Source organism: Macaca mulatta, chromosome 11, assembly GCF_049350105.2.
Source record: "Macaca mulatta isolate MMU2019108-1 chromosome 11, T2T-MMU8v2.0, whole genome shotgun sequence".
NCBI classification, from domain to species: domain Eukaryota; kingdom Metazoa; phylum Chordata; class Mammalia; order Primates; family Cercopithecidae; genus Macaca; species Macaca mulatta.
In genome coordinates this window covers 25,493,809-25,637,987 of record NC_133416.1, presented here as the reverse complement: position 1 = coordinate 25,637,987, position 144,179 = coordinate 25,493,809, and positions in this window count along the sequence as shown.

The following is a 144,179-nucleotide window of genomic DNA, read 5'->3' as shown; positions in this document are numbered from 1 at the left end:
CTGATTTCATTCATGAAGGCTTCACCATTATGACCTAATCACTCCCCAAAGGTCCCTCCTTCTAATACCGTCACCTTGGAGGTTACAATGTCAACATATGTATTTTGAGAAGATCCACACATTCAGACCATAGTATAATCATAATTCAATAATTATAAGACACTTTCACCTCTGATCAAGGTGAAGTGACAGGAATTTACCCTTCTGCTGAAGCAACTTTTTAAAAAATGGTCAATATATATAAAAGACATTTCTTAAAAAGACATTTAACATCAGGCAACAAAGATCTCTGAGACAGGAGATGATTTCTGAGATGTAAGGAATACATAAGATCAGCCATATGTGATAGCCCCAACTTACTGCCTGGAGGAAGTTTCCAAGCCATGGTGCAGGGAGGAAGAATCCAGTCAGAGCCCAGTGGATCCCTTGAGTTTAGGTTGGTGCTGAGAGTTCAGGGAGAACAAGCAGCTAGAGTTCTCATGGTAGACTATAGGAAAGAAAATTACTGCACAGAGAAAGGGCCCTGGAGATTTAAGAGAGTTCTCTTCCAGTCTTCAACCCAGTACTGATTAGCACATGTATCTGAGGGAACCATTCAAGGTCAAGAAAAGAACCACTTGAAAGTATTAGAAGAAATAATACTTGGAGTTCACATAGAATTGAGAATGATTTTTTTTTTTCCACCAACCAGAGTGAAGAACTTCATCATTCACAGAGCATTAGGTAGACTGCTCAGTAGTGGCTCAAAGTTAGCCCAAAAGGCTGCTCTGGTCCAAGTTAACAAAACTTAAAACCAAGACCCAAATAGATCAAACTCTAAGTAACTTACAGGTGCCTCAGAACAAAGTTCAAACTATTTATAATAATATGGAAATACCCATACCCAACAGGATTAAATTCACAATGTCTAGCATCCAGTCAGGTATCATCAGGCATACAAAAAAGCTGGAAAGTAGGACTCATAGTGAGAAAAATCATATAATATGAATTACTATAATGTTAGATACTGCTATGATCTGAATGTGTGTGTCCCTGCACCCCCACCCACATGTTGAAACCTAACCCCCAAAGTGATGGTATTAGGTACTGGTGCCTTTGGGAATTGATTAGATCATGAGGGTGGGGCCCTCATGAATTGGATTAGTGACCTTATAAAAGAGGCTCAAGGAAGCCTGTTTGCTCCTTCTGGCATGTGAGGACACAACTAGAAGTTGCCATCTATGGGAATCAGGCCCTCACTAGACATCAAATCTCCTAGCACCTTGATCTTGGACTTCCTAGCCTCCAGAACTGTGAGCAATAAATTTCTGTTGTGTATATACTACCCAGTCAATGGTACATTTGTTATAGCAGCCTAAAGGGACTAAAATAGGAACATTCATAAGAAATTATGGGAATGCAGCAGAAAAGACAATTAACTCTGCTTGGTAAGTATAGGTGAGGCAGATACTCAAAGGCTTCCTGGAGGAGATGAGAGCTAATGTAAAAATTGAAGAATGAGTAGGTGTTAGTCAGGTGAAGGTAAGAGAAAAGGCATTTGTGACAGAAACCACAGACTTTACTATGGTGTAGAAGCATGGAATTGTAGATTCTATTTGACTAAACACCATATCAGTGGTTCAATCTGGCTGAAAGTAAGGAAGAGAATGAGAAAGATTAGGAGAGCTGTGTGGGCATCAAGACTTAAACTGTGCCATGTTGGCAGATTTTTTTTTTTTTCTGTAAAGGTCCAGATAGTAAATATTTTAGCCTTTATGAACCACATGTAATCTTGTTGGACACTCTTTTCTGTGGCCTTTGGGCTGTAGATTGCAGGTTCTTTTTACAAGTGATGGGGTATGACTGAATTATTTTTAAAGGAGCAGAACATTTCGATTTGCATTTTAGATAGATCACTTTGCCTAATGTGTGGAGGATGCATTTGAGGCGATATGGCAGGGAGACTGTTTAGGGAACTGTTGTGTTAGCCTAGTTGAGAGATAAAAGGGTGCCTGGCTGTGTGAGTCTGAAACTCTGGAGAGAAGGCAAGGTTGGAATTAGAGATTTGGGAGTTATCGTTACATATTTTAGTTTAAATCTCAAGCTTGGATAAAATCATGCAAGGATGGTATGCTGAGAGAGAATACCCTCCTTGCATGATTTTATTCTCTTCAATAAGAGAATTCCTATTGAAAGAATAACATGTGCTTGATACATTCACTGGTTAGCTCATTTATCCTTAATATAACTCTGTATAGATTGATTTGATGATTAGTCCCATTTTACAGATGAGGAAACTAAAGGTCTGAGAAGTTAAGCAGCTTACCCAGAACTACCAAAGAGAAAGTCTGAATTGGAACAGAAAGCCAGTTCATGTGGTTATAAGGGTCCTTCTCTACTGTTCATCGCATACTGCTCCTCAGCTGTGGTTAAGACATAGAGTAGGTGGTCTTCAGCTACCCCTGTGGTGTGCTCTTCTCTTCCCTGCATGGGTCTCACAGCACTTTGCCTTCACCCCTTTTCTGCGGCTCCAGGGAATTGTTCCAGTTGCTCACAAAAAAAGAGAGGCAGTGTGTTGCTGCAGAATGCCTATTATGTTGCCATTTCCGAAGAATACACCTTGCTTCTTTGCAACCAATTTTGCCTCCAAGTCCTTGCGTTTAAACCAACACAACTGCCCTGCCACAAATCCTTCCAAACTTAAAATTTCGTATAGTTCATACACACAGAATTCAAATGATCCTTGAGACACTATCCTGTAGTGAGGAATTTCTAAAAGTCAGTCCTAGCACTGCAACTGTTCGCAAAGAGAAACTGGCCAATATTCATAATTCTTCAAACATATGGTAAGGCAGAGCATATTTTAAATATCAAGAACATTTACTTGAGACCTTCCCACATGGTTTCAAAATTTTATTTGGGGTTTGGACACGCATCAAAACATGTATTTACCTGACAGATCGTGGCCTGCCTAAGCCTTTGTGATGCATACGTTTTTCGTGCCATGATATTGAATATACGTATTAATTAAATTTTGCATCTATTTCTGCACCAAAACTGAGAATGGCTTTGATAGTTATGCAGTACTTCACTAAAGTAACTCTAGCGTACTTCTCTTAACACAAGTTTCCCCTTTTTATTTGTTTAGTATAAAAAACAAACACTGAGCATATGGAAGGAAAACAGGGACTGCTGAAAACTGAAAAATATTTTGTGTAGGTTTCATTTTGGTTACACAGGACTTAATGTTTTGAAGGATTTAGTGCAAATTTTTCTCCATTCCTAGGAAATTTGCTGATATGAGAAAAGGAGGATTGTGTGAGTCCTTGAACAAACAAAGCTTTGAGGAGAAAGGCACATTGTGGACGAGAGCTCCATTTGACTCATAGGCTGCCGGGGACAGAGAGGAGGGCACATTTCACAGAATTTGACCAGTCTTCTAGAAAAGCTTGGAAAGACCTTAAATCTTTTGTTTTCCCAATATTTTACCCTGATTCCAGCAGATCTGATCTTCTAAAATTAGGAAGTTGAATAAAAATACTTAAGAGAAATGTTTTTTGAGTTGATTAGGATTAAATCTGTATACCGGAAATCTTTAGTAACATGAACCATGCAAAGGTAGAATGATACAAATATGATAGGAACATGATATCAGTTTAAAAACAAAAGTTTTGTAATGCCACAGATTGCTTTAGAAGGATGTAGCTCCAATTTTCTGAATTTCTGGTTTTTCCTCATCCCTGTTTCTTCCACGTCTCGTGTGATTTCTTTCATATTGTCCCTTTGTTTCCACAAAGCCATCTTTCTCTGTTCAAAGTAGCTAAAATTCCACTTTTCACACACACACACACAAAAATCTACTTGGATTACAGGGAAGGAGGGAGTATACAGAGATGGGAAAATGAAAATATTCTCTTTTACTAGAAAACTCACAAACATCTGACCATTCTGTGGCTTTAATTTCATATAAAATGAAATGTAAGGCATCCCCAGACAAACATCTTATTATACCTGGCTACACCCTCTTCAGACTTCTCTAGGAATATGGCTTTTTGATAAATATTCCTGTAATATTAAATCCATAAACAACTGTATTCCTTTTCATTAATGTATCTAAAAGAAAATGATCTTTTCTTTTATGTAAAATTAAATATATTTGTTACATGTGGAGACATATACACACTCACATACACACACATATTATTTTGCTATTTTTAAATGTTGAATTAAAAAATTCCTTTTTCAACGGCAAACATAATAACATATTTTGTCTTTAGAACTGTGTTGTTTCTGTGAAACATGAGATCTCTTGAGGATTTATAAGCTTTGAGAAATATGAATATAATAAGAGGCCAGTGTCCCTGACATCTCATGAACACCCACCGCTTGTTTTTAAAATAGTAAATGCAAAAACAGATTCTAATTAATAGCTATAATCCTCTTACTTGAAAGATTTATCACGTTGACTCTGTTGCAAGTGTACCACCTTATAGATCAGAAATTTCGAGTGAAGTAAAGATTTGCTCTACAAATAAAAGAAGATATGGCTGCATATAAATCTGGGTGTGTGCATAATTGAAAGAGCTATAGAACCGAAAATGGGGAGGGAACAAACGATTCCGGGAATTGATGCCCATTGAATCTCTGCCCATTTCTAAAAAAGAACCTTGAAAAAAACATATCCTGGCAAAATATTGGTTTCCATTACTTTTCATTTTCTCTTGCCAGGATCAGAACCAGATGTTCTGTAATATAGCAAAGTCTGTTCTATTGGCATTTTTGGTTGTATTAACTTCAGGAACTACTGGAAATTTTATGTGAGAAGATTCACAGGTGATTATCATCCAAATTTTCTGAGACTTCAGGGGTTTCGATGGGGTTGGAGAAGAGATGGCATGCAGCATAAGTGTCCAAATATCTTGTGTTCTCTTCTTGATATGCTCATATTCATAATGAAACACATATGCTCATATAACTTATCTTACAACATATGGTACAATATAATTGAAGAAAGTCTATGCAATTATTTCACCCCTCCTAAAAAAGAAAACAGTTCTGCATTATTAATAAAAACGAGTCGGGACTTAGGGTGTTGTGCTAGTGATACAGATTTTAAATATAGCCTACCAAAATATCCCCCAAGTTTAAGTGGAAATAAGAATGAAACATTGTCCAACTAGATTGCAGTTTGAGTAACTGTCCTTTCCTCTTTATCCCCCCTTACCTGTAACCTGACCACAAAGTAAGCAATTTCAAAACTGGCAACTAAAGCATGTAGAACTTAAACTTATGTGGGCAACCATACTTAAAATTAGATCCATGACTTTCACCCTTTACAAATTTTGTTGTGTCAATTAATGCTGGGAATGTTCCTTCAAATGCAATATTGTATTAAAACATCTTTCCCCCTCCCTTCACGCTACATTTGATGAGCTGATCAAAATACTTGCATTTAATACCATGTGTAGGATTGTATTCTGGCAATAACTACCAGAATCTGGCTATGGAAAGAGGCTTACTACCCACCCATGAGGCTCTTGTCACGATGGTCTAGCTATTGACATGGTGTTGACTGTGTGAGTGGGTTGCAATTAAATATGCTTATATTTTTAATTTTAGAATGGCTAGTAGGCAAAGCAGCAAAAGGTAAGTACATTGATAAAGAAAAACAGGAAAATGTAGATAATAATATTTTGCTTTATAGTGACATAACCTTTCTGAAGAGGCTTCCAATTCTTCATTTTATTCACTACCTCAATGACACAGTAGAAATACACAGAGCAAGTCTCTCAATAAAGGTAGGACGTGAGGGCGGCTACTAGAGTGTCAAACTTCCCATACACATACACACACACACACACACACACACACACACACACACACACACACCCCCTTATGGGTGGGTTTTCAGCATAACGTTTCATATACTGTAGGAAGAATGAGGATCAGAAAAGGTTTTCAATGAAGCCAAACAGGCTATGACCAGATGTTCAGAGAGTCCCTAGCCACAAGGCTGGGAGACTGAGCTGGAGTCCTGACATTTTTCAAAAGCCTTTTCAGTAGAAGTGCACCCAGGTCAACTTGAAATATTAGGCCAATGTTCCCCTCAAACATATTAAACCTGTCAGCTATCAAAAGACTCAGCAATGCAAATTCTGTTTATACTATCTTTTTCCTTAATATCTAACAGTGAACAATACCATAGTTACTACCTCAAGTCTCAGCAGGAATTAGTTGGGAACATACTGACAGAAAGAGAGAAACATACATGTGTGAAGTCCTGAGTGCCTGAGCGTTGGAATTTTAGGGAACAGAATAATAGAATAGAAAAGGGAGATGCTGAGCTAGGGCAAAGTGTTTAGAGTAGGGATATATCTGTTTCATAATTTTCCCTGAAATTGGCTTTGACAATGAGACTCCAAATTAAATTTAGACATGTTACAGCTTGCCAATTCCATGGACAATGTTTTGTTTTTCTTTATTTTCATTGCCCAGAGATGAATAACAATTGTGTGTTATTGTTCTAATTTCTACAATGGGAAATCATCTTTGGAAAGAGGCTGCCTTCCTTCCAAAAGGTGGGTTTTGGAATCTCTGGAAGCACCTAGAGATATTTTTCTTAGAAGGCTGGCAAAGTGTCCCACTGCCAGAGGAAAGGGTTTGCTATCATATCTGCCAGAGTATAAAATACAATTACCCCCTCTGTACCAATATGCTTCAAGCTGCTCCCAGACAGCTGGTCAGAGTTGATTTCAGTTACTATTCCGCCCCTCTCCTTCTCAGATAAAAGAGACTATCAAGCCTTGATGAAGCCACAGGGCTTTTAGGTAGGGGCTTCTTGGCTTTCTGACATTCCCCTGGGGTGGTGAAAGAGTGTGTAAAAAGAGCCAGCCTGGATGACAGCAGGAGGGCAGTCCTTAAATGTATTAAAATTTAAATTGAAATATGTGAAATCAGGTGTGTCTTATATTAAACAGATATGATGACCAGACAACCTATGCTCTGTGGGTTTAAAGAAAATCAACCCACTCTCTGTAGGTATGAACACTGCAAAGGGAAGAGGGTGATAATTCTGCTTCAGAAAGATGTCAAATATTGGAACAAATCATGTCCTGATGCTAGCTCTGCACTCCGGGAGCCAGTTTGGTTTAGGATTCAAAGAGTTGAACACTACTTGTTGCAGCCTAAGAGCTACCCAAGCTGACTCAGATAATTACAATTATTCTCCCTCCCTTAGAGCCATGGCAGGAGGGCCAGATATGTGGACCAAAGGAGCATCATCGCTGGATGGCCTGGTGCCATCTGTCAAATGTGACAGATACCATGTGGCAGCGCAAAGCAATAGCAGGAGCAGACAGGTGAGACTCTATGTTCTCTCTCTCTCTTTGTATTGCATAAGCTCTAAGGTCAACAGAAGACTCAGGGGAAGAGAGAAACGGATATTCTGGCTAACATGATACATGTGATATTAGAGCAATTTACTGGGGAAAAAAACCATACCTATGGCTATGGCTATATTTGCTTACTTGGGTTTGTGGAGAAGTTTATACTAATTATATTCATTAAACACTCTCTCAGAACTTATATTACAGAAAGGAAACCTTAGGCTGGGAGAAACTCAGTAGTTTGGGATAAAGTTGTTGATCAACTGTTACACAGCCGTTTAGCCCCGTGGCCCCATGCCACAAATAAGAATCCAGTTCTGATGTCTCTTCCGGTGCTCTATTCATTACAAAAGACGTTTCCTAACATTTGACAATCTTGATACTTCCCTTTGATGATTCCTGACTTCCTTCATCTCTTACCTATCCACTTATCCAATCAACAAATATTTGCTGAGGAACTATTATGTTTCAAACACTCCCCAGGAATACAGAAGGGAAAAATAAAAATTCCCTGTCCCTGTGGAGCTTGGTTTTTAATGAGCTTTTTTTTTTTAACAAAAAAAAAATGTTTTTCACATGCAGATTCAGGTTAAGAGAAATTTTAAAATGAGTTCAGAAGGTTTAAGCCATGTTAAAAGCTGTGGCAAGTAGAACATCTCAAAACCTCAACAATTTGGGCATGGCCAATGAAGTCTACCTCCTGAATATTGTTTGATCAAGTACTGCACCCCCACACAGGACATTATCTATGGAAACACATTCTGATTTGTTGTGGATAAGAAATTATTTGTAGACTAACATGGAGTCAGGTTAGTGTTAGCTCGAAGCAAAACTGTAATGTGGGCAAAGACTGCTTTTCATATTTATCCTTTGTCTTCTGTGTTCTCTGATTTTTTCCCCAAATAGTGGAAGCATCTCTTCACCCTGGGGATGCGGCTTCGCTCCTCAATCTTCCCCTCTCTTCTATGTCTCAAGCCTACATCCTCTTCAGAGGGAGATATAAATATATGATGAGAGTTTTAAGTGCTCTAACCCAAGTGATTTACCAGAAACCAGAGCATTAAGATGAATAAATCCCTAGCAGAATTTAAACCTGACTACTTCTAAATTTGGAATGTCAGGCATGGTTTGGCAGGAGGTAGAGCATAGGGAAGCATTGGAATGGTATTTGATCTTTCTAGGCATCTCTGAGTGCTTAAGTTTGGGAGAGAATCATTGATGCCATTTTGGATATTATTATAGAGCTTCTGATGCCATTGATACTAAGTTATGAAATATAAATTTTGATTAATAAATTGAAAATATTTTAAGGTATAAATTATTATCATTTTGGCTATTGCCTATTACCAAACTATTAGTTGATACTTGTAAATAGATTTAGAAATTATCAACAATACAGTCATGTAATTTTTTTATTAGTCATGTAATTTTACATAGCTTAAGTGCATAATTCATAAGCACTACGTTTTTCTAAAAACCTGAACATGGACATATAAAAATTGACCTCAGCCCTAGATCTAAATGCAGATCCTCACAAATTCCAATTTAAGAAAACCTACAGAGACAGTTAGAGAAAAAAAAACTCACAAATCAACACTGATATAGAAGAAAGACAATATACGCCAGAATCCCACCAGTGGAAGGCAGATGAGTTTGATTTGGGAAAACATCTTACCCAAGCATTGCTTTTCAATGCATCTTGCCTACAAAAAAATTAAGTAAATATGCTATATTTCATATTATCTCAGAAAGAGACCTGCAGCCTATGCCATATCAATTCTCACAAGGCGCTACTTTTGAGAGAAGCCTGAAGACTGTTCCTGTCCCTACTATTCAAGCCTAGCTATTCACATTCATGCGGGTTTAGTAAATTACAAAAGCCAAAAAGGCAGTAAGTTGCAAATAAGCTTGCTTTGCAGCTTAAGAGGTGTATGGTTCCTACAAGTAAAGTGCATTAGGTCAAACAGAGATAAAATGGAGCCTGGAGCACTGCCAGCTTAGTAGTGTAGCATTTTATATGCTCCACTGGTTATTAAACAGTATGTTCATGCCTACCAAAAGTAGAGAATTATATAGGTTCTGTGCAAGTCAACTTGAATCTGGCTAAGAAAAATCACAGGAGAAAATTGATCATCTCCCAACTTCAAGTAGTCCAGACTCATATTCATGAGTGAATATTAAGTCTGAAGATATCTCACCTAATTTGAATAAGATCACAGTAAAAATAAAATAGCTTTAGAAAATGGTGTTTATAAACAATGGAGTAAGAAAACCTAAAAAGAAATCTCTAAAAATAGATCTACTTTGGAAACCGAAAAAATTTTTCAGGAAACAAATTGGAACATTCAATAAAATTTAAAGATAAGGTCATTATAATGCTTTTAAACCATTAAGAGAAAAAAATCTAAAATAAGAAGTCAATAGAATAGACTATAAACAGATATAAATAAGAAATACCTCTAAGAAACAAATATGCAAGTACTCGAGGTAATAAAATACAAAACTGACAAAGCAGAAAATTTAATTAGTCATTCAGTGTGCAGACTTGCAAATTACCCTACAGCTTAGGAGCTTCAAATGCATCATTTTTACTTATGGCTTTATTTTTATATTTATTATCTTTTATACTTATGTTTTTATTTTATTTATGGGTTAATTTTAATTTAATTTAATTTTATTATTACATATAATAAAATCCAAGAGAGATTTGGACAACAGATAATAAAATAAAAATGTAAGTTTAAGAGAAGCATTTAAAGAAGGAGTAAAAAGTGTTGGTCAAAATCAATAACATAACTTGAGAAAATATTCTGGACTAAAAAATACTCATGTTAGCAAATGTGTAGGTTTCCCCATTTTCTATGCTAGATAACTAAAAGAGGAAGAAATATTTGAAATATGAAGATTATGAAAATCTCCTCGAGCCCTGTGAATATATCACAATGGCATGTGACTTTCCCTTCACAGTACTCATCAAGGGTAATGAAGACATCTGAGTAGATACTTTTGTGGTATAAGAGGACAGAAAGTTTCTCTTTCACATATGAAGAAAATATATTCTTAGATATGTAACAACATTGAAAATATACTGCCTTTCATATACTTGAAATTGAAGACCTAAAAATCCAGAAATAAGGTTAAACTTAAAAATTGAAGGACATGCAATAAGTAAAGAAACACATTAAACATAGACTCATTTTAAATGATTATTTCACATACAGCTTTAAAATTAAATGTTACAATGTCAAAATCATTCTGAAAGCAATGAGTGTAATATGTACATTTTAATACATGATAATCTTATTCTAATATTGTGTACATGAACAAAGATAAGTGCATGACTCTAAGCTTAGATGAAAGCACAATTATGTTTGATTATGTATTTTAAATGAAGAGAAATAAAAAGTTATGAATTCAGTTTATGTTCAACTGAATGGAGAATTCTAGTTAATGCTTTTTTGAGAAACAAGATAACCTGCAAGTGACATAAAATTTATAACTCTTAGACTAACAGATTTTTTAAAAGATACAGAGAAAATAATGCATTTAATGACTGTAGAAGTAGCAAACAAAAATAAAAATATATAAGATGACAAAGCAAAATAAATATGTCAATAATAATAAACACATATAAACCATATTTCTTTATGAAGGTAAAATAGATTCTTAAATTCATTGACTAAGATGACATTGCATTGTGTTTATAAGAGGTTCACCAATATCTAGTGAAATAACAAAGATTAAAAGTGAAAAGATTGAAAGACTTATACAAATATAAAGTAAAAGGAGGTCATAAAGAATAATTTTTAAAATGTATTGAATCAAAGATTATTTCATATTGATTAAACTTCACAGTGAAGACAAAACTGTGACATATATTACTAAACTGAGCAAGAAATTTTTAGTTATATGAAGATAATATAAAATTATTAAAGGTCATGAAACAAGATTTTATTAGACAGTTCTACCACATTCCCGATAAAAAAAGACTCACTAAAGTATAAAATACAAAATCTCTCAAAATAACTTTATGTATTTTATAAAAATAACTTAAATTCTTAATATTTATGTATTTATTTATGAGACAATGTCTTACTCTGTCACCCACGCTGGAGTGCAGTGGCACAATCACAGCTCAATCAGTCTCAACCTCCCATGCCCAAGTGATCCTCCCACCTCAGCCTCCTGAGTAGTTGGGACCACAGGCATGCACCACCACACCTGGCTAATTATTTTCTATTTTTTGTAGAGACGGAGTCTCCCTATGTTGTCCAAACTTGTCTTGAACTCCTGGGCTCAAGAAATTATCCCATCTCGGTCTCCCAAAGTGCTGGCATGAGCCACCATGCCTGGCCAAATCCTTAATTTTCAAAACTTAAAATACTCCATCATTCCTCAATAAGCAGATGAATATAAAAACATTTTTCAGAAAAGATGACTAATAGAACAAGATTTACTCTACCAAATACTAAAATATACGATATACTACAAGCAATTACAATGAAAATAGAATGAAGATAAAACACCTGAATGTTAGACTATCTTTTTCCTAATTCTGTGAAGAATGGCATTGGTAGCTTGATAGGAATAGTGTCAAATCTGTAAATTACTTTGGACAATATGGTTATTTTAACAATATTGATTCTTCCTGTCCATGAGCATGGAATGTTTTCCCATTTATTTGACTCATCTCCGGTTTATTTCAGGAGTGTTTTGTAGTTGTCCTTGTAGAGACCTTCCATCTATTTGGTTAGCTATATTCCTAGGCATTTCATTTTGTTTGTGGCTCTTGTAAATGGGATTGTGTTCTTGATTTGACTCTCCACCTGGATGTTATTGGTGTATAGAAATGCTACTCATTTTTGCACACAGATTTTGTATTCTGAAACCCTGCTAAAATTGTTTGTCAGCTCTAGTAGCCTTTTGGTGGAATCTTTAGGGTTTCCTAAGTATAGAATAATCGTCAGTAAAGAGAGATAGTTTGACTTCTTCTTTTCCTATTTCAATGCCTATTATTTGATTGCTCTGGCTAGGATGTCTCATACTATGTTGAATAGGGGTGGTAAGAGTGAGCATCCTTGCCTTGTTCCAGTTCTCAAAGGGAATGCTTTTGGCCTTTGCCTGTTTAATGTGATGTTGGTTACGAGGTTGTCATAGATGGCTCTTATTGTTTTGAGGTATGTTCCTTTGATTCCTACTCTGTTGAGAATTTGTATCATGAAGGGATGTTGGAATTTATCAAAAGCTGTTTCTGCATCTATTGAGGGGATCACATGATTTTTGCTTTTATTTCTGTTTTTGTGGTGAATTACACTTATTAATTTGCACATGTTGAACCAAACTTGCATCCCAGGAATAAAATCTACTTGATTGTGGGGTGAATTAAGTTTTTGATGGGCTACTGGATTTGGTTTGCTAGTATTTTGTTGAGAATTTTTGCCTCTATGTTCATCATGGAAGTTGACCTGAAGGTTTCTTACTTGTCATGTCTCCACCAGATTTTGGTGTAAAACTGATGCTGGTTTTATAGGAGAAGAAGTAGCTCTTCTTCGATTTTTTGGAATACCTTCAGTAGGACTGATACCAACTCTTCTTTGTATGTCTGATAGAATTTGGCTGTGAATCAATCTGATCTGGCCTACATAGCCGAAGCAATCCTAAGCAAAATGAACAAAGCTAGAGGCATCATATTACCTGGCTTCAAACTATATTATAAGGCAAAAGCAATCAAAACAGCATGGTACTGATACAAATACAGACACATAGACCAATGGACCAGAATAGAAAGCTCAGAAGTAAAGTCTCACATCTACAACCATCTGATCTTTGAGAAGGCCAACAGAAACAAACAATGGCAAAAGGACTCTCTATTCAATAAATAGCGCTGGGATAACGCACTAGCCATATGCAGAATGAAGCACGACCCTTACCTTCCATGATATACAAAAATTAACTCAAGATGGATTGAAAATTTAAACATAAGACCTCAAACTATAAAAATACTAGAAGAAAACCAAGAAAACCACTCCTTGACATTGGCCTTGGCAAAGGATTTTGACTAAGCCTGTAATAACAACTGCAACAAAAACAGAAATAGACAAATAGGACCTACTTTAGTTTAAATTAAAGAGCTTGTGCACATCAAAAGAAACCATCAACAGAGTAAACAGATAAGATATAGAATGGGAGAAAATATTCACAACCTATTCATCCAACAAAAAAAGTCTAATAACAACAATCTATAAAGAACTTAAACCAATCAACACGCAAAAACAAGTAACCCCATTAAAACTTGGGCAAAGAACATAAAGAAAAAAAGAAGACATAAAAGTGGCCAGTAAACATACAAAAAATGCTTGTCACTAATCATCAGAGAAATGTAAACCAAAACCATAATAAGATAACATCTCATACCAGTCAAATGACTATTACTAAAAAGTCAAACAAAACAAAACAAAACAAAACAAAAAAAACATAAGCTGGCAAGACTACAGAGAAAAGGGAACACTTATGTACTGTTGGTGGGGATGTACATTAGTTCAGCCACTGTGGAAAGCAGTTGGGGATTTCTCACAGAGCTTAAAACAGAGCTACCATTCAACCCAGCAATTGCAGTACTGTGTATATACCCAGAGGAAAATTGGTCTTTATACTGAAAAGACACTTGCAGTTGTGCGTTCGTTGCCATGCTATTCACAATAGCAAAGACATGGACTCAATCTAGGTGCTTAACAAGGGTGGATTGGATGAAGAAAATGTGGTACATATACTGCATGGAACACTATGCAGCCATAAAAAAGAATGAAATCATGTCATTTGCAGGAGAAACATGGATGGAGCTGGAGGCCATTATCCTAAGTGAATTAACATAGGAACAGAAAACCAATATCACATGTTCTCACTTATAAGTGAGAGTTAAACTTTGTGCACACATGGACAAAAACATGAGAAAAATAGGCACTGCAAACTACTAAAGTGGGGAGGAAGGGTGCCATGGGTTGAAAAACTACCCGTTGGGTACTATTCTCACTACCTGGGTACAATATTCCTATGTAACTATCCTGTATGTGTACCCTTGTATCTATAATAAAAGTTGAAAAAGGTAATAAAACAGAATATGCAGATCAGTGGAAATGAATCGAAATCCCATCAAAAATTCCATAGATATATATGTCATCATATATATGAAATAAAGTAACATTTTAAGTCAGCAGATAATAAATGAGTTATTTGACAAATTTCTCTAAAATAATTAGTTAGACGTTTGGAAAAACAAACATATTTGGATTCATAACTTACCACAAACAAAAATAAATCCCAGATTACTTGTTGGTAAATAATAAAGTCAAAAAACATATTAGAATAAAATGGATCTAATTATAGCAAAAGAAATATCTTATGAAGCATAAGAGCAAGGAAATAAACAGAATCAAAGGAAACATTGCTAGGGAATGAAACTATTGTATATATTGTTATATCAAATATAAATATATGTTTATTTTAAAATCATAAATTTTAAAAGTCAAATTGAAAAATGGAACACAATGTCTATCATGTATGACAACCAAGAGTGAATACTGGTAATATTGAAAAAGTTCTCAAAATTAATATAAAAAGGGAAAACAACTGCCCATAAATGAGTAACGAATATGAAGAAATTACTCATAAGCAGCTAACACAAATAATAAAAATGTTCAAATTCACCAGCAAGGTGAATAAATGTTATAAGACAAACACTTATTTTGTCTGTTCAATTAATAATTTTTTTAAATTAAAAGCCCTCAGGATTAGAGAGTATAAATTATATTAAACTACTGATATAAATTGACATAACCATTTGTAGGACTGCTATAAAATATATATCAAGATATATAAAACTATTCATACCCACTGACTAACATTCCACTTCTAAGGATATATCCCAATTAAACAATGAGGAATTTTCCTAAAATATGTATACAAGGAAGTTAGACTAGGAGTAATGTATTGATTAAATAAATCATCATATACTCATGAATTTAATGCAGCCATTAAAAATATTTATTAGTAGATGATGGACTATTATACAAAAAATAATAATATAGGTCATCCTTATGTAATGTTAAATTACATGTATCATAGATGCTTTATTTTTATTATGTAGTTATGTTAATATTAGCTGATTCAGCAAATATTTATTGAGCACCTACAATGAAGTAGACAGTAGATTTAGGCACTGAAGATATAACAATAAGCAAAACTCAACAAGACAAACATTCCTGGCCTCATGGAGGAATTTTATGTTCAATTTGATACAATGCCTAATACTAGAAGGGAATATAGGCAAATATTAAGTCATTTCTGGATGGTGAGATTATGGATAGTTTTCAAACATATTTTTACATTTTAGTTCTCTCTCATAACCATATATTACTTTCATACTAAAAAAAATAAAAATTATTTCTAATCAGATTTCTTATTAAAGATATATTTCAATAGAGTTTTTAATGTTAATATACTATTAAATTGTTTTTACGATGTTGAAAATGTACCTTGTGTTCATAATATGAAATTAAAATCAGAAGCATCATTTTAATTGTGGTTATCTAATTACGATTCTACAAAGGGGCATTTCTGTAGTACATTATTATACTAGAAATATCTTCCTTATGTGTGCCAGTGAAATTTACCAGCATGCCAGGTATTTTGGAGGCACTTCTGATACCCTAATTCCAATTATCTATTTAAAATAATATTATTTTGTTTGTAATGCATCTCTTTCCTCTTGCATTGAGGTTCTGTCTGACACTAGCAGAAACAAATTGCAAAACAACACAACAAAGGTTTTCCTCACAGCTGCTTCAACCAGATGGTAGATTTGAGCTTCTGGAAACATATTAGAAAAGCCTATTCCCATTTAAAATCTATCTCAAGTTTAGACATCTCTAAGTCCCTTGCAAGACATAGAAGACTAAAGTACTTTTCCATACAGTGATTTCCATCTCCTTACTATCAACTGTTCTGACCTCATAGATTGTCTCTGGCTCCCTTATCATCATATATATATTATATAACACCATAACAAACTAGAGATTTACTAGGTAATTCTGTTTTTACTTTTTGGTCTCCTTATATTTTATGATGCCTTTTCAGATAATCATTATAATTTATGATAACTCTTTCCTCAATGAGACTAGCTTTTCAAAGAAGGTATGAAGACTGTTGAAAGCAGCCGCTGCAAACAGTCCTAGCAACAACCATAAAGGAATGAGAAACAAGTGTCCTCTCTTCTGGATACTAATCTCTAGATTTTCGTCCATATGGACAACCAGAAAATGGAATAATAAAATCACTTGCTTATAAGATGATATTTATTACCACAATGTAGCAGTGGCTATTACAAGCTTTTTAAATTTTTTAAATGTAAAATACATATGATTTGTGTCCCTGAGTTGGCAATTTACTATACCTAAACCGTGAGCTGAAGCATTGCCGTCTCTGTGTTGGACATCTAGATAGCAAACCCAGAACCTGATTTCCTCCCAATTAGGGAAGAATTTGAGTTAGGTTACTGCCTAAATCATCACCCTAAAGACCAGCTCCAATCATGTAATTTTATTCCACAAAAATTTTAATGGCTCTCTACTGTCTACAGAATGAGGCACAAACTCTTTGGTCCAGCATTTAAGAAGCTACACAATATGGTCAAGCCGTTTTCTAGTTTTACATTCTTTTGGCTCATATACCCCAGGGTTTCATAAAATATTCATGGTTCACATTTTGAGAATCACTCTGTCAAAATAAAACTTAGTAGACAACTTGATTATCATTTAAATTCTCTGTTTCACCTCCAAACTTTGCTTAGTTCACATTATTCTATTTTCTTTCCTCAATACTCAGCCTTAATTCTGATTATTTATTGAAGTCTTTTCTTGCCAAAGCTGAGAAGGATTATTTTTAACCTTTGATTCCACATGGATAATACACTGGGAAGGTAACTGGATTTGGAAACTGGAAACTATTGGCATAATTTGGGCAAGCCTCCTAACTTTCCAGAAACTTCCATTTTCTCATCTGTAAAATGGGCCATCTATTCATTCAGCAAGGTTTTATTGACTATTTCTATATATTAAGCACTTTTTAAAGAACCAAAGTTCCATAAATGACTTTTTTCAACCTCCACCATACTATGTGATGTCAGGGAGCACCAGAGAGTCTGAAGCTCCCTGGCTTTGAACAATTGAAGCAGCATTTCTCAAAGTGTGGAACTGGGAACAGCAGTAGTAACAACACCTGGGAATTTGTCAGAAATGAAAAGTCTCAGACCTCACACCAGACTGACTGATTCAGACATTCTGGAGGTGAGAACTAGCAATCTAGGTATTAACAAACATTCTAGGTGATTCTGATGCAGGAAAAATTTGAGAAATACTATATTAGAGAAAAGCTAGAATGAAGTCTCACTCACTTAAAACACTATCAGGAGTTATTCCTCTAATTTACCTGTCTCTGTCTTCTCTAGTGGCCCAAATGTATTAATTATCATAACCCTGGAACTCTCAGTCCTGTGCGGTTCTCTCCATCTCATCTGAGCCTTAGCTTTATCCTGCCCTTTAAGTATTTTCAATGTACCCTAATTCACTGAGCTCACTGCTTTTTGTCTGGGTGTCAGCTGCTTCCTGTGTTATACTTTATACAGAACTAGGGTATTAAATTAATCATATTAATTTTTGGTTTATTATCATCATTGTTCTGCAAAAGTTTCTTCTTTTGCTTCATTTAATTTCATTTATGTTAGTTCCACTTCCATTTTCTCCTCTCCTCCTAGGCAATTTCTGTAATGAATTTCCTGTTTATCTTTGACTCTATAGACAATCACATGTTGTGTAACAACTGGAATGCATCCTAAGAAATGTGTCATTAGGTGATTTTCTCATTGTGTGAATATCATAGCTTGTACTTACACAAACCAAGAAAGTACAGCTTACCACACACCTAGGCTAAATGGTACAGCCTATTGCTTCTAGGCTATACACCTGTACAGCATATTACTGTACTGAATACTATAAACAATTGTTAACTATTTGTATATCTAAACACATCTAAACATAGAAAAGGTACAGCAAAAATGCGCTATAAAACAGCGGTCCACAACCCCTGGACCATGGACCAGTACCAGTCTGTGACTTGTTAGGAGGGACCTGGCCACACAGCAGGAGGTGAGTGGCAGGCAAGGAGGGAAGCTGAGCTCTGCCACCTGTCACGTTAGCAGTGACATTAAATTTTTCATGGGAGCAGGAACTCTATTGTGAACTGCGCATGCAAGGGATATAGGTTGCATGCTCCTTATGAGAATCTAAGGACTGATGATCTATCACTGTCTCCCATAATCCCCAGATGGGACAGCCTAGTTGCAGGAAAATAAGCTCAAGGGTCCCACTGATTCTACCTTATGGTGAGTATGTAATAATAATGGAAATAAAGCATACAAAAAATGTAATGAGCTTGAATCATTCTGAAGCCATGCTCCCCATGGGCCCCCCACCCAATCCGTGGAAAAATGGTTGTATTCATCTGTTTTCACGCTGCTGAGAAAGACATACCTAAGACTGGGTAATTTATTAAAAAAAAAAAAAAGGTTTAATGGACTCAATGTTAGTTCCATGTGACTGGAAGACCTCACAATCATGACAGAAGGGGAAAGGCATGTCTTACAAGGCATGTCTGATTCTCAAGTGAGAATGAAAACCAAGCAAAAGGGGAAACTTCTTTTAAAACCATCAGCTCTCATGAGACTTATTCACTACTGTGAGAACAGTATGGGGGAAACCATTCCCATGATTCAATTATCTCCCACTGGATCCCTCCTACAACACATGGAAATTATGGAGGCTACAATTCAAGATGATATTTGGGTGGGGATGCAGCCAAACCATATCAATGGTCTTCCACAAATGGTTCCCTGGGGCCAAAAAGATATAAAAGATAAATAATGGTACACCTTTATAGGGCACTTGCCATGAATGGAGCTTGCAGGACTGGAAGCTGCTCTGGGTGAGTCAGTGAGTGAGTGGTGAGTGAATATGAAGGCCTAGGACACACCTACTGTAGACTTTATAAACACTGTACACTTAGGCTAAATTTATAAAATATATTTATAAAATATTTTTTATTTTCTTAATAATAAAACTTCACTTACTGTAACTTTTTTACTTTATAACCTTTTTAGTTTTTTTAAACTTTTTGATTCTTTTGTAGGAACACTTAGTTTAAAACAAACACATGGTACAACCATACATAGTTTCTTTATATTCATATTCTATAAGCTTTCTTCTAATTTTAATTTTTGTTTTTACTTTTTACACTTTTTCGTTAAAAACAAAGACACAATCACACGCATTAGCCTAAGAGGCCTACACGGGGTCAGGATCATCAACATCACCGTCTTCCACCTCCACATCTGGTCTCACTGGATGACCTCCAGGAGCAATAACACGCATGGAGCTGTCATCTCCTGTGATAACAATGTCTGCTTCTGGAACCCACTGCCTGAAGAACCTGCTTGAGGCTGTTTTACAGTTAACTTTTTCTTTGTAAGTAGAAGGAGTACACTCCAAAACAGTGATCAAAAGTATAGTATAGTAAATATACAAACTAGTAATGAAGCATTTTATTACCAAGTATTATGTACTATACAAAATTATATGTGCTATTTTATATGACTGGTACCACAAACATGTGAGTAATGTGTGGTGCTACAATGTTATGATGGCTATGACATCACTAGGCAATAGGATTTTTTCAATTCCACTATAATCTCAAGGGACCACTATGATATATGTGGTCCATAGTTGACTGAGAAGTTGTTATGTGGTGCATCACTGTATTTTAGTTTATATGCCTAGAATCGTATTTTATACAGTGTTCCATTTATTATTGTTCTCACTCAGCTTATGTGTATGTGTTTGTCTATGTTGGTCTGTTCTTGTTAATTGCTTCTAACTTATTGATGACATTTGATTGTGTGCATCCACTCCATTTTAGCTGTATCTTCTACCAATGGTGAACTACTAAGGTGCCTCCAATTCTCTGCTAATGAAAACAAATCTTTGGTGAATAGATTTGTACAAGTCTTTATATAGACCTAGAGGGAGGATTGCTAGGTCAGGAGTTTACCCATTCTTAGTTTGACTAAGGACTGCTAGATTGCCCTCTGTGATGACTGCACCATCTACATTCTTCCTAAGAAATTATGAGTGTTGCTGTTTTCCCACATCTTCGCCAAAATGTGGAATTATGAAACTTATTAGGCTTGGAATTAATGATGGTTGGTGGTTGTAAATTGCTACTTTGATTTTCTTTACCTTTCTCTGATTACTAATGGTATTTAATAGCTCATGTGTGTTAGCTATTTATCTTTTCATAAATCAACTGTTCATCAACTTGTCAATTTTGACATTAGATTTTCTTTTTTCCTATTGAATTTTAAGAGTTCCTTATATATCCTAGATACCACTAACTTTTCCATTTTATAAACTAAAAATATCTCTCCTAATATTTGACTTGCCTGTAAGATTTGTCTATACTGCTTTTCAATACATAAAAGATTTTAATCATAGTATAAGAAACTCTCAATTTCTAAACTTTTTTCCTTTTATGTTTCTCATTTACTTTTAATTTTATCTGGAATTCATTATTTTTAAATGTGGTATGGGATAGGGATGTGTATGTCGTGAGCTTGTTTCTCAACATCACCTGCTAACCATTCTTTCTTTACTGATTTTTGGTGCCAATTGTATGTGCCTCTCATTATAGCATACTCTATACATAGCTCTATATAGCCTATAGCATACTCTAACATCTGCAGAGACAGGTATCCCCTCTTTGATCCCACTGCTAACATTTGAAATGGTTAGGATATTTGTCCCTGCCCAAATCTCATGTTGAATTGTAATCCCCAATGCTGGAGGCGGGGCCTGGTGGGAGGTGTCTGGGTCATGGGGGTGGATCCCTCATGGCTTGAGTGCTATCTTCACCATAGTAAGTTCTTGTGAGATCTGGTTGCTTAAAAATATGTGGTACCTCCTCCCCACCCCACTCTCTCCTGCTCCTGCTTTCACCATGTGCTGTATCTATCTCCCCTTTGCCTTCTACCATGATTGGAAGCTTCCTGAGGCCTCCCCAGAAGGAGATGCCACTATGCTTCCAGAACAACCTGTAGAACCATGAGCCAATTAAACTTTTCTTATAAATTGCCCAGCCTCAGGTATTTCTTTATAGCAATGCAAGAATGGCATAATACAATTTTGATAAGCTTATGTGGTCCTTAATATTTCTGTATGAGTGAAAAACACATTGATCACATTCCTATAAAATACCAGCTGGGCTTTTGATTGGCATTATATTCAGTTTATTAATCAATTTGTAGAAAATTGAGGTTTTCATAATATTAAAGCTTTCCATACAAAAGAATAGAATATCTTATTTTGTTCAGTCTTCCTTAATAGAGTTTTAAATCCCAAACGTAGAGATCTAATTTATTCTTTCTGAAGTTAAATTCCTAAGATTGTACTTTTTTGCTATTTTGAATATTATTTTCAGTTTATCCCAAATTTGGATGATCCTTGCTGGTGAAGAAATATATTTATATAATAATAGTTGGTCTCCAAATTTTCTTTTTCTTATGTAGATAATCACATAATAAAAATGGAATGTTTAACCTCTTCTTTTCAAATTCTTATATTTCTTACTACATTTTTATATCTTATACTATTGGCCACCCCTCTTGGATATTAAATACTAGGGGTAATGCTAGCATCCTATCTATTTCCTGTCCTAAAGGAAATATACTTAAAATTTTCCATTAACATTATTCACTCAAGGTTTTTGTTCATGAACTTTATCAAGGTAAAGATGCTATTTTCTATCCTTAGTTTGATATTTTCAAATCACAAATAGGTAATGTAACTTATCCAATGTCTTTTTAATAATTATTGAAATAAACATGTGGAGGTTGTGCGGTATTATGTTGATACATTATGTGATATTGAAGCATCCTCATGCACTTGGGATAACCAAGAAATATATAAAGGCAACTTAGTAATGTGTTTCTTTTATAGTTGGTGTATTTTAAAAATTAAATTTCATAATTCTCTGCCAAATTCAAGTTTGCTGAGATATTCTCCTAGGTTTTCTTCCAGGATTTATATAGTCTTAGCACTTATAATTAGATTTAATGTATTTTAAAATTGATTTATAATTCACATACCACAAGATCTACCCTTTTAAAGTGTACAATTCCATGGATTTTAGTATATTCACAATGTTGTGCACAATTGTCAATATGTCATTCCATCACATTTTTATCACCCCAAAAAGAAACCCAGCACCAATTAGCATTCACGCTCATTCTTATCTCCCCTAAGCCTCTGGCAGCCTCTAATCTACTTTCTGTCTACGGATTTCCCAATTCTGGACATTTAATATAAATGAATCACTAATTATTTGGCATTTTGTGGTTGGCTTCTTTGGTTTAGCATAATGTTTTCAAGTTTCATCAATGTTGTAGGGTGTATCTATATCATTCCTTTGTATGGCTAAATAATATTCTACCGTGTGGATATATCACGTTATGGATTTATCCATTCATCAACTGATGAACCCTTGGTTTGTTTCCACTTTTTGGCTGTGGTGAATGATGTTGCTATGAACATTTATGTATAAGTTTTGCGTGAATATATGTTTTCAATTTTCTTGGGCATATACCTAGGAGTAGAATTGCTGTATCACAATTACCTCTGTGTTTAGTTTTTCTGAAGAACTGCCAAATTGTTTTACAAAGAATTTGCACCACTTTACACTACTATCAGTAATGTATGAGGCTCACAAATTTTGCCTTTAACACTCATTATCTGTTTTCATTATAGCCATTAGGTAAGTATGAAGTGATATCTTTCTGTGGTTTCAATTTGTATTTTTCTAAAGACTAATGATATTGAGTATCTTGTCATGTTCTTGTTGGCCATTTATATTTCTTCTTTGGAGAAATATTATTCAAGGTCTAAAATCAAGGAATAGTCTTCCAATTTTGTTATTCTTTTCAAAATTGTTTTGGCCATTCCAGGTACTTTTTATTTCCATATACATTTTAGAAACAGTTTATCAGTTCCTACAAATAAAATACCTCCTGGGATTTTGTTTGATATTATGCAGAATTATTAATCAATTTTGTAAGATTTGACATTTTAACAATCTTGAGTGTTCCATTTCATGAACATGGTATATCTCTGATTTATTTAGATATTATTTAATTTATCTTAGTAACATTTTGTAGTTTTTAACACACAGATCAGGTACATTTTTGCCAAACTTACCTCTCAGTATTTCAGATGTTTTATGCTATTGTAAATGGTATTTTTTATTTCAATTTATGCTTACTTGAATTTAGAGCTACAATCGACTTTAATATATTAATATTTTACTCTGCAACTATGCTAAATTCACTTGTTAGTTTTAGTAGCTTTTCTGTAGATTTTGTACAACCTTTTTTTTGGTAAAAAGTTTGTTCTTCTCTATGTAATACACCTTTTTCCTCCCATCTCTGGCTGCTTACAAATATCTTTTTATTATGTTTTTAAGCAATTTGATTAAAATATGATGTGTGTGTGCATGTGTGCATGCCGAGTTTGTGTATTTTAATGTTTATTTTATTTATGTCTCATTGAACTTCTTGGATCTGTTATTTATAACTGTCAGATTTAGAATTTTTAGTGTTATGTTTCAATTGTTTTTTTCTCTTTTCTTCTGAATCATTTCTTTCTGGGATCTCAATTGCAAGTGTATTAATTTTCTTGTGTTTGTTTGATTTTGTCCTGAAAGTCACTGGTTATATTTTTAGCCTCCTTTTCACTGCATGCTTTATTTTGGATAGTTTCTATTGCTACATCTTCAAGTTCACTGACATCTTTTTCTGCTTTCTCTGCTCTGCTGTCAATCTCATTCTATTATACAGTTTTTAAATTACAGATCTTTCATCTTTATCCTTACATATTTATGCTTTCTTAAGCATATGGAACATACTAATGATAGTTGTCTCAGACACTTTATATACTACTCCATTATCAGGGTCGGTTTCTATTCGTGGATATTTTTTCCCCTGCCTGTCGATCATATATTTCTGCTTCTTTGCCTAACTAACAATTTTTATTGTAAAATTTACATTTGTAGGTACTATACATAGTTATTATTTTAAAGAGTGGTGGACAATATTCTGGCACATGAGTTATATATACATTGCGTGGCAGGAGCATCAATTATTCCAACCGTATCCCACCCTAGGTGTTATTTTGTCTACTGACTTACAATAGTTCATTCTTGAGTTTTGTGAAGTTCCTCCCCCTATACACTCAGGTCATTAAGCACAAACATAAAAGAGACATCTATCTGGATCTCCAGAGCTCTGTATTTGTACAGCTTTCTTTTCTCTGATGTTTCACTCATTCAAACCACATCAACTTCCCTGAACTTTGATCTCTGTCTTTCTAATTGACAGAGACTACAAAACTCTTGATTGGGTTTTCTCCCTCCTCTGCAGCCTGGAAACTACCTTCAGGAAGTGAGTTGAAACAATTGTTCACCTCATTTATTTCCTTTTTCCTCAGTAATCATAGTCTCTGACTGCTCTTCAATGTTTGCAAAGAATTGAATCAGATATTCTTCTGTTTCCTAATTTTTATGGGAGGGATGTTAAATCCCATACACTTTATACCATGTAGCTAGAAGTAGAAATCTCTTCTCTCTGTGTTTACGTTCCTTCCTATTCAACTCAGACTTCATGGACCATGGTACATCATTATAGGAACTTCTTGTAAAATCTCTCTTTATCTCCTATAATCATCTAGTACAGCCCCAGCTTCTGTCTCAGCTCTACCTACTCACCATATTTTTTATGTCTTCACCTAATTAGATGAATGTTTCTGAAGAATATTATACAACTTGGTAAACTAATATTAAATTTATAATTACAAATCTTAAGTGGCCATCTAACTCCACCCAGAAATTTTACTGCTGTCCTCAATTTTGTCCTCCTTATTCAATCAGATGACCATTTCATATATTCTCCTCTATCTTTAAAAACTCCTATGCCCACCAATATCCCTTCCAAATCAATTTTAGTTGATCTCCTTACCTTATAGTTTTCCTACACATTAATAAATTAGAAACAATCTGACAGACACCCCCTTAGTTTTTCATCACCAAATCTAAAATTCAAATCTACATTCTTCCTCATTTTTCACCCCTGTAACAAGTGATGATAGGTTCCTTACTTTTAAAAGGCTGGCCTTTTCAGAAAATCTCATCCCTTCTCACCTTTACAAAAACTTTGACTATGTTTTCACTCTTTCCAATATTATTAGTGTCTCCATCTTATTGGTTCATACATGTAAAAAGAAGACAAAGCTACCTCTACTTCCCATCTTTTAAAAATTTCCCTTGACCCCACAAATCTCCCTGCAGCTATTTCTCCATTTTTGTCTACTCTTCTGTACAGTAGAATGTCTTCAAAGTCTGCTCTATACAAGTTGGTTACACTTTATCCCTGTGATTTCCACTTTACCTTATTCAAGTCAGGCTCCCATCTCCACAATTCCACCAACTGTATTTTTCAAGTCATTATCTACTTCTTTACTCAAACTCAAATCCAGAGTTTTCCTTAATTTCTTCCTTTTTTAAAATTCTTCATATCCAGTTTTTCAGAAAGTGTTGTTGATTTTACATATGAAAACCACCTCAAATCCATACAATTTCAATCTGTCATCAGTACTGCCATCCCAGGCCCCAGAATTATTGCATGCCTTTCTTGCTGCGACAGATAAGCTCTGAACTGATGTCATTTCTTCTATCACTGTTTCCCCAAATCCATTCTTAACGTAGTACTCATGGTGGTTTATACAACACAAAATTCTACAAGTGTATCATGCAGTTTCCTTAGATCGACCCTCTTAACATGGCTTGTAGAGTCCTATATAAGCTGACCTAATGTCTTCTTTCTACTCCATCTTCTACCATGGTCTTCCGCAGTCACTATTCTTTAGATACTGGACTTTCTTCACTTGGAAGATCTCTTTTCTGCCTTAGCAACTGTATACAATTAATGATCCCTCTGCACATTTTCCTCTTCCCTAGAACTTCACATAGCTGCCTCCTTGCCAGGACTCTAATCTGTAGTTCCTCAGGATGGTCTCCCATCCATCATCCATCTATGTGAATCTCCACCTCCATCGTTATTTTCTATCACAGTTGTCCATCTATTTCCTTCACAGAACCTATTTCTAGATGTACCTTCATTTTCATTTCCTGCTCCTTATCTCCTGCTCCCACTTGGTTGTATTTTCCTTGAGAGCAGGGACATTGTTTTAGCAGTGTCTAGCATACAACATGTACTCAGGAAATATTAGTTGAATACTGAATTGCAGACCTTGCTGCATAATGATGCCAGCTACAAGTATTTGACAAGATTGTTGTGAAAAAGCTTTGTAAGATCTAAAGAGGAGATCAGAGTTATTGAGCATTTACTCTGTATTTAGAAAAATACTAAACAACTGTCCATAGGTTATTATTTTTTATCCTTATAGCTATTTTTATGTATGACTATCCCATTTATATTATATATTATTGCCCCATTTTCAGATGAAAACAAGGCTCAGATGAGTTCACTGCCTTCTCTGCTTTCAGATAGTAAGTAGCCAGGCTTGGATTTGACTCCAAAGTCTGCTCTTTTTTATCTATGTTAGTCATCAGAAACATTTTACAAATTAGTTATTATTTCCTCTGTGTTCTTATTGCATTTATATTTTTAATGTTCTAAATACTTGAGCAAATTATCCTGCCCCAAAATTATAAACTTTATTTAGTAGTGGCTTACACTTTCTTATCTTTTAATTCTGCAGTCCTATCACATTGTCTGGCACACAGAAAAAACTCCATAACATTCTGTGATCTTAAGTGAATTGTAGGCTGTTAACCTTTTGGATAAAGTGCTTACCCTATTTTTTAGTCTGATGTTTGCCTGAGGGTAATGTTCTTGTTAAAAAACTGACCAAGTTCAAAGGATTGATGTATTTTACTGTTGTATTTATTATATTTCTCAGTCCTGGAGATTATCTAAGTGAAGTCACTTGAAAAATCCACTTCAAAGATAACTCCACACTTGAATATGCGTCACAGAAGACAAAGTAAAATGAGAATTTGGTCTCTCAGGGAATGAAGAAAGTCAAGAAGTTATTGGCCTTATGGTTGGCAGTTCCTAGTTAAAAAAAAATGCATTATCTATTCCCAGATTTTTGAAAAGGAATAAATGGATTTTTTTCAGCCTTAAAGATTTGCTGCTGCTATGTCCAATGTAGAAGAGAATGAGAATGTCTCCTAATACTAAAACATCCCAGTTTAAATTGTGACCTGTGATTTAGAAACAGTTTCTAAATCCATAGTTTAACCCAACAATATTCTTGCGAGATATAGCTATATTTCATTAGAAAGACTAAAATCTGAAAAAGTTGATTTCCCTAAATCTACCTCTACCATACTAGATTTTAATTTTAAAATTTTGCAAAAAATATTTTTAATAACTTCAAACTATCAACAATTATTAAGAAGTATTGAAAGTGGACTCCTAGTTTCTAAACTCTTTCTTGTTCATACATTATACATTCTTTCTTTGTGTTTATCTCACTATATGATTTTGTCATCCGTTTCATACTTTATGTTGTATTACATCATTGCATAGAAGTATCAAGAACATTAAATGCATAAAAACATGAGAAAATTAGGTGAGTCAAACTGAACAATTTAAACCTTTAAAGCCTGAGGCAAAATAAATTTATCTTACAGAAATATTAGCAATTAATTCCACAATTCAAGTGTTTTTCATAGATATTTTCTCCCGAATGAATCTTACCTCAATATACATAACAATTACTTATGATCAACTTCAATATTATTGAAAAGGAAATAATATCAAATATAAACACACTAGTTTTTATGTAATTTACAATTTTTACTGTCCCACTAAGCAAAGTGTTTAGTTAAACTTTTGTTTTATTTTGCTTTTTGGTACCAAGACTTTCTCGATGAAGGAAGCAATGTGTCAATTCACTTTGTGATACAAGCTCTTAATCTGATTGATAACTCCAGAATGTTTTCCTGCTATTACAACTGTGCCACTAGACATAATTCTACACAAAAGTCAAACTCCAAACTTCTTTTGTTGATAATGCAATCCTTCCTAGTATTAGACAATTCAAATGTTGTTGTTTATCCACAATAACGGTGAACAAAATTCATCCTTCATATTATCATCATGTTCAGACTACACATATACTAAAAGAATTGCCATGTTAGAAATACATACGTATTCATCAAGTTGCAAGAAAAAAAATACTTGGCTAGCTTATGTGTTCTACGAGTTGGTTTTCCACTTCGTTAGCTAATTCCTGTATGTGCTGAGACTACATCATGGGAGAGTGATATTTGAGCTACCTCATATGCTACAGATCTGCCCAACGATTCTAAGTAAATGCATTTAATGCAGACTTTCATTAATGTCTTGGCATTTATCTGTGATTTTTTTTTGGTTAATTTTAGTTACCTAAAGTCTTCCATTACAAGAAACTCAATATATTCTATGGAATAGTGACATCTGATTCTTCTGGCTTTTGAAATCAATAATCTTTCCTTTGAAGAATTCTTTTGGTTTTGGACTTATCTTTTTATGTCTTCTTAAAACGTAAATACTGCTTATATGATAATGGTTCCATTGTTTCAATAGCCAGTGTACCTTCGCAGTAGGTTTTAGCACTTCAGCGTCAATTATGGTAACAAAATTGAACTCAACATATGATTTGTACTTCCAAATGAAATAAATATGAACTCTTTGGGTCTTTATTTAAAATCATGTTCATAATTATGTGATTTATCACTAGTACTACAACTTTCAAAAATATGTCTTTATTTTTTTTACAAGGAATTTCCAAGCCTGGCCAACACAGGGAGACCATATCTCTACAAAAAGATGAAAAAAAATTTTTAAAATTAGCCAGGCATGGTGGTGCACACCTGTAGTCCCAGCTACTTGGGAGGCTGAGGCAGGAGGATCACTCGAGCCCAGAAGGTTGAACTATGATGGTGCCACTGCACTCCAGCCTAGGCAACAGAGTGAGACCATATCTCCAAAAAAAAAAAAAAAAAAAAAAAAAAGGAAATTTCCAGTGAAGCTTGTTTTGCCATCTGCAAATTAAAAATAAATAATATAAAATTATACTTTATTACTTTTGCAAATAACACTAGACTATAAATTGAAAAGCAATTTTCGCTAAAAATTTTTAAATGAATGCTAACTTTTAAAGACTTTTACACTTAATAGTTAATTGTAAAGCTGATCTTAATGTATTAATGTTTTAGTGTGGTACTGCTGTGCATGACTAACACACATCTTGTTCCCCATGTGGCTTATCACATGAGTTCAACAAGATACAACATGGTTTATTTCCTGTACAATGAAACAAGCCTACTAATCAGGTGCTTTAATGTCAGGACAACGTCACATTTCTATAAAAGTTTCTGAGCATTAGAATTTCTGTACTTTTCGGCCGGGCGCGGTGGCTCACGCCTGTAATCCCAGCACTTTGGGAGGCCGAGGCGGGCGGATCACAAGGTCAGGAGATCGAGACCACGGTGAAACCCCGTCTCTACTAAAAATACAAAAAAAAATTAGCCGGGCGCGGTGGCGGGCGCCTGTAGTCCCAGCTACTCAGGAGGCTGAGGCAGGAGAATGGCGTAAACCCGGGAGGCGGAGCTTGCAGTGAGCTGAGATCGCGCCACTGCACTCCAGCCTGGGCGACAGAGCGAGACTCCGTCTCAAAAAAAAAAAAAAAAAGAATTTCTGTACTTTTCACAGACTGGTAATGAATAGTTCCCAAATCAGTGCTGGGGAAGCTGGTTTAGTTCCCGTCTTTGGGCTGTGAGTTTGGGTACAATTGTATAGCATTTGGCGGTACTGTCTAGTATTGCTTCCTCATGCACACAGTATCATTAGCTTCAGACATGCCAAAATTGTTGTAGTCTCTAATATTTTTATATATGTTTTGCATCCTTGCATTTACATTTGCTGCTTTCTCCCCAGGAAGCATCTTCTATCCCAGTCGCCTACCTACCACCTGTTTCTCCTTCAGTCCTCGCTTCTAACATCATCTTATCCAAAATCACATCCATTAATCTGAATTATTTATCCCTCCTCTATGGTCTATAATGCGTCATAATCTTTACAGTGTAGTTTAAGCAAGGACTCACTTGTTGCGCTCAGTCATGGCCTCAGGTGATTTTCTGAATGCTAAATGTGATCGATTGCTATGGCACAAGATCAATGTGATAAGCTAGAAAATGAAAAAGATAGGATGATGGTATGCAAAGGAAGAGAGGAGAATAGAAAAGCAAATATGCAAGTGCCTCACATATAGTTAGGGGAAGTATGGTTTTTTTGAAACTTCTGTTTGGGTTAAACACAAATATTTGTTTGCTGCATAAGATGTACTTCTTTCTGGGAGTTATTGTCAAAAAAGCTTGAAAGCCACAGCACCACATTGTCTATCTTGTCTTCTCAGTCTCCAGCAACACTGCTAGCATGTTGTAAACAAAGAGATGCTTGTTGAATGACTAAGTGTAAAACCTTCCAAGTTAATTAAGTTACAAAAGGTTTCTTTCATTTACTAAATTCTAGTAGTTTAAAAAGGAGTTATTATTAAATTATAAGTACAATGTAGTGTTTTTGAAATCATTATAGTGCTTAAGATTAATGCTTGCAAGCTAATCTCTTGAAACTTTAAATTTTCTCTAACATATCTTTCCTATATTTAGGAAAGAGATGCCTTAGTTATCAATTTTTGGTTCAAACATCATGGAAATTGATAACTCAGAAAGATTAATATATTTTTTCCACTCAAAGGCTCTTGTCTAAAAATTAGCACAAGTCTTTTATTAAGAGTTATGCTTAGCATCAGTGATTTTGCACCTCCCTTCCCCGTTACACATACACAAAGTACAGTTCAGTGCTGTTCTTGCTAATATTTAATTGCTATTTCAATGTAATTATCATAACCCTGTTAACTCCAGGCCTAGGTGGAAAGTTAATTTCAACACACTCTGAATTTCATCCTTAGACCTTTCTGTGGCATGTGGATGCTTCTGGATTCCTATGCTTATGGAACAGTGAAATGTGAGGGAAAGAGCCCACTATCATATGTGGAGCATGCGGGTCTCTAGGCTCTGCTCTTAATCTAACTGGCTTATTAACCTGATTATATGTGGTTAATCTCCTAGCATATTAATTTCTTCAAATGAAAGGTGCTCCCCAGTTCCAACTCAAGCTCTGATGTTGTGGGAATCAGGCAAGAAAATTTCTGAGGTGCCTTCTATCTTGCATTTAAAAATCCTGCTTTTGTTTTAATCTCTAGTGGAAAACATCTTTCTCTAATTGGAATTTCCAGTAAGACATTGTTTGTTTCTTTGTTTGTTTTCCTAATGTATTTTTAAATTTTCTTTTTCCTACTCATGTGCAAAAATATAGTGATTGCTAGCATTGAATATCTTCATATTTCTTCCTCAATAATGTGTTTTTCTTTACCTGATAACCTTTCCATCTTTTTTTTAAAATAAAATTCTCTTCCAGTATTCGTTGTTCTATTAAGTATTTGGTTTATACCACTGGCTACCAGTGTGACCAAATCTTAGAAATTTTTCTGACTGAGGAATTTTCTAAAATATTGGTGGCTAACCCCATTTAAAGCCAATTATTTGAGACTAGAGGTCAGACTTGGGCATGAGTACAAATTCCACAGATGATTCTAATTTTGCTTGAGGTTGAAAACTCGCTAATATACATTGGTCTCCTTAGAAACTCACAGGATTTCTTATCAACCTTTCTAAATATGTATTGTTTTTCTAACAACTTTAGCTAAAAGTACACAGTGTGAACTATAGGTTAAGAAAATGTTTAATGGGAAAACAGATTTAGAGTATCTCAGCCATAGTGTATTTTTATGAAAAGTACCCATGATAATATGTGAATATGAGAGAAAAAGGTTATCCCAATTTTTCCTGGGATAAACAGAAGTAAAATATTTCATGGGTATTGGGTAAAATGACTAAAGGATTATGTGGAACCAATCAAAGGTAAAAATAAGTTGCCAAGCACCTCCCTGCAGATAATAATCTTCTTCATTTCAGTGCACCATCCTCTTTTCAATTTGCTAGCTGGTTGTCCCTAGAAATTTTCAAACAGCTTTTGACAGTGGCGATTGTTAGCATTCCATCTCCTTTTCTGCGCTATCTCAATGTAAGCATGTGCCATATTGTTTAAGTGAAAAACAGGACCTTCTTTGGTGGCATTTAGAGAAGAAAAAATGCATTAATCTTGATCATAATCTATATCCAGGTGACACATTCAAGCAAACATGGAGAGCATGACTTCCCATGAAAGCATTAATGGCTGAGAACCTAGTGAGTAGGACCTGAGAGACACCCACATCCTAAATTAGCATTATTTCTTTAGGAATAGATTAGTCAAACTGTTTCTTTCTTTTAATTAACCAGTAAAGGAACTTAAATATATACATTTTCAATGCTTTTACATGTTGTGAATGGCCTTTAGAATAAGAATGCCTGTTTTTGCTTTTTTAAATGACTTCCAAAACCTAATCTACATGTAAATTTGTCTTTCAGCTGAAGATCTTAAAGACCACTATTTAGCCAAAATGGCATTTTCATATGGGAAAATCTTGACATTCTTTCAGAAAGTTTGGTTTGGGTGTGATTAGTACTCTCAGAGAACACTACTGTGGAAATTACAGCAGTGCTAAGTGAGCGTGACTATACATTCAGATCAATATGTGACGGTGATAGAAAATGCAGAGCATACCTAATCCAGCTAACTATGCCCCTGACAAATGCAGTGTGAGCACTGTGTCATTGGTGCCTTTCCTTTCTTTATTTGCATTATCCATCAGGACAGCCCATGAGGGAATGCCTAGAAACTGTGGAGCTCTCCGTAATAAGCCACAACACTAATGAGGCATAACAAATTTAGCAAGTATCATGTATAATCTTGATCTCTCATTGACACTATTACCCATATAGATTACACATTGCCATTTGTTACCTGCTTAATGCAGATGAAACGAGAGGGTGTAGCTGAGTTACTCCTTTCAGAGTTAAACATTTTAAAATAAATTGACATCCTCCGAGACAAAAACTCAGTAATTCTGCCCTCTGTTTTTGCTGCTGTAGCCTATCAGCAGGGTTGCCCGGCTGTTTTTACAGAAGGTCAGCCAGATTTTGTCTTTCTCACAGTTTCAGTTTCCTCCAGGGACTGGGGGTCTAATATATTTCTGTAACACACCAACTGAACCCAAGATAAACAAGTGCCCAGAGAAACATGGTCCTAGTATATGCTTCTCTGCAGTTCAAAAATTTAGAAACCAGATGTCTGCAGGGATCCTTGTCTGTAGGAATTACTGAGCCTCAGCTGAGAGGAGATTTTGGTGAGGCCCTGTGTCAATGATGAGATGTCTGATATAAACTAATAATAATTTGTAAACAATCTATGCATAATACTATTTCATAGAAGTTTTTTAAAATGTAAATTCATTACTTTTCAGATGACCCCTTTTCAGATGACCCCCTTTTCAGAAAGAGCAAAAGGTTAGTTCCATTTTACAGATAAATGCATTTTCTAGACAGAAAAGTCATTACAGGAAAAGAAGGGAAGTATGTTTATTCCGATTTAGCTTTGAGATTTCCTGCAAGTGGGGAGACAATCATGAATATGCATACATACAAAATACATACAGAAAAGTCAAGAGATAAGAAAGATGTACAAGGTCTCTTGTTTCTCTTATTCTAAGAAAATTTTTGGAATGATTTTTATGTTTATTTCTGCTAAGTTTTTCTCCACCAAGAATTCTGCGCTGGCTATAGTGTTTCATGTAAATTCAGACTCAGGAATGACAAAATTGTAACTCGTATTTTCATTCCCTCCAAATCCTAAATTTTTAAAATAAAAAAGTAAATATTTTAGTTAATTTCAAGTTAAGTCTACTTGATCATATTAAATTAAACAAACTGAAAGGAGTTAGGCTAGGACAAGGTACCAAAAAAAATAGTATTCACATAAGTTATAATTAAACATGTATGGAGTTTCCCATAATGGGCAGTGGCCATACACCCAGAAAAAAGAAATGCCTATGACTCAGAACTTTTGCTACATTTTCACCTACCAAATAGTGATGTGCTCCAGTGAAAATTCTCATTTAGGAGTTCTCGGTGTTTGGGGTGGAGTGGAGGAAGGGATGACAGGGCAGAGATTTACAAACATAATGTTGCCCACATCCCAGTTTTACTTGGTACTAGTCCCAATTTCATAGGTTAAAATTTTCGTCTTCATTATGCTGCTGGGCCTGTACTTTCTATATATTTTTCCTTCTTTTCTCTATTGCTTCTTTCTGTGTTTGCTTATTTCTCGTTAATACTGACGGATGTTGTTTGCAGCGGTATTTGGGATTACAAGTCTTGTATCCTCCCAGCTTAATGGTGTAATGGAGAAAAGCAAGTCTGTAGAAAACTAGCATTCATAAATTTTCCTTAGCCTATATTCAAGATTGTTAATAAATTAGTAGTATTGATCATTTTCTTGTGATTCTGTAAATTATTAAAGATTGAAACAGATAAGTTGTTTTGTCAAGTACTGCATTATGTAATATCTAAAATCAACTAACTGGAGAGTGACACGGAGGGCTGCCCTCAGGTTTCAGGGTGGAGTGGTTAGAATGGTTTGATTTTAAAGTCAAAATTGTTCTTGAATGATATCAATTCTAATTTAATTGCAAAAGCATGAAGAAAGAATGAAAACAAAAATTTTCTTTAGCGTTTTGAAGTACATTGGTTGATAAAGTTACCTTTGTAGAAATGAAGATTCAATGGTGTGTAACTGCAGCTGCCTTTCAAGGAGCAGTATCACAGGTGCAAGACTTATTTTCCAGTCAATAAGATGGCAGATAATTGTTGGGGGCCTACTATGTGCAAGGATCTGGAATAATTACTCTAATTAATTCAGACAGTAAGATGAATTGCATGAGCATCTAGTGACAGAGGCTGTCGTAGACAGTGACAGAGGCTGTAGGTAGAGATCTTAATAAGTTTGAAAAACAGATGTGAGTCTTAGCTAAAAACACAACTCATAGTCTGTTTTTCTTTTTCTCAGATTATAGCATTTTGTAATTATGGTGGTTTGTTAAGCACTTGAGTGCTTGTTATGTGTGTGTTCCTAGGAAGAAAGCAGACTCAATTAATAGAGTAAACAAACATAAGTGGAAATTTGGAAAGCCTCAAACATTTAAATTAAGTCAAGCCTGACCTTTATTTAAGGCTTATCATCTACTTCCTAGTTGTTTTTATATGTCTATTAAGCAATGTTTCATTGAATATCTTATCACTTAGACATGTCGGATAGAATAATTTGCCTGCTAGCTATGAACGGACAAACCTGCAGATCTAATTGTTTGCTGTGGTATTAACAAAACATTACTGCATTCTGACTGAGAAATCTGCTTACTCCATCAATTTGACTGTGAAGTAAGCATTCACTCTCAGGACTTTAGATTTAACTTGGGTTTTTAAAAACTGAGCCAACAGAAATTCAGCTAAAGTTGTTTCGATAAACATGTTATTTAAAAATTTTATATTCCGAATGTTTATCAGAACCTTATTAAGTCTTCATTAGAATCAGTAACCTCCTGTTTTTTAAATGGATAAATGTTACTTTTAATGAAACAAATGGGCATATGATTTAAAATGCAGCAGCCTACTATAACTGAACATATTAATTTTTTTGAAATAAAAGCACTATTTTAAAAAAGAAACTACACTGCTCTTTGGAAAAAAATGTCTTAACAATATATAGCTAATGTAGTCTTTGAATTAGACATTAACAGAAGTAATAATAAAAATGTTATTTAAAACAGGCAATTCTCAGGTTTCAGATTGAGTTCAATTGAAACCAATTTCACTTTAACTTTTTTGTGAACTATATAAGTAGAATATTCTGAAGAATTATCTGAAAAACTACTAGAGAATTTACTTAAAAATAGATTTGAATTAGGCTGAAATCCAGAATTAAAACACACACACACAAACAGTTTGAACACATTGAAACCAGTTTCAGTTTACATTCTAAAAATGCATCATGATTTATTTCAGCTCAATTCCACAGGCAACCATTGAGTGCATACTACTGTATAGTAGTTTATAAATGGTTCATTTTAGAACTTTTAAAAATATTTTGCATTCCTTTGTCTTAATTAGGGAAAAGGCTGTATATTCACATCTGGGAATCCAAGAACAACACTGCTATTGTTATAAGTAATAGTTCAATATATTTAATGGATTTATAATTCCCAATTTACTTATTTTAAATAGGACTTGGTGCAACAAAATTCTAGTACACTTATAAAATGATGTCACTCTTTTGTGCTTTAGTGGAGAAAGCATTTGACTTGGCATCAGAAATGCTGGAATCTTGACTAGATTCTATAATTAATTCTGTGACTGCAGGATGCGCCCTATAGCTGGTAAAGAGCTTGTTAGGCCCTGTGGGGCTGGGAGAGCAGGGTACAAACCAGGGCTGTGTTCATGCGCGAGTGCTCTATACCGTGCTGTTCTCCACTGGCTTCTTGTATGCTGGACGATTCAAAGGTAATGAGGTATACCTGGCTAGGATTAGGGGTCTCTAGCACATTTTCAGATGACTCTAAGTACAGGAGTACTAGAGTCCTACGAATACAAAGCTGGGCTTGGAGGGTAAATTTCAGGTTCCAGAGGTCTGATGCGATTTCCACGCTGGCTGACCTATCCTCCTCAATGTGGCCTACTGCTGAGGATTGTCCGGAAGGAACCCAAATGTTATACCTTCCCCAGTCATTGGATGCTATTGCTGATCTCTCTGTGTATCAAAACTGTGCTGACTTCTTTTTATATTCATTAAAGAGGGGAATCTTTTTGGATTCACCTCATTGTTTGTGTGTCTGTACCTAATTTCTTCATCAGTCTGAAGTTTTTGTTATTGATGTTTGCCAAGACAGTAGTTCTACAATGACCCTTGAATATGTCTTTTACTTTCATAGTCCATACATTTGGCCTCTTCCCCTTTATAAATATAATTGGAACTTATGGTCTCTAGGTTGCCTTTCAACTCTAATATTCTATTGCCTTTCAACTCTAATATTCTATTGCCTTTCAACTCTAATATTCTATCCATATTTGTAGAGAAATAAGTTGTATTCTCTATATCCTAACCCAGAGTTCATGCTATCTTTCTCGTGATGGAAAGTCCTAGGCTGCCATTGATTTCTAGAAATGTGTGGGTGTTTTATATTGTCCCTAAGTATCATGCTAAGATCTGGGAGCATGTTGGCCAGATAACAGACTCTAATATCTGGGCTGAACCTATGGGTTGACCTTTGCTTTCTCTCCCAGTTTATGTTACTAGATTCATATTCATTCTGGAAGGATTGACATCAGCCTCTAGATGCCCTTTCAAACTACGAATGCCAATATTATAAAGTAGCAAATATGTGCATATTTAGCATAATAGGGTTTTGTGATCTGGTACACAGAAGACCCTTTTTGCTTTATTTCCCCTCTGTGTTTTTTCTCTAATCATGGAGAAAGAAAGTGTTCTGAGGAAGAGCAAGAACTGTGTCAGCAGGGATAAAGTTGAATCAGGAGGACACACAGAATCAGCCTCGGCCTTGGAGAAAAAAAAAATAGAAAATTGCTAGTATTTTAAATGAAGAAATTTAGTACATGATCTTGGTTATGTAGATTTTGTAACATTTGAGGAACAAAATATGGAAGATGAAGTAATCTAGAAATTAGTAACCACTTTTAGATAGGGAAACACAAAGGATGATGTGAGGTTACCAAAACCTGGGAGTGTGGAAAAGGGGCCCATGCTTCTGGCACGGGGACCCTGATGAGGGGCTACTGTGACAGGGCTGGGGAAATGGGAGAGAAGCATCAGGAACTGGAATGGTGGAAAAGACCAGGGATATAGCCACTTCCAGGGATCACCAGAAGAAAGAAAAACAAGAGAGGTAAAAAATAAGAACAATCGCTCCTCTTTTCACAACTGCTGATTTTCCACGAGTGGCTTCTATTAGGAGACAGTGCACTGGCAAAGGAACCTGGAAATGCAGTTTTTGCATTTTCAGCTCCAGCATTACGAAGTTGTGAAAATTAAATGAGTGTATGCATGTAGAACGCCTATCACAAAAGACCCAGTCCACAGATCGGAGGCATCTCTGATGCAGGAATCAGTATGATGAAAGATGTATTTTCAATCAATTTCAGCTTCTTGTCCCTGGTCGGATTTGTAGAGTTGCTTAAGGATGACCTAGCAGAGCAAGGTCAGATTTCAGACAGTATCTTTGGGACTATCAGATATGCACCATATTGGTCCTCTCCACCTCCCTTACCTGCAGGCTTCAGGGCCTCAAAACTCTGTTTCTCATCTAAGAGGAGCGATGACTTCCGATTGATCTGTTCCTTGTCAGAGTCATGTGTGAGATGGGAAACATCACATTAATGAATTTGCTCATTAGAACAATCCCTCCACCTTTCATATTTCTTCCCTTTCCTAACCTAAATCTTTGTGTACCTGCACATGTATGTGAGTTCCTTCATTTCCAGCCACTACAGGACTCCTGAATGTCTCCACATGACATTTAGAATGTCTTTGTCCTCATCCCACATACATTCACTAGGCACAAGAGATTTCAAGGCATAATTATGCAATGGTTTCTTAATATTACATGAAGTCTATCCAGTACATGTGTATATTTAAGCAACTTAAAATTAACACCAACCATTAATACAGAGCAAATAAATACAAGCAGTCAAGCACATCTGGAGGATGAGTGTTCCCTTGCATCATTTCATTCCTTTTCAGGGACAAGTTCAATGTAGTTATAAATTCCCTCAGAAAACTGAATCCCTTTATTATATTTTAACCAGTGGCAAAGATCAGAATTCCTAATAGAGAGAAAGAAGTTAAAGTAAACAAAACTAGTTCTAGAAAATATTGTGGCCAACATGATGAAACCCCGTCTCTACTCATAATACAAAAATTAGCCGGGCGTGGTGGTGCGCATCTGTAATCCCAGCTACTCTGGAGGCTAAGGGAGGAAAATCGCTTGAACCCAGGAGGCAGAGGTTGCAGTGAGCCAAGATTGCGCCACTGCACTCCAGCCTGGTTAACAGAGTGAGACTGTCTCAAAAAAAAAAAAAAAAAAAAAAAGGAAAGAAAGAAAAGAAAATATTGTGGCCACATCTAAGTTGTTATTACATATTTTTCTAATGGTTGTTGAAGGAACTCATGTTGGCTGTGCTTAGTTTCTCCATTTTATAAAGTCACCATTGTAATAGATTTTGAATGGAAAGGTGTAACCACTTAGTCTAAATAAAATGATCAGATCATTACTAATTTATTCGTGAAAATATATTCACGGAAAGGAAATAGCTGTGTATCCTTGGTGTGAGAACCTCTCTGAACTCTCATTTGTTTCACCTGCTCCATCTGGAATCTGGCATTGCTGGCCAGTTCCTCACTGTCTCCCTGGATGCAGCTGCCAGTAGACAAACACTTCCTGCACAGCCATTAGACACACTTTGGTGTTCTTGCTCCATGGTGAGTCTGACTCAGCCTGACCTTGTAGATTGCTGGCCCCTTGACCTCAAGAACCTCCTTGCTCACTCCTGCCTTGCATGACTCCTTGGCTTCTAGATTCTCCACTTCCCGTGACTCACTTCTAGCTGCAAAATCCTTAGTGCCCAGCCAGGTTTCCAGGCACTGACCTCTGGCAGATCTGGGATGTTTAACCAGCAGCCTGTCTGGCTCTGCCTTAAACTTCTACCTGACTCCAACAGATTTCTTCAAAAACATTTTAAATTAGTATTCAAGTCCAAAAAAATGGGGCAAACATATTGACGCAAGTGACCAGTGTCAATGGCTGGCTAGTTGACTGGGGACAAAAGAACTCTCAGGATAGCTTTGCCTGGTAACTTCACTGAGGTCCCTGGACAACCAATGAAACATATCACTTATCATGAGAAGTCACACTTATATTCTCATTTAAATCTGTAGCTCCATCCCACATCTCTAGTTGTATTTTTCTCTGTATTTTCCTTATTTAGGTTAACTACTTGTTTATATCTTTTCTTGGTCTTTTAAACAACTTGTTGTAGTATTTACTTATCTGTTTTTACTTATGTATACTTATCTGTATATTGGTATATACTTATCTGTTATAATAAATTAATTTCATTAATTTTGTTATTGATTAATTTTATCTTCCTTTTTCTCTCAGTTATTTAGTAACTTCCTATTTCTCTTAGTTATTTATAACATAGACTTTGTAACCAGACTGACTGCCCAGGCTATAAACTTGGCTCCACTGATTACTAGGCATGTAATCTTGGATGAGTTGTTTAATCCCTCATAACTCAGTTTCCTCACCTATGAAACAGGAACAATGATAAACTTACCTCATCAAGCTGATGTTTACACTCATGGCCACTTTGAAATTATAAGAATTATTAGAACCCACCACCAGAAATTGTTATTTAATGTCATCATTATAAAGCATGTATATTATGTTATCACAAATTTATTTTATACATATGTTGATAATCATAATTCAATTTTTTTGTAATTCTTTGTAATTTATTTTATGTATCTATATTTATTTTGAGATGAGCTTCATAGGATTCACCAGTCTGCCAGAAGTTTCCATGGCACAAACAAAGGTAACGTTTCCCTGCCTTACAGAATGGCAGAGAAGCAGGTTGCGAGGAACCTATATTCTGGGATTATTCCTTAGAACGCCCTTCATCATCTTCTCTCTTCTGGAGTATTACAAGAGAGAAATAAATTTCTCTCTTTGTGACTATTATATTTTGAGGTATAGCATCAAAACACATACACTAACACCCTAAGCCTAAAACGTTCCATGCATGCAGATATCTTATTGCACTTTGAAAGTGAAAGCTGTTGGGTCTGTGTTTGATATTCTTGGGCTGCATTCCTCCCTGACCTCTCCACCCCCAACCAGTAGACCTTATTCTACCACCTTCTAACATTCAGTGTTTCCGATGAGAAGTACAATGCCAGTGCAATGTTTCTTTCCTTTGTAAGTACTTTATTTTTTTCCGGAAGCTCGTAACAACTTTCTCTTAGTGTTCAGACTCTAAGACTTTTGTAGTTGAAGGTATTTTATTATCTACTCTTCCTGGAATATAAAGAGCCTTGTCTGCAAACATGCTTTCATGTCCTTTAGATAATTTTCTTTTATATTTTTATTAACTATTGATATGGTTTGGCTCTGTGTACCCATCCAAATCTCATCTTGTAGCTCCCATAATGCCCACGTGCTGTGGGAGGGCCCCAGTGAGACAGGATTGAAATATGAGGGCGGAGCTTTCCCGTACTGTTCTCGGGGTTGTAAATGGGTCTCATGAGATCCAATGCTTTTAAAAATGGGAATTTTCCTGCACAAGCTCTCTCTCTCTTGCCTGCTGCCATGTGAGACAGGCCTTTCACCTCCCACCATGATTGCGAGGCCTCCCCAGTGATGTGGAACTGTAAGTCCAATAAACCTCTTCCTTTTGTAAACTGCCCTGTCTCAGGTACGTCTTTATCAGCAGCATGAAAACGGACTAATACAACCATTGTCCTATTTTTTTCTTTTAAGGATTTCAGTCATTTTCATGTTAAGTTTCCTGAATGTATCTTGTATTTACCTTAGTTTTTTTCTCAAATGGCTTTTAACTCTATTTTTGCTTGTATTTGAGATATTTCTTATACTTATTTGAGTCTCAAAACTGACCATCAACTATTTCAGTTTATCTATAGACCATTTTTAGCTACAACATCATTTTTCTTTTCCCTCTGGGAACTCTTCTTGTTTTGTTTTGCCTGTACTTGACATCTTAATGCATATAGTTGAAAGAGATGGAAAGCCTGCATGACAGAGGAATGATTTTGGCAGGAAGGAATTGTAAAAAAGGAAACAAATGAAAATGCTAGGAATAAGAACAATATAAGAGGGAAAAATACCTTCTATGGGTGGGTCAGCAGACTGGACACAGCAGAAAAAAGAATTAGTGGACTGGAAGTTAGGCGAATAGAAATTATCTAAACTGAAATACAAGGAAGCAAAAGAGTGAAGGAAAAAACAGCCCATAGCATTCAAAGCCTGTGGAAAAAAATCAAATAGTTTAACTTGCATCGAATTGGAAAGCCAGATATAGAAGAGAGGAAATGGGGCAGCAAAAATATGTGAAGAGATAATGACAAAAATTTTCCAAAATTAACGAAAGACAATAAGTCATAGATCTAAGAATCTCAGATAACCCAAAGCAGGAAAAATACCAAGGAACACACATGCACATACTCTTCCCAGTTAAATGGCTAAGATTTGAAGATTAAAACAAAAACAAAAACAAAAACTTGAAGGCAACAAAAAAAGAAATGTCACTTTTATGAATCAATCATAAAATTACAACGGAATTGTCTTCAAAATGCAACAAAAGCCAGAAGACAATATGAACAGTGTGTTAAATGGCTGGAATACACACACACACACACACACAAACACACACATCACCCCCACCACCACCACCACCAACAGCAAATAACATGTCATCTAGAATTTTATTCTTTTCTTTTTTTGAGGTGGAGTTTTGCTCTTGTTTCCCAGGCTGAAGTGCAATGGTGTGATCTTGACTCACCGCAACCTCCGCCTCCCCAGTTCCAGTGATCCTCCTGTCTCAGCCTTCCAAGTAGCTGGGATTACAGGCATGCACCACCACGACTGGATAACTTTGTATTTTTAGTAGAAACGGGGTTTCTCCATGTTGGTCAGGCTGGTCTTGAACCCCTGACCTTAGGTGATCCGCCCGACTCAGCCTCCCAAAGTGCTGAGATTACAGGGGTGAGCCCATGCCCGGCCACTAGAATTCTATTCTTTAAAGTACGCTTTAATATTAAAAAAACAAATAAATATATTTCAGGCAGATGAAAACTGACAGCAAACCTACACTATAATAAATTTATAAAGGAGTTTTATATTCAGAAAGGACATACTATCAGATAAAAACTTGATTCTAAAGAAAGGAATGGAGAAACTCAAACAAAAGTGATAGGCCAGTAAACATAAAATATATTTTTTTCTTTTCTCTTTTTTTTTTTTTTTTTTTTTTTGAGATGAAGTCCCACTCTGTCACCCAGGCTGGAGTACAATGGTATGATCTAGGCTCAATGCAACCTCTGCCTCCCAGGTTCAAGTGATTCTCCTGCCTCAGCCTCCTGAGTGGCTGGGATCACAGGCACCCACCACCATGCCCAGCTAATTTTTGTATTTTTAGGAGAGATAGGGTTTCACCAGATTGGCCAAGCTGGTCTCAATCTCCTGACCTCAGGTGATCCATCCACCTTGGCCTCCCAAAGTGCTGGGATTACAGGCATGAGCCACCGTGCCTGTAATTTAAAAGATATTTCAAAATATCCTTTAAAAAGTTACCCTTTCTTTTATACATAAACATAATTAAATCTCCTTTAAAATCTATTGGTTATTTAAAGTAAAAATAATAAAATGTGAGCATGAGTTTTGTGGTAAACATAGAACTAAAATAAATGACAAGGACAAAAAATGGGAGTACAGTAATATACATATGTGTATATTGTTATCAAGTTCTCACTTTTTATGACACAAAATATTTTTTGAGTATAGAATGTGGTAAGTTGAAGATGCATATTGTAATAAGCTGACAGCTAAAAAATTAGCACAAAGAGACATAAATAAAAATCTACTGGAAGAGGTTACATGAATAATGAAACATGTTTAATTCACCCCTAGCAAAAAAAAAAAAAAAAAAAAAAAAAAAAAAGACAGAGGCAGATAAAAAGAGAAGAAGAGAGAGCAGAGTGGACAAAGAAAAATCAAACATAAATATGATAAACTTGAAAAATGATATATTAATTGCAGCAAATGTAAATGGACTAAACATTTAAAAGAAAAACATGGTCTGAATAAGAAAGTAAGATTTGCCTATGTGCTACTTATGAGAAATTCATTAAAAACAGAAACAGGTTGAAAACAGAATGATTGAAATAGTCAGCATGCAAATACTAACCATACAAATATTAGGCAAACTAAACTATAAGATAAAGAGTAAAACCAAAAATAAAAAGAATTTCATAATGATAAAAATATCAATCAAGAAGGCATAATATTATGAAATGCATCTGCATCCAAAGACAAGGATCCTACATATATAAGGGAAATATTTTTAGAGAATTTATATGAATCTTCAACAGTAATTGGAAACTTTAGCTAGCTCTCCCTGTTATAAAACAAGTAAATAGACAAGATTTATAAAGATACAAAAGATTTAAACTACACTCTCGCCCAAGTTGACCTGATGGATATTTATGGAACCATACACCCAACACAAGCAGAATACATATTTTTCTAAAGTGCAGATGAAATATTGGCTCAGATAGACTACATGCTGTGTCATAAAACAAGTCTTAATATATTTCAAAGGACTAAAATTATACAGAATATGCTTGTGAACCACATTATGCTAAAGAAGAAACCAGTAGTTATAAGATTAGTAATACTTTTTTGGTATTTAAGAAATGGGGATCTTGCTCTGTTGTCCAGGCTGGAGGGCAGTGGCATGATAATGGCTCACTGCAGCCTTGAATTCCTGGATGTGAGTAGTTCTCCAACTTTAGCCTCTAGAGTAGCTAGGATTACAAATGTGCACCACTGAGCCCAGATATATATATTTTTTCCCTGTAGAGACAGGGACGTAGCTTTGTTACCCAGGCTAGTCTTGAACTCCTGGCCTCAAGTGATCCTCCTGCTTTAGCCTCCCAAAGCACTGAGATTATAGGCATGGACCACTGGGCCAAGTAATACTTTTAATTAACCTATGAATCAAAGAAAAAATCTTAATAGAAATTGGAAAAAATTATAAACTCTAAAATACTGAAAACAAAAATATGAATATACGAGGCATGCAGAAGCAGCAATCACTAGAAGAAAATCTACATTAAAATTATATATTTTATTTAAATATTATTTATAAATAAATGTCATAGATATATATTAGAAATTTGTGTTAGAAAAGAGGAAAAAGGTAAAACTAATGACCATACTTTCACCTGAATAATTTAGAAAGCAAAGAAACAAATTAAAGATAAGGTAAATATAAGAAAGAAAATAATAAAAATAAGAGTGGAATTCAATGAAGTCGAAGAGAAAAAAACAATAGAGAATATTAACAAGGCAAGAATGTGATTCTTTGACAAAGTTAATCAAAATAATAAACCCTAGCAAGACTGATCAAGAAAACCAAGAAAATATCAGAAATAAAATATGGAATATTAGCACAGATCCTGAAGATGTTGAAAGGATAATGATGAGACACTGTGAACAACTGAATGCCAAGAAGTGTTATTGTTTAGGAAAAATAGACAAATTCCTTGCAAGATATAAGTTACCAAAACTGACTAAGATAAAACAGAAAATCTAAATAGCATGTTATTACTTTAAAGAAATGAAATTTGTAATTAAATAATTTTCCACATATAAAATTTCAGGTCCATCTGGTTTCCTTAGTTATTTTTATCAATGAAGAAGAAATTTTAGCAAATGAATCCAATCAAAATATACAAAGATATCATATTATGATCAATTTGAGTTTTCCTTAGGAATCCAGGATTAATTCAACATCTGACAAACAGTACATTTAACCATGTTAGCAAATTAAAAAAGAAAAAAATGATTATCCTAATAGAGACAGAAGCTAACATTTAACAATTTACTATATGCATAAAATTATCAGCAAATTGAGAATCGAAGAGAAACTTTATTGTATTCAGAATATTAAGAATACTCAATTAAATAACAAAAAAGGCAAACAAACCCAATACAACTTGGTAAAAGACTCAAAAAGATACCTGGTAAAAGAATATATGCAAATTGCTAATAAGTATATGAAAAGGTGCTGAATATATTTACTCATTAAGACAATGCAAATTAAATTAACGTACCATGAGATACCTACCCACGCATCTACCAGAATGGCAAGTTATTGAATCACAGAGTGAAAACACCAAATTTTGCAGAGGATATAAAACAGCTGAAAACTCTGATAAATTGGTTGTGGAAATGTAAAGTAATACCACCATTCAGAAAATTCAGTTTCTAAAAAAGTTAAATACACATCTACCCTATGGTTCAGCAATTTTACTCCTATGTACAGATTCAAGGGAAATGAAAACATTTGTCTACCATAATCTTCATACAAAAAAAGTTCACATCAGTTTTATTTATCATAAACCCAAAACTAGAAACAATTTTGATTTCCATCAACAGGATAATGGATAAATTATTTTATGTATACAGTAAGATACCCAGTAATAAAAAGAAATAATCTACTAATACATGCAACAACATGAGTAAAACAAAAATACTATGCTCAGTGATAGAAATCAAACACAAAATAGGCATCCTGTATTACTGCACTTATATGAAATTCTGGAATAGATAAAACTAACCTATAGTGATACAAATCACAATAATAGTTGCTTTGTCATAGGGAATTGATGCACAGGAGCACAAGAGAACTTTCTGGGGTTATAAAAATGTTTTCATATTGATATATGTCATGTCTTTGTCCGTTTTTTCTGCTGTAACAGAATACCTAAGACTGGGTGATCTATAATAAACAGAAATCTACTGGCTCATGTTTCTGGAAGCTGGGAAGTCCAAGATCAAGGGGCTGGAGTCTGATGAGTGTCTTCTTGCTATATTATCTTGTCGTGAATGGGCAAAGAGACAGGAAGGGAAGGAGAGAGAAAGGGAAAGAGAGAGAGGGAGATGAGGGCCTGAACTTGGCTTTTTATAATGAAATCACTCCCTCAATAACAGCCTTAATCCATTTATGAGGGTGGAGCCCTCATGGCTAATCACCTCTTGAAGCTTCCACCTCTTAGCATTGTTGAATTGGGGATTAAGTTTTCAACCCATCCTTTCTGGGTAGCACATTCAAACCACAACATTCCACCCTGACCCCCCAAATTCATGTCCTTTTCACGTTCAAAATACATTTATTCCATCCCAATAGCCCAATTAACTTATTTTATCAGCAACTCAAAAGTCCAAAGTCCAGAGTATCATCTAAATCAGATATGGGTAAGACTCAAGGCACAATTCACTCTGAAGCAAATTCCCTTCCTTTGTGAGCCTGTGAAATCAAAATGAGTTATCTACTTCCAAAATACAATAATAGGACAAGTGTCAGATAAATATTGCCATTCCAAAGTGAGAAATAGGAGGGAGAAAGGAGTAGCAGGCCCCAAGTAAGTCCGTAACCAGCAGTGCAGACAAAATTAAATTTTAAGACTTCAAAATAATATTTCACTCCATTACTGCCTCCTGGACACACTGAGAGGGCAGTTTGGCCCCTATGTCCCCAGATAGCCTCTCCCTTATGGTGTTGCTGGGCTTAGCCCACGCAGCAGCTCTCATGGGTTGGAATCTCAGGCCTGCAACTCTCCTAACCTGATTTTAAACACTGGTACCTTTACAGTTTGGGGGTCTTGGAAGAGGGCCCATCTCTTGGGTTCCATTAAGCATTACCTTGTGGTAGTCCTTACCCCATAGGTCTACTTGGCATTTCCCTAGTAGGGGCTCTCTGTGGTGCCTCTACCTGTGACAAGTCTCTGCCTGGGTCCCCAGGTTGTCAGCAACATCCTTTGAAATCCAGGTGAAGGAAGTCATGCTAACACAACTCTTGCGTTCTGTACACCTGCAGAATTAGCACCAAATTGATGCCACGGCTTGTACCTTCTGGAGGAGTAGGTTGAGCTGTACCCGGGCCCTCTTGAGTCATGACCGGGCAGCTAAAGAGCACAGTACCAGAATGTGGGAACAGAGATTGTCAGTGGCCCTGGGTAGTGAGTCCCTAGCTTCTGAGGGTGCCCTAGACCTTTCTTTAGGCATGTTTCCTTCCCCTATGCCTTAGCATTCTGGGACTGTGATGGTAAGGTGGCACAGGTAATCTTTGAAGTGCATTCAGAGTTATTTTTCCATTGTCCTGCTGAATAACCTCTGGATTCCTTCTATGCATACTAATTTCCTTATCAAATGGTTGTGCCAATTCCTTGGTTTCCTCTCCTTAAAATGCTTCGTCATTCCCTACCATTCTTCCAGGCTGAAAATCCTTCAAATCCCTGAGTTCTGTTTCTCTTTTAAATATAAATTCCATCTTTAAATAATTTCTTCTCATGTTTTACTATATACAGTTAAAAGAAGCAACGTAGCACACTGGATGCTTTGCTGCTTAGATATTTCTTCCAAAAGATACCCCCCTTAAATTGTACCTTCCACAAAGCCCTTGGTCAAGAACACAATTCAGCCAAGTTCTTTGTTACTTTATAAGAAGAATAGCCTTTCCTCCAGTTTTCAACACCTTGTTCCTCATTTCCATGGAAATTTTGTCAATTGCCTTTACCATCCATATTTCTACCAAAATTCTGATCATGATAACTTAAATAATCTCTAAGAAGTTTCAGACATTCACTACAGCTTTCCTCTTCTTCCAAGCCCTCACCAGAATTTCCCTTAATTCTCTATTCGTAGTAATAGTCTTTTTCCAGCCAACTCCTCCAAACTCTTCCAGTCTCTGGCCATTACGCAGTTCCAAAGGCATGTCCACATTTTTAAGTGTTTTTTTTATAGCTACACCCACTCTCCAGTACCAGTTTCTGTCTTACTTTGTTTTGTGTTGCTATAACAGAATACCACATACTGGGTACTTTATAATTAATAAAAATTTGTTGGCTTATGGTTCTGGAGGCTGGTAAGTCCAAGATCAAGAGACCAGCATCTAGTAAGGACTATCTTGCTATGTCATCCCATGGAGGAAGGACAAAGAGAAGGTAAGAGACAGAAAAGAAGGTCAAACTCAGCCTTTTATATCAAAGTGGTAATAGTGTTCCTTCATGAGGGTGAAGCCTTCATGACCTAGTCACCTCTTAAAGGTCCTATCCCTTAGCATTACTGTACTGTTTCCAATATGTGCTTTTTGGGAGACACATTCAAACCATAGCAGATATTAGTATTCATTATATGTAATTTATGCATCAATTTAAAAAATGACAATATTAATTGTCTACTGTATGAAATGCACTGTTCTAAATGCTGCTGTGGAAACTCATTAAAGACAGTAGAAGAGAACCTTGGTTTGGTAAAGAAAAACAAAAATACAGCTACTGACACTAATAAATACAATAACTGGCATATATAACTGGGATGATGAGTAGTATTTATCTTGATATAATGAGCACCTGGGAAATGTTGCCTGGGAAGGTAACAAGTGAGCTGAGTTCTGAAGAATGGCAAGGAGCAATCCATGGGATGTGCTGAATGAAGGACATTCTAGGCAGTGGCCCTAAAGTGCTTGGCCCATTTCAAAAACAGAAGAGAGGTTAATGTATCAGCAAAATATTGAGATAAAGAGAAAGTTGTATGAGCTTATGGAGATCTAGGTAGCTATCAGAGTCACAGGGCCTTTGGGGCCATAATAAACAGTGTAGATTTAATCAACATGGCCAGCACTTCTGTTTCTCATAGAAAGGTAAGCACCATATTTACTTCCTTAAATTAAACAGTTCTTCAACCAAGAATTAAGTATGAAACAATAGGTTTCAACATTGGATAATATGCAATATAGGGCTGCATTTCCTGAAAAAAAGTAGAAAAAAAGGAGGTGAGCTGTATGATTTTCCAAGCTTATTGCCTAGAAGCAGTTTCCACTACAAGAAGCAGAAACTAAAACAGACACTGTCAGTCTTCCCGAGAAAGAGACAGAAATTAGAGTTTGGGGAGACCAATTTGGTGGAGTATTTTTGGCACAGAGTATCACAAAGGAGAGGGCTACAGTAAAAGAAACCACCATAGACTGGAAGAGAGAGCCTTCCTCAAATCTTTGGTTGTGTGCTAATCTCTGTATGGCAAGGAAAAACTGTCTTAAATCAAGGAAAGAACTGCCAGAAGGGAATAGATCAGACAATTTATGCAGCTCACACAGGATGGGAAGAATTTGTGCCAGGCTTAAAAGAACTCATAATACACAGATAATATTATAGAGTCTTCTGAAGGACAGCCTCTTAGTTAAAATACTTAAGTTAGTCCAAGATAAAGGCTGCTCTGGAATCACTTTAACAAAGCTTGAAAACAAACCTCAAAAGTATTAAACTTATTCCAAACAAATTAATTGAATACCATAAAAAATTTCAATCTCTATAAGGAACAACATTCAAACCCACCATCTAATAAGTAAAATACAATCTCTGGCATCCAATAAAAATTGCTAGACAGGACAAGAGGCCAGAAATTATAAACTATTATCAGGCAGAAAAATCAATAAATAGAAAGTCAGAAATGACACAGATAAAAGGATTTAGCAGAAAGAACATTTAAACACTGACTACAAATATGCTAAATATACTCAAGATTGTAGAGAAAATAAATAAACATGATGGGGGGGCATGTAAAATAGATTTAAAAAACAAATGGAATGTCTAGAATTACAATAATATACTTCAAATAAAAAATAGACCAGATGGAATTAACAGATTAGGCACCACAGAAGAAAATACCTGTGAACTTGTAAGCATAAGAATAAAAACTTGTCAAAATGAAGCACAGAGAGACAAGTACTCAGTAAACAAAAAGAGCATAAGTGACCTGTAGGACAGCATCAAACAGTGCAACATAAGTATGGGAAGGAGAGACTAGAATGTGAGGTGAAAAGGGGAGGATGGAGAGAAACAGAAAAGAAAAGTCATATTTGAAATGTTTTCAAACTTGATAAAAACTAAATTTTAGATAAAGAAAATTAATAAAACCCAAGTAAAGAAAACCACACAAATACACATCATCATAACATTTCAGAAAACCAGGGATTGAATAAAACACCTTAAAGCAGCCAAATAAAAGAACAATACACATTCAAATGGTGAAAGATAAAAATGATAGTAGTTTTTTTGACAGGATCTATGCAAAATAGAATAAAATAAGGCAACTTTTTAAAAAAAGTCAAGAGTCAGAAATAGTCAAAAGAAAGAGAAATTAGTCTACAATTCTATCTATACCCAGTAAAATAATATTTATAATTTAAGAGTAAATAATCACTCATCTAGGGAAAAGAGAAACTGAGATAATTTAATTAGAAGTATTTTAAGGGAAGTTATTCGTGCAAAAGACAATATTAGCAGATGGAAACTAGGATTTCATAAAGAAATTATAAGCACCATAATAGTAAATATGTAGGAAAATTGAACAGAATAATATTGAGTACTTAAAAAAGTTGATTTGTTGTTTAAACCAAAATGAATAACAATGTGCGTGGCCCTGATAATGTATCCATCTATCTATAGAAATTAATGTAGGACAATCCCCTCCACCCCTGCTTTGCCACATGTGCGCGCACACACACACACAGAAGAAAATGAAAATACACATGAAATGGTATAACATCTGAAAGAAGATTGTGACATATTAAAAATACATATTCTAAACCCTGCAGCATTAACTAAAAAGTAAGTAAACAAAGCATTTATCTAGTAAACCAATTATGGAGATAAAATGAAGTCAAAAAAATACTCAATTAAAAATAGAGGAAAATGGAAATAAAGAACAGATAGTACAAATAGAAAACAAGTAACAAGATGATAAATTTAAACCTAGAAACAGTATTAATTAGATTACATTTTAACTATCTAAACACTCTACCAAAATAGCATAGATTATTAGATTGGATTTTTTTAAAAAAAAGCAAGACCCAATATGATATATACAAGAAACCAGTTCTAAATATCAAACCACAGATGAGCAAGAAGTAAAATAACAGAGAAAGATATACTATACTACCCCTAACATAAAGAAATGTAGAGCAGCTATATTAATCACAAAGTAGGTTTCAGGACAAAAATTATTTCCAGAGTTAAGGAGGAACATTCCATTATGATAAGCCATTCATCAAGAGAACAAAATTATCCTAAATATGTACTCACTCACTAAATATGTATGTGTGTACAGAGCTAAAACATATAGAAAGATAAAACTAACCAGATAAAAAGAAAAAATAATTACAAAATAATAGTTGGGCATTTCAACATGGCTTTCTCAGTATGTGATAGAACAATTACACAGAATATCAGGAATGATAAGACAACTTGAACAACACTTTAAAGCACTCTAAACTGATTTATATTTATAGACCAATCCAATTCAACAGTAGCAAAATACACATTCTTTTCAAGTACTGATGGACTATTAATTAAAGTAGATAACTTTGTGGGCAATGTAATATGTCCCGATAAATTTATAGTATGTTCAGTGACCACAATAGAATTATACCAGAAATCAATAACAAAAAAATCTGTATAATCCTCAAATATTTAGGAATTAAAAAAAAAACATTTTAAAGAATCCAAAGGTAAAATAACAAGTAAAATTAGAAATATTATACTAAATGAAAATAAAATACAACCTATTAAACTTCTAATATGTAGCATAGAAGTCATTTCATAACATTAAATGTTTATATTAAAAATATATAAACTAGAAACAAGAAAGAAACAAATATAAAGTTGTCAGAATTAAGGAAATAATATAGGCAACAACAGAAGTCAAAGAAATACAGAAAAGCAATAGTAAAAATTAAATAAGCCAGGTTTTTAAAAAGACTAATAACATGGATGAATCTCTAGCCATACAGATCAGGAAGAGAAGCGTAAAGACATAAATTACCAGTAACAGAAATGACTGTGGGGACATAACTGGAGGACCTACAGACATTGCAAGTCACGAGGAAATACAATGAATAATGTTGTACCATTAAGTTAGACCACCTAGGACAGACATCTTGAAAGACACAACCATCAAGGCTCACTCAAGAAGAATTAGATCACCTAAATAGTCCCACATCTACTGAATTTATAATTATAAATTTCGCAAATATTTACAGGCTCAAATGGCTTTACTAATGAATTCTACTAAATGTTTAAGGAAGAAGTAATACCAGTTATAAACAAACTCTTTCAGAAAATAGAAGAGCAGCGATCATTTCCTCGTACATTTTATGATGCTAGGATTACCCTGATACAATAACCAGGCGGAACAATCTCAAGAAAACCATAGAACAATAGCCCTTATTAACATAAACTCAAAAATTCATAACATAATTTTACCCAATTGAATGCAACAATATATATATTAAAGGATAATACAACATCATTGAATTGGGTTTAACTCAAGAATGGAAGGCTGATTTAATATCTGGAAATCACTGAATGCAGCCCACCTATCAGCAAACTTTTAGTTTTTAACAATACGAAACAAGTACCTCAATGGATGAAAAAAAATGTATTAGACAAAACATTGCACTCGTTCACATTAGAAATTCTCTGCATACTAGGAATAGAAGGACATTTCCTTGACCTAATAAAGGGCATCTAAGAAAGCCAGCTATTATTATACTTAATTAGGAAGATTGGGTATGATTTTGCAATTGAAAAAATGGCAAGAGAAAACATTTACCACCTGGAGAAGCTGGAAATGAGAAAACATCTTTATTTTTGAACCCAGCAAGTTGTGGCTCATTTGTGATATACTTAACAGTTTTGGGGGGTTTGTTGTTCTTGGTTTTGTTTTTGCTTTTAGTTCATCTCTCTCCTGTGCCATTTTATTATAGGCAGCTAGAGAAGCTGGGAGGCAACTTTCACACTCTGGAAACCTCTTTAGCTAAGTTATCTAACTCACTGGATACATTTCTATTTTTTATATTACTGTAAGCAACAGTGCTGGTAAAAGTTTTGCTGCTAGGCCGGGCGCGGTGGCTCAAGCCTGTAATCCCAGCACTTTGGGAGGCCGAGACGGGCGGATCACGAGGTCAGGAGATCGAGACCATCCTGGCTAACACGGTGAAACCCCGTCTCTACTAAAAAATACAAAAAACTAGCTGGGCCTGGTGGCGGGTGCCTGTAGTCCCAGCTACACGGGAGGCTGAGGCAGGAGAATGGTGTGAACCCGGGAGGCGGAGCTTGCAGTGAGCTGAGATCTGGCCACTGCACTCCAGCCCGGGCGACAGAGCAAGACTCCGTCTCAAAAAAAAAAAAAAAAAAAAGTTTTGCTGCTATATAGCAAGTATCTTTCCATCAGAGTCCAATAATCTTTCTCCTCCCTTTCCTTTATCCCCTCACCAGCAGCCTCCTCAAGGCCCTTCTAGCATCTGCCTATGGTTTAGCCCCAAAGCCAATGCCCATGTTTCTGTTATTGTTACAATAGCACCCCCATTTAAGGTACCCAAATCATTGTAGTTATCTACTGCTGTGTAATGAATTACTCCAAATTTCATGGTGTAAAACAAGTTATTCATCATCATCATCATTGTGATTTCATGGTTTTAGGGGTTGACTGAACTAAACTAGGCAGATCTTACTAGGATCTCACATGTGACTGAAATCAGATGGTGGCTGAATGTGGAGTCATCTCAAAGACTTCTTCACTTATGTCTAGTTGCTGGTGCTAGCTGTCAGCTGGGGCCTCAGTGGGGACTGCAATTAAACAACCACAGCTGACCTCTCCATGTGACTTGGCCTTCACAGCACAGAGAGTAGTTTTCAAAAAGAAGAGCAACAAGAGCGAGCCAGAAGGAATCTGTGTCACCTTTTCTACCATAGCCTGGGAAATCGTGCAGTGTGACTCCTGTCTGCGTCCCATTCTTTAGAAGCAGGTCTCTTATGGCCACTTATATTCAAGGGGAGAGGAATTCGGCTCCACCTCTTGATAGAAGGAGTGTGAAAGAGTTTGAGGACACGTTTTAAATCAACCACTTTTCAGCATAAACTAGAAAGATACCAACAGAAAAACAACAACAGGAACCCAGAGATTACACATATGCTCCTGCAAATTCCTGAGTACTCCCCTGCATCTATTGCTACAAATCTGGGATCCAGATGGGAACCGAGGACACCATTGCATTAGGGGGATACTGTAAGACTTCCTCTTGGCTCTATATCCTACCCCTGTTCCACTTTAGGTCTGTGTACTATCTGTCTCGCTGCATCCTGTATCTTCCAACTCTGGGACCTCTTAATTTTTCCATCCTCACAATCAAAAGGTACCTCTTGCTGTAGTTTCTGTGATTCCCTTGGTCCTTGGATAAGAGAAAGCAAAGCATCTCTAGTGCTAAGGATTTATATCAAGTTTGCCTTCTTTCCTGCCCCTCTCTGATCCTGAATATTTATTTTCCTTGTTTCCACGTGTCCAGGCCCAGCTTCGTGCCTTGGCTACAAGACACAGGTACTTGTCTTCCCTCTCATTTTTTCCCTTTGTTCCTACCTGCCAGCTACAACTGTTTTAAAGACAAAAGTGTCCATTTGATCCCTTTTCTTCAGGTCTGGGACTCTATCTGCTACTGTCAACATACCCTTTTCCTGTGCTCTGCCCACCTGCCAGGGAGCCAGGTACTGCTCACCTCTGGCCCTTCTATATGCACCACCTGCCTACCTGGACCTCCAGCTTCTACCTGTCGCCAAATCCCCTGGATGGCAGGTTCTGCCATCTTTTTGGACTTCCCCAGCTGCTGGGACCTCCTCCAAAAGACTATTGATATTCCAAGTCTGGCCCTCTCTCCCACTGTGTCTAGTTTCTAGTTCTGATGTGTCCCAAAGAGCATCTGACTTTCGCTTTAGCTGCCATTGCTTCCTTTTTGCTCCTATGATCCATGCCCCATTAGGAAAAAAAAAAAAAAAAATCATCTTGTTAGAATCAGACCGACCTTGCTGCTTCAGTTAGAAACTTCTATGGTAATTAGCTCTATTTAGCCATTACCTAATGTGTACATATATCAAAATATCATGTTGTAGGTGATAAATATACATTTTTTGGTTGTCAATTAAAAAATAAATTAACTAATTAAAAAACGTATATGGCCTCAAACTCCCTCGCCTTCTCTATTGCTTTATTTCTAAGAAAACTGTCTGCTCACTTTCCTTGACTGGTTTCTGACCTTTATTTCCTTTGTCTGTCTTTGGTTACCAAGACCTGCAAACTCCATGCACATGGCCCAGACCCAGGGTTTCAAATCCTGGCTGCTCTCACAATTAAGTAGTTATCTGGTCCTCAATAATCAGACTTCATCTTGCACACTCAGCTTCCCGGCCCCTGTCTAACCAGTCCCACTAGTTGCTGGCCACTTCTGACTGGGTTTTCTTATTCTACCTGGAGATGATATGAGCAAGATAATTTACTTCTATAGTATAAACTCTATTTGTGCTATTTGTACATAATTTAGATGTGCAATGCATGAGACAATATAACATTTGCTCAGTTTTCCTTGACCTCTACTCCACTTAATGGAAACTTGAGAATTTGATTCTAGATTATTATATGTTGTTTTTGTTTCCACAAGACTGCTCAAAACTGGCATGAATTTTTGATGGGGAGAATAATATAGTTAGCATGTTTATAAATTAACAGTCAAGGAGGTGTACAAACCCGAAATTATTCCCATAGGAAGCAAGTTGCTGGCTCTGACATCGCTTCTCTTTCTTAGCTTGCCAGAAACAGATGTTTACAGTTCTCTCATTTGGGGAATATATCTAGGAGGAGGAATATTACCCTTGAGAAGTACAATATACTGTACATGACTTCTTATAAGCAAAGAAGTAGTTTATTTAAGCTTAGAAAAAGTACATGCTGACAACCTGTGCAAAGAAAGGAAAGAATGCCATAAAGCAATCTAAAAGCTTAGCCAGGACTCAACTTCATGGAATTTTTCTAGGCTAGTTGAAAGGGGCAATTGAAATAGTGCTTAGAGTGCCGCAGATGGAATTAGACCTAAAAGACCAAAGTCCTTTCGACACAAAGCCAGTACTTTCTGAAAAGTGAAAAATATCAGTCATCCAGCTGTCTGTTTTGCCCACATTTCACAAAGGAATCTAGTTTTTTTTTAACAAATAAAAAAACTTTCATTAAGCTGTTTTCACTTAAATCAAAAGGTATTTACAAGAAGCTTCTCATATACAAAACACTATAGATGCTATGTTTGCATATATGCATAAAAATGGTACATGACAGTTCCTATTTTCAAGGACTTGAAAATATAAATTGCTGGATTCTGAAACATAAGTCTGAAAAATAAGAAGTCTGAAAATGAAACTAGTTTGGTTAATTTCTCTACTACTGCCAGAAAATCTAGCCTACATTTTAATTGAAAGGCATTCTTAGAATAGATAGCTTTTTTTTTTTTCTTTTAAGGTAGCATTCCTGATTTTGCTGGGGGTTGGATATCTGACATGCAACTCACAGAAATGTGTCTGCATTGTTGAATGAATGGAGCCATGCACATATTGGGAAAGAAATGGAACAGCTCAGAGGTTCCAATAGATAGGGAAAGAGTTGAAGCCACCAGAGCCCAGTGGTATGCAGCAATCAGAGATGGGATGACTCCCTTTGAACAAAAATGTCATGCTGACCTGGTGGAGAAGATGCCAGGATGTGAACTCTGCAAGTGGTATCTGGCAGCTGCTATCAAAAGGAGAGTCAATATACAATCAGAGTGACCTGAAACCGCCAATCACACACCACTGTCTTCAGGGACACAAAGCTCTAGCATTTTCAAGTATGCAATACTGTCCTCCTCTGCTCATCAAACAAGAAATACTTGGGAATCCTGCTGTCAGCAGGTGTCTTCACATAACCAGTTCAGGCACACTGAGCTGCTGGCCTGTGTGGCTTTGATGCCTGTGGACAGAGCCCTACCTAGCATTTGGGCTTGAGATTTGATGGTCATTAAGACATGTGTCATGTTTGTTCCAAATATATAATATACTGAAAGTTCAAGACCCTCTTCTGACCAGAAGTTTTGACAACGTTATTGCTTTACGGTGAATTGACTGAGTTAAGAATATGATCTGCCTAATATTTTCAGCTGCCAATGATTTAGTTCAGGGTCACCTCAGAGTCAATACTGTTGATCATGCTTGTCAAAATATCTGAGAGAAGAAAAGCCATATTTTATAAAATCATGAGTATGGTCTCACCCAGTAATTCTATATCTGTGAATTTATCGAGAAAGTTTGTGAATACAGCATTTATGATAGCTAAACATGATATCAAATCGAAATGGTTATACAAACTAGGAGTGCTGTACTGAGGAAAGTTTTACAAAAATAGGAATTGTATTTTCAGAAAGAGATTTTTGCCATATAACGTTGAACCATAAAAGCAGATCACAAAGTTGTATTTATTCAACAAATATTTATTGAATGCCAGCCATGTCACTGTTCCAGGTCAAGGAGTACTACCAGGGATGAAACCAAAAACCAAAAACCAGAAAGTTCTTCCACTGTGGATATTACATTCCATGAGGAATATAATGTATTTTATAATGTTCTTTCAACTATATAAACAAACAACATAAGCAGAGAAAAGAAACTGAAAGGAAATTGTAGTAGATGCTCCATCCGTATCCCTCACATCTCTTCACCATTTCTGTGCACACCATTCCTAGTGTGCTTTCCCTCCCAAAGCCAGCACCTGCGTCTCTGTTGAAAGACTTCTGCCAGGCTGGCTGCAGACTCTGCTTTGCCAGAAATGCCTGGGAATGTAGGTGCCTCAGCGGTAGCTTTTAACCAATGACTGATGGAAGCATGGTGTAAATATTCCATCTCCCTTGTCCAGACTGGGACATCTCTCTCTGTCCTGTGGATTGAGCCAATGTTACCCTGTGTACGACCTTGTTCACTGTCATACCTTTGCTGCTGGGAAGTTAAACTAAGACTATTATATGACCCTAGATGGCACATTAATAATAAGCATAGCTTACATTTATGGAGGGCCTCTTATGTTTCAGATTCTAACATAAATTCTCTCTCTTAATTTTCACAGCAATATTTTGAGGTAATTACCATTATTTTCCTAATAGTATAGAAGAATATAAGGCTGTGTGCATTTTCTTTTTCTCCCTATGTTTCTATGTGCTTTCCGAATTTCTACCTTTATAAGCATACGGCCCAGGAACACTCATTTTCTGGAGTGCTGGCTTTAGTAGCTGCACCTGTGATGCACTTTGGGTAGCTCTAGAGCATTACTACTCTTATATTTAAATGCAATTATCTGCCCATCAACAAATGAAAAGATGATTACACCATCACCAAGGATGGCTCTTAATCTCTGTCAATAAATTCCCTTGTGTAAGTGAACAAAAATTTAAGGGTTCAACTGGATTTCCGCTATTGCCTTTGAAATTGGCTTCATTATCTGGGAGTTTTCGTTCAGCCTAGTTTAATCTTTCAAAGCCACCTTATTTTAAAATATTATCCTTTTATGTATTCTTCTGATTTTTCTTCAAAAGGTCCAGATTAAGTTATTTAAGTTAATGATGAATCGCCCTGGTCTTAATGTCACACTTGCATTAAGTGTTGTTAGAAAATAATTTCACCATCATAAGAAGTTTACTTACCCAGTCATCATTTGTCAAAGCTCATCACAGACCATTTTCTAACCATAATCTCTATGGCTTTTTACCCCATCCGTAGGACCAAAAGGCAAAAAGGCCTGCAAGTGAAATCGAACCACTCACGTGTTAATGAACAAGGTTTATTTGTGATGACTTAAGAGCACAGTCATCTAGGAAAGTGATTCTCGACATATCTCACAGTAGAAGTGGTGGACTTGAGCCAGGGCAACACTCTTTTTGTTAGGGCCTTAATCTGTATGGGGAGACATTCCTAAAGTTCTATATTACTTGGATTTTGGTCTCATGGAAAAGAAACCAACTCTTAATAGCTTGGGCAAAGCGAGCATTTAAAGAATGGTGAAATCTAAGGAAATTTTAAACTGCCAAGCCAAAGGGATAGGAGGGATGTGTCTGGGCCTCAGGAATGTACCTTGGCCAGAAATAAAATCTACAAGAGGATCCTGCATTCCTAAGAATAGTCTTGGCTTGGGTTATGGTATTTTCTTTTAACATATCTACATCTTTATTTTTAAACTGTATTTCTTATAAGCAGTATATAGTTTAGTTTTGCTTTATTATCCATTAAGACAGTTTCTTCTTTTTAACCATTCTTTGTTTTACATGATCTATATTTAAAATAACATCAAATTGCCTGATTTTAAAATCTGCCATTCTGCTATTTATTTTCTAGTTTTCTACCTATTCTTCATTGCTTTTTACCTCCTTTCCTAGCACCTCTCTTTTTACTTATTTTTAGTGTTCCATTCTATCTTCTTCGTTGTTTTGATTGGTATACCATTTTAGTTTCTTTCCAGTGGTCTCTTCTGAGTTTATAATACGTATCTTAAATCTCACAATCTATCTTTGAAGAATATTAATACTGTTTTACCAATAAGTCTTACTTTCATTTTTTTTCCTCTCATCTTTTGTACTATTTTGGTCATATAGTTGACATCTATGAGTGTTACAAACCCTAAAACACATTATTATTATTATTATTATTATTGCTTTATGTAGCCAATTATCTTTGAAAGACATTTAAATTGAGAAAAATCTTTTATATTTACTCATATATTAATTCTATTTCCCTTTACATATCTTTCTGTTGATTTAAATTTCCATCTGATTTCATTTTCCTTCAGCATAAAGAATTTTCTTTACTATTTCTCTCAGTGCAGATCTACTGGCCATTCATTCTCTCAACTTCTTTTAAGTGAAAATCTATGTATTTTACTTTCATTTTACTTTTCATTTTCATTTACTGGATATATAATTTCAGGGTGATGATTACCTTTTTCCTACACACGAAAATTCTCATTCTATTGTCCTCTGGCCTGCATTGTTTTCAAGGAGTCATTCTTATCTTCATTACTTTGTATGTAATGTTGCCTTTTTTTCCCTCTGTTTTGTTATAATTTTCTCAATATCTCTGGTTTACATCAATTTGATTCTGACATACCTTGAGGTGGTTTTCTTTATGTTTGTCATGCTACATATTTGCTGGGTATCCAGAATCTGTTGATTTATAGTTTTCATCAAAATTGGAAACTTTTCAGCTATTATTTTGTCAAATATGTTACAGTCTCTAACCACCCCTTTAAAGATAGTTACATAGTAACATGTATATTAGGCTATCTACCATTGTCTCACAGGTCACTAATTTCTGTTCATTTTGTGTGTGTGTGTGTGCATGCACCTACCTTTTCTCTCTTTCTCTGCTTCAACTGGATAGTTTCTAATATATGTGTTCAAGTTCATTGTTCTTTTCTTCTGTAGTAGTCAATCCACTCTTAAGTCCATTGAGTGAATTTTTAATTCTCAATGTTGTATATTTAAACTATAGAATTCCCATTTGGTAATTTTTATTGCTTTAATTTGGCCTCACATTAAGTTTCTTTAAAGTCCTTAGCATTTTTATAGCTGTTTTAAAGTTTTTAACTCTTAATCCCATTATTTATGTCTCATATCTGACATTTCCATGCCTGTTTCTGTTTATTTATTTGTTTTAATTGAGGGTCACAGTTTCCTGCTTCCTCATATGTCTAGAAATTTAAACATTTTGTTTGGTGTCTAAATTTTAGTTTTCTTTAAAAGGCATTTATTTTGGCAAACAATTAAGTTACGTTTAGATCCTCTTGAGCATCTGAGGCTTAGGTGTAAGCTTTGCCAGGATGAGTCTAGAGTAGCCTTCACTCTAGAGATAGTTTATCCACGCAAGGAAGGTGTGACATTCTGGTGCCTCTGTTCAAGGCCTTGGATTTTCAACAAGATCTCATCACCTTGGCTTGTCAGAATACAAGCTGCCATTCTCTGCTTGGGTTCCATCTCCTTTCACCACGGTATTGGAGTTCTTCCAAGAAAAACTTGATCGCCTTGTTTGTTTTCTTACTCTCCAGGATCAGAATCTCGTTCTGTCCTTTGTCTAATTTTGGCAAATGAATGTTTTCTAAATATTGTTTCATTTTCCAGTTGTATATGATGAGAGAATGTCTGGTGTCATCTATTCCAGTGTGGCCTGAAGTAGAAGTCCCACTGTAAGATATTTTAGCAAAGGAAAAATATGAATAAGTACAGTAACATTATTGAGGAAGATCACTATCTGAGAAATTTAGACTGCAGATTAAAAGGGTGAAGAATAAAGAAGGAACATTAATTAAGAAATGTCATTAATCAAGAAAAGAGACGCGATCTAAGGCATCAAAAGCAGAGAAAGGTTGAAAATCAGGAGATCAAAGTCAGCAATGCTTTAGGTAATTATTTGTTGAATTCCTTTATTAATAAATATTATTTATTGCCTGCCATATAAAAAGAATTTACTTGTTTATTCAATCATCAATCACTTACTGACCTCTTATGTGCTAAGCATTGTGATATACATGAGAAATACTGTCTGCCCCACAGTGCTCACTCTGGAGAGCCGTGCTATCCAACAGAACTTTCTTCAGCGTCAGAAAGAGGAGCCACTAGCCATAAGAGAATAGTATAAATGAGAAACTGTGTTTTCGATTTTAATAAATTCAAATTCAAATAAATGCTGAATATTGCAAGTGGCAACCACGCTGGACTTCACAGCTCTAGAGGGATACTAACACACACAGAGACACATATTCACAAACACACAGACACACACATGATTATAATTAATCCTATTACTACTAAATGCAGAGTTTCTTAAGTTCCTATCAGAATCCAACACAGAACATCTAATGCTTTTGAGATTAAGGAGGGGAGAAACATGAAGTTGTTTGCATTTTAGTTGAGTTTTGAAAGAAAGCAATTTTTGCCATTACTGTGATAGCAAAACCCGCAATTACCTGTGTACCAACCTGATCGTAAATATGCTATTAAGTGCCATAAAAAATTATTTTCTTTGGCAAGAATTTTCTGAAGACTTAGAAATGCTAGGATTCAGAAGTGCTAAGTCAGTTTCTGAATCCCTAGAAGTCTAACTCAAAAGTAATCTCATGGGTCAGGACTTTATCCTTCTTAAAATTTGAGTCCTTCTTTACATGACCAAACTGCTATCTGGGAGTCAGTATGCAGGACTGGCATCTGGGCCTATTAACACCATATATCCTTGGCATAGATTTATAGGTAACATCTTCATCATGGACTGCAGCAGAGGTGATGTGTTATAAGTAGAGAGTCAGATTAAAAATTTCTTTCTTTCTTTTCCTTTTTTTTTCCTTTTTCTTCTTTTTTAAGACAAGGTCTCGCTCTGTTGCTTAGGCTGGAGTGCAGTGGGGTGAACATGGTGCACTGCAGCCTCAACATCCTCGGATCAAGTGATCCTCCCACCTCGGCCTCCTGGCCTCCTGAGTAGCTGGGACCACAGGTGCATGCCAACATGTCTGACTAATTTTTAAATTTTTTATAAAGATAAGATCTCACTATGTTGCCCAGGTCGGTCTTGAACTCCTGAGCTCAAGCAATCCTCCTGTTTTAGCCTCCCAAAGTGCTGGGATTTCAGGCATGAGCCATGGTGTCCAGCCTCAGATTAAAAACCCTTATTTGGCCAGGCGTGGTGGCTCACACCTGTAATCCCAGCACTTTGGGAGGCCAAGGCAGGCAGATCACCTGAGGTCAGGAGTTTGAGACCAGCCTGACCAACATGGAGAAACCCCGTCTCTACTAAAAATACAAAAATGAGCCGGGTGTGGTGGCATGCACCTGTAATTCCAGCTACTTGGGAGACTGAGGCATGAGAATCGCTTGAACCCAGGAGGCAGAGGTTGCACTAAGCCAAGATGGTGCCACTGCACTCCAGCCTGGGGTGGGGAATAGAGCAAGACTCTGTCTCAAAAAAAAAAAAAAAAAAAAAAAAAAGCCCTTATTCCAAAGGTAGATTCTCCTTGTCTTTGACACTATTACTAGGTTAATTTCAATGGGATTGTAAAATAACTTTATATAGATCATCTAGGAGAAGTGTGTTTTCAGGGTGTTGTCTTAGAAGCTAAAAATAAAATTAGATTAGCAGTAATTAGTGAAGTGGGTGCAATTTCATACGTTTGGCTGTAATGATTTCCTAAAGTGGTTTTCTCTTGATTTGACTTTCCAGTGCATTGTATTCCCTTGTTGAAAGAAAATATGCATTCTGTACCCCCTACAAAGGCAATTTTAAGGGAAGTACAGTAAACATAAACTAATGTAATGATGGGCTACATAGAATGCTCTGTTTACATGAAATAAACCACTAAAAATATTCTTCACAGTAACAATGTGAAAGTAGTAATATTGTAGTCCTAAACAATTCCAAGCTATTATTTTATTTTGCATGATGTTGTTGGCAGAATCTAGTCTCAATAATTACTTCTTTAAGAAGAGGGAAAAAACAATTTAATGCACTCCAATGCAGACTCTAAAAATATCAGAGAAACAAGTATACAAGGATCAGCCTATTAATAGCTGGAAACACTGTCAGTTGGTGGGATGGGACACACATTTTTTTCTTTTCTTTTTTTTTTTTAGTGAGCCAAAAATCTAGATTTTACTGTGGAGATATATACTTTGAATCTGCAGCACACTTAAAGGTGAGAAAAGGCTGTAAATGATTAAAATCCCTTGTTTCACAACACCCTGCAGGAGACATTAATTCTTCCAAGAGATGTTACAAAACCTCTCAGAAATTCTCAGATGCTGATTGATTCAATTATAATTAATTTGAGACATTAAATTAAGATGAGGCACTTTTACAAGATTGGTAAGAATTACACACAAACTAAATTATGATTTGCTATTACAATCACAGAAACCTATGAATCCTTAAACACGAGTTTGTCTAAATGTAGTAGGAAATGACAGTTCAGCAAATACGGTGCAATTCTGAAGAAGTCCCCTCAGCGGCTGTAGAAAGTGGTTTAACTGGCATCTTTTATATTTCACTCAAACCTACAATACATTCTGGGCAAATATTTAATGAGAGACCATTTCCTTGACACTTTCATTGCAACACTGGAAAACTCCAAATCCCATCAATTGGACATTATGAGTGAGATGGCTAGTAGACCTTTACTTATGTTTATGATGGTAAGACAAATGACTTAATAGAAGGGTAGGTGAGACTCAGGTGTCCGCGCCATAAACAGAGGTCAACTGACTATTTGTCCATGGATGAATTGGGAGAAAGACACTAAAGTGTGTAACAACTCAGTAAGCCTCTATAAGTTATGTAGCACCTGCAAATTCAATTCCTTTGTTCACTTTCTTTAATTTCTGAAGAGAACGTATTTTATTTTTCTTTCTTAGTGAGATACAGCTTACATTGCACAAGTAAGTATATAAACCTTACATGTGCAATTCAAAGAATTTTTTACATTTGTATATATCCATATACCCACCATCCAAACTGAGTTTACAGAACATATTAAGAATCTATGCCAACTTCTAGGATTCCCAGTCGATAACACCATTATTCTAATATCTAGCACCTTAGATTTGTTTAATCTGCTTTGGAACTTTATATAAATGAAACAATGCATGATATACTGTTCAGTATTTTGATATTTTCACTCAACATAAGTCCTAAGAGATTCATCTTGTTGGAGCATGGAGTCATTAATTTTCACCATTGTATAGTACTCCTTTGTATAAATATAGCATAATGTATTTACATGCTGTATTTTTAATGAACATTTGGGTTGTTTCCAAATTTTTGATATCCTTAGTAATGCTGCCATAAGCAATCTTCTGTGTATCTTTTGGTAAACATAAACACTTATTTTTCTGGGATATATATCTAGGAGTGGAATTCTGGGATAAAAAGTAACATATATTTAGTTTTAGTAGATACTGTCAAATGATTTTCCAAATTAGCTATACCAACTTACACTAACACCAAGTAATGTATGAAGGTCCTAGTTGTTTCACATTCTCACCAATACTTGGTATCGTCAGTTGTAATTTTTAAATTTTAGCCCTGCGGGTTGAGAGGCATTGGTATTGTACTAAAATTTTACTTTGTGTTTCTCTGCTAGCTAATAATGCTGAACATCTTTACATGTGCTCATTTTCCATTCAGATATTTTCTTTTGCAAAGCTTCTATTCACATCTTTTGCTCAATTTTTAAAATGGGCAAAACAACAACAAAAACACTGACCAAAAAAGATTGAAACATACTTTTATTAAAATTATGAACTTTCTTCATTAAAGACAAGGTTAAGAGTGTGAAAAGGTGAGTCAGGTAAGATAAGAAATGTGTATATTTGAAATTTGACTAGGGTTAAATATGTTTTTACTTTCCATGGGTGATAAAGACAGGACTGTGTGCGTTACTTTCCCAGTGCTGCACATGGTGCTTGGCATAGAGTATGAGTTGAATGAATATCTGTGAATGAATGCATGGATGTGTGAGTCAGTGAATAAAGGAGGGGACCTTATTTAAAGGTATATAGATTAACACCCTCTAATGCACTATTTGATTTTCGTAAGGTTAAGAGTAAGTTCAATCTTAGCAAGAACGGGACTCTGAATGTGACTTAATAGCAATGTGAGAGTTGGCCCAAATGAAAACTAGTCCCTAGAGCTAACGCACAAGTTCCAGTTGAGTGAAGTCTGTCTCCCCAAAAATCTTTTATTGATGCCCTGGGTCACAATAGATATTCAGCCTAAGATATGCTCATGGCATTGTGGCAGTGGGTACAGAGTACTTGAGGGCTTCCTAGTCTACTGGAAAGAGAATAACACTGAAGTCTAATACCTGGACACTGCTACAAATAGGCAACAAATAATTAACTTTCCAGTTTTGATTTCAGTTTCCCCAGTTGTAAAATAACAGGGATCATCTATGGGCTCTCTGGACCCTACTTGCTCTGACATTCTGTCCCTGGAGAGTTCAGGGAAAACAGCTTTTATGGGAGAAACAGTACTAGCCATCCCTGGAGGTCAAGATGACCTGAGCAATGTACTCTGCCCAAGTCCCAGAAGGCTCACATTCCCTTTATACTTGATCCAAAAAGGCAGTCTTTTAAGCTGTCCCAGCACCTAACTACTCTATTCTGTAGGCTGAGACGAAAAAAACTCCAGACTTCTTTGAAAAGGGAGCCTAAACCCGAAACAACAATGCTCCTTGGATACAAGTAACATTTTCTTCTAGAAATAGAAAATGTCCTCTAGCTTAGTTATAATTTCTACAATCTGTTCTGCCAAATTTTTTTTTTGGTTTGTAGAACTGCTATTCGGAGTTCTTTTGGCCAAAATAAAAATCTAACGTGTTTGTATTAGCCTTGTAATTTTCATGGGATGTCCCATTTAAGAACTGATAAAAAGGCTGTGATAGAAATCATGTATCTTTTTATAAAGAAGCTAATTCTAATTATTCACTTATTGAAAAACAATCTATACGCTACTTTCTATTTAAAAATATGTATTAAAATAATTCATCATGCCATAAACATATTTTCTTCATTCTCACTTGAAAATAAATCTTTATTTTAAACAGCAGTTATCCTAGAAGATGTGATGTGTAATAGAACATGTAAATTAATTTGCCTCTAAAAAATTAGTTCCTCTATTATCACTCACCAAATTTAGTAGTAGAAGAGATCCCCTGGCCTGCATGACAAACCAATTTAGTCTCCCTGCTAGGGGACAGGAAAGATATATATGAATGGCATTCCAGTAACCAACCAAAAGCAAGATAGTAACAGCCCGGCTTATGCAAAAAGCATTTGTGTATCTGATTTCAGATGTGACTAATAGCAACCAAAGTAGCTCCATCACGAGAGGGAAGTGGGAGAATTGATGCCCAGTCCCTAAGATTTGTTTTTTTAAAAAAAGGCACTCAAAAATTGTGTCATGCTCTGCTGACAGTCTTAAATAAAAAAGATCTTACATGCTTGGATGAGCTCCATAGAAATGATGCCACACTCAAATAAGAGGGGACTTCAAAATGTTTATGGAAAATAGAATTAAAAGATAAAAATAAAAAAATGTAAACTTTATTTCTTAACATAAGCTTCATCAAAGTCAAGACACTTTGGCAAGTTATGATATAATTTAGTTAATCTCTAAAGAACTGAGGGTGCTAAGAATTTAACTATGTCAGTGTAGTCTTTTTGCTACATTATTTACCGAAGAACAGTTGATGCATTTTAAAGACTTTTCAAAATTAGGAAACAAAAAATAGCCAGAGGAAGCCAAATCAGGACTGTAAGGTGTATGCCTAATAATTTCCCATAGAAACTCACAAAATTGCCCTTGTTTGATGGGAAGCATGAGCAGGTGCCCTGTCATGGTGCAGGACTCTGGTGAAGGTTCCCAGGGCCTTTACTGCTAAAACTTTGGTTAGCTTTCTCAAAACATTCTCATAATAAGCAGATGTTACCATTCTTTGGTCCTGCAGAAAATCAACAGGTGACATGCCTTGAGCATCTCCAAAAAACTCTTGCCATTGACTTTGCTCTTGAATGGTTGGCCTTTGCTTTGACTGGACCATTTGCACCTCTTGGTAGCCATTGCTTTGATTCTGCTTTGTCTCCAGGATTGTACTAGTAAAGCCATGTTTCATCTCCTGTTACAATTCTTTGAAGAAATGCTTCAGGACCTTGATCCCACTTGTTTGCAGTTTCTGTTGAAAGCCCTGCTCTTGTCTGCAGCTCATCTGGGCGCAACCGTTTTGACATACATCCAGTGGAAAGTTGGCTCAACTTTACTTTTTCGGTTAGAATAGTGAATGCCGAACCAGTTGAGATGTCTATGGTGTTGGCTATTATTTCTGCTATTAATCACCAGTCCTCTTCAATTAGGGCCCAAACAAGATTAATATTTTGCTTCCAAATTGACACACATGGTCTTCTGGTGTGGGCTTCATCTTCAACATCAGCTGGTCCCTTCTTAAAATGAGTTATCCATTTGTAAACTGCTGTTTTCTTTGCAGTATTGTTCCCATATGCTTTTTCTAAAGCATTGATGATTTCACCATTCTTCCACCCAAGTATCATCATAAATGTGATGTTTGTTCTTGCTTCAATTTTAAGAGAAATCATGTTGCTTTGATAGGGGGACTTTTCAAACCATGTCTTATCCTTTTTAGTGCCTGAAACTAGCTACTGTTTAGACATGTTATAACAAATTAGTATGAGTTTATTTTTTGTGCCAAAACATTTTGAAATTCAGTTTTTTTCATAATACACCTTTTCCATGGATTTCTGAAGACCCTCAATACACTTGTCTTGAAACATCATCTTTAAACCCAGATAATGTTAATAATGATAGATGACATTTGCCAAGAACTGAACCAAGCACTTTTTAAAACATTACTTATTATTTTCAAACCATCTTACCACATAGGTCAGTATTATCACCAGTTTATAGAAGAAGATGCCAAGGCATGGAAGGTTAAGAAATTTACTCAACATCAACAAGGAATAAAGTCTAAATATGAACAGAGGTAGTCCAGCTTTTAGCTATTTCATCTATGCTACATCTGAAGAGATCCCAATAGGCTCCATGGTGCAACAAAAATGCCAGAAAACTCTGCTATACTGCAAATTGTGAGGTGGAGTCTAATTTTCCTCCTCTACATCTAGGTGGGCCTTGGTAACTTTCTTTACCAATAGAATGTTGTGGAAATGCATTCAGGGACTTCTGAGGCCAGGTGATAGAAAGCCATGTAGGTTGCACCTGGGTCACATGGAGCTCTCACTGTCTGGATTCTGTCTCCCAGAGCCTACTGCCACAGTCTGAGAAGCCCAAATCCCATGGAGTGGCCATCGGAAGGTACTCCTGCAAGATCCCCAGCTCATCTACCAGACGACGGCTAGTGTCAACCGCAAGACGTTTCAGTGAGCTATGTGAGACATCTATTAATAACTTAGCTGAGCCTTCAGATGCTTGCTCTCCGGGCTGTAACCACATGACATGTTCTCAAGCAAGAGACACCAAACTGAGCAGACAACTCAAGCAACCATGAGAAATAAAAATATTTGTTTGGTGCCACAAAGTATTAGGATGGTTTATTACATAGCAAAAGGTAAATGAAAGAGTCTTGTGTTTACGAAGGAATTATATGTTAAAAGAATATTTAAAAATTGACTGTTTGAAACTCAGAATACATTTCCCCATTGTAACAATGTTACAAATAGTTGTAAGGTTCCTAGGGCAGTTCACAAAGGTCTATTTAGCTCACAACGTAGCTTAAATTGGCAATGAAAATAGTAACAAATGATACTGTTATTAATACAAGACTAGGAATTAAATTAAACAGATTAAAAATATGAGAGAAATTGGAAGTAGTCTGAAAACATTTTACATTAATTGTATTTGAAGGGAAAAGAATTTAATTACAAGAGATAATTTCCTTTTGACAGGTATCTTTCAAGATGTCTACAAATTAATGGCATAGCCCTTCATTAGGCTGAAACTACAAAATTTATGGTTTTTCTCAAACTCATATGAACCATAATTAGAGGTATAAAAGGGCTGTGTATTAAAAAGAAGAAGAGAGATAAAAGAAAATGTTTTATTGTTGCTTAATAACAATGAGAGACAAAAGGGAAGAATTGGAAGAAAGAGAATGCAGTGGGCATTTATAGTTTTTGTCACACACCTTTTACCAGGGAAGAACTACCCTGACTTTCCTTTGAGAATTATCTTTTCCTCCACTCTGAACTCCTATTATGTGGTTTTAGAGAGCATCATATTTACTCTCCGGGAGCCCCGAAGGGACCTCATAAATCAGCCTGTTCCCCACCCACGACCAATAAAGGTGGCTGAGCCAAAGTTGGGCCATTTTAGGCCAGTGAAAGCAGGCTGAGCATGAAAACCAAGCAGTGAGATTGTGAATTCTGCAGCTGTTGCAGGCATCATATAATGGAGAACGAGAGCCGAAGAAAGAAAACAGCACAATGCAGAGAACAGAACCTCATCAAGCTGAGATACAGAGAGAATCATGTCTGGCTGACAGTGAGATTCTGCATCAAGCAATACCTAAAAGGGTTTCCTACCACTGAACTCCCCATTATGTTAGCTCAGAAATTCTAGTTTGCTTTAAACCAGTTTAGGTTGAGTTATTTGACACTAGCAGCTGAACATGTTCTGACTCATTGTATTCCTTATGGTAAATAATGCCGGCTACTTTAAGAGACAACTTTCCCAAATTCATGGCTTTACAGTAAATGTTTGTTTTCTCATTCATATCTCAGTCTAATGGCAATTGTTGGGAGGGCTCAGCTCCAGGTGGTCCTTAAAAGACTGGGCTTGTTTTTTGTTTTTTGTTTTTTGAATGTCTTGACCTCTTCCAGGTTCTCGTAGTTTTCTCCATGTAGGTAGTAGATGGATACAGAAGATAAAGAAGATATGATTGTGGAAAATTTTTATGGGCCAGGCCTGGGAGTGTTGCATTTCACTTTCTCTCATACTCATAGGTTAGAATTCAGTTCCATCAAACTGCAGGAAAGTCTAGAAAATACAATCCAGTTACGTACCAGGAAGTGAAAAAAGACAGATATTCACAGGCACTAACAGTACCTGCCACAGTCTAAACTCCTCATCACGAAGTATCTTTTAGCTTCCTTCTGCTCATACACTAACCACACTCATCCCTCTGCAAAAGGACGCAGCCATGTCATTCTGTCTGCGGCCTCCTGGTGATGTTACCTTACCTCTGTCAAGCCTGTATACAACTGGCTGCTTTGATTTGATTACCTGTGAATTAAAAAGACACGAAATCTAGTTTCTCCTTTTCCACACAAACCTTATTTGTAAGATGGAAAGGGGGGCAATAAAAACTCCTATTCAGGGAGTGAAAAAATGGAAAGCATTTAAAAATTCTACTGGGCACACATTCAAGAAATTTATTTGATTAGACCCTGATTCTGCTCTTTCAGAAGAACTCCCTTGTCAATTTTTTCCCTTGGCCTCTGATTCACCTTCCCTGAAGTTGCTCCTTGTCTATCATCCACCATGGTTTCGTCTAAAGAGGGGATTGAGAAGCATCCTATTCGTGAGGATGTACCAGTCAGTACCTCACCGAAAAACAGATGGTATGCTCAAATTAGGATAATTTAAGGGGGATTTACTTATAACAGGACTATGTACAGAGGGGTGGGAAGGGGAAGGGAAGCAACAAGGATAACCCACGCTTAGTATCTGTTGAGCTTTTGACACCCCTAGGTCCTAGAGTATGAGAGAACAGAGTGATTAGCAGAATCCAGAAAAAAAAGAGTCTCTTGTAGAGAAGCTCATTCTGCAAGTTTTGGCCCTTAGGAATGATGGACATCCAGCCTAAGACAACCATGCTGGTAGGGAACCAGGGGAACAAGCAGCCTAACTTCTCCTCTTGCTTTCTTCCAGTCTCTTGGTAGGAGAGATTACTCCTTGGTGGCTGCCCTTCTGTTTTCTTCTTCCTCTTGCTTCTCTCACCCTATCTTGCTCTATGAGGGCATACAGGAAACAGAAAAGAGAAATCTTACATGATTCTTCTTTTGGAGGAATCATGCATGATGGCGTGCATGGCAATTCTACTTTTAATTCTGAAAAATATTATAGATTAATCTTAGAATAAAGAGATTGTCTAAATATAAAATGTAAAGAAACATGAATTAAAAAGGAAAAACAGATGTAGCATTCCAGAATTGACTATGTGATGAAAATATGGTGCGAAGTTAGGTGTTCAAATAGAGAAGCTGAGAGTTTACAGACAGGGCCATCTTTGAGATACATTGATTTGATCGCCACCTAATTGTTTTAATCATGCTTCTCTTTGGTTAGTTTCACATAGTTCATGTCACATCTAACCTCTCACAAAAAAGACACAGATTATGATTCATCTACTTCCAATTAGCATATTTATTTCTGCTAGCTGAAACACTTCTGACACCCTGTGAAAAGGAAATTCTTGAAAAATTTTTGCACATAGCAAGTCTGTCCACTTGGAAACACATTTGCGTACTTTATATTTTTATATGTTTTTCAGTTTAAAGTGCTTTACAAATATAATTTCAATTAATCTTCTCAACACTATAACATAGTTAGTGTGATTTCTATTTGCACTAAAATGAAAGTGAGGCTTGGAGTGGTTAAGTTACCAACCCAAGGATTCGGGAAGGGGGTTATGGATCCAGGCCTCCCCTGCACTTGTACTTCCTGATATCAAACTTTGCAGCACAAACTTGTCTCATTGTCCAGAATGCATGATGCGTCACAACATCCAGAAATGTCTCCAGAATTGGGATATCAGCCTGCCCCAGACCACACTATTAGTATTAGATCTGCTCACATTTGCCAGTCTTAATTCTTTCTTCTGTGGAGGCTGCTAGACCTGCTTCTTGGGTCTCTCTGTCAGCAGGCAAAGAAACAAATCAATTGTCACTTCTTTAGTGCCATGCACATGGTATTCTTTCATTAAATGCCATTAAACTGAACTTAAAATTCCCATGGAAAAGTTAGCACAGGGCCACATTTTTACAAAGAGCGTCTCTCTCCTTCTCTTGCTTATGTGGATCCTGATCATAGAATTCCTCAAAAAACTTTTCCACTCCCATTGTGTATAGGCCACAATTTTTAGCTTTATATTCAGTACTCTGAAAAATCTCATTCAAACCTTTCTTTTCAACTTCAATTTTTACCACCTTTGGGAACATCTTATTTTCTACTCCAGCCAAATGTCTCCCAACTATATCATAGAAAAGAAATCAAAGTCCATGATTCCAGAATTTTGCTTATTCCCATGCCTCCTGCAGGAACATCCTCCCCTCTGAACTCAACCAGAATGCCTGAGTTTCTCCAGGGACTAAGGACAGTTATTATTTTCTCTCCTTGTATCAGAGTTCAGCCTAGGAAGCAAAAACCACCCCAGATACTTTCACAGAAATGGATTAAATTCAGGGAAATAGTCAGGAGAGCTGGAAGATCAGGAGGTTGCCTCTCAGTTATTGATTGTAAGGTCACACCATTTTAGCTGCAGTTCAGCAGTGAGGAAGTTACTGCTATAGGAGCTTCTTGTGGTCACCAAGCTGGTGACGATGCATTCAAATGCAAAGTAAAGATGATTTTGATCAAATTAGTGATTAAGTGCCATAATCTTTTGCAGATTTAATTGTGAACCGGTGGATTGGAGAGAACATTTAACTTCGATTTGATTCTTTATTATTTAAAAATAGTTTAGTAACAAAAGTAATGAATTCTAAGTGGAGAAAATACTCAAACAATACAGAAATTTATCCTTTCAGGACCTCCCCCATTGAAGTCCACATCCCTGAGGTGACCATGGTACATAACTGGCTTCCAGCTTTCAAATCTTATTATGGAAATATACTATAAATACACACATACACCCCTGCCCCCAACACACACACACACACACACAGTATTTCTGCCCCCAAACAGGATTATATTATAAACATGACATTGACAATTGTATTTGCCACTTCACTACATAGGACCTCTATCTCTTTCAGTGTGTATTTTAAGGGCAGTGTAGTATTCCATTCTGCATGGTGCTTTACATTCAGTTTCTCATTTTTGTATTATAATTCACAGTTTGCAAAGCATCTTCATATTCATCATGTCATAGCTGAAAGCTTTGTTCAAACAAATCTGGGCTCAATTCAATAAAAAAGAAGGAATCAACAATCACTTTTCACATTAGTACTCTATGTACATATGACCTAAGAACCCAGAGGGGACTTACTGGCATGGTCTGGATTTGTTGGTATTTTAAAACATTTTTGTGAGTGACTCAATCAGCGAGAGAGCCAATGGAAATAAGGTTTCAATTTGTTTCTTCTTCTTCTGTGATCCCATTGAGTTCCTGAGCACCAGTGATGAAGGGTAGATTGAATTAGACAGCCTAAGTTTGACCAGAAGACTAAATTTCCCCTGGTGACTTCATCTGAGCTGTGACACTTTCCCTGATTTCATAGGGAGCTCCTTGGGGACTGAGAGTGAGTTGAAAAGCTGGCTCAGTGTTTGCTGAGAGTAAATCTACTTTACGAGGCAGCTATATGGGGGAGGGGAATGTTATTTTAACACCTCTCCTACTCAGTGCTCTAGTGGAATGCTCAAGGTCCCAGCCTCTTTTTGTGCTATTTAAGCAGCAAATGATTTTTTACACCAGGAAGACTCAACTCCTTTAGAAAAGAATATTCTTTGTATTCCTATACCCTTTACTAGAGATTCTTAAGATCCTTCCAGATGCAAAGTGCAGAGTTGTCTATTCAGTACCATTTGACCATCTCTCAAATAGCCTGGTGTTTAGTTTCAAGCCATTCATCATTGCTTGAAATACAACATAAGAGGAGGCAAAAGTCCTAAAAGGTGTTTGTCATACTTGAAAAACACACATAGCATACCTGAAGGGGCCCTCTCTATCTTCTATCTTCTCTTGCTTTCTTTCATTGGCCCAATAGCAAGCAGTAGTGATACACAACTCTGGCCCTCCCAAATCTCATGTCCTTCTCACATTGTCAGAGGCATTTAAACTAGAGCAACTCCATCTTGAATAGGGTCTGGGTAAAATGATGCTGACACCTACTGGGCTGCATTCTCCTTTGCCCACTTTTTGATGGGGTTGTTTTTTTCTTGTAAATTTGTTTGAGCCTAATACCATAAAAACCCTAGAGGAAAACCTAGGTAGTGCCATTCAGGACATAGGCATGGGCAAAGACTTCATGTCTAAAACACCAAAAGCAACGGCAGCAAAAGCCAAAATTGACAAATGGGATCTCATTAAACTAAAGAGCTTCTGCACAGCAAAAGAAACTACCATCAGAGTGAACAGGCAACCTACAGAATGGGAGAAAATTTTTGCAATCTACTCATCTGACAAAGGGCTAATATCCAGAACCTACAAAGAACTCAAACAAATGTATTCCTTTACTTTCTTAACAAACTTGCTTTTACTTTACTCTGTGGAATGATCTTGAATTATTTCTCACATGAGATCCAAGAACCCCTCTGGGGGTCTGGATTGGGACCCTTTTCTGGTAAGAGCATCGAAAAATACAATCATACCTTCCCAATGGCCATCCAAAGTCTTGATTCATTCCAGTGTGAATTCAAAAGTCTAAAGTCCCAGTCCAAAATCTTATCTGAGACTCCTCTCCTTCTACCTGTGAATCTGCAAAATGAAAAACAAGTTAGTTATTTCTGAAATAAAATGGGGGTATAGCCATTGGGTAAACATTCTTATTCCTAGAGGGAGAAATCAGAAAAAAAGAAAGGGGCTACAGGACCCATGCCAGTTCAAAACCCAGCAGAGCATCCATCTTAAAGCTCCAAAATAATCTCCTTTGACTCAATGTCCCATACCCAGGGCACACTGCTGCAAGGGGTGGGCTCCCAAGGCCCTGGGCAGCTCTGCCCTTGTGGCTTTGCAGGGATCAGCCCCAGGGCTGCTCCTGCATGTTGGAGTTGAATGCCTACAACTTTTCCAGGCACCAGGTGCAAGCTACAGGTGAATCTACCATTATGGGGTCTGGAGGATGGTGGCACTACTTCACAGTTCCACTAGGCAGTGCTCCATTGGGAAATCTGTGTGGGGGCTCCAATTGCGCATTTCCCCTTGGCACTGCCTTAGTAGAAGTTCTCTGTGAGGACTCTGCCCTTGTAGCAGACTACTGCCTGGGCACCCATGCTTTCTCGTATAGCCTCTGAAATCTAAGCAGAAGCTACCACGCATTCTTCACTCTTGAACTCCGCACACTCACAGGCTTAACACCACATGGAAATCACCAAGGCTATGGCTTGAGCCCTCTGGAGCAGTGGCCTGAGCTGTACCTTGTCTCCTTTGAGCTGAGGCTGGAGCTGAAGTGGCCAGAATGTGGGGAGTAGTGTGTGAGGCGGGGCAGGGCAGCAGGGCCCTGGGCATGGCCCACAAAACCATTTTTCCCTCCTAGGTCTCTGGGCTTGTGATGGGAGGGGCTGCAGTGAAGGTCTCTGAAATGCCTTTGAAGTCTTTTCCCAAGTGTCTTGTGTATTAGCACCTGGCTTCCTTTCAGTTATGCAAATATTTCTAGCAAGTGGTTGCTCCACAGCCAGCTTGAATTCCTCTCCCGAAAAAGCTTTATCTTTGTCTGCCGCATGACCAGGGTGCAAATTGTCCAAACTTTTATACTCTGCTTTCTTTTTAAATATAAATTCCAACATTAAGTCATGTCTTTGCTCCTGCATCTGAGGCTAGGTTGTTAGAAGCAGCCAGGCCACATCTTGAATGCTTTACTGCTTAGAACTTGATTCCACCAGATACCTTAAATCATCACTATGAAGTTCAAACTTCTACAAATCCCTAGAGCAGGAACACAATGCAGCCAACTTCTTTTGCTAAGGCATAACAAGGGTGACCTTTGCTCTAGCTCCCAATAAATTCCTCATTTCCCTTTGAGGCCCCATCAGTCTGGCCTTCACTGTCCTTATTTCTATCAGCATTTTGGTCACAACCACTTAACAAGTCTCTAAGAAGTTCCAAACTTTCCCTTGTGTTCCTGTCTTCTTCTGAGCACTCCAAACTCTTCCAACCTCTGAGTAATTCTTTGGAATTACTCAGTTCCAAAGGCACTTTCACATTTTCAGGTATCTTTATAGCAATGCCCCACTTCTCATTACCAATTTTCTTTATTATGCTGTTCCTGCATTGCACAGAATACCTGAGAATGGGTAATTTGTAACAAAAGAGATTTAATTACCTCACAATTCTGTGGGCATTACAAGATGCATGGTGCTAGCATCTGCTCAGCTTCTGGGGAGGCCTCAGGGAGCTTACAATCATGATACAAGGTGAAGGGGGAACAGGCATGTCACATTAGGAGAACAGGAGCCAGAAAAGGGGAGAGCAAGGTGCCATATACTTATTAACAGTCCGATCTCGTGAGTGAGTCACTCACTATTGTGAGGATTAGCACCAAGAGGATGATGCTAAACAGTTTATGAGAAATCTCTCCCATAACTCAATTGCCTCCCACCTGGTTCCGCCTCCAATACTGAAGATTACAATTCAACATGAAATTTGGGTGGGAACAAATATACAAACTTTATCAACAATGGGGAAAAGGTTCCCTATTCAATAAAACGTTCTGGGATAGCTGGCTAGCTAGAAGCAGAAGATTGAAACTGGACCCCCTACTTTAGATCATATATAAAAATCAACTCAAGATAGATTAAATACTTAAATGTAGCCAGGTGTGCTGGCTAATCCCAGCACTTCGGGAGGCCAAGGCAGGTGGATTGCCTGAGGTCAGGGGTTCGAGATCAGCCTGGCTGACATGGAGAAACCCCGTCTCTACTTATAATACAAAAGAAAAAATTAACCAGGCATGATGGCAAGTGCCTATAATCCCAGCTACTCGGGAGGCTGAGCCAGGAGAATCGCCTGAACCCAGGGGGCAAAGGTTGCAGTGAGCCGAAGTCACGCCACTTCACTCCAGCCTGGACGAAAGAGTGAAACTCCATCAAAAAAAAAAAAAAAAGTAAAACTTAAAATTGTAAAACTCTGGAAGATAACCTAGGAAATACAATTCTGGGCATAGGCCATGGCAAAGATTTTATGATGAAAACACCAAATGTAATTGCAACAAAAACAAACATTGATAAATGAGACCTAATTAAACTAAAGAGCTCCTGCACAGCAAAAGTAACTATGAACAGAGGAAACAGACAACCTACAGAATGGGAGAAAAATATTTGTGCGCTATATATCCCACAAAGACCTAATATCTAGAATCTGTAAGGAAATTAAACAAATTAACAAGCAAAAACGAAACAACCCCATTAAAAAGTGGGCAAGGACATGAACAGACACTTTTCAAAATAAAACATACATGCTGCCAACAAGCAAATGAAAAAATGTTCAACATCACTAATCATTAGAGTAATGCAAATCAAAACCAAAATGAGATACTATCTCATACCAGTTAAGAGTGGCTATTGTTAAAAAGTCAGAAAATAACAGATGCTGGTGTGGTTGTGGAGAAAAGGTAATGCTTGCACACTGCTTGTGGGAATAAAAATTAGTTCAGTTGTTGCGGAAGGAAGTTTGGTGATTTCTCAAAAGAACTTAAAACAGAACTACCATTCCACTCAGCAATCTCATCATTGGGTATATACCCAAAGGAATATAAATCATTCTGCAGTAAAGACATATGCATGCATAGGTTCATTGCAGCACTATTCACAATAGCAAAGAAATGCAACCAACCTAAACGCCCCTCAGTGGGAGACTGGATAAAGAGGATGTGGTACATATACAGCATGGAATACTATGCAGTCATAAAAAAGAACAAGATCATGTCCTTTGCAGGGACGTGGATGCAGCTGGAGGCCATTATCCTAAGGGAACTAACATGGTAACAGAAAACCAAATACTGCATATTCTCACTTATAAGTAGGAGCTAAACATTTAATACACATGGACAAAAAGAAAGGAACAATAGACACTGGGGCCTGCTTGAGGGTAGAGGGTGGAAGGAGCATTAAGATTAAAAAAACTGCCTAATGGGTACCATGCTTATTATCTGGGTGACAAAGTAATCCGTACACCAAACCCCTGCGACACACATATAACAAACCTGCATATGTACCCCTGAACCTAAAATAAAAGTTTTAAAAAAGGAAGGAAGCAGAAAATTTAGTGTGTGGTCAAAAATGCTCAGAGAACATTCCAGGCCTTTCATATGGGAAGAAGGGCCGGACAAAGGAAGTGAATGAACATCAAAAGAAGGGTGGAAGGAGAGAAGTATGTGAACTGTGGTGGCAGCTTTGATGATGACTTCACAATTCCCAAAGACTATCTGTGTGTGGGTGTGTCATATCCATGTTGGAAAGGGCAGAATTGTGTGTGAAACGCTCTTTCTAGTAACATTGTAACATCTCAGGATGACAGGACTTGAATTGTTTCACTTTGACTAAATGTGCAGAAGAGAAAGCTGCCTGGAGACTATTGTATTACACACAGCAGTGAGGATGGCTTATGCTGAAAGGTAGGAAGTGTGATAGATGAGAACAGCACTGGTGGCATTTTGCCAGCTCGCAATAAGTATCTGGCACATCTGCAGCATCACCAAGAGGTCTCTGATTTAGCAAAAGCATCATAAAGATATTTGGTGTCATAAAAGTAACACTTTATTTAACCTTCTGTACAAACTTTAGGAGCATTAATCTGTCACAGTAGGCTCCATCTTGTACATGTAAATGGATGAGACTCTGTAATCAAATCCTAAATGTGTATTTGTAGCAATACGGCTTTTCAGAAGAATGTATGATGGGAAGCAACAGACGGAGCAGGGGACAATTAAAGAGAGAGCACCGTGCTCCACGAGACCTTTTACTCCCTGAATGGACTTTCCCAGGACTGCACTGATTTCTGAATTTTCATCTTTATTTACCAGCCAGCATAACTTTATTGGGACCCCACAAGGCCTCTCCTACTCTATCACCTGCAATGGAGACTCATTTAGGCAGAGAGAAACCTCGCAAGTATGTGATTGAAGGAGCATTCTGATTTCCTTTCAATACCAGTTCCAATTACGGATTGCAGATCTGTGTTCAAAATAGTTTGGGTCTGAGAATGGTCCTAAAGAGAAAATGCTTTGTGATTCTTAGACTTGAAAAGGGCAGGCCGCAGCCTCAGGTCTTGGGATTTCTGTTCAGGGCTGTTCCCACCCATATCGCCCCAGAGAGGCATTTACAGATGTTGCCAGGCCCACTGGATATCTGCCAGTCTGTTTGGAGCTTATGATTTATTGAGACTTAAATTTCAGGAACTAGAAACAAATTCCTCTTGACCAAAACCAAAAACCTTAGATTGCTTTTGTATAAAATATTCATTGTCGGGGGTTGGGGCAGAGGAGAAAGGAAAAGCTTTAGATTTGACTTCAGATCAGAAGAACAAGAATGCATTAAACGATACTGATGTGAATAATATCAGCACATTTTCTTTTTAAAAATCTTTGTAAGATTTGCATATGTATTTATTGTGCAAAGCATATGCATCTTGCCTGGAATATATTTCATTGTGTAGCATATGGTTCCTTTCAGCAAAGGATCTTAAATGACTTTAACAGAAAGAACTCCTCCTTTCATTCACTCCCAGAGAGAAAGGTGCTATTTAAGAGGCAATAACTCTTTCCTAAGGGCTCCACTTTAGGCCCTTAGTAACCAACTTGTAACTTGCATGCCCATCAGTTTTTCTCCCTTCACTCTCTCTTGGCAGAGCAGGCTAGACTTAACTGCCCTAGGCAACCCCGGCCCTGCAAATTCATAACAGAAAGCAGAAGCATCTCTTACTCACAGTCTCGAGGTGGGGCTCCTGAAGGGAAATCTAAAGGAATTAGAACCTGGGATACCATTATCCAATAGAACTATAATGTGAACCACAAGTGGAAGCTGCATATGTAATTTGGAATTTTCTAGTAGCTATATTTTGAGAAAAGTAGAAAGAAACAAGGAAAATTAATTTTAATAATACATTTTATGCAATCCACAATATTAATATAATTTTAACATGTAATCTATAAGAAATATTAATGAGATATTTTACATGCTTTTTTAGTCTTGTAAATCCAGCATGTATTTTATTCCTATAGCACATCCTGCCATGGACTAGCTACTTTTCACGTTCTCAGTAGCCACACGTGACTAGTGGCTACCGTACTGCATAGCAGAGTTCTGCGGAGGATACTAAGAGTGAGCTGGAGAATTCTATCCAGGTGAATATTATTTTACAGGGCAAAGGGCAAATATCAGGGACTGAGATGATGATGGTAGCTGACAGTTACTATTTATGTTACTTTTTTTTTTTAATTACAATTTACTACTTCTATTACACTTGTGAGTTGTTTGAGTATTTTACATGCATTTATTCAACTGTCAAAAAACACTAAAAGTAGGCAATGTTATTTCCTTTTACAGATGGGGAAGCTGAGGCACAGATATAGATACTGAAAGAGTGTGGAAGAACCTTGTAGACGAGAGGAAGGGGCAGCAGGTGGTGGCGACAGGTGAACAGGGGGACTATCTACACTCATGTGAGCAGTGAATCGTTCTGTGTTTTCATGTATGCATGGTGTTGAGTTGGTTGGAAAGCTGGGTCCATTGCATCAGCTCTGCTCTACTACATGATCCCTGAGCCATTGTAAAATTAATGCATTTCTCTAGGCAGCTAACTTTCAGTCAAAAAGCTAAGTTGGAAGAGAAACTGAAGATAAAAAGTTTTGAGAACAAGTCTCTACAAACGAAAACTATATTTGGAGATAACATCCTCCATCCTTAGTCTGGAGTATAAACATTCTGTGACAGTCTGTGTCAAGGCTACCGGTGGGCAACTTCCTCCCACAAACCTTTGAATGTGCATTATGGCCCCCGGGGTAGCGCCCTTAACAACACTACATTGGTACTGCTCAGTGATGTAATAACAATATCCGCGCTTATCTTCAGGCTGCTCTGGTCTAGGAAAATAAAGATCACCCAAAATGAGTAAGGCAAAGACCTCAAGTGGCCCCATACAGAGGGTAGATAGAATTTATGCCACATAATTTTAACACAATGTGACAGAAGTATATCTAAGACCCATAGCAGTAGAGAAGAGGAAGACTGGGAGAAAGGTGAGGTGGGAGAGGAGCTGTGCTGGGGAACAAACAAGGCAGAGGTTAACAAGGAGCAGTAATTCCAAGGAAATTGTGAAGTTCTCCCTGAGGCAAAGTGGGAGAGGCAGCCCAGAGATGTTGTCCTCCTTACTCATCTTATAAATTGTGCTGACAGCACACTAGCACTTTTTAACTGAGCAACACAAACACACGTCCAGTCAAAAACTGAGTCATTTGGCATTCACAACATGTTTACGTGCCAAAACATGCCTGACCGGCATTACTCTTTTGCACACCAAAATATAATGTATATTCAGTCTAAGAAGCAATAAGGAGTGGTAAAGTTTTTTTTTTTTTTTCTTCTTCTCCTTCTTCTTTCAATGGCAGCACTCTGGCTCCACACCCAACATTCTGTGCAATTTATACGTGGGAAAGATTGGAAAGGACATGTGACATCAGTCTGGCCCACACGTTGCAAGGGGAATCTGCTGGCAAATTGCACTGTTGATCCTGCAAAACTAATTGAGATGGGAACACTCTCCTGTAAGATGATATCCTTTTGTTTTTACAATGCCATTAGGGGTATGACATGAATATCCCAAAGTACATTAGGAACGTGAATTTGAAATTCAATAGAGAAGAAGGGGGAGAAACAGGTAGAGGAAAGGGAAAGACAGCGTGCCGTTTCTCGAGATGTGACTCTTAGCACCTTTTTTGCCTTCCCAAGAAGCACTGAGTATTGATAACAATTGTGAAGACTGTGAGGTCTTTCAGTATTTTGGAGAATATTTCACAAAGCAAATTTCAGTCATGTAAAATGGGTAAACATGATGTGAAATGTATTAACACATTTGGTGAATTCTGCAAATATATTTTTACACAATTAGCTTAATTATTTAGATACATATTAAACCTTGCTTGCCTCGAGCAATTTAACATGGAATATAATTTCACATATTATCACAAGAAAAACACATTTATAGAAAATCTGCATCTCTCCTTTCATGATCACACTTCCACTTATCATTATTTGAGATATAAATAGATAGTTTACATTGCAGGGATGATGAACACTGTGTATTTCCAGAGAAACTGTCTCCTAACCCAGTGAACACGTGGTCCCCTGAATTTTGGTCTGTTCATTTGTTGCATTGAAATAGACCTTGGTACCGTTCCATCGGTGATATGATAACAATATCCAAAAGAGGGTACCATATCTCATTCAGAAATTAAAAGATTTGTTTTAATTTATTTTGGAGGGAGGCTAAAGTGAAGAGCAGACAGAACTAATTCAAAAAAGAATTGCAAAGGAGGCGGGGATAATTGTAGTTCTGCATATCTGCGTGCTTTTAAGGCAATAGTCGTTACTTCTACTTTGAAAATCCTGCTCCATAGCCATTGTTTATTGTCATTGCATTCATATTTTCAATGAACTGTGTGTAGTAGAACTTCCTGAAGGTGCAAATTATTTTTGGAAGTCCCTTGTTTCAGTCATCTTCCCAACAGAAAAAAAAAAAGGGAGTATTAATGATAGAAATACTGAATGTGTGTATGGTGATTAAAAGATTTTTTAAAGAGCTTCCACATACATTATTTTATTATGAAACAGCTTGATGATCTAGGCAGTGTTTAGTATTGGCAATTTGCATTTGGAAAAACTCCATTTTACAAAGGGAGAAAATAAATCATAGAAATAACTTGCCATAGTCACTTCAACTGTGACCACACAGACAGAAGTATTTTTATCTAATACGTTTTTGGCATTTTACTATATGACAAGCAATAGCATTTTGAAGCAAAGGGGAATACACACACACATGTGCGCGCGCGCACACACACACACACACGCACACACACATCTTCCAAAAATTATCTTTAAAATTTCCAGTTATGTAGATTTGATCTCCAAAGCAATCGCTTTTTTTCCACATTATGTAATTTAAGAGCTTATGGGGGTGGTAAAATGAGGAAGTTCTCTGAGGAGATGGATGGTCAAAGGGAACAGCAGCATGGTGGCCTCCGAAGCCGAGGCCACTGCGAATCTAAATAGCAGCCTGGTAGCCTGAAAAGGTTTCCTTTGAGGGTAGAAGCCAATCACACAGACAGAAAGACCCTTGACTCCATTTGTGTTACTTTTCATTTAGAACCACACTAAAGGGGACGAGAACGATGTCTCCGCAGTGACTCTGGGCACGCAGCTAGCAATGACTCAAGGAGTCAAAGCAGGACTCTGTTAGATAACAGAGAATCTGAAAGAGGCCTGAGGTCGTCAGGATGAAGAAATTTACCTCACAGACTTGTTCTCGGCGCAGGTTGGTGTTCATGTCAGTTTAAATCCTTTTTCACTCAATAGCTGAGCCTTGAGAAGGGGCTTTAGCTGCCAATCTGACTGAGAGTTGACATCTCAATTAGGAAAGTCTCTGTTCAGTGATGATCCAGGAGTGGAGGAAAGAAGAAGTCAACGACCTTCACACACCCAGAAAGGGCGAGCCCAGTGCTCCAGGGAGGATGAGTCATTGCAGCCCACCCTTGACATTCTCGTTTCTAATGCACTCATTTCCTACAAACCTGAGAACTCATGACTTGAGGTCTTTGTAAAACTGTTAAAGCCCAATTTTCAGTCTTGCTCATCTGGAGGAAAAAGTTCCTTAGTCAGTAAATGAGGCTCGCTGACCACCCAGCATCCACCTTCCACTATGGGTTACTCTCTCCTCCTCACCCGGGGATAGTATCTCAGAGGAAGAATTAGGAGAAAAAAAAAAAAAAATCTCTCTTTGTGAAAAATGACAAGTGTGGGGCGGGGGCAGTGGGGGTGGGGGGCAGGGTGAGGTAGAGCCTGTAATGCTCTAGATATTCTATTTGCTGTCTTGCAGTTAGGTGGGGTTATGTGACTGATCCAGTGGAATGTGTGTGGAAATATATCACTTCTGGCTGCAGCATGAAAAGCTTCAGGTGGGATTCTCAGTTCCCTTCCCCTGCAATGGCAGCTGAGGAAGGCCTGTGTTTCAGAGGTGCAGCTACAGGATGGTTGAACCTCCTTCAGGCTGGTTCCCTGAATGACCACGTGGAGCTGAGCCTCTCACTAACTCACACTGTATATGTCCCATAAGGCGGAATAAGTCTATGCAGTGTTAAATCACTATGATTTTAACACTGTTATCTCAGCGTACCCTTGACTTTCTTAACTAACACAACAGGAGAGCTAAAACTTCAGTAAGATTCTTAAAGCAGTTAAATATTGTAATGAAGACCCATTAGAAGCCTATCAAAACACATCTATAGTAGCAGATTTGAGGTTTGGCCTTTTCTGTTGCTGCTCCTGATGTAAAGTATTCAGCAATGAAGAGACAAACTGAAATGATATGTTCATTAGCAGTGCCTTCTGGAAGACTCACAACATCTGATTGGTTGCCAAGTTTGGTATTTTAATCACTAAACATATCAGAAATCTGTCCCTTCTCTCCAATTCTACTAGCATTGGGTTAAACTCACCTTGCCTTGTCGAGGTTGTGGCACTCACTCTAGTTACCCTCTAATCCACAGGCCTCGTTTCAGCCCAAGTTCTTTTCACTCATCTCTCAGAACCCGTTCAAAAGTTCCCATTGCACTCCAAATAAAGTGCAAAATACTGAATATGGTCCCAAAGGCCCTAGGTAATCAGATGATAGGAATGAGAGGCAGGAATACTGTCCCACTTAACCTACCCCAATGTCCCAAATGGACTCTTAGGGCAAATTTTTCTGTGGTTTAGCTGGCTATTGGAGGACTTAAATCTAGGTTCAAAACAGAATGTTTGGCAAAGAGCTATTTGGTATCTACCAATACCTATTTCCAAAACCGAGGATGGGGGAAGTGGAAGGAGATAAAGATATGGTTGTAATGAAATGGATCAGCATTCATTTAGGTCTCATGCCTCCAAAAACTGTAGCCATTTTGTCAAAGTAATTTTCCAACAACTCACTTGGATCTTGTGACTTCCGTGTTTTAAGACTGTCTGCTAGTCTTCTGTATCATTTGAGGCTTTGTGTGACGTAGCGCTACCAGGCATTCCTCTTGTTCCCCTAAATGCACCATGGTCGTTCACAACTTCATGCCTTTATATGTGCATTTGGGGTGTGGGGAACTAGAAGACCACTTCTCCCTACTTATTTTCTACTATTTTCATCACTTCCAACGCGCAACTCCAATGTTACCTTCTTGTGAACACTTCCCTAACTCCCAGAGTTAATTGAGCTCTCACAGTAATCAGTTACTAGTTCAGCACCAGAACTGACCATGTTGTGTTATCATTGATAGCATTATCTTTATGTCATATCATTATCATCATATGTTACATCATATCATATTATGTCCTTTTATGTTTCTCTCTTCCTAGACTGTAAGCTACATGAAGATAGAAACTCCGTATTGTCTAGCTCAGTATCTTTCTTCCTCAAACCCACGGACCAGTTCTAACATCGAATACGGATCATAAACTCTCAGAAAACCCACGGACCAGTTCTAACATCGAATACAGATCATAAACTCGCAGAAGAAAATGCTCTTTCACCCACTTTTCTTTTGGAGATTGTTAGAAGAGAAAGTATAACCTATTGAGATAGATATACATACATACATATATCTATCTATATATATATATGTTTTATCCCTTTTTTGACTGTTATCCTGAATGATTACAACACAAAAGCATATTAATAAACGTCACTTACAAATGACTTATTCCTAGAAAAAAATAATCTGATTACTTCACTCAAGGTGCTGTTTCTGGGGTTCTCCAAGATCCTTGAATGCCAGGAAGAGTCCAAGAACAAAGTGCTGCTGGGTACCAATCTAAGCAATAAAAATGGTGCATCTGCCATCTAGTGGTCATCATGTGTAAATGCACCTGGACTTGAGCAAAGAAGTCTCAAGGGGCATCCCATAGCGAACAGAAAGTAAAACTAACACCTGTAAAACGAATGCCAATAAAAGTAATAAATACTTGTCAACATGGATGGACCTCCTACTATGTTCTAGACCTGTGTTAAGGGTTTGATATGGATTATTTCATATTTAAGACAATAGTGTGAAGTAAACCCTATCTTTATACCCATTTTAGAGATGAAAAGTTTGAGGCACTGGAAAGTTAAGGCTTCTGATCCAGCTAGCCTGACATCAGAACCCACATCCTTAAAAACTGAATTATAATACGTGGTGGTCAACTGAGCTGAACTCTTCAAGAACATCAATTTCTGTGTTAAAAGATGTAGTAATTATTAAAATGTGTTTACAATTTTAGAGTTGGAAAAATACGTTCACAATGTCTTTTATCTTTTCAACAGCTCCATTATCATTATCTTTATGTTACAGATGGATAAACTCTCTTAAGATAAATGAAGTAATTGTTTAAAGTCTTAAAGCCAGTAATTGATAGAAGTGGATTCAAACTTGAACTTTAGTCTAAACTCCATATTGTATCTGCTGCATTGCTTTTCAAGTATAGTGATTGAAAAATGTTACAAAATGTTTTCATAAGCTTTTTTTTTAAATACATTTTTATTATTCAAGTGTTCGGTGCTCCAGTCTCCTGAAGGTTGAGTAAATCTGGGGCTTTACTCAAGAGCCAGATTTTGAGTAAAGAGCCAGGGACTAGCAAAGCACAAACAGCACTGAATCACAAACTCTCTTATCTCCCCTCTGCTGTGCTAAGCCCCCATCTGCCAGAACATTCCATCTCACCACAAATCAAATAACCAGCACCAGATTCCAGACACAAGGAGCAGTCTCTCATTCTTTAAGCTTGGCTCACATATCCAGTTTAAAATATGATGTTTTAGTTTTATTGAGAACCACCAAATCACTGATTACCATTTCTTCCCAATGTTCCAATCCTCTTAGAAAATCTGCTTAGACAATGGTATGGTCAGTCAATGAAGAAGCTGAGTAGCTCCTGTGCCTACTGGTGCTCAGATCAGGACACTATGTAACTGTAAAACACAAATCTCAGCTTCTAGTTATAGGATCTGTTCTTTCCCTTCATTGAAATGCTTTCTCTGTTCATTTTGGCCACACTTCAAGCTTTCCCATCCATTGTCTTTCTTTTCAATACATCTTATTCCTTCTTTAAAATATTTATTAAGATCCAATTATGGAGTCCCTAACCTCAGGAAGGGTGCAATCTAGTAGAATGATATATAAAAATGAAATTAATAGACAATGCCAGGTGCAGTGACACTCAACTGTAACCCCAACTACTCAAGAGACTGAGGCAGGAAGATCGCTTGAACCCAAGTGTTCAAGACCAGCCTCAGCAACATAATGACACCCTCATCTCTAAAAATTAATTATTGAATAGACAAGATAATTAAAGATTGTGCTAAGTCACAAGAAGGAAATAAACAGCTGATATGATGAAGAGTTCACAGTGCAGGGGAGAACCTGTATTTCTGGGCATTTGAGCTGAAGTCTGAATGTGTAAAGAGGAAGGGAAGTGGGGTGAAGCACAACAAGTGGGATTGGCTGCTCAAGCCCGGCTCAGATTTACTTCTAGGGACTGCTGTCACCGCATGCATGCCGTTGATCTCCTTCCTACCTTTTCCTCTTCCCATCTGTCCTCCTGACCGCTTGGCATTTGTAGTCCATCAGGACACATCCTTACAAAGATTTACACATCCCTGACCCTTGGGTTTTGTGCATCATGCTTCCATTTAAGCTCCTTAAACCCCTATTTTCTAAGTTCTTCCTGTTTACACCTCTCTTGACAGCCTCAGCGTGGTGGGGTAGGTTAAGAGGAAAGCAGCAGGTAGATTTTTGTGTGAGAGAAAGGAAACAGAAAGGGGTGAAAATATCTGAAAAAAATGATTCTGGATAGACAATGGGTATGAATATAGATGGCTCAGGGCAGGTATGAGTTCTATGATCACAATAATGGGAAGTAAAATGCTCCAGAGAATAAGAATTTTGAATGATAAAAACTTGCTGTTCTCTTAGCACATGGGTGACTTTAAATTACTTGCATTTTGTGACATCAGATGAGAATTAAACTCTTAAATATTTTGCGGCCCACAGAAATCATCATTCATCACAGCAGTGACAAGTGTGTGGGTTGTTCTTTGGTGAAGTGCATAGAGCCTCAATTATCATCCCTTGATAGAGAAGGGATTATGTGGAGAAGGATGCAAAGTGTCTCTGTAAAAGAATCGTCTTAAGTCAATAATTTGGCGCTCTGTGTGTTTTCCAGTTTCTTTCTAATCCCGCTCAAGAGACAAACAAACATTTTTAAAAGACCAAAATATACTCATTTTTCTTTACTCTTCTTAGGCTGGCAGAGTCAGAAAATCCTTCACAGAAGAGACAAGCTAGATTATATTCAACCTCACGCACCGTCAACACGGTTGTCAGCCATGTAGCATGTTCATTACAGTGACGGTAGAAGAAGCAAAGTGAACACAGCTGGATCTTCAGATCCCAGGTCGAGTCTGCAGGGCTGGCTGTTAGAAACATCATCTTTTCATTTATACACTGAGAAAATTTGATCTGGAAGTCATTGAGGGAGAATATGGAAGCCCCATGATGTCACTCTTATTGAGTGACTTTTCTATTTCTGAGTTTTGGTCAACACAACTAGCAATACAAGCAAAATGATTATTAAAATAATATTTATAGACATACAATTACGTAAGTCAGAAATTTTATAGCAGATATATTTCTTTCAGATAATTTATACTGCTGAAACATTTTTCAAAATAATTAATTCCACACTTAAAAAATGTTATATATTCTTTCCTCTTCATTACCACCAAAAAAACCTCAATGTTTTTCTTTTATGGAAAACCACTGTAGCTAAGCAAAACTCACCATGAAATAAATGAAATTATTAGTTATAATAACAGCAGTAAAAACAATTACTCTAATTGTTTGTCTTTTATGGATCTTTGGTTAAGGATTGAATTTTATTGTGTTTGTTTTTAAATGCCATATTTAGAATTATTTTGAGATCTTAAACAAGTGGACCTTTGTTTCTGTTCCAGAAGTTACTGAAAACCAAGCCAAAGTATTCCATATGCTTCTTTTTTACTTAACTACTTAATTAAACCATTCTACTGAAGCAAAGACGATAGTTTCATTCATTCTTTACTAGCTAGTGAATTAATTGATTCTCTTCATAGAGGACATGAAGTTGAGGTTTTGAGGCAAGTTTTCTGGAAAAAGAATAAATATAATATCTGCATATATGTGTCTTTCCATCTTTCTCACATCTTTCTCTACCTTCCATAATATAAAGTTATAGAGAGCTGGCACTGACCTGGTAACATCACAAAATATACTTTTTATATTCTGGAAAACTAGATCAAAGTAAGAGTGTCTTTGGATTGCTTCTTGGATTCTGTAACTGTTTCAAGACTCCATTTGATGATGTCACCTTTTCGTCTCATCTAATTCCCAGTTTTATACAATGGAAACATTCTTCGATCAATAGATTCTAAAACACCTTTGCTCACTTCTCATACAACAGGTCAACTCACTGAATCTTTCACCTTGAGCTGCTATATCCAATTCAGCCATTTCATTTTATTAAGACAAAATTTCTTGAACATATTTCGAATCTCCTGACCCACTCTATTATTTTTTTCTTCATTGAGCTCCTGTATTTGTGCAAGTCATTATGAACCTTAATTAGGACATTAAAATCCTCCACAATGATTCTCTTTTTGTCACTGGAATAGAAGAGCTATCTCTTGCCACTTCCCCCACACTGTCCTTTAAAATACTTGAAGGCACAAAATCGCATGCTCAGCTTATGCAATGTTCTTTATCTTTGCTGAATCATTATATAAGGGGCCAAATCTTCATATACTGTAAACTGTAAAACAGCTACAATATTTGGTAGGTCCACTTGCGTCAGTTGTCTATTTTAGAAGTTTGAAATGAAGATGCTTTAAAATACTCAGCTATGCATTGCCAAAAAATTAAGAAAACAGACTCAGAGAAGAAATGTACTGCATCTGACAAGATAAGATATGTGTTCCTTTTGATTTCCATCAGGTCTAGCCAGCCAGTCTGTCTGTCCATGTGTTTTTTACTGCCTGGGGCCAGCCAGTTACTTACCCTAGGAGTGATTGGCACACACTCTCTCTTTCTTTCTTTCTCTCTCTGTCTCTTACTCTCTATCCCTCAGCAAGTCAACAAACCTCATGCTCAGAGTTTTTGGAATCTGTGTCCCGAGTCATCACCGAATGGTCCAGATGCTGCTGCTATGCAGAGATTCAGGGGAATTCAAGTTTCATGTGTGAACTCTGACCTACGGGTCAGGAGCTGGGGAGCTGGGTAGAGATTCTCTGTCATTTATCCAGTTTGTGAACTGCTCTGAGGCTCTGACATACAGTCTGTCCAGAGAAGTATCACGTGTGCTGCTGAGCAGACGTTCCCGCTAAGGAACCTTCTGGGTCTCTGAGTTTCATCAAGAAGCGGAGGCTGAGCATAATGCACCACATCACACTGCTTCCCATTCTTGCTGCATCCTCGCCTCTTTCTCATCCTTGCTTCCCTGGATTTGTGGCTCCCAATAAGGCATCGGCACTTAACCCTTGACTCAGGCTCTGCTTTTTAGGGAGCCTAGGCAAAAGCAAATCCAACACCAGCAAGAGGCTTCTTTATCTTTGTCAAGTTGAGAGTCTGTACAAATTACTGAGCAATCTCCAATTGTACACTTACTCTGTATTTATGAGTTTCAGAGTTTGACTGAATACTCACATTGATAGGTGCAGGTCCTAACGTAAATTATCTAGGGCCTGATTGTATTTAATATTCACATTTGGAATGTTATGAGATCTTTGCTTTTGTTTATAGTTTTAACCCTATCTTGTATGAACATGATTATGAGAAGAAACAGAGAAGCCCAAAAGAAGGGACATATTCTAAAATGTAACCAAATATACTCTTCAGAAATATTAGGCCAAGGAAAATAAAGACAGACTAAGGGGCCATTTCTAATTTAAGGATGCTGAAAAGAGATGACATCTCAATGCAATGCATGCTCCTTGATCAGATCCTGGCCCACCCATAGAATGCAGGGTAACTTCCCTGTCTCAGATTCTTTAATCAGAAGTGCAAAGTCACTTTTGCCATGTAAGGTTACATATTCAAAGGTTCTGGGGAGTAGGATGTAGAATTATTCAGTTTACCACACTGTTAGCAGTAGTATAAGTATAATCAGAAGTTATCCCAAATTAAATGAGAATAACACATACATGTGACTAGCACAACCTCTCAGTAAACACTCAATAGGGCTTAGATTCTTCATCTCTTAAAAAAAAAAACATATTTGATAACCTCTAGTGCTCCCAGTGACCATCTTGGTTCCCCTAGATAAAATAAGAAGACTCAAAATAACTATCCAGCCACTTCAATTCAAGAGAATTAAAAAAGCAAATAAATATAGCTAGTGTATCTGTGTTGGTATGAAAATTCTCAAGAAAAATGAGATTTTAAAAAATGTTGGTTGGTTATTTTTTGAGAAATCTGCATTTTTTTGCCTTAGTCTATTTCGTGGTGAAGACCTAGCTCAAGTGTCCTTTCTGCTTTCTCATAGTGTAGATAGAACAATTACCTTCATCGTTTTTTTCTGGTGTGCAGTGAGCCTGCTTCAAGATGTTAAAAGACCATGAGCCTTACAGGCCCTAAACAGAGCTCACCCTTGCACTTTCAATTGGGGAAGTTATTAAAGACACAGCAGGACTAGACATTTTTAGAAACTTCCCTGAACAGGGGGAGGATCCACACTTAAATAATAATAATTTTTTTAAAAAGCCGAATCGCTCAGCTAAACCTGCAGCTGATCTGATTTTAGTTGCTTTAAGGTATATTTTATGACATTGGAAACATGAGAACATGTGTTATCTGGCCTGGGGGGAAAAGCAGCACCCCTAAATTCTAATAGTTTCTTTTCCAATCCAAAGGAAATCTCTTAAGACTTTAAAAGGTTGGGTTAACAACACTGAAAATATTTTTATTTTTCACACTCCTCTGCTTTTCTTGGTTCCATCTGGGACCAGAAGCCAGCACGTTGAAATACCAGGAGAAAGGCAGTCCTCAAACATTTCCAGCCTGACGAGAGGCAGGAAATAGCAGAAAGCTCAGAAGGGCAGATTTTCTTTTCTGCCTACAAGATTTCCAGGCTAATTTAATATGTTAACAAGTTTGCATAGGTATTACTGGATGTGACTTGGGAATACCCGGGTTTGGAAACCTGTTAGGGTTTTTGTGTCACAAAAATGAATTATTTATCTTTGTTGTCATTGTGTTATTAATGTTTAATGTCAATGCATTATTTTAATTTATGTAACAACTTTTATGTGGGAATTCTGACATCTTCAGAGAACATGACTCTGGCAATTATTTGCTCTGAAAAGGTCTCATTAAGAGATCAGTGTTGAGATGGAAAGTTATGATTTTGCTTAAAAAGCAAACATGATGTTGGTTTCAGTTCACTGACAAACAGAGCTAAGTCTTTATTTAGTTATATGAATAAATGCAAGAAAAAGTAGGAGTACCGATTGTTTTAAAAAAACCAAAATGATTTAGCAAAGAATGTAAAAAATATCTCAATATTTTCCGCACATAAGTAAACTCACCAGCTCCAAGTTCTCCAAATATGGCTCCAGCATGCTTTGGAGGAGCGAGAGCCAACTCTCATGAGTCAACAAAATAAAAATACCTTCAGGGAATGATTTAATAGCTACTTCCCATTCCTGGTTGTAATAGAATAGGCCTAATCTATTTATTTTTTTAATCTGCAAGACATTGTAAAACTGGGACTTTGTTTGATGCCTGAACCTTTTCACACACTCACATCGAGAAACGTGAGAGACTCCAGGGAAGAGAATAATCTACAGCAGCAGCTCTTGGTCATAAGGGATTTCAAGATCATGGAGATCAATAAGACTGAGCTCTCACACTTTTCCAAAACACACTTTTCCAGAAGCACAATGGATTTAATCCATACTAAGCACGCACTGATGTGAAATTTGTTTGCACTGGGTTTTTTAGATCATTAACATGCTGAAGATGGGTCCTGTGTCTGTAACGTGTCCTACACAGCACCTCCAGTAGGTTCTAGTCATCATACAGCATTTGTGGAGCAGCCAGTCCTAGGTACCAGAAACTGGGGCCTGTTAGATTAGAAGAATGACTCCATAGCTATTTTTGATGAAATAAATGATTTACATGTTTCATCATCAAACATGTATTGACTTTTAACAATATGCCGTGGACTATACCATGCTGTAGATATTCAGCGATCTCTGTCTTTATGGAGCTTACGGTATCCTAACAGAATACAGACAATAAGTGGGTTCGAGGACAAACATGAAATCACAAATTTATAGAAATGCTGAAAAAGAAAGGAACAGGTTGCAAAGTGAGAGAGGAAGAGTCAGGAAAATCCAATTGCTTTTCAATGTGCAATCTGAATCCACTCAGAACAGAGGACCAGCACTCCAAGGAAGCACATTCTATAGCCATAGTGTGTGAACAGCCAGATCTGCCTTCAGCCCGTTGACAAGAGGAACAGCAAAAATGTGTTATCCCTAGATATTTTATTGCAATCTATCGAACTGACAAGGGCTGATATCCAGAATCTATAAGCAACTTAAACAAATTTACAAGAAAAAAACAACCCCATCAAAAAGTGGGCAAATGATATGAACTGACATTTCTCAAAAGAAGACATTTATGCAGTCAACAAACACATGAAAAAAAGCTCATCTTCACTGGTCATTAGAGAAATGGAACTCAAAACCACAAGGAGATACCATGTCATGCCAGTTAGAATGGCAATCATTAAAAAGTCAGGAAACAACAGATGCTGGAGAGGATGTGGAGAAATAGAAACACTTTTACACTGTAGGTGGGAGTGTAAATTAGTTCAACAATTGTGGAAGACAGTGTGACAATTCCTCAAGGATCTAGAACCAGGAATACCATTTGACCCAGCAATCCCATTACTTATAACCCAAAGGATTATAAATCATTTTACTATAAAGACACATGCACACGTATGTTTACTTAAGCACTATTTACAATAGCAAAGACTTGGAACCAGCCCAAATGCCCATCAATGATAGATTGGATAAAGAAAATGTGACACCTATACACCATGAAATACTATGCAGCCATAAGAAGGAATGAGTTCATGTCCTTTACAGGGACACGGATGAAGCTGGAAACCATCATTCTTAGCAAACTAACACAGGAACAGAAAACCAAACACGGCATGTTCTCACTCACAATTTTGAGTTGAACAATGAGAACATATGGACACAGAGAGGGGCCTGTTGGGGGGTGGGGGGACTAGGGGAGGGATAGCATTAGGAGAAATACCTAATGTAGATGATGGGTCGATGGGTGCAGCAAACCACCATGGCACGTGTATACCTATGTAACAAATCTGCACATTCTGCATATGTATCACAGAACTTGAGTATAATAAATAAATAAACAAATAAATAAATAAAAAGAAAAATGTGTTATCCATCTTCTGACCTGAACCTCTTTGGCTTCCCCAAGGATAATTGTGGGGCCTCTTACCTCAGCCTTGCTACGACCCATTCTCTTCCTCATCTCTCCCACCAGCACCCTGGCCTTGGGGAAAAGTCAAGCTAAGTGTTCCAGCTAGTACTAGACACCTTCCCCACTGCCCCAACCATATGGCCTCCCAAGTCCATGCTTGTGGGGTGCTAAGTTTTCTCATCATTTCTAAGTCTCCTCGTAATTTCAAAAGCCATAGGTGCCCTTTACCAGTTGTAGGAGTCATGAAGCTTTCATGCCCAGCACCCCCTTGTTCACCCGAAGTGCATGTTCTCAATTCATTTACCTTCTCATTGAAATTGCATTGGTAACCAGGGTGAAAACAAGGCCAAACTCAGGTAGGACAGTGGTGAAGAAGTTGATGATGGAGGCTCAAGGAACAATGGGACTGTGCCCCAAAGCTGTGAGTATATGGGGTTCACAGGTAGGATGAAGAGAACATCAGATGAAATTGTGATAAGGATGAGCTTGTGTTTTCAGCCAAATGAGGGAATGAAATTAGATTTTTGGACTTCTACCTCGCTTGCCAATGCATTATTTTTTGTAAACTTGCTTCAGTTACCTAGAGTAGGATTTCTAGGATAGAAGTGCTGAAAATAAACACTTATATAAAACTGTTATGGGAAAACTTCATAAAACTCTGGAATTTAATTTTTAATAATATTAAAGCAATAATTGAAATTAACATTAGTGATCAACTTTGAATTTTTATTTGCCATCCTAATTTTAGGGCTGAATTTTACTTGTAAGGCAATAAATTGAATTAGGATTAATATGCAATATTAGGGAACCACCTGCCTTGTTTAGACAGGGGAAATAAGCAATTACAACTTAATTATAATGCATCTCTAAAATGTTGGCACCCAAGAAGGAAGAAGAATTTTTAAGAAATCAGGCTTGTTCAATCTTCTGATCTCAGTTGAGTTCTTTTTTCATTGATCACACCCCAAAAGTACTGAAGTGTTTCTCAAAAGAGGGTAGCCAAGCTAGTTAATGACCTCACCCACCCACAAGAGTTGGCTGAATTCTTTCCCTTGTATATAGTTCCTTTGTGAAAAATATTTACAGTTATGCCTTCTAAGGCTTAGAAATAACCAGCTGTTTCTGCCTTTATGCAGAATTCTTGTAAATATTTATATGCTTTAACATCTCAGTTTTAGGTCCTGAATGATTGATATGAGGGCCTTATCGGTACAAAAGATTAGATAGTTGTTCATTTTCTAACTATGGGAAAAGGATACACAATCTTACTCTTCATGGACATCATTCCCAGAATCCCCTGAAAGAAAATAGTTTAATCCAATGATCTTCTAGTTCCACTACATTTTTTTTTTTTTTTTTTTTTTGGCCATTGAGGGTTTTTATATTTAGCTTTGTTTTGTGGGCAGGTAGTTATTCAGGCTGTGTCAATAAAGGCAAAACATTCACTCTTTATTTAACTAGCTTGTCCACTCAAAGCTGGAGTTACAAAGATAAATAACGCACAGACCCTGCCCTTAACACACTTATGACTAGTGTGAAGGGAGGTGATGAAGCTCAGATGCTGTGAGTGAAATGGAGGGTAACAGAGAAAGTTTCCCAGGCTGCATGGTCCTTGGCCAGAGTTCCAATGGATGAATAGGGATTTAACAGGCAGAACCATAAAAGAGGGAAGGTCTTTCCAAGGGGAACAAATAGCATCATAAAGGCATGGAGGAATAAAAGAACATGGCAGGTTTAAGCAAATGAAAGAGTAGAGTGGAAATGAAGGATGGAGTCCATATGGGGAAATAGCTAGAGATAAGTGGGCAGGTCATGGCATTTGCATGACTGGGCTAAGAAGTTTGGAGATTTCTTTGCAGCCACTGAAGAGTCATAGAAGGACTTCAGGTGGAAGAACAATATGGTCACATTTCTATGTTAGGAAGATGTTCTGGTGGCAATGTGGAGGAGAGATTGGAGCAGGTCAGTAAGACACCAACATTTTTCAGGCACATATTGAGCTAGGCTGGAGGGAAGTGTTTCAGGCTGGAGCCAAGGCCAGGACACTGGGAATGGAGAGAAGTGCTTTGGGATCTGTGGGATCTGGTGACTGGCTGGATGTGGGATAGAGGGAGTCAGAGAAACCCAGGGTACCTCCCAGAAGCTGGAGATTCGATTGGATGTAGAAGAGCATGGAGCAATCTGTCAGGGGTGCAATCTGTGTTATGGTCAAAGAAGGTAATCAGAGGAAAAGGCCCAAACTCCAGTTTACAGTAATCACCGACAGGCAGGCAGTGTGGGTTGACTGTGTAACGGGCACTTGCCTTAGTGTGTTTTGTATGTACAGGGTAAGGACTGACAACACAGACTCAGGATCCAGATTGTCTGAATTCACATTCTGCCTTTGCCACTTACTGACTATATGACTTTGGGCAAGTTACTTAACCCATCCATACCTCAGTTTCCTCCTCCACGAAGTGAGATGATAATAACACCAACTTCAAATTGTGGTGGTAAGGACTGAATAATTTAAGTATTTCACTTAGAGGAGTGAGTGGCAGGAAGACAATTTTTCATTGAACATGATTATTGTTATTGTTATCACATGTATTAGCTCATTTAAACCTCAAAAAAATCTATAGACATAGGTACTATTATCTATTTTTCAAAGAAGGAAGTTGGAGCACAGAGAAGTGGTAGCACTAGGAGATCAAACCAAGCAGCCAGACTCAGGTGCTTTTACTGTTAACTTCTTCACTATAGTTCTCTGTATACTGTTTTGGGAGTGAAGCTCAAGGACATGCACTAACTACAAGGTAGAAGCAGGGAGAGGTGCGAGTGGTAGGGGAAGGAGGTAGAGGCAGGAAAAGGTAGGTGTGGTAGGGGAAGGAGGTAGAGGCAGGAAAAGGTAGGTGTGGTAGGGGAAGGAGGTAGAGGCGGGGAGAGGTATGCGTGGTAGGGGAAGGAGGTAGCAGCAGGGAGAGTTATGAGTGGTAGGGGGAAAGAGGCAGAGGCAGGGAGAGGTATGTGTGGTAGGGGAAGGAGGTAGAGGCAGGCAGAGTGTGAGTGGTAGGGAAGCAGGTAGCGGCAGGGAGGGGTGAGAGTGGTAGGGGAAGGAGGTCCCAGCACTTGGCATTAATCAAAGCAATGCCTAAGCTTCACACTCTGCTGGAAGTGCTGCCACCATAACCAGCATGTCACCTTGCTGATTTCATGACAAGCATTCATTCCTTCTCAGGCGGGAGACAAACATCACCAATGCTCCTATCTTCAACCATTCGGCTGATTCCTACTTCCCCACACCTTGTTCCACGACTGCCCAGACAAAAGAAATGCCCATCAGACCACTGCTATAAATGAGCTTAATATGTCCCACTTTCAGTGCTGTTTTCTCTGTCCACATAAATGAGATCCTTTGCTAAATTTGGAGTTTTCAAACCATTTTTATGGAAAGAGGCAGTTTAGTGTAATGGTGTAATGGTTAAAAATGTTTAGCTTGGGTATCAGAAAGATCTGTTTGGCTTTGCTAACAACTAGTCAAATTTAGCAAATAAGTGTCAGACATTCAGTTAAATTTGATTTTTCAAATAAACAATGGGTACATTTTTTTAGTATATCAGTATACTGTCAGCCCACATCCTGAGATTCAACCAACTGCGGATTGAAAACATTAGGGAAAAAATTAAAAATTATAATAATACAACAACAAAAAAGACAAACAAAAATACAGTGTAGCAACTATTTACATTGCATTTTCTCTGGATTTGGTACTATAGTAACCTAGAGATAACGTAAAGTATACAGGAGGATGTGCATATGTTATAAGCAAATACTATGCCCTTTCATATCAGGGACTTAAGCATCCCTAGATTTTGATATCTGCAGGACTCCTGGAACCAATCCCCACAGATATGAAGAGATGACTATATTTAGTATATTTCCTGGGACAGACTTTCCTAAAAAAAATTATCCATTGTTTATCTGGAATTCAAATTTAGCGGGGTATTTTGCAATTTATCTGGAAACCTTATAAGGTATTTAATTTTGTGGTGCCTCGATTTTCTCACCTATAACATAAGGCTAAGGAAAGATAATAATAGTGACTATGATTGAGATTTTCTCTAAAAATTAAATGAGATAGCATGTGTTAAGTCCATAGGAAATGCTCAATATGTATTCATTGTTGTTATTTTTACACTGTACAAGGATTATGATAAGCTGGTAAAGTATGAAGTAATCTTTCAGCACTGATCTTTCAACAACATTTTTAAAAGCTTTACCAGTGGAAACGAGGTACATTTTGTCCAATATATCTTTATGCATCTGAAAAATAGAAATATAAATACAACTTGATTTTTCTGTCTTTTTTTTTCTTTAGGAGAAACTGGGTAAATAGCTCTTATTTCCCAATATAATTTTCATATTTTCTCCTAACTCTTTTCCCCATAAGCTACCTGCCAAGCTAACTTTATAACGAAGAAGAGGTTCCAGGCACTGAAGCCTTTATCATTAAAGATAAAGTGGAAGCAACATGAGGTAGTGCTCATTAATCTTCCCTTATTTCCTTGGGAAGAATTTGGCAAAAACAGATTCTACAAACTCAGCCAGCCATCTTTGAAGGCTATTTGCCCTGGGCCAATTATATATTACACGATAAGCATACCCGATAATTAACTAATGAATTGGTTTCTTTGGGAAACGATCAGAAATGTCAGGGATTGAAGAATGTTTAGATTGCCTCTCTGAGTTATGCTGAAGGAACATCTGCTTGTTTTTTCTTCAATCAACATGCACCCTGTAGGGTCCCAAATTCAAAAATGATTACATTTTATGTCATTTATGTGCCTTACAGTTTGACAAATTTACCTTGTAAGAATAAGTGATTCCATGTTCAATTTACGTTGATCCCATTTTCATCCAAACATCCAAAGAGAGAGAACCATTATAGATTGATAAAAGCTGCTGATTGATCTATTGATTTCCAGACCTTAAATCTCCTAGGGAAGTCTTTGTAAAGTTCGTGTTCATAAAATTCTTGTTCTGCCACAAAAGCTCCCAGTGGATTGTGTTTCTCAACTACAAGGAAAATCATCAGGGACAAACCCAGAAAATGTTTCTTTAGTATACACTAGGCAGGAGGGCCTTCCAAATTCAGTCTCAATCTGGTTTCTTCAAAGGTTTATTTTTATTTCATTTTTGAAAACTTTTAATTTGAAGAGGGGGGAAAAAGCCCTTTAAAGCATAACAACCCGCAGTGATGTAAGTGCCTTTCTGTCTCATATATAATCATGTCTGTTTGGACGTGCTGGGTGTCATGTCCAGGGCTGTGGTGCCACATTGAGAACAATATTGAACTAAATAGTTTTGACAGAACAGCCAGACCTTTTCTTGGGGCTCCCGCTATATTGCATATCTGCTTCTTTGTACACAACGGGGTGGGCGACTGATGGAAAGCAGAGAGTTCAATTGTGGTTAGAGTCTGCAAAAGAACCATCAATGGAAACTCTTTACTGATTTGCACTATCGCCTGGGAGACAGAGTACAGATGACTATATTTTCCAGGTTATCAGCTATAGGAAAAAGCAAAATCGGTTTTCTGAAATGTGTACTCTGCTACAATAAATGTTGTGAGTTCTATGCATGCAGATAAATGTCAGCCTACGTGGGTAGGCCGAAAAGGACTTTGTGAACCTCAGCTCCTCTTTTCCATTGCTTTATGGAGGGTAGTTTATGGGTACTTGGTTGTGTGAGTGAACTCAAGGTGCATTTGTCTCTAGGCGGAGAGTTGTGCATATTTATTGACAAGGACTTTGTCTTTCTGATTGTGTGATTTACTGGGATAATTTATTGAGAGTTTAACTCAATGATATTAAGTGTTAGTGCCACCCTCCCAGACCCCTGCTTCCATCCCAGAGGGTAGCTCAGCTTGTAATCCTGCGTGTCCCACAGTAGACTTCAGAGGCTTTGTTTTCAGAGGTGAATGGACCAAAATAATGGAGGGACTCAGAGAATGGAAAGGTAGAATCTACCAAAACTGGTTGATATTTTCCAGAAGGAAAAAAAAAAAAATGCATTCTAGGGCCTTCATGAGTGATGGAAAGATCTGTATCAGGCTCCTAAGCAGAACTGAGACAGATACACATTTGATGGTTTGGCGGGTGGATGCTGACGGGACCTCTCTCTGAGAACAGTGTTCACTGAGCTTCAGTGAAGGATCACGGTGCCTGTGCTTGGCATGAAGGCAATAGGAATTGAGAACTACTATCTCTTATGTATAACCAGTCTCCAAGGCTTTGCCTGGCTTCTCTGGTCTGGGTTGTCATTGCTCCTTCTATTTAACCTGTGTTCCTTTCTGCCGTTGGAATTTGGGACCGTATTCTCTTTCAAGTAGGCTTTTCAGCTTCTGTCAGTATACTCTTTCAGGAACAACCGGGTACTGTACAAATTTCTCAAGCAAGGTAACTGGTCCTTTACTATATTTTAAAACTGCAAAACAGTTTTCACAATTATTACTTCTCTTTTCTCTCCATTTAAATAGAATGTTTGACACAGAAGGAACTGCCGTGTTTACCTTGTATTGGCCATGCAAGTTCACACAATGACCACATGGGCTTACTGAATTACTACAACGGGCTGAAGACTGAATCTCATTCCACTGATAGTAGCATTTGTCTTTCTCCAGAGGTTATTCTGATTTTGTCACCTTTCTTGGCACTCACTGTCACTAGAAAAATTGGAATCTCTCTATTCTGTGTTTCAGGTCTTCTTCACATATACAGTGGCTAAAATCTTTTAAATTAGAGGTTGCAAGTTGGCAGCTCATGGCTAAGTTCAGTCAGTAGATTTATTTTATCTGGCATGGTTGTTATTCAAATTTGAATAGCATTTAAATTTTTTTAAACCAGAAGATTTGTAATAAAAATCTTGATTTTTCTTTTGGAAAAAAAAATCAGATAATCTGGCATCATTAGGTACACATGCCCACTGCATCCGTCTTCAGAGCTGGATGATGAACGTGATGTAAGCTGAACTTACTATACATCTTTCCACTCCCTTGTCTCCCTGCCCAGGTCTACTTCTTTCGTTAGCATTTGTTGCATGGCTCTTGTAGGCATACTTGTTTACATTCTCCTTAAACTAAACTGAAACAAATGGGTAAATTGGAATCGGGGTAAAGTTCAAGGGCAGTGAAAAGTCAAACTTTCAAGCAAAGACCATGACAAGTTTAGATACTAGTTGAAGCTAAAAAACATAGATCATAATCTAAGCAGAAGAAGATGCAGCAATGGATAAATTTACTAGTCTATTGCTAGGTTATCAAATTGCCCTAACATGCACTGACTAAAATTGATTAACAATCCATTTTTATCTCCCAGGGTCTATGGGTCAAGAATATGAGAGTGGCTTGCCTGCTCAGTTCTGGCTTGGGGTGTCTCCCGAGGTTGCAGTCAGACAGTAGCAGGGGATGGGGTCCTCTCATAGGGTCTGGAGCACAAGGAGATTCAATTCCCTGAGCTGAGACAGCCAGGGCTCCTGGAACATGAATCTCTGGCTCTATGCCATCTCTCCACATGGTCTCCCCAGCAGGGCCATCAGGGCTCCTAAGCCACGTGTCCCAAGGGAGAGATGCAGATGGAAGAAGTTACTGTTGCCCTACGTTATGCGTTAGAGCAGACAGAAGTCCCCACTCAGATTTGGAGGGAACACGGCCCCCGCCTCTTGGTGGGAGGGGCAGCAGTCACACTGTAAAAAGAGCTTGTGGGATGAGAGTTGTATGCTGGCATGTCCATCTTCGGAAAATGCAGTTTGCCACAAACAGAAGTGAGAAATAGGGTCAGAAACTAAGAAATTCTGAATGATGTAAAAGCAAATCAAAATTTAGGTTTCCTGAGAAGAACAAGAATAGAAAATAATGTCTGGAGACTGGAATATCTGCTTGCATGTGTTGGCTTTGCTTTTCTCCACTTGACCATAGCCCAAAGATTAACTTGGACATACTCAGGCCATTTAGCATCACCAGGTTCTGAAACTTTCACCTGCCCACCCTAGACAGGATCATTTGCTATTACCTAGTTCTCCATTTCAACTAAACAAGTGGCCTTACTGTCTCCTGTGCATATCTGGTCTTGAAGGCTCTGCCTGGCTCCTCTGATCTGAGTTGCTCTCGCTCCTCTTATTCCATCTGTGCTCCTTTTTGCCTACAGACTTTGGGACACGTCGTCCTTTAGGCAGCCTTTTCAGCTTCTGTTGGAAAACTCCTTTAGGGACCACCACATACTGTACTTACTTCTTAAGCACGGTAACAGGCCTTTTTACTATTTATATGCCTTTTTTAAACTGTGAAAAGGTTTTAACAATTGTTATTCCCCTTGCCTCTCCATTTAAATAAGAGTTTCTGATATAGAAGGAACCTCTATTTTCTCTTTTTGAGTGGGGAAACAGAAGCCAAGATAGGTAAGGAGCCTGTCCAGGCTTCCATAGCTAGAAGCTGGAGCAGAGGGTCACAGCCTGCACCTCCTGACTTGTGGTTTGGAGCTCTTTCTGTTCCCTAGGGGTCAACATGGGTGAGTAGCCCACAGGCCTGTACAAGGCTGGTCAATATACAAGAAGCACTGTGTATTTGGTTGGCACACGGTGTTTTGTTTTGTTTTGTTTTTAAGCCTTGTACGTAGGGCACATACTTGACAGTTATCTGCAGGCTCCACTAATCTCTACCACCAAATCCCTTCTCATATTTCACTACCTGGGTGGCCACTGAAGGCATCTGAAGGTACCCCCCTCCCCATCCCCTCTACATCCTCCTAAAGGGAATAATATTACTCAACAGAAATAGATGACTCTTGTTGGTCCTCTATATGCTGGACAATTTATATGTACTAACTCACTCAATATTCACAACATCTCTACTTTTATCCCCATACTAAAGATGAGTAAACCGAGACACAGAGTGGTTAAGTAATTTGTCTACATTCTAACATGTGGTAAAGACTGAGAGCTGGAATTTGATTCCAAGCACCCTGACAACAGAGCTCGTAATCTCAACCACTCTGCTGAAGAAAGTCTAGATAGATAAAATGCAGTAATAATAAATTTGGGTGGATCTAATTTGCTAGAGTAGTCATTATATTTTCAAATTTATAAAATCTATCTATAGGTTTATATTTGAAAGAGCAGGATGCTAGAGCATTCATATCCTAATGCAGCTCATCTTCAGCATGAAATATTGTCCATGTATCATGAAAGGTGAATTTCACTACTTTAAAAATGCCAGCCATATGGGATTGATATTTCATGCTAAAACTTAAAACTTTAAGCATTTTTAACCAAATCACCATCTCAATCTTTATTTTAGTCTCCAAATGTTTTTGTGGCGAGTGTAAAGATGAATGGAATTCAAAAGTGGCCATTAAGATTACTACCGCATGATGGAAACTAGAGCCTACTATATAAATCTAAATCCCTCCATAAATTTAAGAAAAGATTTACTGTTCAAAAATAAAAATATAAATCATTCTCATTTTCCAAATCATTGCTGCTGATGATCGTACCCAGCATGGTGAGAGATCACTATATTATTCTGGATGTAGTACTATGTTTAAATTTACCAAGGAGTCTCAACTGCCCACGGGATTTACTACTTCGTGTACTTGCCAAGATAGAAGGTATTTCTGCATAATTCCTGCAGTTGAACATTATTGATGCTCTAAATGCATGGAACATTTAATATGTGTAGCAAGTCCAGCAAGATCAGTTATTGAAATGAATTATAACTTTTATACCAAGTCATTGAAGGCCCAATCAGAAAATTGATCACTTTTGGGGAAACTGTCTCCTTAATCTTTCTTATTTACAGTACAGGATTCAGCAGCAGGAGCAATTCACAGTAGGGTCAGATTGTGGTGGGTCCAGAAAGCCAGACTAAAGCATTTGAACCCTTACAGATAACAGGGATCACTTAAGGTGTTTTGAACAAAGTGAGTGACGTGATCAAAGAAATGTTTGGGGAAGGTTAATCTGGCAGTGATGTGTAGAATGTTCTCCATCACATGGTGACAAGAAAATGGACGTGTGGACAGAAAACTGTGAATTAACTCATGTCAGTGTCTAAAGAACATACCAAGTTTAGCAGTTACCAATCCAGACTAGCCTCAGGCCCATTATCTTGAATGCTCTGATCACCTTTGAGTCGTAAGTTTTGGAACTCCAGGCCATTCCTGACTGATGGAATTTGTGGATTTCTTTGGAGGCCTGGGGAGAAAGAAGGGGAAGGAAACTGCCATATGATCAGAGACACATGGGTGTGTTGGAATTGGCACGGAGGAGGACTAGTGAGGCACGTTAAGTCTGAATTCATTGATGACATTCTTTCTGGATCCTTGGACTCTTCTAACTTCCTGTTTCCCTGAGTTGCTCTAATTTTTTCTAGTTTCAACTAGAAGAAGTTTTCTGCACCCTCTGCAGCAGATGCGCAGCCCTCTGGGAAGTTTTGATAGCTTTACACACTGGTACAGCCTGGGCAGGTGTCTATTCTACCTAGTGCTGAGTGTGTGGGCAGGCATTTCTCAAATTAATCCACTACTTATATTTCAAGACGTAAGATAAGTCATCTTCTGCAATGCCATAATGCACAACAGTTGACAAATCACTCATTCAAAATATTTTCCTGGCCAGTTTGGCTAATAATGTTTCCTTATTATTTACTGTAATATTAATTATTATTACTATTTTTATTATTTATTTGGGTAATAATGCTCTATTGTTTCAGAAAATTCAATAGAACTTGGAAGTGATTCCACATTTAAAAAATTTCATGATTTTGGCCAGGCGTGATGGCTCATGCCTGTAATCCCAGCACTCTGGGGGGCCAAGATGGGTGGATCACGAGGTCAGGAGATGGAGACTATCTTGGCTAACACGGTGAAACCCCGTCTCTACTAAAAGTACAAAAAAATTAGCCAGGTGTGGTGATGGGTGCCTGTGGTCCCAGCTACTCGGGAGTCTGAGGCAGGAGACTGGTGTGAACCTGGGAGGTGGAGCTTGCAGTGAGCCGAGATCGTGCCCCTGCACTCCAGCCTGGGCAACAGAGTGAGACTCCATCTCAAAAAAAAAAAAATCCATCATTTTGTTCTTTATAGTATAGCATGGAGATGTATCTGTCTTAAATCAGGGGTGAGGAAGCTCTTTTCTTTCTTTCTTTCTTTTTTTTTTTTTTTTTTTTTTTTTTTGTAGAGCTAGAGGTCTCACTATGTTGACCTGGCTGCTTTCTAACTCCTGGCTTCAAGCAATCCTCCCTCCTTGGCCTCCCAAAGTGCTGGGCTTATAGGCATGAACCACTGAGTCTAGCCTGGCGTGAGAAAACTTTTGGCCTCAGGACAGTCCCACCTTGAGATTTCTACTGTACCTGCATGGCCTACCTACAGACTTGAATAACCTGGCTACAAAATAAGTAGGCTGGGCAGCTGAGATCTCAGAATAACATGACTCTCTCTCTCTCTCTCTCTCTCTCTCTCTCTTCACTTTGCTTTCTCTGAACTTCCCCTCATTATTCATTTAACAAATAGTCATTGAGCATCTATGGTATACCAGGTATTGCACCATGTGTTTGGAATGCAGCAGTGAAAAAGGCGGCAAAGTCCCTGCCTTTATTGAGCTCATAATCCAGAGGGGGTGGCAGATATTGAACGGATTAACAGCTGGATACAGAATTAGAAATTATGACAAGTGCCTTGAAAGAAAACAAAGGGGATGGGTAAGAGAGATATCCAGGGTACACCTACTTGAGATCAATTGGTCAGAGAAAACCTCTCTGAAGAAGTAGGTTTACACTAGAACCCCCAAAATTAATGAAAACTAGTTGGGTAAGAGGTTGACAGGGAAAGGCATTACTGACAGAGGGAACAGAAGGTGCAAAGACCCTGAGGAGGGAAAGAGATGCTGCTAAGTGCAAATAACTCAGTGACTGGCTCTCTCTCTCATCCTTCATTATTTCTATTTTTCCCTTATTACCTAAATATTACACTGTTTCTATCTAGTTTCTTTGTTACTGTCTCCATAAATTAAGGATTATGTAAAACACAAACACTTTTAGGGAACTGGGGTGAGATCCAACTTGTGTTTGCTATTTAGAAGCTAGGTAACACCTCTAGGAGGTCATCTGTATGACATAGGGCCAATGAGGGAGAGGGTAATCCTGTGATTCCAAGTTTATTTCAGAACCTCACAGGAAAAGAATCCATTCATTCATGAACACAGAGATCTACTGATACATTTGATGAACAGAGAGACTCCATAGAAGCCACGTTGCAAAGAGGATCAATGGACACAAAAGGAGAGAGGGATGAACTGGACACTGAAATGTAGAACCTGAATACTAGAGACAATTGTGGTTTATGTAAGATATTCATCTCTGAGAAATTGCTCTAAATCAGGTGTCTGTGATGCCTCACTGCCCTGGGAATACAGAGCCCATTTCAGAAACTGCTAGTTTCCTACCCTCTCTGTCTTTGTATGAAACCCCAGTTTTGTTTGGAGTGGTCTTGTGCTCAGCTGCAAGACTAAATTTCCCAGCTTCTTTTGCAGCTGGATGTGACAAGGTGACTAAATTCTGGCCAAATGGAAATATCATACAAACTTTCCTGAATAATCCTTCAGGAAATTGACCTAGCCAGGGAGCCTGTCTCTTTTGCCCTTTCCTCAGCTTCTTTCTTGCTGCCTGGAATGTAGCTGTGATAGCTGGAGTTCTAGCAGTTATATTAGGTCATGAGGTGACTTTAGAATAAAAATTCCATGTCAACAAAGTGCAGCAGAAGGAAGAAGCTTTGAGGCCAGATAATAAAACCTCTATAGCACCCCTATGCTACTTACTTTGAGATTTCTCTTATGTGAATAAAAATATACTTCCATGTTACAGAAGGTAATGTTTGATGTGGTTTCTTTGGTTTTATGCATGAAGCATAGTTTCTAAAATATGCAGCCAAATGTAACTTGACTCAAAAATCATATGTTTGTTTCAGTTACCTATGTGAACAACTATAATTTTTTATTATTATTTATTTTATAATTTTTTGAGACTGTCTTGCTCTATCACCCAGGCTGGAGTGCAATACTGTGATCTCGGCTCACTGCAACCTCCGCCTCCCAGGTTCAAGTGATTCCCCTGCCTCAGTCTCCCAAGTAGCTGGGACTACAGGCATGTGCCAGCAGGCCTGGCTGATTTTCGTATTTTTAGTAGAGACAATGTTTCACTGTGTTAGCCAGGATGGTCTCGATCTCCTGACCTCGTGATCCACCTGCCTCAGCCTCCCAAAGTGCTGGGATTACAGGCGTAAGCCAACACACCCGGACCATAATTTGTTATTTTTCATGATTCTTTGGGTCAGGAATTTGGGCAAGACACAGTTGGATAGTTCTTTGGCTTCACAGGTGCTGGCTGGAGTCATTTGTGTAGATGCATGTATCTGAGAGCTTGGCTAGGGCTGGGACATCCATGATGGCCTTCAGATCTCAGGAAAGTCTGCCCATGTGACCTCTAAGCATTTACTAGTTTTGGTTGAACTTCCTTCCAGTATGTTCACTGAGTGCCAAGAGGAAGCAAAAGAGAGCTGCTAAGTTTCTTAAGCCTGTGGTTCAGAAGTCCCAGAACATCAATTCTATCATCTTCTATTGGTCAAAACACATCACAAGTCCAGACAGATTCAAGAGGAGGAAAGTAGAGTTCATCTCTGTTATGAGCAGCTTGCATGAACAAGAATGGCAGTAATAATTGGTGACCATATTTGGGGACTCTCTACCAAATTAGTTAAAAGAACACTATGGCACCAGCCATTTGAGCCCCTCTACTCCCAAACCATCCCCTGAAAACTGGATAGAAAATGGAAAACCTATCAGGAGAACACTATGAGTTTGGTAATAACGAAGCTACACGATATGACAGAGAGAAAGAAGGTCACTACCACCAACAGTGTGGTCCAGGATGTTTGCTAGTGACATCATTGTGGAACAGGAGACAGCAGTAGATGATGAAACTAGCTAGACGAAAAGATTCCAGAGTTGCAGAGATTGGTTTGAATTAAACATGAGAACATTCTCTTCTCTTTCTCTTACTTACATTTTGGACCTCAGCATAGACTCTCGAAGAGACGGAAGGGTTTGCTTCCTCTATTTGAAAGATGATCAGGGACACCTAGTGATATAAGCTGTTAAGGTGACCTTCATAATTTGCACAAGCTGCTAATGTCCAAGGGACATTTACGTTGCATAAAAAAATTTGCATATTCTTCTTAATTTAAAATAAAACTTATTTATGTATTTTTATATGTATATCTATACATAGGAAAATTCTGAAAAAAAATATACAAAATTTTAATGGTTACTATACCTGGGTTATGAAATGAATGAATGAATTTGTCTTCTCCTTATCTATAAATTTTGTATTATTCTATAATGAACATGTATTATTTGCATAATTTTAAAGTTTATTTTTACTAAAATATAAAATTAACTATCTCATACTTCTTTTAAGGAAAAAAATAAAGTTACTTTTCGCTTACAAGTGGCCTTTAATTGATCATTTTTACAGCAAATTGGTAGTCATCCTTGCTAGAAAGGGTCCTGTCATGCCTCAGATCTTCTCAGTATAATCGTAATATTCCTGCACGGAGATTCACAATCCCATGATATACATCTTAGGTGTTGCAATGCCAAAGATTAAAGAAATTTCAAAGGCACAACCAGAAGGTTGAATTATTGAAATGCTAATGAAGACATGTCCTCAGAGAAAATCGCAGGGAGTCTTCACAGTTTTTAAGGCTTCCTCTGAAAGACCTTTGCAGAATAAACATGGTGTTCAATTTATGTTTCTCAAAAGGTCTACTGGAATTTGAACTGCTCCTCCCAGAGAGTATTTTAAAAGCAGAAGTTTGAGCATTAACCAGTATAATTTCCATTTGGCACCTACATGATTCATATGTCCAAAATAAGAATTTTTATTTAATTCCAAAACAAATTAATTCACTTAATTAGTCTGCAGGTGTATAGGATGTTGAATGGATTGGGTTGACTCCAGCAGAAGGAATAATATATTGCTAGGAAATGTTGCAACATATTTACATAAAATGTCAGCATTTCTATGTTTGAAAAGATTGAGCTTTTAAAAGATATCACCTCCAAGGAAGTTAAGCTTTTGTATGCTCACTATCAATCTCTTAAATGTCTCTGTGGCAAAGGTGATTATAATCATCTCCTCTGTTACAAAAGCCTATGGACAACAACCAGACATAAATAGCCCAAATGACTGTAAAGTTACCTCTAGATATATTTCAAATATTACATATATATGTATATGAGTTTATATGTGTTTGTGTGTGTGTGTATGTGTGTGTGTGTACCGACAGATGGAACGAAGTATGGATAGATGAATAGATTAGGTAGATAGGAAGATAGATGATAGATACATACATAGATACATAGATATTACATATAAATGGATATAGACATTCTATATACAGTATGCATAAATGTACACAGGCTTTTAAGAAACATATTCATCAGGTGAAAAAATACCACCCATAACCTTAATTAAAATGTCTCCTTATAGATTAAAAATTATGCAGATTTTTCATGTTCTCTTGTTAGTTTGACCTCTAAAATTGTTTGAATGCCATGATGTAACTATTGGAGAAAAATTCAACCTTTTGTGTGACTTTGTGTCACTCCTGGAACACCAGAGAAGAGAGATCAAATACTTTGACCCTCATTACTGATAGTTTTCATGTATAATTAAATGATTTTCTAAAAAAAAAGTTGTCCTGATTAGAAATGTGAACATGGCAGCCTAATTCGCATGTAGCATGCTTGGGCATTTATATGTTGTCACACACCCATAACTATACTGTAGGCTATAATAAATTCTACAGTGGTAATTTCTTGAAACACTGGAAGGGGAATATGTGAGAAATAATAATGAAATGAGAATCCCATTAGCCACCTAAAGGAAAAGAACAGCTAGTGTAAATGCAGTGCACAGCACTTCTAATAGTTTGCCGTATTTTTGGCTATCTTACTGACCATGCTACATCAAACTGTTTGGTGTAGGGCCTATCATTTATGTGGTTGAACCCGTTTTTTCCTCAAACTTTTAGACCAAAGAGCATCCCAAAGTTAGAACTTAAATAACACTGGGTTATTGACAAGATTTTCCTACCCAGCACAAACTCAGAAAACCCATTCCTGGTCTTGCTGAAGGAGCAGGTTCCATGATTTCGTTCTTAGATCTGTTATGGTTACATTACTGTGATAAACAAGTAGGTATTAGAGGAAACTGACAACACATTATGTGCAAAAACTCTGTTGATAAGATTAATCTAAATTTATAGATCCAATATATGTTTCCAGGACAACTAAAGTTTAATAGCAGGGTGATCATGCACATAATAACAAAAAAGTTCTGACAGCTTGATATTTTGAGTTTTATTTCAGAGAAGACAAATATTGTTATTTCAGCATACAGAGACTATGAAGCAATAAGACTCCGAGCCTTTTCCAAAGTCTCATGCAAATCTAACGCACGGGCAATTTCTCCAATTCCCCATTTATTAATTCATTCATTCACCCATTAAGCAAAACGTGTATTGGGCTCTGAGCTAGGCAGGGACTACAGTGAACCAAGTGAAGGGTACAACGATATAGAAAACAAAGCCTCTCCACTACAGCTTTTCACAACTAGTGCAGGCAACCATGCAGTATGTACTGTGATATGTCTGTATGCTCTGGCAGCCAGAGGAAGGAGCAACCTAAATTTGCCTGAAAGAGCTTGGAATGGCCTGAGTAGTGGCATTTGAAATGAGATTTATAGGATGAGTAGGAGTTTGCCAAACAAGGGTAAAAGAAGGGCATTATAGGTGAAGAAACAGTAGAAACATGGAAGTTTGAAAGCAAATGGAACGAAAACAATTAGCAAAAGGTGCCTAGGAAGAAAGGTAAAGAACATAGAATTAGAAATGAACTACTTAAAAGTTTTTGGACCCAATTGGTATACCATAATTTAAAAGCTGATAGCGGCTGGGCGCGGTGGCTCACGCCTGTAATCCCAGCGCTTTGGGAGGCCAAGGCGGGCGGATCACGAGGTCAGGAGATCGAGACCATCCTGGTTAACACGGTGAAACCCCGTCTCTACTAAAAATACAAAAAATTAGCCGGGCGTGGTGGCGGGCGCCTGTAGTCCCAGCTACTCGGGAGGCTGAGGCAGGAGAATGGCGTGAACACGGGAGTAGGAGCTTGCAGTGAGCGGAGATCGCGCCACCGCACTCCAGCCTGGGCGACAAAGCGAGACTCCGTCTCAAAAAAAAAAAAAAAAAAAAAGTTGATAGCAAGATGTAATTTGGTGCTTCAGTGTAAAGACTACTGCACATCACAGAGTTTTTCACTCCTTGTAAGGTAGGTAGATGGGCCATAGATGTGCTGAGATATTAATCTCCTCACCCCTCCTTGGGTCAGCCAGGAAAGCCTGGGTTGTCACCTCTGCTCAACTTCAGGCCCATCATCTCTGGTCAAAGACAGTCCCTTTCGTTTTCCAAGGCACACTATAAAAATATCATTTTCCATCTCTGCCGTGAGGTGGCATGGGTTGTGAATCATTGGCACACCAAGCTGCAGAGCACATATTCCAGGCAAGAGCGAACCCCCTGAAAAATATGAAACAGGAAGCTGGTGGCAGGAGTTCTGAGACTGAAAGCTGACCTTAGAGCCTATTGGAGTAACCCGTAAAAAAAGAGTGTCAATCTCAACTACTTCTCAAAGGAGTCACTCTTGAGTTCCCTTCATGGCATTCTATTGAACAGAACTCACATGTGGCAAGGCTTAGCTTAGAGACACAGAGACCCTGGAATGTCACAGGACTGATTTTTGTAAAGAGGCTCTGGCCAGAATGAAAGATAATATTTAAGTCTAACAATCAGGCACTGGTTCCCAAAATTACTACTTTGAGCAAAGGGGGTGAAACTAAGTCTCTTCCTACCTTTTCAGGTTAGAGCACATTTCAAAACAGAAGCTTCCTAAGGACTAAGAGTCCCACAGGCATATGGTTCAGCCTGTGATCCAATTAACTGTCCATGAGAAGAAACAATTTGACGGAGACCAGAATGTAAACTGCATGACAGTAGGAAGTTGGTGTGTCTGGTGCACTGGTCCTCATTGCCTAGACTAGGTCCTGACACTTTTAGGCATTAGATGTTTGTTGAATGAGGGAGTGACCCTATGATGTTGGTTGTTGACATGCAAATATCCTCTGACTAAATTCCCGGAAAACGTGTTTGTTTTTCTACACAAGGGACCATAAACTCAAAATATAGGCAGCCTGGAATATGTATGGCAATTTTTATTTTCTGTACCTACACATATACATACATTTACATATACGTATATATAGAGAGAGGGAGACAGACGCAGACAGGGAGAGAGAGATTTATTTAATTGACTTAGGCTCAATACTACTTATTGAGATGAACGATAGAACTCTATCCTACTTCAGCAACACTCAACACTGATGGCAGAGGCTGCATCTGAAGATGAGGCTGGGAATGAAAACGGCAGCTAAGGAGTGACTAAAGGACCGGCAAAAATGATGAGATCCGGGAGACACAGCATCAGCAGGGCCTTTGGCATCAGCCAAGCCACACAACGCATTTTCAAGGTGCATTGTAAGCTACTGGCATCCTCAAGTTAGGAGAGGCCTTGGGGATGGGGAGGAAGGTAGGAATCCAGGAATAACAATGCAATAATGGGTGAGGACTCAGAAAATTGTCATTATCCTCATACTCATGGTACTCTCTGAGACTGCTGCCATGGTTTAGGGAAACAAGGGTTATACATGCATTCACAGTGATTTGAATCTGCTATACTCCAGCTGCACCAACACAGAGCCAGTGAAATGGACCATAGTATGGAAAATATAGTGTGTGATTTACTTCTGTCAACTTGTAAACCTGAGACAGATTTCTGCAGCTGCATTGGACAAGCTGCAATCCATTGAGCTCATTAAGATGTCAATGACCAATCACAGGGACTGTGTTTTTCAGCAACCCACTTGGGAAGTATCCCCCTCCTTGCTGTGGGCCCATAAAACGTGGGGGTTTCTAGATGCGGTGCACAACTTTATCCACAATCCTGAAGTGCAGAACCTTCTGAAGCCCATTAAAAAATTTTTTTAAAACAAATTTGGTGATTGAACAGATGAATGTCCACTCCCAATTTTTATCTCACTTATTACAAATAGCCATACGTTTTGCTGCTGAAATTTAATGGTTGGGTGCTGCCCCAGGAACTGCTGGAAGCATTGCATAGTGTATGGGAAATGCTCCAAATTGCCTTTTTAAAACCCTAAACCTTTTGAATTCTGAAGCCCATCTGGCCTTGGGAGCTTTAGATAAGGGATTGTGTACCTGTGTTTCACTTTTCTCCTATAGAGACAGTCTTATTTTGGGTTTAGAAGTATTTTGTAGTAATTATTCTTTCTATTAACCCTCTCTAAACAGAGAGTTGTGTTTCTCCTTTTAAACTCACTTGTAATTGCACATTTCCATGCCAATTCAAAATAAAAAAAGTAAGTCATTGTAGATAATACCAAGTGGTTACTATATGCTAGATCCTGTGCTAAAAGCTTTTGATTTGTTTTCTCTTAGTGAAAATGTAACAGGGCCTAAGCCCTGGCATCTTAGTAGAACTACCATGAACACATGCTTACATTCTTCTTGGTTCCTTGATGACCACAGTCACTGAATCTTCTCTGGACATCTGCCTTAGTATTGCTGACTAGCTCCAACAGCTTCTACAGAGGGTCCAACCTGACTCTATGGCATTCCTGAGCCTCTCACAGCACCTTGTTCTTCCCCTTCACAGCATTTATCACATCGACGATTGTATTATCTTGCTCTGTTTAATGCCATTCTCCCCTCACCCTTGCCCCATATTAAATCCCCACGAGGTGTGGGCTGTATCTAGTTTAGTCACCATAGTGTCTGGTGTATAATAACTGATTTCAGTTGATTATTGCTACATAACAACACATCACCCCCAAATTTAGTGGCTTAAAATATATTGTTTTCAACATTCTGTGGGTTGCTGGGCAGATCCTCTTCAGGCTTCACTTGATGTCACTTATTCAGCCCGATGGTTGTTTGGGTGGGGAAAATCCAAGATGGTCTCACTTACATGTCTGGAAGTCAGTGTTGGATGCTGGCTAGGTTGGCTTCCTTTTGTAAAGGTCTTGGAGTTTCAAGAGAGCAACGGAGAAAGTGTCAGGGCCTCTTGTGGCCCAGGATTAAAAGCTCACGCCCTATCCCCTCGTACCACATTCTACTGGTCAAAGTAAGTCACAAGGCCAGTCCACATAGAAAGGGGTATAGACATAGATCCTGTCTTTGGATAAAAGGAGAAGCCAAAGGGCATGCATACTGGGATGGGTGGAATCAGTGGCTATCAAACCACAAATTTACCACACTATACTCTCTGGCCACAAATTAATCATCATTTTTCCACATGGAAAATATATTTACTCCTATCGCAATAATTGCAAAAGTTTCATCCCAGGTATTGTATTAGGCTGGAAATCCACAAGTTTGAGCTTCCCCTCTGGTCCAGATACAAAGGAGCTTTCTCTGTGGAGCTCCTTGGCTTTCATGATCCAGAGTTCTGTGAACCAAAACTACAATGCATTTAACCTCTCTTATTCAAATATCTAAGATGGAATGATGAGACAAAGAAAAAATAACCACAATGAATAATCCTCTTTTTTAAAAAGAGAAAAGACTGGAAGCACATAGCAATCAATGGTCTGAAGCAATTGTGAAATCCAAACAGGTACATGTCCAGGAAGAGGAAATGTTCCCTGATTAGGGCCTATTTCTTATCTCTTGGAGTGGCTCTCTAATTAATTTTATTGGATTTTGGGTCCACACTCTGGATGGTTTGCTTATCCCTCTGAGAGGTCCTTCTTTTTCTGTAAGAAATAGCCCATGACTGCATCTAAGTAGTTTTCTCAACTCACTTTTTGTCTGTAGACGTGGAGTCTTCTTTAACTCTGTCCCTTTTAATCCAAATCAATATAGTTCCTTTAAACTTCCTTATGGGATTTCTATGGATCAGACTAAATTCTACTCTATTAGATGACAGCCAGGCTCATTATTCTTGTCAAGGTAGGCCTCTCTCTAAATTTGGATGATGGGCCTATTTGAGTGATGGGTCTGGATTCATAGACAATCATTTGTTTAGATGAGAGGTCTACTAAAAACTCTATAAGAAATCATCTCAGGTTATTTTGTGAGGGCCTTACAGCCACATCCTTCTATTTGATTTTACCATTGAGGCCACATTTTATTGAATATCCTCTGGAATTATATTTTTACCTACATTAAAATTTTCTTTGATAATCTTTTTCAATCCAGCACATTTGGGGTTTTCTATATTTTCTCTAAATTCTGCTTGCAAACTGAAAAGTTGCTTTTTTAGTTAATCTCTCTTCCCACATAATATGGTTTGGGTGTGTCCCCACCCAAATCTCATCTTCGATTGTAGTTCCCATAATCCCCACGTGTTATGGGAGGGACCAGGTGGAATCACGGGGGCAGCTTCCCCCATCCTGTTCTCGTGATACTGAGTTAGTTCTCACAAGATCTGATGGTTTTATAAGGGACTTTCCCTTTCACTGGTCACTTATTCTCCTTCCTGCTGCCATGTGAAGAGGGATGTGTTTGCTTCCCCTTTCACCATGACTGTAAGTTTCCCGTGGCTTCATGAGTCAAATAAACCTCTTTCCTTTATAAATTATTCAGTCTTGGGTATGTCTTTATTACCAGCATCAGAATGGACAAATACAGCACACTTTATTATACATAGCTATACAAAGTTGATTCACACTTGTTGCATGCATCTTGGAAATCTCCTAGCCAGATTCATGAGTTTAAGAAAAATTTCTACCTTCCAAGTTGTAGCAGGCAACATTTTGCTGATTGTTTGGCCACTGTACAACAAGGGTGGCCCTTTCTCCACCCTCCAATAGAAATTTCGTTATTAACTTCCCAGTATCTACTAATCATTGTTTCACTGCCTCTTTAGCTACCAATCACTCCCATCACCAAAGCCAACAGTACATGTTTTGACCTCTATGTACCAATTTCTGTTTTAGTTAACTATTTCAGGGTAACAAACCACCCCACAACCCAGTGGCTTAAATAACGATTTCTTATTTCCTGTACAGTTCTACAGGCTAGCTGGGATATTCATCTACTGGTTTCATGTGCTGGAGGGTCATCTAGCTGGGAAGTTCAACTTGGCTTTATTCACATATCTGACTTTTGATATTGCCCATTGGCTAGGGATCTTCATTCTCCTTTATGTAGTTTCTCATCCTCAGTAGGCCAGACTAGCTTTATTTAATGATGATCTCAGGGCATCATTCTAAGAGGGCAAAGACAGAATCTCCAAGACATCTTGAGTCCCAGGCTCTGGAACTTGTACAATGTCACTTATGCCATATTCTGTTGGTAAAAGGGAGTCACAAGCTTCGTCCATATTCAAGGGAGTGAAGGAACATATCTAATTCTGGATGGGAGGAACAGCAGTCACGATGCAAAGGTATATCCTTACTGGAATGGAAGGAATTTGTAATCATTAAAGAACCTATCAGAGTGGTATCTATAGGATAAGTTCATGTTTGATTTTTATCTGGGATTTGAACTTGACCTTACTTAGTCTTTGACCTCTACTGCTTGACTCTGGCTATAACTCCATGGTAGTGTATTAGTGCTCGACTTTGATATCGAACTCATAATATGAGATTTCCCAATGACTGTTTACTCACTAATCTCCCCCTGCTCAATCCTTGTCAACAATGGAGCCTTGCATGTCCCACTTTTGTTGGTCTCTATGTCATCCTCTAGTCCAATCTGATGAAGAGATAGTCCTGGTTTTGAGTCTTGGATTTACCATTAAGTCATCACGTGACCCTGACCAGGTTATTTAAATTATTTAAAATATCTGCCTTATGATATCTGTAGGACTAAATAGTCTAATGTATTAAAGTTAGTAGGTTAATGAATGTCAGGTTTCTTCTTTCTTCTGTGTCACTAGATAGTAAAGGATATCTAATATAAGATTAAACTATTGATTTGTGGGCAATGATTGGCCTTTGAAAGTACGTAAATTAGGAATTTACAATAGTATAAGGGGTCAGGGTATTAAATTCTAAGCAACATGTGACTTCTACATTATAGTATGTTCTTCTACATTCTTCTATGTTATATATATAATTTCTGGTATTGTAAAGTATATTAATATAATCCCCATACACTGATGGACTATCCAATTAACCTCTAAAGATATGTTTTGGACACTAGCAAATTAGGGCATTGGACAAAGACTAAAAATTTTGATATTTGATTTAAAAAAAGACACTGAAATAGTCACCAAATAAAAATTCAAAACTTTATCAGAGTTTCCTACATATATTTATTTTTAATTTTATGTTGTTTTATGATACAGAAGGTGCTATCGTCTTCTAGATGCTTTGTGCCTCTGATCCAGCCTTTCTTTCATGTACCATATACAACTGGAGGCTCAGAGTAGTGATGCTAAAAATGAAATGGAGACTAAATATAAAACACATTTCATAATAGGAATAAATGACAGGTCTCCGTGGCTGGTGGATTATAAAGATTAACGGCAAGGGAAAAGTTGAAGATCTCACTACAACCATCATTCAGCTTCACGTCACCCAAATCACATATGCTAGGTCAAATAAATTAAATAACTTGAACCATATTTACATACACTATTTTACAATGTATTGTATGTTGAGCTCTCTCCCCTCTGAATTCTTCACATTTTAGCATGAAGTCTTTTATAAACACTATATTCTATTTCATCATCTGATATTTAAAGGAAATTCCAAATAAATTTTTTTTAAAATACTGCTATAAATGATGCAATTGTCCCAATCTGCCACATTTCCCCACCTCACTAATAACCTCTATCACCTTCTGCCACCAACCCTCCACGAGGCCAGGAAAGATTGAGTTACAGCGGATGGAGATTGAGTGTTACAAGATCAGGATTAGGAGGAACCTGGCAGATGGAGGTGGCAATAGCAGTATAAGGAATGAAGGCAAAGACCTGGGAAGACAACAAAATCTGTAGCAAGCACATACAAACATTGAGTCCTGAGAATTGCAGTCGGGATGATGCTGGGATCACAGAGTTGGGAGTTTGCAAGCAGGTGGAAGGATAATCAAAGTAAAAGAGGTGTAAGAAGCGAGCTTGGCCCGGGTAACTTTAGGTTCATATATGTAGCTCCCTTTCATAGCAGAGGGGTGGAGCATGGAGGGTCAGATCTTTAAAACACTCGAGGTGAACGCAGAATAGAAATTCAGTAGATACATTTTTTTTCTCCTACTATGCTTGATGTTGTATGGCTCTAGGCTTTGAGGACACAATAAAATTTCTCTGTTACCCTATAAGATGGCTTTACCTTAGTAAGACTCCACGGTCAGCCCTGAACTCACAGGAAAATTAAAGGCCTTTGCGGTTACTTATTTGACAGTTTAGACGTATGTCCATAAAGGCAGTGGTAAGCAGAAGCTAGTTCCTTAGACAGTCATGACTCAAGTGAACTTAACTATATGGCAGAAGTAAGGTTCAAGGTTTAAGATCTGCAATGAAGTCCTCTAGCAAATTCCACAAAATGAAAAATAATCAACTATGACCCATGTGCATCTAGAATGCTATGGATAAGATACTCAGTTTGGCTTTCTATAAGGTACTTTATCCAAGTGAAATACACCAGCTTGGTCTCCCAGTTTGAACTGAATATATTCTGTCAAATAGTGGTGTCCTCACCTAAGACTAATATCATCAAAGTGGTGTTTTTCTTTCACACATTTTTGAGGCCAGGAACCCTTTCGATAGTGTTTTTAATGCCCCAGAACTCCAAAACATGTGGGATCTGAAGCTAATGGAGCAAATACAAATGAAACATGTCCTCTGTGACCATACTTTTCTTTCAAAGACCCTAGAGATTTGAAACATGGTTTGAAAACCAGTGGACTAAGACAATGAATTAAAACATCCCTTCTTTTCTCTTGAGATACGGGTTTAGCTCCAGTGTAGGGATCCAAGGGAGACAGTGTCAACTGGTCTTTTGATGTTTACTGCAAGTTTTCTGTTTTTCCAAAGGCAGATGAGTTTACTGAAAAGGCATGAAGTGACAGTGTCTAAACACCACCAAGGTGCTTAATCTTCTGAGCCCTTCTCTGGTAAATTATATGCTATTGAAATTAAAGTACTATGAGAGCTGAAGCATACATAAATACACACATTTATCCCAGGAATAACAAACTTCTATGTTATCTGTCTTTTTAAAACACACCTGATCATTATTTCATTCTTCTTCAGATAGTACATTTATGAATGTATCTTTGGGGATGCAGGTGGTATTCTGAGTCATCTAAAAAATAATTCATGTAGCACAGACAAATTTTTTTCTTTGGCACGAAGCTCAGCCTTGGATTCCAACAGTAATTCAACAGTAAGAATCCAGCATAAGAGTTTTTAAGTGGGCCACAGAAACCTCCTCTTAGTAATTTCTACTCTTCCTCTTCTATGCCTTGAATAGGAGAGCATGAGAAGGACCCATACTTTGCAATTTGAGGCAATCAATGTGTATATCCTATTTAATTCTGAATCTAAAACACTATTACACATTATTTTCCTAGGGCTTCATATCCAGAAAGATTCGCACTTTTTAATTGATCTTATGAAACTCAACAAAAGCTATTATGCTTGTTTAAAAAAAAAAAGAAAAAGAAAATCCTCTAGTGAACATGTAATAGTGAATTCTAGAAAGCCAGATAATTTCTTTGCTTAATAATAGTTTTCTTTTCTCTTGGCTGCAGATTCTCATAACTAGCACCATGCCAAACATTCAAAGATTGGATTATGGCCTGTCGTACTTGATTATTTTTGTCAGCATGCTGACCCGGGTGCCCTTTTCTTGTGTTGTTCCTTCTGTTTCCATTTTTCATGTCATCCAGCTTTTCATCTTGTCAATCAGCTTTTGACTTCCTGATTAAAGTGTCTGTCACAGGAGCAGCCTGGTCTCCAGTCAGTTGTTTAATTTGTTCCTCATGGCATCCAATTGAGTTATTCATCTGGCCCAGCTGTTCCCAAGTGCTTCCAGCATCACTTTTTCATGTGTTTGGGTTTAACCTCTATATCTATGTACAACAGTGTGAATTGTTCCATTCATACTGTTGACTGTGGATTGCTTCGCCTTCCTAATGCCTTGACGCTACTAGGCTGGCTGCTACACTGTGGCCAAACCGACAGAGAAGCAATATTTCAATCTGATGTTATGGTAACAAGTACAACTAAACAGACTAGTTTTCAAGAATTACAGCAGGCCCTCTTTTTAACAATTAGGACGATGTAATGGAAACTCTAGACTGTTCAGATTTAGATCCACCCAAAAATAATGTTGATGGTGCTTGGCAGAGGAAAGAAAACATTCATCTGCCAACATTGCGGATATCGCCATGAATGCTCCAGGATCTATTTGTTGCATTAGGTGACATGAGATACTCGCTTGGCCTGAATTGATGCAGATATCCAAGTGGAAAAATGAAATTAAGTAAATCTGCTGAGTTTGCAATGCTAAAACTTGTCTTCCAGTGGTTAGATGATTTATATTATGCAACATTCAAGAAGCCACATAATGCAACAGGAAACTGGACGAAAAGAAAACTAGGGTACATTTCCCCACTCTTCCCTTTTAGCCACTCAAACCTAATCAATTCAAAATTCCAGTAGATTGTTTATGAGTGAGCCATTCCTTCCTGCTATTCCTATCATGTTTCTCCTGTACCTCCTACAAACTTGAAATGGTAATTCCATTACAGCAGTCATGAAAATAGCCAGAGACCATGTGCCTAGGACTCAAAAGAATGTAGAATGATGAGTCTAATGAGAATCAGACAGCAAACTGCACACAACTTCACAACCTACCTCCCATTTTGGTTCGATTTCATGGAAATATTTGTAAAGAATCCAGTTGCTCCTCAAAGAATATGCATTCATTTCCTTGGGTTATTAACAAAAGATATATTAAAGTAGAAATCCTGAAGAGAGGAAAAATGTTTGTAGCATATCTGGGGAAGGCTATTATTGTCAATTAAGCAGAAAAAAGTAAAATAATTTTGCTGATTATTAGTTTTTACTATTTGTAACTTTCTCTGCAAAGCATGATACATATACTAATTCATATTACTAATAATAATGCTGAAACTTATTTATAGCAGTTTAATATATTTCATTTTTTAATTAGAAAAACTGTTCCAGTAAATTTGTACTTCAACAGGTAAAAATAATAAAATATTTAGGGGTCATAAATCATAAAGAATAATGTAGTTTGAAGTCTGTATTCCTGGTTTTGTTCTGGTCAACAGGCCTCCCGATGTAGGTTTTCCATGAGGCATTTCTCAGGAGAATAGTTTTTCAATTTCTTCCTTGTGAGGTCTTCCTTGTTACCTCGCGTGGATTCACTTTTCCAATTTTTACCAAATTCACATCTTTGAAGGAATATCCCCCATGAGTCTTTCCATTATCCTCAGTGGGGTGAATACAATGAATCTGTACTCAATCTTCATTCCATACTGTTCCTTGTGTGCCTTTCTGTGCTGCAGAAGCTATGAAGTTAAAAACCACTTTTGCTTGACTCCTTTGCAGCTAGGACTTCAGATATGCTTTGGGTTTATCACATCAGCTACACTTGTGAAAGATTTGGAAAGTGAAATTGAGGCAAAAGTGACTATTTTACCACTTCTGTTTACTACGTTGGCAAGCACAGTCCTGGAAATACTGGGTTTTGCTGTAGTAGTGCTAACAGATATTCCTGAAATCAAAAGGCAAGGTGAGGGACAATTACTGCATGCTGAGAAAGCATGATTATGAAGCCAACAAGTGTGGATGCAACTCCCTGACCTGAATCACACCTAAAAATTGTGCCTCTGGAGTGTACAGTCAAAGTGGTGGATTCCTGGTTCCCTATTTCTGATTGTGGCTCCCTGGTGAGCCAGTTCTATGTTACTGATCTGTGAGTTGCTCCTGGAGTTCTAACATGGAGACTGCTCTTCTAGTTCTTCCACTGGTTTGCAAACTCCTAATTCCCGGTATTAAATCCCCTTCTTATTTAAGTGATTTTTAAACTGAAAATACATTCTGATTGATGCTATTTCTTTCCACATTTTCTGAAATCCCTTGCTTTATTATCAGTAGCATAGTGCAGAGAGTAGATGCTTTGGAGTCATATAATTATTAGTTACATGACCTAGGATATATTTATGAACTTATGTGAGTCTCAGTTTTCTATTTTTACAAAACGAGTAATAATACTTCAATGCTCAGTTGATAACAAGGATAACATGAGATATGTCAAGCACCTGGAACACTGATTTAAACACTCAACAAATGTCAGCATCCTTGTTTAAATTTGAACAGTTTCTGACATAGTATTTTCCACTAAGCTAATCAAGGATTGCATACAGTGAAGAAGACAAATGCTATGGGACAATATTGTTACTGTTTTAAAAGCACATTCCTGTGTCAATCTGCAGCCAATGAACCAATGACTTGTGAAAACCTGTACTGTGTTTTACACAGGGAACTGAAACCACTGAGATTTTAGGTTGCTATACTCAACTTTTTGGAAAATCAAATAAAATACATTTTATATGTATTTTTTGGGAGTAAAGAATACCAGGTGTTACATACGTACATGCTTAACACCATCAAAAAAAAAAAAAAAAAAAAAAAAAAAAAAAAAAAAACCCAAAAAAGAGATGATCTTCAATCTGAGAAAGAGCAAGTTAAAGATTATTGTAGAATTTGAACCCTATCTCCAAATAACCCAAACTTAGGGACATTTTTCAGTTGTAACTCAACAAAATAGCACTCTTATTCTTTTGGACAAAATAATTGGATTTGCAGTTATCATTTCCCTTCAGAAGGAATTCATCCTAGCTGCATGATGCACTAAGTATTTCAGAAGCTTCCTCAATCTTTCTAAATAGATATATGAGGAAAAATACATAGATGCACACACACAGACACACACTCACACACACACACTCACACATACAAACATAAAGAAATACCTGGATGTTAGAAGTAAAAACTGAATCTAAAATCCAGCAAGTACATGTGTTAGAAGATACTGTTGTGTTACTCATGCCTATAATCCCAGCACTTTGGGAAGCCGAGGCAGGCTGATCACCTGAGGTCAGGAGTTCGAGACCAGTCTGGCCAATATGGCAAAACCCTGTCCCTACTAAGAATACAAAAAAAAAAAAAAAAAAAAAAAGATACTGTTGTGACCTGGAAATTGGCTTTAATACCTAGAGGATTAACTTTAAAACTCAGTAAGTGTCATTAAAAGAGATGGCACTCTGGGCATATTTGAGTAGGAAGGTAGAAATGAGAACCTTATAAGCCCAAAAAATCAAGGGTTTCATCCTCAGTGACAACAGATACTGGAAATGCATACCCATTGGCCCAGGGAAATGGCAAGGAACCTTGCCTCTGTATGGGAATATGAGCCAAGAAAAAAAATACTACTACCATGAAAAATTGATACAAGGAGCCATGAGCAAATGGAGCTTGATTCTGCGCAATTTGGAGGGGCATGGAAACCCCTTCAAACCAGGAAGTATGTGGAAAAAAATCAATCCCAGACATCTTGTGTAAATAAATGCAAATTCAAAACTCCTTTGGAGAAATTCTCTCCCTATCTCTCTCCCTCTTTCTCTCTCTCTCTCTCACACACACAGACATGCACACACACACACACACACAAAATCCTTATTTCTGATGACCTCACAATTAAATATTTTTAAGAATATACAAGGGAACAATCCCGCATCAGCAAGATTAAATAAACATAATCCCCAAATTTGAGATTACAAAAAAGTCTGAAAATATATATAAAACTAAATATGTTTAAAGTGATGATAAAAGGAATAGAAACCACAAAGCAAGAATAAAACACTATCAAAAAGCAAATTAAAAAACACCAATGACACTAAAATAATATATTTATAGTTTTGAAATTTAAAACTCAATGGACAGGTTAAAAAGCAGATCAAATACAAGTCAAAAAAGTATTAAAATAGAAACATAAATAAAATAAACAGGCACCTAATATAATTTCTGGGACAGATTAGAGATAATGGTAGCAGGACAGTTCCAGAAAAAATCTTAAGACCTTTTCTAAATGACATATATCTTCAGATTCAACAATCATAACGATTGAAGAGAACAACAATGATAATTCCCATCTCTACAAGATGCTGGAATGCTCTTCCCATATTCCCTTGATCCCCCACTCCCGTATTAGCTCCAGGTGTGACTTCATTCCCAAATCCAGTACCCGCAACTTTCTGGCAGAGTGCTGTCCTCAGGTTGTGGGAGCCTAAATACCTTTCTTTGTTCATGAAGAATCAGAGTACCTGCAAATTCACATTCTGTTCCTTTAAGGACAGCCTTTAACTTATTCCTGATGGTTCAGCATATAGGAATAGGATATCCACCATGTACCCTGATTGAGACAGCTATGAAGTACGACCAAAACTGATTCCAGTGGGAAAAATTTCCTGAGTTAATGAGACTAAGTTATCTTGTCTGGAACTTTGCTAGAAGTCACAGTGTTGCTTGGCTTCTGTCCACTTCTTGTCCTGTTATTTCCCTATCCATTTTTCCTGGGAACATTTCTTTAAAAAAAAAAAAGACAGAATACTACTACACAAATCCATACCCTTATATCTGCTTCTGGGAAACCCAATCTAAATACAATCTAGACACATTGCAATAAAATTGCAAAACTTTAAAGACAAAGATAACATCATCGTGAACAATTATATTTTTCAAGTTATCTACACAGAAACAACAAGTAGACTAAGAGCGGACTTTTTCCAAAAAAATCCAAACAAAGGAATAATATCTACAAACAAAAAAATCTTCAGCCTTGAGTTTAATACCCAGCTAAACTAAGAGTAGGGGTAAAATACAGTTATCTCCCTAAGAAATAAATGATAGGGTAAGTAAATAACAATTAAGTATAGAAAGAAATGCTAACTACATTTTTAATGAAAAATTGGAAAAGGAAGAAAAGAGAAGAATAAGAAACAATACCTAGCAAAAAATATAGGAAGCATGTAGGTCAAATTAAATATAATTAACCACATATAATAAATAATAATCATTAATTGAACACATAGAAAAAGATATAAAATGAAACTTCTATAGAAAAATAGAATCTAAGATTCCAGGAATGGAGTTGGAGTGGGTATAATGTGTGATGATTGTGATGGAGTTAAAACATTCTAAGATTCTGGTATTGACCAGGAGAAGGAGAAAGCTATTGATTAGCCTTAGACTTTCTAGGTCAAGTGTAGAAATTAAAATTCAAAAACTGCTGTGGGAATAGAAAAAGAATGGATATTTAACATATAAATCAATACAGAAGAAAGGGTAATAAAATAAAATTGGATCAATTCAATGTAAAGCAAGAAGAGAATTCAATAAAATAGCAAGGAAAATCATAGAAAATAGCAAAAGTAAATACAGTTGTAAAAACTTATTTAGATGTGTTAGAAATAATAATAAATGTAATTATTGGTGGATTAACCAATCCAGACAAAATAAAAGAGGGTCCCCAGAAAGTCAGGTGTTTTAAAAACCCAGCTGCATTTTTTTTTTTTACTAAGTCACACCTAAATCATAATACAGCAAGGCTGAAAGAAAATAACAGAAATAATTCCCAGTAAATAATATCAAAAAAGCCTAGAATAGTCACAACATTCATATAAAACAAAACATATTTTGAAAAATAATTACTGGTAATAAAGAAGATTACTTCCTAATTATCAAAGAAAGATTTCCTAGGACTACATAATCCTAAATTTATGTAATCCTTACAAAGAAATGTCAAAATATGTAATGTAATGATATCAAAAATCACAGAGAAAATTAACAAGTTACATAGTGTTCAAATTTAACAAACCTCTCATTAATAAATCAAAAAGATAAAAAAGTACTAAGAATATTAAATACACCAACAACCCAATTAACAATTTTAGTCTAAAGAACATATATAGAATCCTATTACAGAGTTAGAGAATATAACTTAAAATATACTTAAAGTTAGAGACTATTCTTTGTTTTTAAGTATACACGGAGCTATATGAAAATTGGATGCAAAGATACAGAAACCAAACGACTCTATGAAGTAACAAATTGGTAAAATATAGACTTCATTCTTTTAATGTAATTAAGACAAATTGAGATGTGTTTAAAAAATAAATAACCTTTCAAGGAAGAAAAAGATTAGAATGTAATATTATATCATACGTAATCATGTATCAACAAATTAGGTAGCTTAAATGAGATGGACAAATTCTTAGAAAGATATAAACTATTGAAACTGATTCATGGAGAAATTAAATATCTGAAAAGTACTATAACAAGGGAAGGGAGTAGGTGGGCCAGCTGCAGGGGCTCATGCCTGTAATCCCAGGACTCTGGGAGGTTGAAGCAGGCAGATCACTTGAAACCAGGAGTTCGAGACTGGCCAACATGGTGAAACCCTGTCTCTATAAAAATACAAAAATTAGTAAAAATACAAAAATTAGCTGAGCTTGGTGGTGCAGCTGTAATCCCAGCTAGTCAGGAGGCTGCGTCAGGAGAATCACTGGAGGCAGAAGTTGCAGTGAGCTGAGATCTTGCCACTGCACTCTAGCCTAGGCGACAGAATGAGGCTCTGTCTCAAAACAAACAAAAAACAAAACAGGGGATTAGAGATCAAAATAATAAAATTCCCTCAAAGAAAAGCCCAAGACCAGCTTTGCTGGTGAATTCTAAAAACGCTCAAAGAAAAATTAACACTGATACTTCACAAACGCTTAGAAAAACACAAGAGAAGCGATCACTTTCCACCTTATTCTATGAGGCCAGTATTTACCTGTTGCAGAAACCAGAAAAAAACTACATATGAAAAGAAAACTTCAGATCAATATATTTTAAAACTATAGATTTTTAAAAATCCTAAACAAAATACTATCAAACTGAATCCAGCAACATATGAAAAGAATTATATAACATCACCAAGTAGATTTATCACAGGAATTCAAGGTTAGTTGAACATACAAAAATCTGCCTGAATACTATGGTGTCATAATAACAGAATAAGGGACAAAAAACCCACATGATTATCTCAATAGTTGCATAAACGCAATTGAAAAGATCCAATACCCTTTCATGATAAAAACAGTCAAAAAAAAAAAAAAAAAAAAACTAGGGGTAGAATGGAACCTCCGCAACATAAATGCTCCTCAACAAAGCATTTATGAAAAACCTACAATTAATAAAAATTAATGATGAAAGGATAAAAGCATTCTAAGATCAGGAATTAAGATGATGATACCCATTTGTGTCACTCCTCTTTACTATCATGCTGGGGATCAAGCCAGAACAATTAGGTAAAAAAAGGAAGTAAAATGTGTCCAGATTAGAAAGGAAGTTAAACTATCTCTGTTTGCAGATGATGTGATCTTGTATATAGAAAATTCTAAAAGTTCAATAAAAATTTGAGAACTAATAGTCAAGTTTAGCAAGGTTGTAAGATACAAAATCAATACACATACATCAATTTTATTTCTATACACTAGCAATTAGCAAACTGAAAATGAAACTTTAAAAATCCTATTGCAATAGTGCTATGGTTTGGATATGATCTGTTTGGCCTCACCAACTCTCATGTTGAAATGTGATCCCTAATGTTGGAGACGGGCCTGGGTGTTTCAGGGTGTTTGGGTCACAGGGGCAGATTCCTCACCTAATAGCTTGGTACCATTCTCACAGAAATGAGTTCTCACTTCTAGTTCTGCCCAGAAGAACCGGTTATTGAAAAGAACCTGGCACCTCCTCCTCTTCTCTCTTACTTTGTTTCTTGCCATGTTATCTCTATACATTCTGATTTCCCTTTACCTTCCAGCAGGAGTGGAAGCAGTCTGAGGCCCTCATCAAGAGCTGCCATGCTTTTTTGCACAGTCTGCAAAACCATGAGCCCTGAGCCAAAGAAACCTCTTTTTTTTCTTTTAATAAATTATCCAGCCTCAGGTATTCCTTTATAGCAACACAAGTGGACTAAGACAATTAATATCAAAAAGAGTAAGATCCTTAGAAATAAATTTTTCAAAGAAGTGTAAGCCTTTACACTAAAAAAATTTGTTGAAAGAAATAAAAGAAGACAAATAAGTGGAAAGACATTCTATTTTAATGGATTGAGAAACCAAAATTTTTTAAGATGGTAATACTCTTCAAAATGATCAACTGATTCAAGACATTCACTATTAGCATTCCAGCTGCTTTTTTTTGCAGAACTTGGCATGGTGAACCTAAAATTTATATTAACATGCAAGAGAATCAGAATAACCAAAATAGTCTTGAGGAAGAATACAGTTAGAAAACTCACACTTTCTGATTTCAAAAGTTATTCCAAACTGCAATAATCAAGACAATGTGGTACTGGCATTAGAATAGACATTCAAACTGATGGAAATGGACAGAGAGTCTAGAAAGAAACCCTTGCCTACATGGCCAACTGAATTTGACAAGGGTGTTCAAATTATTCAATGGGGAGAGGATAATTTTTTTTTTCTTTTTGAGACAGAGTCTTGCTCTGTCGCCAGGCTGGAGTGCAGTGGCACGATCTCGGCTCACTGTAGCCTCTGCCTCCTGGGTTCAAGCAATTCCCCTACCTCAGCCTCCCAAACAGCTGGGACTGCAGGCATGCACCACCACACCCAGCTAATTTCTTTGTATTTTTAGTAGAGACAGGGTTTCATCATGTTGGCCAGGATGGTCTTGATCTCCTGACCTCGTGATCTGCCCACTTCAGCCTGCCAAAGTGCTGTGATTATAGGCATGAGCCACCACGCCCAACCAATTTTTTTTAACAAAGAGATATTTACATGCAAAAGAATGAAATTGAACTCCTACCTCATGCCATACACAAAAATTAACAAAAGATGGATCAAACATCTCAATGTAAGAACTAAAACTGTAAAACTCATAGAAGAACACATAGTTAAAAATCATCTTGACCTTGTATTTGGCAATGGTTTCTTAAATATGACACCTGAAGCACAAATACCCAAAAAGGAAAAAAAAATAGGTAAGTTGGACTTTGTCAAAATCAACAAATGTTGTGCTTCAAAAGACACCATTAAGAAAATAAAAAAGACAACCATGGAATGAAAGAAACTCATCTGATGAGACATATTAAGATAACGTAAAGAAATTAAAAAAAAAAAAACAAAATCTGAGCAATTTGAATTAGTATTTTTCAGAAAAAGATATATAAATGGCCAATAAGCACACAAAAAGATGCACAACATCATTTGTCATTAGGAAAACTAAAACTGTGATGAAATACCACTTCATACTCACTAGAGTGGCTGTAATTTTTAAAATAGACAATAAAAAGTGTCAGCAAGTATATTAGTCCATTTTCATACTGCTATGAAGAAATATCTGAGACTGGGTAATTTATACAGAAAAAGAGACTTAATGGACTCACAGTTCTACATGGCTGGGGAGGCCTCACAGTCATGATGAAAGGCAAAGGAAGAGTAAAGACATGTCTTACATGGCAGCAGGCGAGAGAGCATGTGCAGGGGAATTGCCCTTTGTAAAACCACTGGATCTCATTGGACTTATTCACTATCATGAGAACAGCACAGGAAAAACTGCCCTCATGATTCAATTACTTTTCACCAGGTCCTTCCCATGACACATGGGGATTATGGGAGCTACAATTCAATATGAGATTTGAGTGGGGACACAACCAAACCATATGAGCAAGGATGTGGAGAAATTGCTAAACCTCATACATTACTGGGAGGAATATATAATATTGAGTCACTTTGGAAAATAATTTGACAGGTCTTCAAAAAGATGAACATGGAATTACCATATGATAGCAATTCCATTCAATGCCCAAGAGATTGGAGACATATTTTTACACAAAAACATGTATATAAATGTTTAGAGCAGCATTATATATACAGCCCCAAAGTGGAAATAACACAGATGCCTATCACCGGATGAATAAATAAATGTTGTATATCCCTACAATGGAGTATTATTCAGCAATAAAAAGGAATGACATACTGACACATGCTACACTATGGATGAACCTTGTGAACATTGTGCAAAGTGAAAATTGCTAGACACAAAATGCCCTATCATGTATGATTTCATTTATATGAAATTAAAGATAAGCAATTCTACAGAAACGGAAAGTTAGTGGCTTCCTGGGACTGGGGGAGGGAAAAATGCGAAATGACTGTTAATGGGTACACAGTTTATTTTTAGAATTATGAAATTGTTCTGGAATTAAATGTTGGTGAGTTGCACAACCTTGTGAATATACTAAAAATCACTGAATAGTACATTTTGAAAGAGTGAATTTTATGATACGTTTATCATATCTTAATTTAAAAATTATAAAAATGAGAAAAGTATTATTCAAAAATTTAAAATAATGTATGGATCAAATTAAAATAATCATGGAAAATTAAATATGCTTAGAATTAAGCAACAATGTTTTCACTTAAAGAATACAGCTTAACTGTATTTATTAAAAAATGCATAGCCTTCAAGGAAAATTTTAGAATAAGACTGAAAATTAAAGAGCTAAGCATTCAACTAGACAGGTTGCAAGCCCAAAGAGAGGTAAAAGGAAACAATAGTGAGGACGGAAAAAAGAAATAGAAATCAAAGAAACAAAAGTAAAATAAATAAAACAACAACAAAAAATAAAATCCAAATGCTCCTTTTGGGGGAATAATTAATAAAATAAGAACTCTTTTTGTAATACTGATTTAAAAAAGAAATACTTGGGAGGCTGAGGCAAGAGAATCTTGAACCCAGGAGGCAGAGGTTGCAGTGAGCCAAGATTGCGCTATTGCAGTTCAGCCTGGGCAACAAGAGCGAAACAAGAAAGAAAGGAAAGAAAGGAAAGAAAGGAAAGAAAGGAAAGAAAGGAAAGAAAGGAAGAAAGGAAGAAAGGAAGAAAGAAAGGAAGAAAGGAAGAAAGGAAGAAAGGAAGAAAGAAAGAAAGAAAGAAAGAAAGAAAGAAAGAAAGAAAGAAAGAAAGAAAGAAAAGAAAGAAAGAAAAGAAAGAAAGAAAGAAAGAAAGAAAGAAAAGAAAGAAAGAAAGAAAGAAAGAAAAAGAAAATGCAAATATTAGTCCCAAGAAAAAAAATATTTTTAAAAGACTGAAAAATTCCCAATATTTTAAAAAATACTAAGAGCATATGATGAAAGTCTTTATAAGTTTATAAACACATTAAATAAGTGGACAACTGCATAGAAAATTATAATTTATAAAAATTGACTCAAAAAATTAATAGAAACCTTGGGTAACCCTATAACTAGAAAAAAAATGAAATGAATAAAGGTTTTTTTGTTTGTTTTTAAAATCTACTTACAGAAGCAGATACAAAATTAAATTTTTATATCATAGCCATGATGCAGTAACTGGTACCAGGCTTTCTCACCTAATAAACAACTAGAAAACAACCTTTCTCATTGACTGTGCAATGGTCATTTCAGGATTGTATTCATGAAAGAAGTAAAACAAATAAAGTAAGTCCAGCTTATTGCCTGGAGATGGTCTACACTAGATGTGACTACCATCATGTTATCAATACAGTGGCCTAGCATGATATTCTCTGTAACGTCAAGATGTTGAAGTCCCTGATGATTATATTGTCAAAAGGCAATACAGTTAATATAGCACTTAATCAAAACTACAAATATCCTGTTTTCTCTCCTAAAAGAAAACAAACTATCGTTTATCCTACTTTGTGGTGAGCATTAGAAATTACCCATTCAGCGACAGGCATGGTGGCTCATGCCTGTAATCCTAGCACTTTGGGAAGCCAAGGCAGGCAGATCACTTTAGGTCAGGAGTTCGAGACCAGCCTGGCCAATACGGTGAAACACCATCACTACTAAAAATACAAAAATTAGCCAGGTGTGGTGGCGGGTGCCTTGTAGTCCCAGCTACTCAGGAGGCTGTGGCAGGAGAATTGCTTGAACTCAGGAGGTGGAGGTTGCAATGAGCTGAGATCACGCCACTTCTCTCCAGCCCGGGCAACAGAGTGAGACTCTGTCTCAAAAAAAAAAAAAAAAAAAAAAATTACCCATTCATCAGATCATTTGGTGCACACAAAGCTGCAGAGGCTGAAGAGATCTACTTTAGTAAAGATACAACCTTAGCCCAACAGCTGTAATTGTAGCTACACTTGACTAAGTTTATGGTAGTACATTTTCATGTACAATTATTTATATGATTTTTGCCAGAGCCATACTGGTGAATTAAATAAGGAAGTGATCGGCACCACCACTACTACATCGTTTGTCTTTTAAGGTGGCATTAAACTCTGACATTCCACCCAGGATGTCATATTGCTTCTAATTTATCATCTTGGTGAAGGTGAGTGGGGCCATTTGTGAGCTTCCACTTGGCCTTCCTCATATAAGCACCACGTGGAGCCACTCCACTTGGCCTTTCCTACCATAATAGCTCTTATTTCATAAGCCAAGGAATGATGTTAGGGTTTTGCCAGAAAGAGATAGTGTGTGAACATATTGTGCTCTAGGAGATTGGGGAAATGATCATAGGATGGGACCACGGACCCAGTGGAGCAGTGTGAGGTATACTCAGGCCAGATTCTACTTATCACTCAGCTTCTGTATCTACCCTATTAATCAGGAACACCAGGGTGCCATTTTGGGCTCCATGGTATCAGTGTTAGGTCATACACTATATGAGAAATCATAATTTTCCATTGTGGTGACTGATAGCTGTTGTCCCATATGCTTTTTAATTTTTACTTTTTGGCTTACATGTACATTAAACAATTCCTTCATTGTGTGACGTTCTATTTTGCCCCCAGGAACAACATAGTGTGTTAGCCATTGCCACAAATCCCAGAGGGCCTCAGCAACTAGGCCACCTTTTTGGCTGTGCTACTTGTTATGATAATTATGGCCATTTGCCTCTAAAAGTTAAGCGCCACCACCTGGCCTCAGTAGTCACAGGCCGTCTCATCCCCTGAGTGGACTGGAGTGAAGCGGAATTCTAGAGCAGCATCTGCTGTTATTAACTCTAGCCTACAGAGGACAGTCACACACGACCTTGTCAACAGTATTTGTGTCATCTTCACTAGCACAGCTAGGATCCTCAGGCTTCTTCTGGGGAACATCCTGCTTGGAGTCCTTTACGAATCCTGCTTGGAGTCCTTTACACATCTCAGAAGTGTCTTACTGGACAGTAAATAAGCTTGGTGTATTTTCTACAATTCCTATCTTCTACTAGTTACAAAATAATGGAAAGCAGGGCCTGGAAGAGATATTGTATACCACGTTCACAGCAGCATTATTGACATTATCTAAAACATGAAAGCAACCCAATGTCCATTAAATAATAAATGGACGACAGCAATGGAATATTACAATGGAATATTATTAGACAAAGTAATACAATGGAATATTGCTCAGCCTTAAAAAGAAGAAAATTCTGCAATATATTACATATATGAATCTTGAGAACATTATGCTAAGTGAAATAAGCCAGTCACAAAAATGATAAATACTGTATGATTCCACTTATGTGAGATACTAAGAGTAATCAAAAATCATAGAGACAGAAACTTAGAATAATGGTTTCCAGGGCTGGAGGGAGGGGAAAATGGGAAGTTAGTGTTTAATGGATATAGAGCTTTTTTTACAAAGTGGAAAAAGTCATGGAGATGGATGGTGGTGATGGTTGCACATTGAATTGTACACTTAAAAGTGGTTAAGATGGTAAATTTTATATTATGTGTTATCTAAACAACATAAAACAAAAGAAAACAATACATATGCTTGAATCCAACCCAAGGAAAATCAGCTTCAGTAGCTCTGGGGCAGATTCCTAGAATTTTTTTAAAAGTTCATTGAGTGATTTCAATTCATATTCAGTTTTGGGAACCACTAAATTAATATACATTTCTTTCTCTAAGAAATGTAAGCTGCATCCTAGTTTTTGGTTCTATGATTAGAAGTTAAGCAGTTCACTTTTAAACATTTTTACTAAGTTATAGCATAATGACACGTCCTTTATTTTTGAAGCAATGAAGAAATATTTTGGATTTTCTGTGAAATCATTGTTGAGTACCTTGTCAATTGTTATGCATTATCATTTATAATTGATATCTTGTAAGAAATTACATTTAGGCCGGGCACGGTAGCTCATGCCTGTAATCCCAGCACTTTGGGAGGCTGAGGCAGGTGGATCACCTGAGGACAGGAGTTCAACACCAGCCTAGCCAACATGGCGAAACCCTGTCTCAACTAAAAAATACTAAAAATTAGCCGGGCGTGATGTTGGGCGCCTGTAATTCCAACTGGGATTACAGTTGGGCGCCTGTAATTCCAACTGGGAGGCTGAGGCAGGAGAACTGCTTGAACCCAGGAGACAGAGGTTGCAGTGAGACGAGATTGTGCTACTGCACTCCAGCCTGGACAACATTGCGAGACTCTTTCTCAAAAAAAAAAAGGAAAAAGGAAAAAAAATTACATTCATGCTTTAGTGCCAAGAAAAAAATCTGTCCTTCTGAATAACAGATATTTTTCCTTTTATCAGTCTATATTTATTATGTAAGTAATTATGCATACGTGTTTGCTTCGGGAAAAACTCAAAATGAAATTTAATACTTCTGTTTTTTAAAAAGTTCATTATTCTTATTTTAATAGCTTTAACATAGATGTATCTTTTAATAAAAGCCACCTCAAATATTTTATAAAACCAAGTTTGATGTGAATAAATGATGATGATGATGACAGCTGCCATTTTGAGGGCTTTTACCACGTGACTGTATAAACTTAATAATTTTTAAAAATTTAATACTCAGCTCACCCTCATAAGGCAGAAATTATTGTCATTTTACGGAAAGTAAGTTAATTAACAATATAGCTTTTCTTCGCTGAAGAAAATCATAAATATCAAAAAAGGGAGAACTTACAAATGTAGACAATACATTTCTTCCCTCTGAGTCCACCTAGCAACTTCTACTAGTTCATAGGGTATGGCATTTTTATGGTTCCAATTCTCAACTGTACACTTTTTAAACACAGGAGATAAGCAATGCATCAAAGATTTCCTCTAGTTTAAGGAGGTGGTCTAAGTCTTAAAATTAAAGGACATTTTTAGAGGACTCTGCTACTTGTTCAGTTCTACTTGTTGATGCATCCATGTCATAAAACCATATGTCTTAAGGAACAAATTTATTCTATAAGAATTGCCAGAATAGAACTGAAGCAGGCCTGAAGTACTAGATCTGGATATGTTGGACAGTGGTACCCTTCTGATTTTCTGATTTTCCCATATGTATAGGACGTATTCAAGAATTTTCTGGGACTGTTTGTAGTTACTTCTGCTTGGTGATGAGACAGGCATATAACCAGAGCTTTCAGAACATTCAGGAGGGCTGGGATGTTATAAAAATTCTTGGCAGATCAGCAAACAAAATTTTGGCAAAGAGCTTGACAGTATCTTCTCCTTTTCACATGGTATCATTGGCAGCTGAACATTTCCGGGGGAATCTGAGGGCCACAGAATTTTGCCTGATAGGCCTGGAGTCAGATCTGAGTCTTTGCACTGGGCAACCATCTATGAGAGGAAGTTGTGTTACCCTATCTACTTTAAAGCAAGTCTACCCTTTGCCTTGTCCATCGGTGCCTTTACCTCCATCACATCACCATGATGCTCTGACAACCATTAATAGGGCTACCAAGAAATCAGATGTAAACTCTCTCACTACGGAACTCACCCATCTAAGAGCATTTGTGAGAAGTCTTAACAGCAAATGAACGATTGTAAACAACGCTTTGACCATGTTATGAAACGTGACGTGAAGACAGAAATCACTCCTTGTCTCCTCTTTTTCCTCTTTCAGGATGGATCAGAACAGTGCAACTGAACCAAAGATGCTCCTTGGCTTTCTTATCATCTTCTCAGCAGCAAGACCCCAGGTGCCCCCTTTCATTCACTTATTCACACCATTAGTAAACATGTATTGAGTACCTACTATGTGTCAAACTGCCAGCTCATCTTCACACACTCCATGTGCTGTCAGGTTCACATGCTCTGCTCATGTTGTCACCATTTTTCTGAAACGCCCTTCCTACACCCTTCTTTCTCCATTAGGTTCCTTCTCACCCTTTAATGCCTTCTAAAACTCCTACTTGCTCAAGGCTTCCCAAAGTCCTCTAGGCAGTTGGGTTTCCCATTCCTTGTGATAGGAGAGATCACTTCACAGTCTCAGTACAAACCTTATCACACATATTCTCATTAGACTGTGAGTTCTAAGAAACAAGGGTAGTGACTTCTTTGTGCCATTCAATGAACTTGGTAGAACTTTATTGAGCATATAGCTCCATATATTTTTTCAAGGATAAGTAAATATATGAATGAGAGCTAGATGATATTTTTCATGCATCAGATTTTTACATGGAACTTTAAACAATTCACTAAATTAACTTGTTAGCTTCAAGCTCCTTGGTACAATTAATTAATCATACTTAATTCCTCTCTTTTACCATAAGATGTCATAATGCTTTAAAACTTTAAGTATAGAACCCTAGAAGTGTGTTACTGTTGCTGTTAGATTCATTCTCACCTTGCAATTGACTTTGTGGCCTTAGTGGAAATGAATGTTAGCTTCACTAATTTGGATAACAAGGGATAGTAACGATAGAGTCTATGTACTGTGCATCATGTTTATTATGTGCTGAACTTCCTCACTGCCTTCTAATTAAGCAAGAACTGTTTTTGGTGAAATTACAGGACAACAAGACAAACTGAAGGAATTGGAGAAGTGAGAGATGAGAAAATAGTAACATCCTGACAAACTGATTTTGAGGTTAGGAAGACACATAGGGTGATATCTGGCAAGGAATAGGGCCAGACTAAGCATGGTAAGAAGCCAATGGGGGACACAAGTATAAGGATGTTCATGGCAGCACCATGTGTAATAACAAAAAGAATATGGGGAAGATACATTGGCATATTCAATGACATAATGTGTGGAAGAAAACCACAATGTACTATTATAGAACTATGTGTATCAACATGAATATATTTCACGACATAATATTGAATTTAAAAATCAGACATATACAGCATGAGATTATTTATTTAAAAAATTTAAACTCACAAAGTAGTGCTAGGAGTTGGAAAAGAGAGGGGACAACTGGGATTGAGAAAGGGAATAAAGTGTATTTGTTTTATAATTTCTATATATTTTGTTCTTTAAGGTATAAATCAGAGAAAACATTGGAAAATATTAACAGTGTGTTAACTCTGAGATGTGGTAACTGGGCATTAGTACAATTGGTTTTGTTTTTTAATATTCTGCATTTTTAAAGCAAAAAAAAAAAAAAATCCCCAAAAGTCAATGGGAAGAACGCATTTGAAAGAGTGAGACATTGAATTGACAGAAGTGAGAAAGACAAAATGCAGGTTTCTCAAAAGCAGGAAAGAAATGGGACGCAGGCAGCAAAAGAAACTGTCATCAGAGTGAACAGGCAATCTACAGAACGGGAGAAAATTTTTGTAATCTATCCATCTGAAAAGGTCTGATATCCAGAATCTACAAGGAACTTAAACAAATTTACAAGAAAAAAACAACCCCATCAAAAAGCAGGCAAAGGACATGAACAGACACTTCTCAAAAGAAGACATTTATGTGGCCAACAAACATATGAACAAAAGCTTACCATCATCACTGGTCATTAGATAAATGACAATCAAAACCAAAATGAGATACCATCTCACACCAGTTAGAACAGCAATCATTAAAAAGTCTGGAAACAACAGATGCTGGCAAGGATGTGGAAACATAGGAAGGCTTTTACACTGTTGGTAGGATTGTAAATTAGTTCAACCATTGTGGAAGACAGTGTGGCGATTCCTCAAGGATCTAAACCAGAAATACCATTTGATCCAGCAATCCCATTACTGGGTATATGCCCAAAGGATTATAAATCATTCTACTATAAAGACACATGCACACATATGTTTATTGTAGCACTATTCACAAGAGCAAAGACTTGGTACTAACCCAAATGCCTATCAATGATAGACTGGTTAAAGAAAATGTGGCACCTATACACCATGGAACACTATGCAGCCATAAAAAGGATGAGTACATGTCCTTTGCAGGGACATGGATGAAGCTGGAAACCATTACTTTCAGCAAACTAACACAGAAACAGAAAACCAAATACCACATGTTCTCACTCATAAGCGGGAGTTGAACAATGAGAACACATGGACACAGGGAGGGGAACATCACACACCAGGGCCTGTCGGGGTTGGGGGGAAAGGGGAAGGACAGCATTAGGACAAATACCTAATGCATGTGGGGCTTAAAACCTAGATGATAGGTGTAGCAAACCACTATGGCACACGTATACCTATGTAACAAACCTACACGTTCAGCACATGTATCCCAGAATTTAAAGTAAATTTTTTTTTAAATGGGATGCAGGAAGAAAAGTGAAATTATGAACCTTAAAAGAAGGTTAAGAACAGATGAGGCAGGCTTGGTAAAATCTAAATTGATTTTAGAAAGATGAGGACATTCCCATCTGGAAAGAAGTGGCAGGAAATAAGGGAAATAAAGTTGAGAGATACAGATAATGTTTTTAAAAATAATTTGAAGGAGTAAGTGGGAGTTAAACTAAAGAAATATTGCAAGACTGCCAAGCAATGGAGTTTCCTTTTTGGTGAACCTGAATTTCTGGTGAAACTGATCTGTCCTATTGTGAGAGTTTTTCTAGCAGTTTCTAGCTGCCAGGTCCAGAGAAAGGAGGTTTCTCTTTCCTAAGGAGTTTCTAGATGCAGCAAAAACACAGAGGGGCAAGTAAATCCACATTTTAGGGGATATTGTTACTTCATTATGTAGAAGGGAATCTAACCTGCATAAGAACAAAATTAATAAAAGAGGAATTTATGACTTAGAAGAAAGCAGAAGATATGTGAGGCTGAAGAGCTCATCGAAGTCACAAAGAAATGATGATTGCAATAACTAAAGTAATGGTTTAAATTAGTAGTTTGAGAAGAAACATAGTTATAAATGATGACGTGAGTTAGCAATTGAGCCAAAGGAAGAGAAGCTAAAGTATGGTGGAAGAGAAGGTTATGAGGTGAGAACTTCAAGGATTGAAGAGGCTATTGGGTAAGAAGCAACATTCATGAAAATATCTTACTTTTTAAATACATACATTTTTAAAATAGAGATGAGAGTCTCGCTATGTTGACCAGCCTGGGCTCAAACTCCTGGTCTCAGGTGATCTTTCCATCTCCGCCTCCCAAAGCCCTGGGATTACAGGTGTGAGCCACCACACCAGGCCCATTCATGCAGATATCTAAACCATCCTCCTTGAAGACAGGACTTGGTTTCTCTTTCACTGTAGAAATTATAGCTCTTTCCTTTCTCTACTTCTAATTAATCTGTCACTGTTGACATATTATCTGTGTTTCTTATTGTTTTTAAAGAAGAACTGTTTGGTTCAGTCATCATCCAGTTTGAGGTTCCCTGTTGTGAGCCTTAGAACCATCATGGCCTAGATCACAGACCAGTCTATAGAGGTTGTCTTTGAGTTATCCCTTGCTAGTATGTCAGATAAGATTATAAAGACCATGAAGATTATAAAGACCATGAAGACTTGTGCAAAGTCTTCAGAAAAAAGTTGTGTGTGCAACGAATGTGATAATCATTGTTGGAGGCAGACCTGGGGAGGATTATATCACATGCTATTTCTCCACATACATTCATGTGTATATACTTTAATTCATCCAAGTAAAATTCAATGAAAATAACTTTTAACTTCTTCCCAAAGGTACTCACCAATATCTGTCCACTGGAAAACCCAAAGGGGAAGGAGAACTAGCAGAGGGCACTTTGAGCCTGCAGGGCTTAGAATTGCCAGTAAGCAATTACACAAAGCAAGAACATGCTCCTTTCAAAGGTGTCCAGGATGCAGGAACTGTGGGAGCATTAAGGAGTAGAGGGGTAGGGCCTGGGAGAACAAGGACAGCAATGTGCAGTTGGCCAGAGCTGTGGTTAGATGCCCAGTGGCACTTATTCTGGGTATTAGGCACTTACCTATATGCATGACTGATTTAACTAATATAAAAAGCTCTGCCTTATTTTTGCACCTTAAAGGTCATGAAAAAAGAGGCAAAATAAATCCAAAATAAATGAATAAAATCAATATTTTTTGCTGGAAAATATGAGTGAACTATACAGTAAAGCCTCACAATATTTCCATCTGCTAGGTAAATGAATCAAGAATAGTTATAAATTTATAATTACAGAGGGAAAGTGTGAAAGACCCTTATTCCTTTTTTCCCTTCTCTTAAAAAATGGTGAATAGGGCCTTTAATACTCAATCTTAAACGAATGTTGTATATTTTGGCCTGGTGTCAAAATGTTAACAGAACTTGTACTATAGTCTTCTAAGGGGAAAAAACAAATAGTTTAACACTGAGGTATTTTGAAGCAGGTGCTCTGGACAATTAAAGAACTTTGTGGCTTTTGAAGGCACCCTTCCAAGAACTAGAAATCTGAAAAATGAATACCACACTGTCACTTTGATAAAATATTTGGTTTTTGCCTCTATTGGGGAAAGAAACCAGAACTCAAAGAACACAGAAAAAAGTAATGCTTGGTAAGGTGTAATGTGCGAGACACTTCTTGAAAGCTGCCAATAGCCCCTGAAAAAATAGTACACACTCCTCAGTTATGTAGATTCAACAAGAAAACACCGGTAGTTTAGCCACTTTTCAAGTTTCAACTTAACTTATTATCATCTTGATATGAATAGGAATGTATAAAATTTTCAATTTGGGGTAGATGAGGCTATGATTAAAACTGGAATTTTGTAATATAAAGCAAGGGGGAATAGGTATAACATAACAAGTGGCAAACGACACAGGATTAAAGAAAAATGAGAAAAGAAGGGGAGAATGAAAGAAAATCATATTGAAGAGGGAGGAACTAGAAAAACTGCAGGACAAAGTGTAAGCGAAAGAAAATAGAATCACTTGGACTGCTTAACAAAATCCAGGTTCTAGACCTAGATATTCTCAACAGAATTTGGCCTATTATTAGCAACAAATAGTGTTTTCAAGTATCCCTGAGATGTTAGGGGGACTCACCGCGGACTCACCGCTTTAAACTTCAATCAGTTTTATTATCCCTAAATTGAAACAATAACTTCTCCTCTGCATATTGTGCATGATTAGTGAGGCACTGTATTAGTCTGTCTGCTATAAAGATACTGCCCAAGATGGGGTAATCTATAAAAGAAAGAAGTTGAATTGACTCACAGTTCTGCATGGCTGGGGAGCCCTCAGGAAACTTACAATCA